The sequence below is a fragment of the Physella acuta genome, unplaced genomic scaffold (genome assembly GCF_028476545.2).
Source record: "Physella acuta isolate Inbredline_101_S28 unplaced genomic scaffold, ASM2847654v3 ptg000924l, whole genome shotgun sequence".
NCBI classification, from domain to species: Eukaryota; Metazoa; Mollusca; class Gastropoda; family Physidae; genus Physella; species Physella acuta.
The window spans coordinates 105,001-217,500 of NW_026732441.1; the positions used below are offsets into that span (position 1 = coordinate 105,001).

Sequence of the window (112,500 nt, forward strand, 5' to 3'; positions counted from 1 at the left end):
AATTGAAAGTGGAAAAAGTTTCACTTCCGGTTATCGGAAAACGTTCAAAAATTGATACAGATTTACACATTTGATATAATACTCATATATCTGTAACGATACACAAGTTATCGTGTTTACACACACACACACACACACACACACACACATACACACACACACAGAGAGACATACGAACAAGATAGCAAAACTATGTTTTTCTGAATCGATTACAATACTTTCACTCTACTACGTATACGAGAAAGTAAAAATAAACTACACATATTCATTAATTTATTTTTTAACCTGTATAATGCTGACTCTGTTGTGGCCCTACATTTTATTTGTCTAATGTAGTGACTAATGTAGTGACTAATGTAGTGACTAATGTAGTGACTAATGAACCTGAAGTAATAGAGACTGTTTGAATGTAAGATAAAAAGAACTACAATTTGCACTGGCGTGATGTCCTTACCTTTTTTCCCTGGCTAGCGTTTACCGGTGATGCAGGCGCCGTAAGTTTGGATTCTCCAAGCTATTAATTATAAATGTAAGCCACATAATAATGAAAAAAAGTTCTATATTCTGGTTGGCTAGACATAAATTAAAATTTATCGTTGATCCTTCCCACTGTGCCACAGGATGAACAAGTGAAAACGGATAATTCAAAGCTACTTAGACAATTTTATGTAGAACGTTTATCTGCTGTTCCAGACATTGGGGCAACGGTTAAACTTAATTAATACTTTAATAACAAATTCAACTAATGCTTTTTAATAAGAAAAATGCGATAAAAAACGAGTGTAAGCTCATTTCATGGGCCTTGGGGTAACAAGCTTTTAGGACTAAGGAGTTTTAAATTTTTGCCGTATTTACGGTTGGTACCTATGTTAAGACACAGGGTCCGGCTTTGGATTAAGCTTATGTTGTATTATAATGTAGAATCAGTGTGTTAAAAACGTTTGATGTACGTGGTGTGACGGTAAAACCGTTTAGGCTTACATATATTTTATTCTTCCACCACCCTCTACCTGCTCTATTACTCCCCCCCCTCTACAGCTACGTACATTCTTATCTTTCGTCCCCCTCACAGGCTCCTCTCTAGTTGGCTAGATTGTCCACGTGACACACCGCCAATGTTTTAATGCATATAAGGGGATGCAACAAAGGGATTCTCGCACTCTTCCAGCACTGAGCTCAGCTGGTGGTGTCGCACGCGGCGTTGGGGCCGTCGGCCCGACCTCCACGTGTTTTCTCTGGGTTTGGTTTTACTAATTATTTCTTACTTTTACTTAACTTTACTTTTTATATGCATATTTGATTAACAGTGTAACAAAGAGTTTTAATAAATACCATATATAAATATTATCTTGCTGTCATGTATTTTTTCATAAACACTTTACATTGTTACTTTACATTGTGACAGTCGATAACTTACCTGAATTACTTAACTTAACTTTACACTGTCCGTGTCTTAGCACACAGGGCATTTGAATACTTATTTGACCTAAACTATTCCTGCCTGTGACGTAATTCCACGTGGCAGTTGAGTAGATATTTCAGTTACCTTTTGTACTACTTTTATCCTGCACGTGTGTCAGCCACGGAGCAGTAGATATTATATTATACACAGCCTCATTCTATTTTACTACAGGCCGTAAACTGCGGGCATTGAGTTGACCCGTAGTCATCGGACCTGATATTTTATTTTATTCACCGGCCGTAAACCCTTGCCAGAGACAAGAGGTCATCGGACCAGGTGAGAAATTATTATTCTACTAAGGCTGTAAACTTTGGGCATTGAATTGACCCTTAGTCATCAGACCTTAATGATATTACCTCTAGTAAAACTATACTAGAATCTATATTCCCGGTAAAGAAGCGGCACAGACCCTCTTACCGGGTGAATACCAGCATTTTACTGATTATCACAATTCATACGGTACCAATATTATTACACTTTTTATTTCTATACCGTTAACACGTGTTGGTTTAAAAAAATATCAATGCGTGTACTGTTGGTTTAAAAACTGATGGGTATTGAGCTTTGTTGACAGATGTCAAATCTGATTCTGTCACAGGATACCTGTACTATCGTTTCTTAATAATTGTACCATGCATCCAGTTGAATAGTCTCTTCAAATTTAAAATAGCATTCCTTTTAAAAAAATAACAAATCAACATATTCCAACCTGTTTGTGTTTGGAGCCTATACTGTCCAATTCCAACCTGACATCCTAAACACGATCACACCTTTATGGTGGTCAAAGCAATCACAGCTTCAAGTATCGATTCATCTATACATAATGATTGTTGCTGATCGAACCTATGACTTTTGCATGTTCAGTTTTGTATTCGGTATCATGTATGATTGTATTGACGCGGTATCTCACACAAACAAAGTGACAACAGTAGTGGAGAAGCTGAACAATGGTCAATTATTATCGATTAGTTTTGAGTGGAATAAACAAAATCAAAGCCAATAAACCGTTAATATTTCACAATTCTCGGTGAAGTGTCGTGATTCTAGACTTTCCTGTGACAAGGTAACTGGCGTTGTTTGTTGAATGTTAGGTAGGTCACGCTAATTAACCTTTGATTTGGATTTTTCATGGTAAACAATACTAAGTTCTTTGACTTAATGAAGCTGAATTATTTGACCTGTTGAATGAGTGTTTGCTTTGGTGGATGGTTAGTTTAGCGATGGTCTAGTTAAATTCCATTGAAAAGATTCCACACTGCGTAGAATCTATGTCTTGTATTTTACAACTTACTTACTTACTTAGTCCTCTTTACTCCTTATGGAACATAGGGCCTCCACCATTTCCTTCCATTTCTTCTGATCCCTGGCTATTAATTCCAAGACATCCCTGTCGGCTTCAGTTCTTCAAGAAGTCTCCGCCTCCAGGTCTGTCTTGGGCGCCCTCTCTTCCGCATTCCCTGGGGGTTCCACTCAAGCGCTTGGCGTGTAAACACTTGGGTAAGCCTTTCACAGTGTGTGACCCACCCAGCGCCACTTCCTCCTTCTTATTTGCACACCCATAGGCTCCTGCTTAGCTTTCATCCATAATTCTATTTTCGGCACTTTGTCCTGCAATCTCAGTTTTAATATCTGTCTAAGGCATCTATTCATGAAGGTTTGTATCTTTGCTGTGCTTGCTTTGGAGAATCTTCATGATTCTACTCCATACTGCACAACACTGCCCTGACATTTGAATTAAATATCCTAATTTTGTGATAATGGAGATGGCCGAACTTTTCCATATGGGTCGCAGAACTGTGAAAGCGCAGCGGGCTCTATTAACTCTAGCACGTATGTCCTCCTCTGTGCCTCCCGATTTGCTGATCTTGCTGCCAAGGTAGAAAAACTCTTCCACATCCTTTACCTGTCTTCCGTCTATTGTCACTGGGGCCTCCTGGTTATTGTTAATTCTCATCACTTCTGTCTTTTCTTTGTTGATCTTGAGACCAACGCGCTGAGAGATGGCTCCTAATGCACCAAATTTTTCTTGCATAAAAACCTGTGAGAGAGTAAAGCAAGATCATCTGCAAACTTCAGATCTTCTAGTTTCCCCGTGAGTGTCCACTGTATACCTTTTCCAGAACTGGCATAGGCTGTGCGTGTCACCCAATCGAGAACCACCAAGAAGAGGAGGGGCGACAGCAGACATCCTTGTCTCACACCTGTGTTGACTTGGAACTCTTTAGAAAGTTTCCCAGCATGGCTAAATTGGCATGAAAATCCATTGTAAAGTTGCTGGATTATTTCCACTAACTCAGCAGGTACACCATAGTGTCTCAACAGATTCCATATTGGTTGCCTATCCACACTATCAAAGGCGTTCTCAAAGTCAACAAAGCAGATGTAAAGTGGGGCCTGCCATTCTATCGTCTATTTACCAATTTAAATGCAACCTCGTTGAATCCGTTTCTTTGTTTCGCAATGTTGACGGTTTCATGTTATGAGTTGAAATCAATAGACTAGTATCATTGAGCCTTGTGTTCGTGAATGTTTTGTTCCGTAACCTCGTACTGCTACTGTCCATTTAGAAGTGACTTGCTCTGAGATCGCTATGAGAAAACGCTGCTTCTGATCAACTGTACAGCACCACTCGTTGAATAATTAATAAAAAGTGCACATTCTAGAACGGCATGTATTCAGCGGGGAAGTATTTGTCATGGACAGTGGCGTAGCTACCGTAAAGCTAGCGTAAGCAAGGCATTTGGGCCCACGGCACTTTGGGGGCCCTTTTCCCTTTTAAAAAAAGTAAAACTTTTACATTGAAATTTTAATATTTGTTTAATATAAATAATTTTAAAAAGAAAAAGAAACATCAGTTTCTTTTTTACTGTAGAAATAATTAAAAGTTCCAAAAATGCCCCCCTGCCCTTTCTTACTTTACAAGTAGTGTGATTCAGTGGGGGTGGGGGGTCGAACAGGGCCTCTCCGTAATAATATCAGGCGTTGCCGCATGGTCGTGCAAACCATTGAGAGATTTAGCCTTTATATAAACTTGAACTGACTATTTTGTAAGATCGGCATCCAGCAACCGTAAATCTACACGCAGTATTTGTAGATATGCCCATTGGGTCAGTAGCTTGGCCATCCTAAGAATCAAACATACAGACGCAGCTAAAGTAGATCTCAGTGAACTTATTAATCATTTTACAAAATTAAAAACATGAAAAAAAAACAACCCCACAGACTTAAAGTAATCATTAGCAATTTAAAAAAATGTATTTGGTTAGTGGCGTCACAAAGTCGGGTGTTACCCTACGTGTCACCCCATTGTCCCCAACAATTTAGCATTTTTGGTGGGGTGTCACCCCTCTCTCACCAATCTTTATTATTTTAGCTGGATACAACTTAGTTTGACAGTAAATTGTACAATATTGTGTTACAGTGTCACGAATATAAATGTTGACATCCGATGCAGACCGCACCTCTGACCCCGCCTTATGATGCTGCTGTGCTTACTTAAAACAAAATTAACTGTAAGACTGTACCATTTTTACAATACTACATAATAGTATAGTATAAATACACAATCAGGACGAATAAAATATAAGCCTAAAGAATATTAATATTATTTAAAATCCTCCATCTTAAGTAGCAGTTGATTTCTTCGTTTAACTCTAATGAAGGCTGACTATGGGGCCCACTGATAATTTTTGCACAGGGGCCCGAAAATCCTAGCTACGCCACTGGTCATGGATATTACATTTATAATAATACGTATGATATCCGTATACGATTATAGACCACTGATGTTAACATATGCTAGGTTGTTTTTATTGTAAATATTTTGTAAACATACAGTTGTCGGAGTGTTATTGCCCATTTGACTACTACTACGACGGGCAGTAATTTTTACAATAAAATAATTATATTTGAATTAACTTTTTATATGTGTCTGTGGTTTTGACCCACAGTTAAGTAACGAAAATGTATTAGTAAGTAAAATTATTTTTCGTTGAATACTTAACATATACATTTTTCAAAATCAACAAACAAAATCATTTCGAAAACAATTTTGGAAAAGCTTAATGTCAGAGGAAAAAGCTTAATGTCAGAGGAAAAAATCCGGTAAGGCAAGCGACCGGATTTCCAAGTCATTTAACCGAAATTCCTAACCATTTAACAGAAATCCCAAGACTTGTAGCCGAAATTCCAAGCCTTTTAACTGTACTTTCAAGCCGGGTAAAAAGATCTAACCCTATCCTTAAGCTGTGCCACTATTCATGTACAGACGTAGCACTGTAGGGTCTAAGGGGGGAGGGGGGTGGGAAATAACCATCGAGGGCGGACTGGTGGTAACAGCACCCATCACGGTTCTAAGCTAGTAGCATTATGTTTATGTTTATGACGGGGTGGCTAGCTGTAACAGCACCCATTACAGTTCTCTGCTAGTAACATTATGTTATTTTTATGGCACCATTCTACTAATATTGTTATCTCTTTCGAAAACCACTTTCATGTTTCATTTATAATTTATAGATACAAAAAACACATTTTAACTGCGAGAAACGCTACACCGATTTGAAACAAAAAGTGCTTGTGGAAGCACATACTCTTCGTGTGGTGTTCGATGTCAGTAAAATATACAAGCTTCCATTTCTTCCAGGTTTTTATAGATGTAAGTTTACTGAAAGATTCAGAGTGTGGGTGAGAGGGATAGAGATAAAAAGAGGGAGAGAGAGTGAGAGAGAGAGAGAGGTAGAAAGATATATATTAATATATATATATTGAGAGAGAGATAGAGAGAGAGAAGGAGAGAGAATACCTGTGTGTGTGGGTGTGTTTGGTGTCCGAATGTCGTTTGCCTAAAAGCCGAATTTTCGAGAATGTTTAAGGGATATCACTCTCGCTTTATTTCTGAACTGACATAATTTTTTCTGAAGTAATATATCTCTTAGTTAATTAACACTACACATAAAAAAAACGTTCGTTCAAAATGTATTATGATTACAAAAAGATGTACATAAATGTTTCCTTAAAATATTCCATTATAAAGCTGAAGGTGTAGCTAAATTACTGATATCTTCGTTAACTTGTCTGTTTGCTTTTCTGCAGTAAAAAATCGAAAGCAGTAGATCACTACCGCTGGTCCTCTCAGGGATTGACCTTTTCTAACAACAAATACGCCAGACAGAGAAAACTACATTGAAGTGCAGTAGAGTAAATGTATCATGTACACTTGCTTCGTGAGAATCTGTAATCACCACGTTGAAAGAGATATCTTCTGTTTGGAAGCAAACAATACATTCTATACATTGTCCATCCATCCATCCATCCATCCATCCATCCATCCATCCATCCATCCATCCATCCATCCATCCATCCATCCATCCATCCATCCATCCATCCATCCATCCATCCATCCATCCATCCATCCATCCATCCATCCATCCATCCATCCATCCATCCATCCATCCATCCATCCATCCATCCATCCATCCATCCATCCATCCATCCATCCATCCATCCATCCATCCATCCATCCATCCATCCATCCATCCATCCATCCATCCATCCATCCATCCATCCATCCATCCATCCATCCATCCATCCATCCATCCATCCATCCATCCATCCATCCATCCATCCATCCATCCATCCATCCATCCATCCATCCATCCATCCATCCATCCATCCATCCATCCATCCATCCATCCATCCATCCATCCATCCATCCATCCATCCATCCATCCATCCATCCATCCATCCATCCATCCATCCATCCATCCATCCATCCATCCATCCATCCATCCATCCATCCATCCATCCATCCATCCATCCATCCATCCATCCATCCATCCATCCATCCATCCATCCATCCATCCATCCATCCATCCATCCATCCATCCATCCATCCATCCATCCATCCATCCATCCATCCATCCATCCATCCATCCATCCATCCATCCATCCATCCATCCATCCATCCATCCATCCATCCATCCATCCATCCATCCATCCATCCATCCATCCATGCATCCATCCATCCATCCGTCCATCCATCCGTCCATCCATCCATCCATCCATCCATCCATCCATCCGTCCATCCATCCATCCGTCCATCCATCCATCCATCCGTCCGTCCATCCATCCGTCCATCCGTCCATCCATCCATCCATCCATCCATCCATCCATCCATCCATCCATCCATCCATCCATCCATCCATCCATCCATCCATCCATCCATCCATCCATCCATCCATCCATCCATCCATCCATCCATCCATCCATCCATCCATCCATTCAAAAAATATTTGTGACAGACCTAAGGATCTTGTTACCAGTCTCCATTTTGTGAGGTTGACGTGTTTTTTACACATACAATATTGTTTGAAATTGCAAGGATAATCTTCCCAGGTTGGCTCTGAATTACCAAGAAAAACATCTTCAAAATTCAATTATTTTTTAACAATAACCATTCAAATTTGATGCTGCATTTACGAAAAAAAATTGCATTTTTGTTTAATGAACAAATATGTAGCAACAGTTGTTTATAATGCCATTCATTAGATTTTCAAAGCTTAAAAATATATTTTGCAGTGCATTTTATTTACTTTTCACGCATTAACTACTTCCTGATATTTGTTTCGTGTACCCATAAGTATAATGTATTAAGAATTTTAAATTGATGTATCAGAGGTAAATGTTACGAGAATCTAAGGATGCACGTGCGCATTGTTCGCCTTCCGCAAAACCTTCATAGTCATCCCAAGCCATGTAGTTACTTTCAGTACCATCAACCCATCTGAAAATTCGAACATATTCGTAATATCAATGTTTCTATACGGATTCATGATTTCTACCACCAACAATCGCAGAATTATACTACATTTTCTTTTTAAAAAATTAATTCCTTATTTAAAATATAAGTCTTCTAAGCACTGCGAAACAACTGTTATAAGTACTTACTGCCATGGGCCATTCGCTGTAGGTCTATACAATCCAATCCAAAACGCAACCAACATCTTAACATATAAAGATAATTTGAAAAATACAAGTAATTACATTTCCAATAATAAACTTTGACTTAAGGTCAAAGATTGAATACAAAAAAGTATACTAAAAATAAGGTAATATATAATGAAACTCATAAAACAACAGTTTCTAAGTAAACGTTTTCGTATCAGATTGATTCACCGATTTGTTTGCTAAGAACCATGACTCATCCTCAGATAGCAGCGTGACAAGGTTAGCGCCAAGTGTACTACAAAACTGCTGAGACTCTTGCCAGGTTTGTCGCGTTTCCCTCATGTAGTAGCAGTGGTCGGAGAACACAATCCCACGATTAGCAGAGCAATAGTTCACTTGAACAAAAGGAAAAAAATAATCATGAAAATTATTTAACAAAAAACAAAATTTACAGAAAAATATTTTCATTGATTAGAAAATTATAAAGGCAGAAAGAGAAAAAAAAATGCATAGAATGTATAATAACAAGCTTTTTAAGTACTGATGCATTAAAAAGGAGAATATAAAGGATTCTCGTTAAATATATTATAATTTACCACTGTTTAGATAACTATAAAGAAAAGCATGGGCCACTATATTATTTAATGGTTACTTTTATTAATATTGAGGAAGAGACCATTGCTTTTCTTTATAGTTTTTTTTAAATAGTGGTGTATTATAACATACTTAAAGAAAATCACTTATTTTCTTCTTTTTAGTGCATCATTACTTAAAAGCTTTTTACTAAAACTTTTTAATGCATTTTTTCAGTGCTTAAAATTTTATAATACAATACAATCGCTTGACTAAAAACTGTCCTTAACACGTTTCAATTTTTTTTACAACATTAAACAATGAGCTATAAGAGAAATACACTGAGCTTCTTCTTCTTCTTCTTCGTTCTTAATTTTTAGTGTTGGAGGGGATCGAGCCTTATCTGTCAGAGGGTTCGGAAACTCGATAATGTTTCGAATTTTATCAACCATGAGCTATTGCCGTTCGACCACGCCTCCATCACACTTAAGTATACTTGTCAACTGGTTATGCGCCATTGAGGTCATTGACTCAGATTTCAGCCTGCTTTTCTTTTTGGATTTGCTGCCATAGCCTTTGTCCAACCAAGAACAAACTACAAGGCAGCAGTTGTTTGATTTTGGGGTTGTCTCTCCTAGAAGAGTGGCTGTCCCCAGCTAACGAGCCTCATCTGCCCGAGCTGAGCACCCAATAGTTTGTTGCAACATGAAACTTTGAGGTGTTAGAGAAATACATTGAGCTGAACATCAAATATTTTTATTAAAATCAAATGTATATACCAGTGGTTGCATTCAGATCAGTTGTCATAATTGCAATATAGACAACATATTGTATGATCAGTTTCATTGTCCCCTTTACAGCCAGTTATACACAAATATTAGGCGTCCTGCAAAAGTACGTGCACATCAAATTTTTGCAAAACAATATTACAGATCAAAATTATATTACTTGTTGTATATCGATATAACTGGATATAATGCATATTATGTATATATGTATATATATATATATATATATATATATATATATATATATATATATATATATATATATATATATATATATATAAAATATAATATAAGACCTACATATGCACACATACACAGAGAGAAAGAGAGAGAGAGAGAGAGAGAGAGAGAGAGGGAGAGAGAGTAAAAGATAAGAGAGGGAGAAATAAATTAAATCTGAATGTCAAAACATATTTAAATAATGTATAAATGTTGTTGTAAATACGGTAAAAAAAGGAAAACTTAAAAAGATAAATCGGGAGTGATTTCTCCTAAACTTTCTTGAATATCCTTATATAACACGACAAGGGGTGGCAACTCGGGATATAGATATTTATAATCCTTTTTTAATCACTTAAACTTTTTAAAATAGATTAGAATCTCGTAGAAAAAATATTTGCACACTAAGTGAACGCTAAATTAAATGAGTATAATAGTACGTAATATTATCAATACTTTATAAATTCACATGCTTTTTTTGAGAAATCGGAAATAGCGTAAATTACTACTTCCGTTCAACGGAAATTATTCAGAAGCCAGATAATTAGATCGTTTACTTAATTTCATTTATCGGTCAAAATAGTACTCCAGTTACAAGCTTTTGAAAAATTGAAAGTGGAAACAGTTTCACTTCCGGTTATTGGAAATCGTTGAAAACCTGATACAGATTTACAAATTTGATATAATAATTATATATAAAATTTATCAACCTATATGTAACGATACTCAAGTTATCGTGTTTACAAACACACACACACACGCAAACACACACACACACACACATACACACACAGACATACGAACAACATTGCATAAACTATGTTTTTCTGAATCGATTACAATACTTTTACTATACTATGTATACGAGAAAGTAAAAATAAACTACACATATTCAATATTTTATTTTGCTAACCTTTATAATGCTCACACTGTTGTGGCCCTACATTTTATTTGTCTAATGTAGTGACTAACGTAGTGACTAATGTAGTGACTAATGTAGTGACTAACGTAGTGACTAATGTAGTGACTAATGTAGTGACTAATGTAGTGACTAATGTAGTGACTAATGTAGTGACTAATGTAGTGACTAATGTAGTGACTAATGTAGTGACTAATGTAGTGACTAATGTAGTGACTAACGTAGTGACTAACGTAGTGACTAATGAACCTGAAGTAATAGAGACTGTTTGAATGTAAGATAAAAAGAACTACAATTTTCACTGGCGTGATGTCCTTACCTTTTTTCCCTGGCTAGCGTTTACCTGTGATGCAGGCGCCGTAAGTTTGGATTCTCCAAGTTATTAATTATAAATGTAAGCCACATAATAATGAAAAAAAGTTCTATATTCTGGTTGGCTAGACATAAATTAAAATTTATCGTTGATCCTTCCCACTGTGCCACAGGATGAACAAGTGAAAACGGATAATTCAACGCTACTCAGACAATATGCCAAACGTTTATTTGCTGTTCCAGACTGTGGGGGGACAATGAAACTTCATTTATATTTGAATTACAAATTAAAGTAATGCTTATAATTGAGATTAAATTAGTACGAATACGAAGAATGCGATACAAGTGGAGTGCTAGCTAATTTCATGGGCTATAGAGTACAACGCTTTTAGAACTAAAGTGTTTTACAGTTTTGCCCTATTGAAGCTTATGTTGTATTATATTCTAGAATCATTTTGTTAAAAACGTTTGATGTACTTGTTGGTTGACAAAAATATCAATACGTGCAGTGTCTGTAAAAAAAACGTATTGGTATTTAGCTTTGTTGCCAGATGTCAAATCTGACCAGAGTTTCTTCCACGCATCTCCGCCCCCCCCCCCCCTCCCGGAAGAAATTCTACCGCCCCCCCCCCCCCCTCGAAAATTTCAAGTGCCCCCCCCCCCCCCCCGCAGAAAAAAGTCTGGAAAAAAACCCCGAATCTGACACCGTCACAGAATGCATGTAGCGGCGTTGCTGTTGCCGTTTTCCAGGACCGAATTTAGACGTGACTTGGTCTTTAAGCTGTTGTCGATTCTGGACACCTTTATGACCATACATTAGATGTCAGGGCAAAAATGTGTCAACAAATTTAGCTTAAGAACTTTAAAAGATCGGGAATTCGGCCTCCGCCACGATGTATAAAAATAAACCGGGAGTGATCTCCCCTAAACTTTCTCGAATATTCTAATATAAAATTACGAGGGTTGGCAACTCAGGACATAGACAATATTTGTTATCCATTTTTAATTACTTAAACATTTTATAATAGAATAGAATCTCGTAAAAAAAAAAAGAACTGCACACCAAGTGAAAAGTTTCCCGTTCAAACCTGACGGTCTATGGGGCAAGTGAAGTAGAGTTCACTTGTTTCTGTGACCTCGGCATATGAAGAGATAGTGTGGTCAGCACTATGCCCAGCCGCCTTGACTTTACCTAATAGGAGTTAGGTACCCATCAGAGTTGGGTGGACTCAGGGACGGTCTACTGACTTGAACTCGGATTCGAACTCGAGACTAACGGGTTAGCAGTCCAGCTCTCTACCGCTAGACCACTCCGTCCCACACCAAGTGAACGCCTAATAAAATGTGTATAAAAGTGCGGGATATTATTAGTATTATAAATTTACATTAGTTTTTTGAGAAATCGGAAATAGCGTAAATTAGTACTTCCGGTCAATGGAAATTACTCAAAATTTGAAAGAAGGTAGAGAATTAGATCTTTTACTTACGTGTGAAATGTCATGCATCTATCTAAAATAGTACGCAACTTATAGGCTTTTGAAAAATTCAAAGTAGAAAAAGTACCACTTCCGGTTATTGGAAATCGCTCAAAAGTTGATCAGGATCTAGGATTTTGATAAAATACTTATGTATGAAATTTCATCAACCTAGCTGTAACGGTACTCAAGTTATCGTGTTTACACACAGACACACAGACAGACACACAGACATACGGACAGAATTGCAAAGTCCAGTTTTTACGACTCGATAACGCATAAAACGCCAAAACGTTTATATATCTGTATTTATAATTTTTGCCTGATTAAAATAATTCCTCTATACTCCGGATGTGATGAAGGACTGTGGAGTAAAACGGTGAAAACTGTCAAAATTTCAGGTTATTTTTGTGCAAGATTACATTACTTTCTCTATACTTCGTATATACGAGAAAGTAAAAAAGAAAATTATCAGTAAATGTTAAAACTATAAATATTGTGACAAATGCTCACTAAGGTTTGCAAAAAAATACGTTTAAGCTAGGGGGCTGGGGAGAAGCCAGACTTAATCTACATCCTGTTTAGCTTCTACGTAAATATGGCTCTGACGTTTAGTAACAGACAGGCAAAGAACAGCTGGTAAACTAACAACCATAGCTAGAGGCAAATGTTTTCCATTGTACTCCAATGCTGAGATTTCTTTTCAATAATTAACTGAAAACAATATTCTAGTTCTATCATAATCTCTACTATTTCTAAGAGTTATTTTTATGTTGAAAGAGAACGCATGTGATGTTATCTAGGGAATGTCGTATACAGATGAATAAGAATCAGTTAGGGGAGGAGGGGGTGAAAAGTCACAAATTTCACTTTTTAGGATCTAGAAACAAGAATTTTGAACCTTTAACAATGCCAACGCACCAGATGCTAGTTCCACATTGAAGATAAACTAGACTACCCGTTATTTAGTTAGATAACTGTGGGTTTCAGGGGGGGGGGGGTCATCCATAAATGACATCACGTATGCCAGCACTTATCATCCCAAAATAACCAGAACCCACATTCAAAAAGACTTTTTTTATATTTTAAAAACTCTACTAAACTCTACTTTACCTGCCAAGTGCCCCGCCAAATCTCAGACATGTTTGTATTTTTAAAAAAAAACGATTCCGGCCGGGCATGGATCTGACCACACTATCCCTTCATATGCTGAGAACATAGAAACAGGTGAACTCTACTTCACCTACTCTGTGCCCCGCGAGGTCCTGATAGTCAACCTTATCATTCACATATAAGACTTAAGAAAGAATTTGGGAAAACATTGTTGTAAAAAAAAAATTATTTTACTATTACTAAAGTCATTGTTCTAAACTTTTATAATTAATGTGGTTAATCTACCAATGAATATATTAGTAAATTAATTAACGGCTTTAAATTAGTTTGTAATTAACAGTGTGTTTAAGAAGGAAAAATATTTACCATCCAAAATCCTATTTTACAGCTCTACACATAATGCAGATTCTCCCAAATAACAAATTAAAAAAAAAACAAAAAAAAAATGAGATATCAAACGTCATTATTTAGTTAAAGTTAAGCCATTGTTCTAAAACTTTAATATTAATGTGGTTAATCTACCTATGAATAAATAAATAAATTAATTATTGTCTTTAAATAAATGTGTGATTAACAGTCTGTCTGCAATCAAAAATTGTTCTCTACCTACATACTATTTTACAGTCCCCCCATATAGAGCAGTTTCCTTACAGTACAAAATCAGACAAACAAACAAATAAATATTCAAACATGTAAACAAACTTGAGTTTTAGAAGTATATAGATGTATGCAGAGCCGTTTGGAATAGCTGTTCACGGTATGCCCATGACAGACTTGCAGTCACACATATAAACTTTGTTTCTTGGGAGGGAGGGGGTGACACCACAAAGTGTCGCACCGGGTGACACCCGAACTAGCGACGCCACTGCTACCAACAATTGCAGTACTACACCGCGTGCTTTTTTTAAAAATCAATATCTTATTTAAGGGCATGGGCGGGTGATGAGTACCAACTTCCTTATTTCCGAGTCTAAAGATGTAATACTTTGCTAATAGTTATAACTCAAAGAGATAAGCATAAAAATATTTTTTGTAATTTTTTAAATCCTCCGTTGCCATGGTGACGGCGGCCATATTGGATTTTATTGACGATTTTTAAATGGAAATAACTCAAAAATGGTTTGTACAAATTTCAAAAAAACTTAATACAGTCTGGAGATACATGTGTTTAACACTTCCTATTGAATACATTTTCAAAAAAGAAGATAGTTTATTTTTTACTTTTTTTTCCCATACATCACTGTAAAAAATTCATTATTTCGTCCAATTTTTTCACTATTTCAACAATAAATTTTTTTTTTTTTTTAAATTTCCAAAAGTGTTCAATACGTTTTATTTGAACATATATACAGAGTAACTGAACAAATTTAGTTCAGTTCTGATAATTATTAACAAAGTTATTTCAATAATTGTTCACAAAAGTATCAAACTGAGAAAAACGCAAAAAACCAACAAAAAGTTGCAAAAAAAAGAAAATTTACGGCTGTATGTCACTAAAATTGACCACATTTATTGCCTGAAGTATGGTGTTGCTGAATATATTCCTTCTGAGCTTGTTCAGCTGCTAGTTTCCTTTTTTTCTGGCTTTCTTTGTTTTACCTAGAGCTGTAGTAAAGCTGTTGCGAAGGCGTCTTTTTTGGCGTCCTTCACCGAGTCTTCGACTATGGTTTCCTTCTTTTGACAGCAATGCCATAGCATGCATGGGCCCAATACTGAATTATGCTATCGCAGAAACAGCAGTATATTTTGCATGGTCTCGTGTCTAAAGCCAATTATGATAAGACGATGTCTTTGTTTATTGTGAATGGCCTTGTTCTGGATTCTTTTGCAGTTGTATACTTACGGTTTACAACATTTTTTTACTGCCACACCATGCTTGAAGCAAACCCTTTACACTTTTTTCATCAATAGTAGCCACTACATCACAGTTACACTCTGGGCAAGGAAATGTATTGATAACATCAAGAAGCAAATCACAGTCGACAATAATTCTGCATGGCTGTTGTTTACAATTAGCACTACCATACTAGATGTAACAGTGCTTTCTTCTGTCTGTAAAAACTGTCTTACATTGCCGCAGCTTCTTAGTAAATGTGCATATTACATCTGCACCAGTGCTTGTCTGAATAGTGCTAGATTGAGTAGAGGTAGACTCTAGATGCAATCTGTTGCATTCGGACGTGCCCTTGCTTTAGTAAATTCGTTAGATGTGTGTATCTATTTTTAGCGAGTGTTTTGTTCTACCCATTATCGAAAGAGAAACAAACTGCTTATGATAATTCACACAAACTAATCTAAACTGTTAATAGTATATTTAATTTAAATAATTATATGTTAAAATAATGTAAGTATTTCACAGAAGCTTAGAGAAACAAAACTAGATCAAACTTAGCAACGCGCTGAAACTAAGGGAATGTTTACTTGCGAAGCGAAACGACCAATCGCAAACTAGCTTCCGCCGTTGAATGCCAATGAAAAAATTGAGGTCAAAAATTTGCATACCGGAAAAACCCGACTGAGTAAAATAAACAACTTTATGACGTAGAAAAATAATCACATTAAAATAGGTATTTTGATTGGTCCTTTAATTTTAGAACAAATAAAGAAAGGAGGTCACGGCCTTTCCATTGATATGAAACACATTAGGCTTCCGCAAAATCTAATAGTACTTTTCTAGGTCGAAAAATGGCTATTTTTACCGAAAAAGTGATCAAATTACCCTGAACACACTACTTTGAACCCGGTTTTTCATAAATAAATAATGTTTTCAGGCTCATAACAATGTCATTTTTAGATTCAACGATGGTTATTCTGTATAGATCAAGTAAAAGTGGGAAATCGATGATTTAGTGGATTTATGACGAAAAGTACACCCGCCCATGCCCTTAAAATTGCATTACAAAACAAATGTCATAAGTACTTACTTTCAACTGTCCCTCCTTTTAGTCCTATACAAACTCCTTTTCTTAACATAAAAATAATATTAAAAGTACAAGTCATCACATTTTAAATAACCTTTCAGATTAGATTAAAAGTGCAATATATAAAATATAGAAAATATTCTCAAACTGAGGTAATACAATCGAGAAACTCACGATGTTAAAGTTACCAAAGATAAAGTCTCATTATTTGCCAGTTTTTACTTTCTCGTATTTACAAAGTGTAGAGAAAGTCTTGTAATCGTGCAAAAAAAAAAAAAATCAAGATTTTTAGAGCTTCCTGAGTCGGAAAAACATAGTTTTGCAATCTTGTCTGTATGTCTCTCTCTCTGTGTGTGTACGTGTGTGTGTGTGTTTGTGTGTGTGTGTGTGTGTGTGTAAAAAAGATAATTTGAATACCGTTACAGCTAGGTTAATGACATTTCATATATAAGTATTATATCAAATCGTAGATCTGTATAAAGTTTTGAGCGATTTCCGATAATCAGAAGTGGAACTTTTTCTACTTTGAATTTTTGAAAAGCCTATAACTTGAGTACTATTTCAGATAGATAAATGAAATTTCACATATATGTAAAAGATATAATTCTCTGCCTTCTATCAAATTTTGAATAATTTCCGTTGAAAGGAAGTAGTTTGTTTTGCTATTTTCGGATTTCTCAAAAAACGCATGTGCATTTATAAAGTACACATAATATCCTGCACTTTAATGCACATTTTATTGGCGTTTACTTGGTGTGCAGTTCTTTTTTCTCGAGATTCTATTCTATTACAAAAAGTTTAATTAATTAAAAAAGGATTTAAAATATTGTCTATTTCCCGAGTTGCCATCCCCCGTAGTATTATATTAGAATTTTCGAGAAAGTTTAGGGGAGATCACTCCAGTATTATTTTTTACTGTTGCGATTTTTAAGAACTTTGACTTATTCTTTGACAGCACCGTGACGAGGTTAGCGCCTAGTCTAGTGCAAGACTCCTGTGATTCAAACCATTTTATGTAGTAGCAGTGGTTGTAGAACACTATCCCACCATTAGCAGAGCTAGTGTTCATTTTAACAAATAAAAAAAAATGAAAAACAAACAACGAAAAATAAAAACACTTTACCCTTAATAAAAATTATACAGATATGTATTTTCATTTGTTAGTGAAGTTGAAGTCGGAATTTAAAAATTAAAGTTTTCATGTTAATTCGTCATAAATTTGAGACAGAAAAAATTGTTAGAATAAAACGGAAGTGCATACAATTAAATAACAGATACATCTATATTCTTACTAGTAGTATTAAACGACAGCATGGTTCAAATTAATGATTAATAAAAGTGATGGAAAAATAAATTAATAGAATCATATTAAATGGAGTTTATTTTAACTTTTATTTTACATTATAATAAATGTTAATAATAAGTGTTAATAATAATTTGTATAGGGGCACGAACATTCGGGTTGTGTTAGGTATTTGAGGTGTGTGAAGTGAGAAATTTTTTATACGTGTGTGATGTGTGGCGTGGAGTGAGATAGGGATAAAGTGGTGTGATGTATTGAGGCAGTGAGTGATCTGTGTGATGTATTGAGGCAGTGAGTGATCTGTGTGATGTAGGGAGGCAGTGAGTGATCTGTGTGATGTAGGGAGGCAGTGAGTGATCTGTGTGATGTAGGTAGGCAGTGAGTGATCTGTGTGATGTAGGTAGGCAGTGAGTGATCTGTGTGATGTAGGGAGACAGTGAGTGATCTGTGTGATGTATTATCCAGGAAGTATAATTTACATAGGCCTTCAATGTTACAGGTGCGAAGCTTGAATGACAGATATCAATAAGCGCTGTGTAATATATATATATATATATATATACATATATATATATATATATATATATATATATATATATATATATATATATATATATATATAAATTTCAAATAAAACTAGTTAAAATATTTGGCATCATTTAATATGAACAGGCCACTTTGTCTTCTACATCTGTAGCGGATTTCAAAGCGACATATTCAGGATAAGCTGTCTGGTTGTCGCGTTTTGTATATTTGTTTGTTTAAGTTATAGTTGCAGAATATACGTCTTCTTTGTTAGAAACCTTTCAATATTTTATAGTAAAATAAACCGTTTTCTCTTTCAACTAGATGCATTTGATCTCTGCTTTAAACTCACGTTTGTATAAACTTTCAGCAATCTCTAGGCAATTTTTCTCCGGATTCATTAAAAATTCATTAACTAAACTTTTATCGACTACATACGATAGTATAGAAAACTTAAAATTGTAAGCAAATTTGAGAAATTTTTTGCTTGTTTTAGACACACAAGTATTTTGGAAAAGCGAGTTGAATGTATTTTTGCCAGATCATTATGTTTGTTTATATTTACATTTCATTTAGACTGACACATCCATCTTATCATAATCTTACTCATCCGTCTATTTACTTTGCCTTGACTACATGACATTTACGTCTAAGTAAGACATGGTTAATAGTGCACCAGTCACTGAGTAGATTTGGTCTAACATCTAGTCAGGTAAACCAATAGTCAAAAGATTATTAAATAAAACAGGTCTCTTCATTAACAAATCCATCTTAACATTTTTTTTCACCGTATGTTTAGGATTTTCGTTCTTAATTTTAGTGGTAAAGAAAATTTCCATGAACAATTTGAATGCTTAGCTCGTTGACTCCGCCTTTCGCTTGCTTATCTTTTTCTTTTAGCTTCCATAGGGATTGTTCACCCGATAATGCAAGGCAGCAGTTGTTTGATTAAAAAATACATCTTCACCGCAACGCAGTTAATGTATAGAATTAGTATACTAAAATAATTTGCTGATTTTTTTTTTACGTATGCTTCTTCTTCTTCGTTCTTAATTTTTAGCGTTGGAAGTGATCGAGCCTTATCTGCCAGAGTTTTGAACTCGAGACTTTTTTGAATTTTATCAACCATGAACTTTTTTTTTTCTTTTTTTTTTTTTTTTTTTTTGCGGATCGACCACGCCTCCATCACAATTAAGGATTACGTGTCAACTGGTTATGCCCCATGTAGGCCTTCGACTCCGATTTCAGCCTGCTTTTATTTTTGGATTTGCTTCCATAGCCTTTGTCCAACCAAGAACAAACTACAAGGCAGCAGTTGTTTGATTTTGGAGTTGTCTCTCCTAGAAAGAGTGGCTGTCCCCAGCTAACGAGCCTCATCTGCACAAGGGTTCGAACTCGCGACTTTTCGGTTTAGCAACCATAAGCTTTACCGACTCGACCACGCCGACCCCGTACGTCTGCTAGTCCCGTATGTTTTTTTTTTAAATTATTCAAATTTAAATTTGTATTTAAATTAAAACACACTTGTCCTGCCACTTGTAAAACGCGGGGAACAACTGAGGACAATGAATTTATTTGATTCACGAGGATTGTCCCCCTTATATTGATTCATCTAATTACTAATTCTCCGGAATATTTCCAACAATCAGTCCGTAGAGATGTGATATGTTAGCTAGAGACCAGTGGAAACTTCTTGTAAAACACAACGGTTGAAATGTCTACATAAGAAGGAACTGTCAATATTTGCTTTATTCACAATGATAACTTGGTAACGATGTTTATCATTTAAATCATATTCCAACGGAGGCCGGTTTTATTTTTGTTTGACTGAGTGTTGTCAGTTTGTGTGACCCAGTCAGTGTTGTCAGTTTGTGTGACACAGTGATGTCAGTTTGTGTGACACAGTCAGTGTTGTCAGTTCGTGTGACACAGTCAGTGTTGTCAGTTTGTGTGACACAGTGATGTCAGTTTGTGTGACCCAGTCAGTGTTGTCAGTTTGTGTGACACAGTGATGTCAGTTTGTGTGACACAGTCAGTGTTGTCAGTTCGTGTGACACAGTCAGTGTTGTCAGTTTGTGTGACACAGTGTTGTCAGTTTGAGTGACACAGTGTTGTCAGTTTGTGTGACACAGTCAGTGTTGTCAATTCGTGTGACACAGTCAGTGTTGTTACGTTTGTGTGACACAGTCAGTGTTGTCAGTTTGTGTGACACAGTCAGTGTTGACAGTTTGTGTGACACAGTCAGTGTTGTCAGTTTGTGTGACACAGTCAGTGTTGTCAGTTTGTGTGACACAGTCAGTGTTGTCATTTTGTGTGACACAGTCAGTATTGTGTGACACAGTGTTGTCAGTTTGTGTGACACAGTCAGTGTTGTCAGTTTGTGTGACACAGTCAGTGTTGTCAGTTTGTGTGACACAGTCAGTGTTGTCAGTTTGTGTGACACAGTCAGTGTTGTCAGTTTGTGTGACACAGTCAGTGTTGTCAGTTTGTGTGACACAGTCAGTGTTGTCAGTTTGTGTGACACAGTCAGTGTTGTCAGTTTGTGTGACACAGTCAGTGTTGTCAGTTTGTGTGACACAGTGTTGACAGTTTGTGTGACACAGTGTTGACAGTTTGTGTGACACAGTCAGTGTTGTCAGTTTGTGTGACACAGTCAGTGTTGTTAGTTTGTGTGACACAGTGTTGACAATTTGTGTGACACAGTGTTGACAGTTTGTGTGACACAGTCAGTGTTGTCAGTTTGTGTGACAGTCAGTGTTGTCAGTTTGTGTGACACAGTCAGTGTTGTCAGTTTGTGTGACACAGTCAGTGTTGTCAGTTTGTGTGACACAGTCAGTGTTGTCAGTTTGCGTGACACAGTCAGTGTTGTCAGTTTGTGTGACACAGTCAGTGTTGTCAGTTTGTGTGACACAGTCAGTGTTGCCAGTTTGTGTGACACAGTCAGTGTTGTTAGTTTGTGTGACACAGTCAGTGTTGTTAGTTTGTGTGACACAGTCAGTGTCAGTTTGTGTGACACAGTCAGTGTTGTCAGTTTGTGTGACACAGTCAGTGTTGTCAGTTTGTATGACACAGTCAGTGTTGTCAGTTTGTGTGACACAGTCAGTGTCAGTTTGTGTGACACAGTCAGTGTTGTCAGTTTGTGTGACACAGTCAGTGTTGTCAGTTTGTGTGACACAGTCAGTGTTGTCAGTTTGTGTGACACAGTCAGTGTTGTCAGTTTGTGTGACACAGTCAGTGTTGTCAGTTTGTGTGACACAGTCAGTGTTGTCAGTTTTGTGACACAGTCAGTGTTGTTAGTTTGGAGGCCTGACTTGTAATACCGCTGTGAAACGCGTTTTGGTAGTACAGCATGTTTTATATCCCCTTGGTGTAGCATCGTGGGTTATATCCCCTTAGCTTAGCATCGTGGGTTATATCCCCTTGTAGTAGCATCGTGGGTTATATCCACTTGTCACTTGTTGCATAATATAGAAATAAACATTTACATTGTTTTTTTACGATTGTTACTGAAAAGTTATAAGTTAAAGGAAACTAACGATAAGAACCGAAAACCTATATTCGAAATTTGTGTACTAAAGTTATTGAGTTTATAAACACCCCATCCCCCTCCGCACGTATACACACACACACACACACACACATAGACGGAAAGAAAAATAAACATACACACACGATGGAAATACTTTTCTTTCCGACTCGGATTGATGTAAATCTCGAATATGTAGCGTTTTCAAAATTTCAATTTTTATAATGTGCTCGATTACAATACTTCCTGTACGCTCAGATTAAGATGTTAACCCCCCTCCCAACAAGCTTATGTACCTTTATTTCGACTCGATTACAATACTTCTTATGTGCTCAAAATAATATGTTTAACCCCCCCCCCCCCTTCCAAAAGATTAGGTACCTTTATTTCCGCTCCCCACCATGTGCACTCCCAGAGTTGTCAGGAACACAATCCACACAATATGGCGTAGGGCTGCTCTCATCTTTAGATACCAACGCAGGGTGTCACCGTGTGTTGCTCTGTGTCGCCGTGTGTCGTTGTGTGTCGTTGTGTGTTGCTGTGTGTCGACGTGTGTCGACGTGTGTCGCTGTGTGTCTCTGTGTGTCGTTGTGTGTCGTTGTGTATCGTTGTGTGTCGTTGTGTATCGATGTGTGTCGTTGTGTATCGATGTGTGTCGTTGTGTATCGATGTGTGTCGCTGTGTGTCTCTGTGTGTCAATGTGTGTCTCTGTGTGTCTTTGTGTGTCGTTGTGTGTCAATGTGTGTCGCTGTGTGTCGCGTGTTATGTTGGAGAAGTTTCCATACACACTAGTGAGCAAAAGCTTGTAAACAAAACACCAGTGCTAGAGTAAAACATAGCCTGTTTTATTATTTAACTAGAGAATAGAATTTCCGTTTTATCGAATGTGTATTTTCCATTTAGATATATGTCCAAGATGATTATTCTAATTGTCACAAACATATTTTCCTAGCAAGCTTTATTTTACTTTAGGATATACAGTAGGATATACGATAAAAGCCTTTTTATGCCGAGGTCAGGAAACATATGAACTCTACTTCATTTGCTTAATGGATCGATAGGTCTAAAGAGGATTCTTTACTTTACTTAATTGATCCTAACATATCCATGATATGTTTGGCCCTAATGTTTTATTTAATTAAATTTTTTTTTGTTATCACACATTAAATCTAATCAATAAAGCATTTCTTAGCAACTGATAGTATGACTTTTGTTTCTCATATTTTGTTCTATGATGTAATTCTAAAATATAATTCTAGCAGTGAATTCAAAATTTTGAACCCCGACTCTATTACGACATATAAACCTTTAATTTTAACACTTCACTCAAAGACTTGCTTCTTAGACCTATTTCTAGCATTTGAATCCATCATTTGACTTTTATCAGTTTTTAGCATTTGATTATAAAATGTGACTAATACTTTTTCTAACAATTTGATTGTAATGTTAAATTACTCACCTAATATTTTCCGTACATGTTTAAAACAAGAAGTCAATAAAAAATAGCTAAAAGCTAAATCAAATAAATTGAATTGTATAAAAATTCTAAATTTTAACAATTAACAAAAAATTTACATACTGGCAGTTACGCGAATTTGCAACTTATTGAAACAACTGACTGTTGAATTAATGTTACTTTACAAGTCTTGCCTCTCTTTCTATACTTATTCGCAAATTGAAAGAAAGTCGATTGTTAAGGACGGTGTAAGCTCACGCTATTTGAACTTTACATTCAACAATGAGAGATTCCTTCACGTCAAGAAAAACACAAATTGATACGGATCTTTCACTTGTTTCCTCTCTAGCTAAAAAAAACGACACCGGTTCAAAAGGAATGATTAATTCAATTAGAACACAATCCTGCCTCATCCACCTCTCAGTCTTATTTTCCAAAGGTCATTGTATCGATAACAGGTAAAACATGAATCCACATTGTGTCTTGAAAGATAGTTCCAACTACAGTTATACACGATGTTTTATCGCTGCTTGTATTTGCCACAAGCTATATATATATATATATATATAGGCCTATATATACATATATATATATATATATATATATATATATATATATATATATATATATATATATATATATATATATATATATATATATATATATATATATTTTAATTTTTTTTTTCTGGATTTTTGTGACGACGTGTGACGGAGGGGAGAGAGGGGGGGGGGGGGGGGTAAAAATCGTCAAAAAAGGCGTGACGTCATTTATGGATGACCCCTTATTCTGAATGTGACTAGGTGATTAATGTACGAACATTATTGAAAAGTTCTTTATTTGGACGGATTATTGTCATAGTTACAATACTTTCGATAATAAACATAATCCAGAATACGTTTACATCAAATATAATATGTAAACTTTTCCAATTTTTTTTCTATCGCGATTGGCTCTGTGTTATATACGTTTGCTCATAATATTTGACTCAATTTTATTGATTTTAATACTTAAAAAAATTGTTTGTTTTGCAAAATTTAAATGATCAGAATTTTCCTTTTTTTCCTTTTCGTTTTTTAATTAGCCTTACACATAAAAATAAATATAATTATAACTGTTGCATTAAAAAGGTAGTGCAAGAATACTAAAAGAAAACTACCTGTAGCAAATACGCTACATTAAGAAAAAACATATTAACTGACTTTTTTGTCATACAGAACCAATGTCCTGCTGGATTAAATTGATATATTGTAAACAAGGGGATACTATTTTGGTGTGTGAGGGTGGATGTGTGTGTGTGTGGGGGGGGGGGGGGTGGGGGTGGATTTCTATGTTCATGTTGTAAAATAAACGAAATTTCTTCGCACCATTCAAACATTTCGTTTACACATTTGATTAAGAACAATATATCTAATTTGTGTTTAAAAACATTTAAAAAAATAACCAACAAATTGAATAATATAGTTAACATTTTTTTAAATCGCTGTTTAAGATAATTTCCTCCCTTTAATGATACATAAAGACAGTTGTCACTTCAAAAACGAAGTCCCATCACCTAGTGTTGTCATAAAGCGAAGTCCCATCACCTAGTGTTGTCATAAAGCGAAGTCCCATCACCTAGTGTTGTCATAAAGCGAAGTCCCATCACCTAGTGTTGTCATAAAGCGAAGTCCCATCACCTAGTAAAGCCATAAAGCGAAGTCCTTTCACTTAGTGTAGTTATAAAGCGAAGTCCCAATACCTAGTGTTGTCAAAAACATTTAAATGACTTTATTAAAATTATTTTTCGTATAAATTAAAAATTGCTAGCATCATGTGTGTTATGGTAATTGTAATTTTTTCTTTTGCATTTTTATTATCTGGATACAAATTAAACAAGTTCGATAAACAAACCTATAATCAATAAAAGCTCCATTACAGCTTTAGTATTTTATTATTTATAGAATTTTTGTATATATATTGTCAATAAAAAAAAGTTATTTACGTTAAGTAAAAACAAATCTAACAAAACTTTAAAATTAAAAGAAAAAGAAACATCAGCACATCTTTGTTGAAAACGAATGAATTTAGATCTTTGTCTTTGTTGTTTGTCATTCGATTGCGGAGCTAAGAGATATGATGTTAATAAATAAACAACATATACACAATAGAGATTGTTAATAGTTATAAATATAAATATAAATATTCACCTCATTTCAAGGAGATGGAGATAACTAAAGAGGCAAGCGTTGGTAGCAAAAGCCCATCATTTATATTGTTTTTGTGACAAGAAGTCATCACGACGTTGAAATATGTATTTCCTTCAGGTGAAATGAGACAACAAACTATCAAAATGTATTTAAATGTATGCAAACACACCCACCCACACACACAAAAAAAAAATAAATAATAAATAAATATATATATATATATATATATATATATATATATATATATATATATATATATATATATATATTTACCGAATTAGTATTTAAATGTTTTTCATACCTGCATTCAAATTCAGTTATTTAAAGATTTAACGTTTATAAATTTTCTTTATACAAATAATGTTTTATTCATATTAATTAACCTTAACGGCATCCATTTTGTAGTTACCAACTTAAATTTTAAATGTCTTTATATAATTATGTCATTTGTATAATTGTCAATTTACAATGTTAAGTAAACGAAAAAAATGTTCTTGTAACCTTTAAACGGCCATTATGATTACTAGACTTACCAATGTCTATTTTATTATCCTTTAACTTTACCTCGTGTATGAGTTAAAATATATATATAAAAAACCCATTCGTTTTACTTTTTTAAATAAAAATCGCGTATTAATAATGCGATTAAGATTTTACAAATTTTAAATTCTATGTTCAACTTTTTGAAAAACGCGATCACTTTCACTAATTACTTATGCAAATTGATTTATTGCCCGCACCTACTGTTTTTTCTACACGACTCCAACGTGTTTGCCTTATAGGCATCTTACACAAGAAATTTGTCGAATCATTGCATGGATAGTCATGCCACTCATCTGAAAAAAAAAACAGTCAGGTATACATGTTATTGAAATATGCACATATAACTTATATAGAACTAATATTCACATTTTAGCCAAAATCCTTTTAACCTTTTATTTTTAAAAAAGATATATTATTTGTAGTATGGAAATCATACTGTAGTTGTTTTACTATGCTATTGTGTAGAAATCTTCAAATATAATAAGTTTTATTTCAATTACATTTTATATTATTATGTTTTTAATTGTCGTTATAGACTATTTATAGCTTCTTAAAATATAATACAATGAAATCATGAGTTAAAGTATTCTTTACTAATTCTTGAAAATATAATACAATGAAATCATGAGTTTATTCTTTACCAAAACTTCTGGAAGCCTGGGCACAGTGTTCGCGCTGGTGAGTACCTTGTCCATATGTCCATCTAGTAAACGTAATCTCTGTACCATCAACCCACCTGAAAATCACAAATTTGGTTTATGTTCATTGACTTAATGAATTCAGAACCACTCTAGTTCTACTATTCAATCCATTGTTATACTAATACAAAGTCAGGTATTTAAGAGTGTAAAATACGTCATAAATTTTACTTACTACCAAGTCAGGTATTTAAGAGTGTAAAATACGTCATACATTTTACTTACTACCAAGTCAGGTATTTAAGAGGTTAAAATACGTCATAAATTTTACTTACTACCAATTCAGGTATTTAAGAGTGTAAAATACGTCATAAATTTTAATTACTACCAAGTCAGGTATTTAAGAGTGTAAAATACGTCATACATTTTACTTACTTCCAAGTCTGATCGTCTGACGATTTATACAAACCAATCCACCACCTATTTAATTTCATCTTCAAATTCAAACAATATATATATATATATATATATATATATATATATATATATATATATATATATATATATATATATATATATATGTGTGTGTGTGTGTGCGTGTGTGTGTATATAGGTGATTCATATTTTTAAAAACGTGTTTATTTAAAATTGCATTAAGAAATCGATATATATATATATATATATATCTATTAATGTGCAATGATTATCAACAGCAATGCATGGAAATAAAAACAAATCACATACTCATCAAAACAAAGGTCTTTAAAAGCTAAGTTGTGATTATTGTTTACCCTTTTGTTTAAGAAATCGATCTCCGCTTGTGACACTAAAGTGACCAAGTTAGCCCCGAGTTTAGTACAAGACTCCTGTGAACTCTGCCAGCTTTGGAAAGTTTCTCTCACGTAGTAACAGTGGTCGGAGAAGATTTGATTAACATCACCAGGGCAACGTTGTACTAAAATCAACGTTTAATTAAATAGGAAAATGCTTTACATGCTAGATTAAAAAGTCCAAAATACATTAAAAAAGTATCATTTATGTTTAATTTCTCATGGATGCGTTAGATGCGTTATCTATGTATGCAATCTAGCGAATAAATTAAAAATGTTCAAATGTTTTGTATATATTTGCCTTTACGATAAATATTTTAGTTGTGCATTGCTTAGTAATAACAGTAAATACCAAAATGAGTCTAATTATTTTAATTATCAGTAATGTATCAATCTCTTTGATAACTTGTCCAAAAAAAATAAATTAAAATAGGCAGCATGAAGGTTGCGTTTTTATTTACATTTATTTCTGATGCTCATAAATATTCCTACACGTAACACTTTGACTATTTGAATTAGAAAACAGTATGTGCTATTACACATAGCAATGCACCATATATGTAAAACAAATTATTTAAATTGATAAAGGAGAAGTGAGATCTATTAAACTTATTCATTTGTTTACAACAGAAAGTGTTTTGGTTCGCACTTTAATTGTAATAGGGCTATACAATGTTGCAAATCGCTCTCTATTTAAAGAAGAGGGTTGATACCTTAGAATATGGCTAAAGATCTAAATCTAAAGATTCTAGAGATACAGAAATAGTGCAAAATACTACTCCCATTTATTAGAAATCGCACATAATGTAACTACATCTACTTGCACGAAATAATACGTAAACCCGAAATACATTTCAATTTCACTCACATCAAACGGTACTTAAATTATCGGTTTAGTGAAGAATGTAGAGTAAAGAGTAAAGTGTGATTTCTATGTTAAAGGAAATTGAGATTATCCATGAAAGATTTTATATTAAGATTATAAATGTTATGTCAACTTAACTGAAAAAGTAAGCTACTTTATTTCACAGATTTTTAGGAAAGTGGATGTAAAATAAGAACACTTCTTTACTGCAAGGCTTAAAGATTTAAAAAAAAAACAACTTGCGTTTAGTTTTTATACTTATATTTGAAATATTGGTACTCAACTTATCGTGTTTACAAACACATATAAAAATGCACATTAATATGCAGATACACATATAGAGATAGAGAAAGAAACATACATACAAGATGGAAATACTGTTTTTTCTAGGTGCGATGTATAATATCGTGGATCTTCAAAATTTTGACTTTGATATTGTATTCAATTGGAATACTTCCTGTATTTTTCCAAGAACAAACAACAACAGTATTGTATGTTTTCTCCATCCACCCTCCACCTCCCTTCCCCTTCACCCCCCACCAACACGATTATGTACCTTTATTTCCACTCCCCACCATGTGCACTCCCTGAGTTGTCAGGAACACCATCCACACAATATGGCGTAGGGCTGCTCTCATCTTTAGATACCAACAGAGGGTGTCTCTGTTGTAACTGTGCTAAAATGTAAATTGTATTCAGGGGAGACGATATTTTGGCTGACACATAATTTGTTTATTCTTCCTTCTTAATTTTTAGTGTTGGAAGGGATCGAGTCTTATCTGCCAGAGGGTTTGAACTCGAGCCGATATTTTGGCTGACACATAAACTTTTTATTCTTCCTTCTAAATTTTACTATTGAAAGGGATTTACTCCAACGCTGTGTCAACTGGTTATGCCCCATTTAGGTCGTTGACTTCGATTTCAGTCTGCTTTTCGTTTTGGATTTGCTTCCATAGCCTTTGTCCAACTAACAACAAACTACAAGGCAGCAGTTGTTTGATTTTGGAGTTGTCTCTCATAGAAGAGTGGCTGTCCCCAGCTAACGAGCCTCATCTGCCCGAGACTTTTCGTTTCAGCAACCATGAACTTTACCGACCATTTCGACCCTCGACGCAGAAATAAATATTAATATTCTAAATATTAAAATAAATGAATTAAAACATAACGTTTTAAAATATATAACATGGGGAATGTGTCTATAGCTAATGCAGAATCTACAGAAGTTTTTTTTCCATTTTTGCCGGTCTAGCAATTCTCATCGCAGTCCGGCAAGATAGTCCTGTCTAAATTAGTCATGTTTTGTGTCCACCTCCACATCTCCCTTGGCCTTCCCATGTTTTAATCCCCCCCCCCCCCCCCCCGAGGTGATCAGATAAGCGCACACCCTGTGATATCATCGAAACTCCTCGAAAACAGAACAACTCAGTGCCATCTGCTTTGTAATATTATTTCTCAATAAGCTTTTATTTGCATTTCTCCTAGTAATTTTTTTATTGGAGATGGTTTTTGGCCAGTGGATGTCTTTTACACTTCTCAGACACTTGGATTTAAAAGAATCCAGCGATGTGCTAATGTCGATTGTTACTTTTCATCTTTAGATATAGACTACTCAATTGGGTCAGTACAATGTATTAAAAATACCTATGTTAGCTTTCCAAATTTAAACTGAAAATTTAAAAATTTTAGTACATTTACATTTTTTAAGAATTTTAAAAGCTTGTTGTTTTAACGATCTAATACACCCTTAACTCTACAGTCAAAGAAAACTTTATTTTACTTGGAAATATTTAGATGGGTCTCCTAAAAAAAAAATTCTTGAACAGAAGTTTGCCCGAATGCGACGATTGTCGAAATTGACAATCCCCCGCATGCGACAATTTCCTGAAAGGACGTTTGCCAGAATTCGAAATGTGCACGAATGGATGTGTGACTCAGACAACTGTCCGTATGCTATTTATTAGATGGAGACTGGAAATTAAGATTTAAACTTGGAAGACAAACTATGAGCTTACCTGTTCACTTAATTCCAACAACTGTACACACGAACTGCTTATCGCACAAAAAACAATACCTGGTTCTGACACTGCGACATTTCACTGTAATTCTATCACTGTCTACTGTATTTTGATGTATCGGGTAATCACATTAGATGTGAAATTATTGATGATCAACGACACGAAACCTATTCATCAGAGGTTTGCTCAAGACTTTACAGTGCCTGCTGGGTAACATGTGTACTTCCATGTCATGTGATTGAATGTTGTACACATTTATTTCTAACATTACTTTGATGACTTCAATCTAACTTACTATGATTGATACATTTGAATATAACTGTTGTTTCTGTTTGAATCCAACTTTTTATTCTAACTTTTAATTCGTACAAAATAAATTAAGTTAGAAACTCGTTTCAAAAATTGATTGGATGACTTTTGTGTCTAATATTTTATTCTATTACATGCTTCTAAAATTGGAATCAAATACCCGACTCTATCACGATAGGCTTGGATTTGATTGAAACACTTAAGTCAAAGACTTGATTCTAAGACCTATAATTATTCATAGTTGTTATATTCATGTATGTCCAAACTGAATAATGCACTGTCCATAACTCTGAATGATGGAAGTGTATTATGCACACTGAAGAACTTGAAACTTAAAGAAACACATATAGTAACTAATGATACAAAATAAAACTTTCCAAAATGAACATTTTAAGTGATTCCTCTCATTTTAAAATGTTAAAATATCAATGGATTCTAAGACCTTCTTCTAACATTTTACTCTATAAATTGACTTTCTCGTTTACTAACAACTGGAGTCTAATTTTAAATTACTCACTTAATGTCTGTCTAGTCACAGTCTAGTGTATGAAATGCCCAACTCAGTTTCCTCTAATACAGATGTAAAAAAAAAATAGTCAACTATTAAAACATTTACCGGATAGCTACATTTTATAAATTGAATAATACAAATACCTAAAGTTCGAGAATAAATTCAATATTACATACAGACAGTTATGCGTTTCTTCTAATGCTTAATTACTTTTAATTAACTCCCTATTTCATTAGCATTACGATGCTAGCCTCCCTTGCTATACTCATATGATCCCTGAATAAGAGTCGACTAGTAGGTTCTATGTATATCATAAACCTCATGCTAATTAAACTTTACATTCAATAATGAAAAATTCCACAGGACTAGAAAACAAAATTAGATACCTATCTCTCATCACATTTGGTGGACATTTCCTCCCTAGCAAATTAACAACACCTGTACAAAACGAATGTTTAATTCAAGTAAAATAGAAGACTCCCCCACACGTTTCACACTGTTGTTTTGAAAACGCCATCGTATCGATCACAAGTATAACATGAATCTACATCGGACTTCTGCATTGTTTATTGTTTAACCCCGGTTGTATTTGCTATTAAGTATTTAGTGATATGTCGTTTTTATTAAATGTAGGGATGGGTCGTTTTTATTAAATGTAGGGATAGGTCGTTTTTATTAAATGTAGTGATAAGTCGTTTTTATTAAATGTGGGGATATGTCGTTATTATTAAATGTAGGGATAGGCCGTTTTTATTAAATGTAGTGATAGGTCGTTTTTTATTAAATGTAGTGATAGGTCGTTTTTATTAAATGTAGGGATAGGTCGTTTTTATTAAATGTAGGGATAGGTCGTTTTTATTAAATGTAGGGATGGGTCGTTTTTATTAAATGTAGGGATAGGTCGTTTTTATTAAATGTAGTGATAGGTCGTTTTTATTAAATCTAGGGATAGGTCGTTTTTATTAAATGTAGGGATAGGTCGTTTTTATTAAATGTAGTGATAGGTCGTTTTTATTAAACTGTGGATTAAGTTGTGTTGGCGCAGTCACACTGTATAGACGCAAGTCTGAGACCTTCAGGCTAACGGTCGAGCACTCTATCTCTTGGCCATTTAGTAACAGGTAACTTTAGGTAAGCCCAGAGTAGATACTAACCCAGTAAATTACTAATTTCTCATATCCCGTAAAGTGAAGCACCACTTCTGCGCATCAAAAAATCAATAAGAAATTAAATACAATTTTAGTAAAATAATATTTCTAATTTTCTCACGTAACCGAAACTTCACTCAAGTTATCGTGATCCAGTTGCGTAGCGAGATCGAGTGTCACCCGGTGCGGCACTTAATGGTGTCACCCCCCAGGCGTAGCGACCCTTCCCGGGGACAAACTGCGATTTGCAACCCCCCGTCCCCGTCAATCTTTCGATTTGCATCCCCATCAAACTTTCGATTTACACCCCCCCCTTAAACTTTCGATTTGTACCCCCACAAACTTTAGATTTTCACCTCTTAAAACACTATTTAACACTCGAATTAATCACTTAATTAAGTGGAATTGTCATTTTTCTCTATAAATTTTGCAATTTTTGCCTAGGTGTCACCCCCTAAATGGATAGTCCGACGAAATATATAAGAAGGGATTCATCCATGCGTTACCAATCCTATATTCTTAGACTCGTGACCTTGTTTTCTAAAAGTGAGTTATTTAAATGTAAAAAATGCCTGCGCTTGGATCCTAAATATCGGGACACGGGTTTACCTACACTACCGCGTGAAAACCTTATGTGTACATTAATCACTCACCGAAATAATGAGGTAGAACACACTTCGGTTACCACCCATGTGTCAGGGACGTAGAGGGGCGCTCTCAGGAGCCCCCCCCCCCCAATTACACTACCACATAGACGCAGCGTACGGCCCCTGGCTCCTTAAAACTAACAGGCGCCATTGTGCTCATAGGATAACCCAGAGTGCCAAATAGCATCCTGTAAACAATGATGCACATTTCGTCATTCGCTGAAGTGACACAAATGAACAGGATTTTTTTCTTTAAAACGTAAAAATTATTTGACGTGTTTTAAACATCAGTGTGACTGATGCAATATGGTAGCTTTACTAATGGTCTATTATTAGATGCTCGATCTCAATTTCAGACTGGATCGTCTAATAATAGATGCTTATTGCATCTTTCGCAAGGTGACGAAACTGTACAGAAGGATTTCCTCGCGTTACAAAGTTATTTTTAGAAGCCTGTTGTAGCTTTACCGCTGAATATAGTAGTATCCCTTGCTCGCTATGCAGGACGCTCGATTAACGGATGCCAAGTGCCAACATAGTCGCTCTAAAACTCTGGGCGCCAAACCGTGTATTGACCAAAATTGTACCCTACATGGCGCCGCCCATAAGAAACTTTAGTTTTCTTTTTCGCAGAAATATTCTCGGGAGTATTCTCATCTACTCCCTACATTTCATGGCACTCGGATGAACCGCATCCGAGTTTTATTTTTTATATACCGTGTATAGAGAAAAAAAATCGCTCTCCCCTGGGGCGCCGCCCTTGCAATATTAAATTTTTTTTTTTTTTGCAGAGCCCTACCGTTGAGTGATCTAATCATCTCCCCAACGTTTCATGGTACACGGATGAACGGTGTGAAACCGAAATAGACTTATATTTTTATAAACCGTATATACAGAAAAATCGCACCCTCCCGTGGCGCCGCCCTTGCAAAATTAAAAAAGGAGTTTTTTTACAGAAACCTTTCCTGGAGTGGTATAATCAACTATCCAAAGTTTGATGGCGATCGGATGAACGCCGTGAAACCGCAATCGACATTTATTTTTATATACCATATATAGATAAAATCGCACCTTCCTGTGGCGCCGCCCTTGCGAAATAAAAAATTATTTGTTTACAGAACCCTTACCTAGAGTGGTATAATTAACTCCCCAAAGTCTCATGGCTATTAGATGAACGATGCCAAACCAAAATCGACTTTTATTTTATATACTGTATATAGAGAAAAATCGCACCCTGCCGTGGCGCCGCCCTTGCGTAATTAAAAATGATTTTTTACAGAACCCTTCCCTAGAGTTTCATAATGAACTCCTTAAAGTTTTATGCCTATCGAAGGAACAGTGTCACTGCAAATCACTTTTATTTATTTTTATATACCGTATATAAAATAAAATCGGACCCTCCCGTGGCGCCGCCCTTGCGAAATAAAAAAAAAAATTTTTTTACAGAACCTACAGAACCCTTCCCTAGAGTGGTATAATTAACTCCCCAAAGTCTCATGGCTATCGGATGAACGATGTCAAACCAAAATTGAATTTTACTTTTTATATACCGTATATAGAGAAAAATCGGACCCTCCCGTAGCGCCGCCCTTGCGAAATTAAAAATTATTTTTTTTACGGAATCCTTCCCTAGAGTGGTATAATGAACTCCACAAAGTCTCATGGCTATCGGATGAAAGATGCCTAACCAAAATCGACTTTTATTTTTTTATATACCGTATATAGAGAAAAAACATATATATATATATATATATATATATATATATATATATATATATATATATATATATATATATATATATATATATATACTAGCCGTCCCGGCCAGGCCCTGCTCTGGCTTCTGTGAAAAACCTTTCTGTTAAAGACCATTACCTGTGTGTTTAGTAATCATCATAAACCCGGCATTGCCCACCCAAACCACAACCAACCAAAACAACAAAACGCAAACATAACGCTAACACAATTACAAATACAAACGAAAACAAAAACCTAACAACAAACCCAACCACAACCACAAACACCAATACAAACACAAAGAAAAAACAAACAAAAAAGCAAACGAAAACAAAAACCTAACAACAAACCCAACCACAAACACCAATACCAACAAAAAAAAAAACAACGAAAAAGCAAACGAAAACAAACCAAATCCAAACGCAAAACCAACCAAAAACACAAATACAAACCCAAACAAAGAAACACAAACAAAAACGAAAAAAGAAAGAACAAAAACGAACCAAATCAAAACGCAACCACTAACGCAAACCCACCTAAACACAAAGAAAACACTAACGCGAACATAAACGCCCGGGGCGGAATCACCTGTTTTAGCTTAATGAACGACTATAGTACCCCAACTTATTCATAGTCTTTTGCACTCACTTAAACGAACGCGCCTGTTTCAATTTGATGAACAATTTTAATACTCCAAGCTTATCCGTAAAATACCTACAACATTTGCACTTGATCAATCCCCGCTAATTATGTAATTATTTTTTTTCCCAACACCAAAACAAAGTAATTAAAAAGTAAATACTTTTCCACAAAATGCAATTGTTTTATAAAGGGAAGTAATTGTGTTTTTCCTAATTTATCAAAGGGAAGTAAGTGCTATAGGACTAAATAAAGACATAATTAGAATTTTTGTAAAAGATGATATATTTTTTAAAACTTGTGTTTAATGAACATGCCGACAATTATTACTATAATTTGAAAAATGAAAATGATTTCCCAACACTTTTAATAGTAATTTTTTAACTCATAAATTTAGACAAATGCGCACGATAATTGATCTAACACTTAAATCCGTAGAAATGCCAACGACAAACATATGCGTTACAGAATTGAGCTTTATATATTAGATATATATATATATACTAGAATACCCGTCATCCGTTGGATAACTGTGGGTTACAGAACTGAGCTTTATATATTAGATTACAAGTTTTACAGCAGGAAAAGCGTGGGTAAATAGGGGTTTTCTGGTTGAAAACTATTCTACGCTCCCTACAATGTCACAGCCTAGCTCAAAGACATATGCAAATATAGTCAACGTTCACAAAGGGGTTGCGCCCTCGGATGTTCCCCCTGGGCCGAGAGGCTTGGGGAGGAGCCTCCCGGACTACGGTCCGGGGGGTTTAATGAAATCCAGGGCCCAACCCCTTTCAGCCACCACCGCCATACTCGATCTACCTGATGAGGACTGTCCAGAACTCTTCCCGACTGACTCACCCACCATTCAAGTCACAATCAACTCAAGAGGTCAACCCAATCTAAGAGGTCACATCCTTCGTCAACTAATAAGCAACCAACAGATCTTCCTCCTCAATTATGGTCGTGCAGACACGTGGTTCTTCACATCAAATGCCTTCGACGTCACCACCCTACACAACACACACAAAACACACGGTCCCTACACACTATTCTTCACTTTACACGAAAAGAACAGAGTCAACGGAACCCTTAGGTGGGTCCCACCTACACTAAGCGATCGCACACTCATTAAAGCACTACAACCCTACAGTAACAAAGAACCTTCCATATACACAATCCCTCTCACCACCAACCGTAGCTTCTCCATACACACTGACAATCCAGCAATCATCCCCCACTACATCCAATTAAACTACAGAAACAAGTCACATAACATCCTAATAGCCATCAACGACAGAAAACAAGCCTGCCAAACCTGCTCGTCAACTTCACACTGGACCAACCGCTGTCAAACTCTCAACCTAGAATCAACGCCCAATGATCAAATACCAGCACAATCTACAGCTCCATCCGCTCTACAAGGCCCCATGCCAAGTAATCAGCAACACTCCTCAACCGAAGACGCAGCACCGAACCCGAAAACACCGCCCAAAAAACAGCCCCCAGCACAACAACCAGCGCCACCCGCCCAACCAGCAACAACACCAAGCAGCCAGCAAATAACTCCAATCGCCAAGCCACCTCCAACAACAAGCAGCCAGCTAGAAGCACTACCCGCCCAGACAACACCATCACCAAGCAAACAACAAGCAACGATCAAAAAACCGATCAACCCATCCAGGCCGGCAAGTACACCATCAACACCAAGCAAACAAGCAACTGCAGCAAGGTCGAAGTCAGACAAACCAGCTACGTCAAGAGCTCTAACATTGAACGCTCCGTTCTTTTTCTCAGACATGGACACCACTCTTGCAAGCTTCAAAAGGAAGAAGGAAGATAGCCCCACAGAGGAGAAAAAAATAATAAAATGTAAAAAATTTACTCATGACAACAAACGCTGTAGGTTCTGCCCAGAACAAAATAGAACAGCTGAGGAAACGGAAAAGCACGAACATAGAATGCACTATAGATTCTTACGGTGTGATCTTTGTGTAGACAAAGGGTACCACACAGACATATACGCGCACTTTGCAGAAAATCATCAAGAAGTAACACTGTATGACTGCCGAGATTGTACCGTATCCCTCCCATTAGAGGGCATGAAGGAGCATACAAAGGTACACCATGTGAGGACTCGCTCCTCGAAGTCACTCGTCGGTTTTTGAAAGAGAAACCAGGGTAAATAGGTATTTTAGACGTTTTGTAAATGTTTATGTAGGCCTATAAATAAAGTATCGGAAAAAAAAAAAAAAAAAAAAAAAAAAAAAATAACTGTGGGTTTCGGGGGTCATCCATCAAAAAACATCACGTCTGTCACTCAGAGGCATAGCGACCCTTCCCGGCGTCCGGGGACAAACTTTTCGATTTGAACCCACCCCCGCAAGATTTCGATTTGCAACCCCCCCCCCTAAAACTTTTGATGTGCACCCCCCCCCCCCCCCCACTCAAACTTTCGATTTGAGCCCCCCTCAACCTTTCAATTTATTTTTCGAAACCATTTTGGCGCCCCAACATATGTCCCCCCCCCCCGCCCCCCTTCCCCCCTTCCCCCCGCCTCCCCTCCCCCCGCCTCCCCTCTCCCTCCCGCCCCCCCCCTCCTCGCTACGCTAAAGCAGTGTCACTTATCGTCACAAAAAACAGACCCTACATTCAAAAATATGTTTTTTATCTTTTAAAAACACCGAAAACACCGATTTCGGACTATCCCTTCATATACTGACGTCACAGGTGATCTACTCAACTCTACTTCACCTGCCCAGTGTCCCGCCAAGTCTCAGACGACATGTTTTTATTGTTTAAAAAACGATTCCAGCCGAGCATGTCTCTGACCACACTATCCTTTCATATGCTTAGGACAAAGAAACAGATGAACTCTACTTCACCTGCCCTGTATCCTGCCAAGTTCAGATAGGCAATTCTATCATTCACATCTAAAAAAAAATTGAAAAAAAAAATTTCATTGACATATTGGTCTAGAACCTGTGCCACCCGCATGAGAGCCGGCTACACTACCAACTTAGCTATTTACTCGTGACGTCACAAGTGAATGTTTATACTATACTATGAGTCTCCTTATGCAACATGATTTACGCGCATAGATCTAGATCTAAGTCTAGTAGTAGTAGTAGTAACTTTCAAATTAAATTTTATCTTACATTAGCCAAACAAAGATTTATATAAAATAAAGAAGTTCTGAAATTATCTAGATCTAGATAGAATTATCTAGATCTAGATTCTACGACTCGCTTGCTTAAGTCTTAAGTTTAGTTTTTCTTGCTAGATCTAGATCTAATCATTAGCTACGCTGATAGGCCCGGAGCGAGCATTTCAAAATTACCATATTCCAAACAAAGATTTATATAAAATAATAAAGGTCTAAAATAGTTTAGTATATAGAAAATCACTGTTATCTAAATCTAGATAGAATTATCTAAATTTTAGATCTACGACTGAGCTATATTTAGAATTTACGTTTATTTTAGCAAAATTCCGGTATAGAAGCAGCATATGAATCTTAAGCTGCGCAAATACGCCCTGGAGCCAGCACTTCAAAATTTGCATAGTCGAAACAAAGATTTATACAAAATAATAAAGGTCTAAAATATTTTAGTATATAGAAACTCATTATTATCTAAATCTAGATAGAATTATCTATATTCTAGATCTACGACTGGTTTGCTTAAGTCTCGTTTCTTTTTTGGTTTGTATTTAGATCTATAACTAATACATTTTTGATTTGACCTAGATTTAGATTCTAGATTCTAGATCTATAAATAACTTTCTTGGACAAATTGTAGATCTAGAGAAATTTATCGTAAAACTAAATGAAAAAGACAGTTGAAAATTGATATAAGTGTTGGAACGTAATAAATACAGCAAACGGACGTATTGTTAAAGTTATGACCGACAGAAAATTAGATTTAGAACGCGTTAAACTTTTGAATGGGAACACAATTATCTTCGATAGACGCCGCCATTTTATTGTACTAAAGAGGAAACAAAAAACTGTGACGTCACGGTCCCGCCGAGTGTAGTGGCCGTTCTAAACTTTTTAAAAAAATAGAATTACTCTACGTATGAATAAATCAATAAATTAATTACCGTCTTTAAATAAATTTGTGATTAACAGTCTGTCTGCATTAAAAAATTATTCTCTACCTACATACTATTATACAGCTCTCCAGATAGAGTAGAGCATATCACAATACTCGATCGGACAAACAAACAAATAAATATTCAAACATGTAAACAAACTTGACTTTTAGTAGTATATATATATATATATATATATATATATATATATATATATATATATATATATATATATATATATATATATATATATATATATATATATATATATATATATATATATATATATATATATATACATATTCTATTTTTTAAAAAAACGACAAGTTCATCCTATCTATCTAGGTTATATCTAGCAGTAAACATCAAATAACGAGGTAGTCACATGCTGTGACATTTAGATCCGGTTTCTAAAATTAGCTGTGTTTTCCAGTTTGATAAATAAAACTCAAACGACGTGTGGCTAACATAACATATCCTGCACATTTGGCCAGCTGTTGTATGTATTCGTGTGACAGTGATGTTCTCTAGCTTTATCTGACATATAGGTACTATATACTTAGACTATATCACAATGTTTTTGAATGATTTGCACTGAATATTACGATGGCAAGCGAGGATATTTCACAGTTCTTTGAAGGTACATATCTGATTTATTCAATTCTTATGACAAAGGTTATTCGTGTTTTATTATTTCATCATTTGATAACTTGTCATTTGTTACAATGTTTAAAGACCCTTTTGGACGTAGCCCAAGGGTAGCGGTAGCCCTTTTTAAACATAGTAATCAGTGTTTCTTCATGACTTTTTTCTCCGGGGGGGGGGGCCAGTTGGAATTTTCGGAGGGGGGGGGGGGGCGGACTAAAATTTCAGGGGGGGGGGGGGGCGGTCACTGTTAAAGTATACATTTTCTATAAAAATTTCATTTCGTTCGATGGGGGGTAGACTTTCTACCTTCCCCCCCCCCACCCGAAGAGATGCCTGGAAGAAAATCAGATGATTATAGGTATACCCCCCCCTTTTCTATGCCTACATCACCAATACTGATGACTTTTTTTCGCTTTATAAATGTAACATTTCTCTATTTATAGGGATGTAGTTTAATTATTTTAAATACCTGATCCCGCTTTTCTTAAATGTTACGTTTGACCTTGACCTCACCAGGTCATCACGAGGTGGAGGAGTGCGAGCCAGACGATACAGGTGAGAGAGAAAACAACACCAACACCAGGTGGACAAGGTGTGCCAAGAACCCAGGTCACGTCGACTTTATTCCCATCAAAGACTTTTCTTTAAGTCACCTACCTGCTGGTTTCCAAGACTACGACTTGTACCGTCTGATTAAAGGCTTCGCTGATCTGACAGTCAGGATTAACGTTAAGTTTACAAGTTTGAAAAGACCGAAACTTTTAATAGGGACGAAAACTCCTTACCCCTGCTACAACTTGAGAGGAAGTAGTTTAATGAGGACTGGGACGGGGAAAATTTGGCGAAAAATTGAAATGTTTAAGGATCAAAATGATAAAACCTGCCCATGTCCTGTTTGTGTTAAGTCTAGCGAACCCAGCAAAACCTGGGCCAGGGTCTATGTAGCGACAGCAACACATGTGTTGTATGACGACACAGAGGTCGAGAAATGCGAGTGTGCTGTTGGGTACGATGACGTCACAGGTCCGAAAGAAACTCTGCGCGGGTGGTGCATGGACGCGCCAGGCGACAGCAGCGACATGACCTACTTTTCATGCGTGACCCACGACCTTGACCTAGCCGAGACCCTGGAGAAAACCCGGTTCGTGAGCGATGACCTGTGGGTGAGGATGTGGATGCGGTACGGCAACCCGTTGAGCACTGGTCAGCACATTACTGCCGTGCAACTCCTGGGGGACCTGTTCAAGCTGGTGGTACAACACAACAACTCGCCCAGCCAGCTCGCTTCTTGTACGTCCGCGCAGCAGGAGAGCCCTAAAGATGACCTGTTCAAGTTGTTGGTACAACACAACAACTCACCCAGCCAGCTCGCTTCTAGTACGTCCGCGCAGCAGGAGAGCCCTAAAGATGACAAGTTCATGTTTGTGGTCTCCCACCCACACGGCTACTTCAAGCATGTGTCGGTGGGCCGGTGGGTCCACAGACAGGAAGTATTAAGGGACGGCACCAAGTACACCTACACGTCTGCTACCTGCCCTGGCAGCAGTGGTGCCATCATTTACAGGCTGGGGTGTAACTGGTCTCTGCACCCTCACAGTGGTTCTAATAAATCGTTTAACTTCAGTGGGATTGGATTAGGGTAAATGGGTTTTAAGATGATGGGGGGGGGGGGGGGGGGTGAGGGTGATTTAGGCTAATGGGTGGTAAGCTAGGCTAAATGGGACTAGAATAAATTGGTTGTAACTTCAGTGTTTTGGACTAGACTAATTCTTGGAAGCTAGGTTAGGTTGGGTTAGGCTAAATCGGTTTTGTGATTAGTGGAACAGGATTAGGCTAATGGGTGATAATCTAAGCTAATCAAGGTTTATTGGGTTTGACAAAGCAAAACGTTGGACTAAGGTTAATCTAAGACGGGGGTGAAGTAAGCTAAATCTAAGATTTGTCGGACACCGCTTAAGCTAAGATTGGGGTCCACTAATTTTAGTCTAAATTTGGCTCTGGTAAAATAACCTGGATTGCAGATCAATTTTTATTTTGTTTTAGTCGAACTAAATGGAAAATAAACCAACAGAAACTTGATAAAAAAGTAAACAACGGCAGTAACACAAGACACATTAACAGTAGCGTCACAAGGCGAAAATAAACATTACCTAAACACATACTTTTCTTGCCGGTTTTAGTGTAGTTTTTAAGATACAATTGACATGATTTTATATTTAGGGCACACGAGCAAACATTATTTACAATAACGTTGAAATACATATGCTGTTAAAAATTAGAAAGTGGCCGGTATCGAAGATTGATTTGTAAAAATGTTATATAACAATATTACTGTTTCTTACTTTATTACGTTTACAGCTAAATACACTAGCTCCACTGTTCTATACATTTGTTTTTTAAACTTCTAGTAAAATATATCTTTACTTAATTTGATATGAGGCAAGTTACTTGTCATTTTTAAGTCATGTATACGTCAACAATAATGTAGGATACCCACGACTGTAGCCTATATACTAGTGATACGGATCTCGGGTCCATTCGTTAACTTATGTTCACAAAATGTAAATGTGTTATCGTTTGCTACTTATTACAGTTATGTATTTGTATTGCTAACATTATAAAAACTGATCATCATCATCATCACTCCTTTATGGCCCCTGGGGAGCAAAGGGCTGCAACCACACATCTCCAGCGGACTCGGTTTTGGGCTGCTCCTCTAATCTGTGCACATGATAGCCCAGCTGTTTTTGCCTCTTCCTCAACCGTTCTCTTCCATGTTTTCTTTGGCCGGCCCACCCTCCTTTTCCCCTGGGGATTCCAGTCCAATGCATGTTTTGCGATGTTTTCTTTTTCTTTTCTCAACGTGTGTCCGATCCATCCCCATTTTCGGGCCTTAATATCTTTCTCTATTGGCTGTTGCTTTAAAATTTGCCACTGATACTATCTGATAATTAATATTCTACATAACACTTTAAGTAAAATTTAACTAAATAACTATCACATTCTTTATTTATGGTATTATCCAATAGCAATGTCCATGTTATTTGTAGTTCTATTAATGATTCATTTAACTGTATTTTGTTTTGCCATATAGAACACAAATGTCTGCATTAAAAACAAATATCTTAGATACGGAAGTATTTACTTTGTTTTTCTGTGTAGTTTTCCAGTGACAAAAAAAAATAAGTAGGCCTGTATAATGTTTATGCTGGACGTTTTTTAGTCTGTGTGTTTGGTATGTTTGTATGGTCAGGCACACCGTTCCTAATACATTTTTTTACAAGTATCGCGATACGATTTTAGAAAAATATTTAAGTTCAATTCATCGATACATATTGTTAATTAAAATAACTAACCTAAAACGTTACTATGAGCAAGATAAAGTTCTATGTAATTAGACGATGTCTAATGTTAACTTATGTTCATATCCCTGTTTAACTACAAGAGCGGCGCTTTATAGGTAAATTATAAAGTAAGAACTAGTAAATAACACCTGTATATGTGGAGACATAAGAATGAAGGATCTAACTAAATCTTTTGATAGTTAAGATCAAACTATTGGTTCTAAACCTGACATGGCAACCCGTATTACACGTTAATCGACAACTGCAAATCATGCTGGGTTTACCCATACCCAAACGGATGATTGTGCATACCGATGTTTGATAATGGACTCTTCCGAAAATAGGTGTGTCAGGTTGTTAGTATTAATTTAATCTGGTATGTTTGGTAGAAACGAAAATCTTTAACTTAATCCATCGATTTAGTGGAATTTCTAGCACACTAAATCTATGAAAAAATGTTTATTATCAAAAGTGTGTACACACTGATGCATTCCTATAGTACCGCAGTGTGGGACCTTTTAATCGGTAATCTTTAACCTTTGACATGTAAGTATTTCTTATTTTATGTACGGCTTGGTCAAGAAGTAGAGCGAACCCAACAGTCTCGAGTTCTAATCCAAGTTTCAAGTCAGTATAACTTCCCTGAGTCCACCCAGCTCTGATGGGTACCTAACTCACGTTGGGAAAGTACAGTCCACTGGGATCAGTGCTGACCTTAATATCCCTTCATAAGCCGAGACCAAAAAAAAAAGGTTTACTCTACTTCACCTGCCCCATGGAACGTCGTGTTTAAAAAACGAGAACTTAACTAAACTATATAAGCGGCAGGGGTGTAGAGAGGGGGGGGGCGGGGGGTGCGGACCGCACCGGGTGACACCATTTAGGGGGGGGGGGGGGTGACACCAAGGCAAAAAATAGCAAAAGATATAGAGAAAAACTTGAGGGGGGGGGGTGCAAATCGAAAGTTTGAGGGGGGGGGGGGTGCAAATCGAAAACATGAAAGTTTGTCCCCGGGAAGGGTCGCAACGCCTCTTGGGGGGGGGGGGGTGACACCATTAAGTGCCGCACCGGGTGACACCCGACCTCACTACGCCACTGATAAGCGGTATACCATTCACAACAGAAAGGTTGGCGTAAGATGTATTTAACAAAACAGTTATTTAAACACCCTTCTACTGTCAAACAAGTATTTAGGTCACTGGTGTCAAATTTCAAGGAGTCATAAAAACATCCCGTCACATGCCTGTGGCTAAATATAGCTGGGATTTTCCTGTCAGATGATGAATATGTTTTTAGCAAGCACGGAAAGCTTGGTGAAGTAAGTATGTCATTTCTCTATACGTAGCAGGGGCGTAGCGAGGGGGGGGGGGGGGCGGGGGGTGCGGACCGCACCGGGTGACACCATTTAGGGGGGTGACACCATTTAGGGGGGTGACACCAAGGCAAAAAATAGCAAAATATATAGAGAAAAACTTGAGGGGGGGGGGGGTGCAAATCGAAAGTTTGAGGGGGGGGGTGCAAATCGAAAACTTGAGGGGGGGGGGTGCAATTCGAAAACTTTGAAAGTTTGTCCCCGGGAAGGGTCGCAACGCCTCTGGGGGGGGGGGGTGACACCATTAAGTGCCGCACCGGGTGACACCCGACCTCGCTACGCCACTGATACGTAGATGTAATCAAAGTAGTTTATATGTATCGGTATCACACGGGTTTGTATCATTACACATGTAATTAAATCCTTTAGCACACTTTGTTAATACAGTGACGAACAGACGCTAGCAAGCTGTGTACATGTTGTAGTCTAATGAGTGTGTTTCAGTCGCTTCATACCTAACAAGGAAGTTAAAAAACCAAAAATATGTAGAATGCACACTTAGAAACAAACCAACAGATACTCAACAAAACACACGCACACACACACACATATATATATATATATATATATATATATATATATATATATATATATATGAATTAATATTCGTATTTTTGCACGGACCTGTTTGTTTTGTATGTATACGTACACCCCGTAAAACAGTAATAAGTATTTCACCGCACCCTTTTGAGATTTTGTCCAATAAAAGTATATAAATACAGGCTGTTTAAAGTCCACATGGTTGAACGTTTTCTAAAAAAACCTACGAATACTTAGATGGATTTTTCTAAAACATTGAGTTGTAATCCTCTATGTTTTACGAAAATTCCGTATAGTTTGGGGTCATCCATGTATGACCTCAACATAAATCTAAATTTTAGACCACCCCCCTTTCCATTTCACCCCCCCCCCCTCTGGACCTGGACGTCTAAAAAATTTACTTCTAATTTAATATTTTACTACAATGTGTTAAATAATGATATAACTTATATAGGCCGACGAATACAGTTTTTTTCAGTTATGTTCATTGTACGTTCTAAAACTTCAAAGTATAATCATAAGTGTAGTGAGAAAAATAAGTAAAATATTCAAAATATATTGCTTTAAAAAATATCTTTCTGTTACCAACCGAAAACGTATGCAAAATATACTTCCTTGTTGTAGGAGAAAACATATGTTAAAGTATTATTTTTGAAGCCGTAGGGTGTATTTTTATAAAACATATTAATATCTTCCCTGTTACTTCAAGTTGTTGAAACATGTTATTCTTGTTAATTACAAAACAAAATGATACATATATGACCTACACAAAATTAACCTAGCTCAATAAATATTTATTTAAAAATGCTGTTTATTTTTGTCTGTAATTTTTAAAGAAATTATTGAATGACTTGTTGCGTAACGTTAGCTGTTGGGTTTTAGCTTTTTAGTGACGACGCCTAACTTTGGAGCTAGTTAGTCAAGGATACTACATGCTTTCACACAGCAAAACTCAATCAAATCTTTCTTTTTTAATATCAAGAACGATAGCCAGCTGCTATGTGCATAAATATAATGTATAAAGTATACTCATTTTACATCATTCCAATTTTATTTTTGTCTGTTACAGCTGGGCAAGTTAAATTGCGTTTAACATTAAATACAATTGTTAAAATGGCAAGCAAGGATATAACACAGTATTTTGAAGGTATAAATACACAGATTATATAAATTTATATATATAGTTATGTATATATAAATACGTATACATATACATTATGTGAGGCTGATATTTTTTCAAAAATCGATTTGCATAAACGATATCAATTGACTAGACCGTTTCTTTGACATTTGTTGCAAAACCTCAGATGTAAATATTCTAAAATTATAAGTGTCTAACCTTGACCTCACCAGGTCATCACGAGGTGGAGGAGTGCGAGCCAGACGATACAGGTGAGAGAGAAAACAACACCAACACCAGGTGGACAAGGTGTGCCAAGAACCCAGGTCACGTCGACTTTATTCCCATCAAAGACTTTTCTTTAAGTCACCTACCTGCTGCTTTCCAAGACGACGACTTGTACCGTCTGATTAAAGGTATCGCTGATCTGACAGTCAGGATTAGCGTTAAGTTTACCAGTTTGAGAAGACCACAGTTCTTAAACGAGACGTCCACACCTTACCCTTGCTACAACTTGAGAGGTTCAAACTTACTACGGAACGGGACGGGGAAAATTTGGCGAATCGATATTGAAACAACTGATGGCGATAAAACCTGCCCATGTCCTGTATGTGTTAAGTCTAGCGAACCCAGCAGAACCTGGGCCAGGGTCTATGTAGCGACAGCAACACATGTGTTGTATGACGAAACAGAGGTCGAGAAATGCGAGTGTGCTGTTGGGTACGATGACGTCACAGGTCCGAAAGAATCTCTGCGGGGGTGGTGCATGGACGGCCCTAACGCAGAAATTGATCTGGCTTATTTTTCTTGCGTGACCCACGACCTTGACCTAGCTCAGAACCTGTAAAAGATCCGGTCAGAGATCTACAGCCTGTGGGTCAGGATGTGGCAGAGGTACCACAACCCGACGCTGTTGGGTCAGGATTTTGACGTGGCCCGTCAGCTCAGTGAGATCTGCCTGAAAGTCTGGAAGGACTGCGGTTTCTCTGCGACCTACGGGCTGGATGAAGAGACCGAGCGACAGCTGTGTGACCAGGTGGGCGCCAGATGTCTGCAGTACGAAACACCCGATCAGACTTTCCACAAGGGAGAGAATCTTCTGTTTGTGGTCTCCCACCCACACGGCTACTTCAAGCATGTGTCGGTGGGCCGATGGGTCCACAGACAGGAAGTTGGATACAACAGTGGAACTAGGTACGCCTACACTACTGCTACGTGCCCGGGTAGCAGTGGTTCTATTATTTACAAGCTGGGGTGTAATGTCTCGCAACATCCTCACAGCGGTTCTAATAAGGCGTTAAACTTCAGTGGGGTTGGGCTAGGCTAATGGTCAGTTATGTTGGGCTATGCTTAGTTGGTTAGTCAGTTAGGTTGGGCAAAGCTAACTGGATTGTTCATTAGAGTTGGGTTTGGCTTAGTTAATTGGTAAATGGGGTCGGACTAGGTTATAGTTTAATAACTTCGCAATAAAATTGTGATTTTGTTCCTATAGTTGCAATTAAATTACTTGAAAGTAAAAAAAAACTGTTTCCGACTTGAAGTTTGAGTGTTCTCCAGGGGAGATAAATGAGGAAGCCAAAGTGAAAGACTAAGTGAAAAAAAAAAGCTTTTGCCAAAAAAACAACAACTAGGTAACTAGACAGTATTCAATATACAATGCTTATTAGATGTGTGTATAATATGTGTAAGTAGGCATTATTTCACATGCAATATTTCTTAGATGTGTATATAATATGTATAACTAGGCATATTTCAACATACAATATTTCTTAGATGTTTATATAATATGTGTAATAAGGCATTATTCAACAAACAATTTTTATTAGAAGTATACTATTATATAATATGTGTAACTAGATATTACGCATACCCCATTAACTAAATGTGTCTATATAGGTAATTAATACAACCTTATAGGAATACAAGGTTGTTTTAGAGGATTCAAAAAAGCCCGAATATCATCACAGTTAAAAATAACAAATGGTTATTAACCTTACACTAAAATGTATTCAACGGCAACACAAACGCCGCTTTAAATATTTATATGTTTAGGCATTGCATTATTGTTTAGGGCATATAATTAAGTGTATTTTATTTAAAAAACAATGCATACTTTAAAAACATGTTGGTTGAATTATTAATAATTTTGATGAGCAGTTTATCTATATTTATACCCTTATTAATTAATGTTTTTGATTTTTCCGTGTGCATATATATATATATATATATATATATATATATATATATATATATATATATATATATATATATATATATATATATATATATATATATATCTATATATATATGTAATATAATATTTATTATGATAGATTTCAGTTTTAAACATATTTATAATTTTAATTAATTACAAATTTAGTTATGCGCCAAATGTGTATCAATCTATATTTATAATTGAAGTTCCTGTATTCTTGTGCAGATATTATTGTAATTTTTGTGTGTGATAAATTTTGACTCAATTTTTCAAAATACATTTTTTGTACAGGTCAGGTTGCTGTTTATTTTCCTCTTCTTTTTACTTTCTCGTATATACGAAGTATAGAGAAAGTATTGTAATCGTGCAAAAGAAAAAAATCGAGATTTTTACAAATCTCGACGTTTTACATCTAACTGATACGGAAAAACATAATTTTGCAATCTTGTCCGTATGTCTGTGTGTCTGTCTGTGTTTCTGTGTGTCTGTGTGTCTGTCTGTCTGTCCGTGTGTAAACACGATAACTTGAGTACCGTTACAGCTAGGTTGATGAAATTTCATATATAAGTATTATATCAAAATCGTAGATCCGTATCAACTTTTGAGCGATTTCCGATAACCGGAAGTGGTACTTTTCCTACTTTGAATTTTTCAAAAGCCTATAACTTGAGTACTATTTCAGATAGATAAATGAAATTTCACTTGTAAGTAAAAGATCTAATTCTCTACCTTGTGTTAAATTTTGAGTAATTTCCGTTGACTGGAAGTAGTAATTTACGCTACTTCCGATTTCTCAAAAAACTAATGTAAATTTTAAAAGTACTAATAATATTGCGCACTATTATGCGCTTTTTTATTTGGCGTTTACTTGGTGTGCAATTAATTTGTCTCTATTTTTAAAACTTTAAGTATTTAAAATGGATTAAAAATCATGTCTGTAGCCCGAGTTCCCATCCCCTGTTATTTTATATAAGAATATTCGAGAAAGTTTAGGGGAGATCACTCCCGGTTTATTTTTTATTGTAATGTCTAAAAGGTTTTCAATTTGTTTGCAGCAATTTAAATAAACCGGGAGTGATCTCCCCTAAACTTTCTCGAATATTCTTATATAAAACAACAGGGGATGGGAACTCGGGCTACAGACATGATTTTCAATCCATTTTAAATACTTAAAGTTTTAAAAATAGAATAAAATCTAGTAGACAAATTAATTGCACACCAAGTTAATGCCCAATAAAAAAGTGCATAATAGTGCGCAATATTATTAGTACTTTAAAATTTTACATTAGTTTTTTGAGAAATCGGAAGTAGCGTAAATTACTACTTCCGGTCAACGGAAATTACTCAAAATTTAACAGAAGGTAGAGAATTAGATCTTTTACTTACATGTGAAATTTCATTTATCTATCTGAAATAGTACTCAAGTTATAGGCTTTTGAAAAATTCAAAGTAGGAAAAGTACCACTTCCGGTTATCGGAAATCGCTCAAAAGTTGATACGGATCTACGATTTTGATAAAATACTTATATATGAAATTTCATCAACCTAGCTGTAACGGTTCTCAAGTTATCGTGTTTACACACGGACAGACAGACACACAGACACACAGACAGACACACAGACATACGGACAAGATTGCAAAATTATGTTTTTCCGTATCAGTGAGGTGTGAAACGTCGAGATTTGTAAAAATCTCGATTTTTTTTTTTTGCACGATTACAATACTTTCTCTATACTTCGTATATACGAGAAAGTAAAAATAATTAACAAAGCGTTTTTTTTTTTCAAAAATCATTTTCTAGACCACTGATAAAAAATTTTGATAAGTAAAACTGGTATCAAAGGTAAATAAATGCTATTTTTAGTCATATAAGTCTTAAAAAAAATAATGTTTAAAATCTTAAGCATCACCGTACTTATATAAATTGTGTTTCAAATATGAAAGCCCTTATGGTACGCACGCGTAAAACAATTATGGTAGATGTTATTTTGGAGGTCACTAATGTAGACGTGTACAAACCATTTTAATGGGCATGTCTTAGCCAGCCGTGCTAGAAAAGAACAAAAAAATAAATACACCGGGAGTGATCTCCCCTAAATTTTCTCGAATATTCTAATATAACACTACGTGGTGTGGCAAATCGGAATATAGACATGATTTTTGTTTACTTAAACTTTTAGAAATAGAATAAAATCTAGTAGGAAAAAAGAATTGCGCACGAAGCGAACGTCAAAACAAAATGTGCATAATAGTGCGCAATATTTGAGTACTTCATAAATTTACATGCGTTTTTTGAGAAATTGGAAATAGGGTAAATTAGTACTTCCGGTAAACGGAAATTACTCATAATTGGATTGTAGGTAGAGAATTAGATTTTTTACTTACATGTGAAATTGTATTTATCTATCTGAAATAGTACTCAAGTTATAGGCTTTTGAAAAATTCAAAGTTAAAAAGTACCATTTCCGGTTATCGGAAATCGCTCAAAAATTGATACGGATCTGCGATTTTGATAAATTACTTACATATGAAATTTCATCAACCTAGCTGTAACGGTACTCTTGTTATCGTGTTTAGAGACACACAGACACACACACACACAGAGACACACACACACACACACACATACACACAGATATACGGACAAGATTGCAAAATTGTTTTTTTCCGTACCAGTGAGGTGTAAAACGTCGAGATTTCCAAAAATCTCGATTTCTTTTTGCACGATTACAAGACTTACTCTGTACTTCTTATATATGAGAAAGTAAAAAAACACAAAACAAATATTTTACATTTGCACGGTTCAACACTGGTGCTAGAACTGACGTAAACAAAGATGAAGGAAAATCCATTTTCATACAATTCGGTAGTGGAGTTATTCGGTGAGATGTAAAGTGATAAATATTGGAGTTTTATACTGGTTCTATAGGTACAATTATGTACATCTAGACACGTTTATGGGCAGGTATTATAAAGATAGGTGTGATGATGGCAGGTATTATAAAGATAGGTGTGATGATGGCAGGTATTATAAAGATAGGTGTGATCATTGCAGGTATTATAAAGATAGGTGTGATCATTGCAGGTATTATAAAGATAGGTGTGATGATGGCAGGTATTATAAAGATAGGTGTGATCATTGCAGGTATTATAAAGATAGGTGTGATGATGGCAGGTATTATAAAGATAGGTGTGATGATGGCAGGTATTATAAAGATAGGTGTGATCATTGCAGGTATTTTAAAGATAGGTGTGATGATGGCAGGTATTATAAAGATAGGTGTGATGATGGAGGTATTATAAAGATAGGTGTGATCATTGCAGGTATTTTAAAGATAGGTGTGATGATGGCAGGTATTATAATGATAGGTGTGATGATGGCAGGTATTATAAAGATAGGTGTGATGATTGCAGGTATTATAAAGATAGGTGTGATGATGGCAGGTATTATAAAGATAGGTGTGATGATGGCAGGTATTATAAAGATAGGTGTGATGATGGAGGTATTATAAAGATAGGTGTGATCATTGCAGGTATTATAAAGATAGGTGTGATCATTGCAGGTATTATAAAGATAGGTGTGATGATGGCAGGTATTATAAAGATAGGTGTGATGATGGCAGGTATTATAAAGATAGGTGTGATGATGACAGGTATTATAAAGATAGGTGTGATGATGGCAGGTATTATAAAGATAAGTGTGATGATGGCAGGTATTATAAAGATAGGTGTAATAAAGGCAGGTATTATAAAGATAGGTGTGATGATGGCAGGTATTATAAAGATAGGTGTGATGATGGCAGGTATTATGAAGATAGGTGTAATAAAGGCAGGTATTATAAAGATAGGTGTAATAAAGGCAGGTATTATAAAGATAGGTGTGATAAAGGCAGGTATTATAAAGATAGGTGTAATAAAGGCAGGTATTATAAAGATAGGTGTGATGATGGCAGGTATTATAAAGATATTACTCGAGTTACAAATACTAGAGTTGAGCCATGTGCGTGTGTTTTAAAAAAAATATTTAAAGAACAATTTAGTTTGATTAAATATTTAAAGTAAAACAACATAACGAATTAATTTATAAAATAGACACCACTAAATCTAAAATTATGTACTTTGTAAAATAAGGAAAAATGTAATTTCATTATATTACCTTGATGCGGCTGATTCTAGTGGTGACCACACTCTTTTCATATGCCGAGGTCTCTGAAGCAGATGAACTCTACTGTTCCATGTGTCTTGTGAAAATCTGAGTGGATTTTCCAAATTACTCTGGCAATTATTCCCACTTCTCTATAGATGTACTTGAGTAGAGCAGTGGCGTAGCGAGGTCGGGTGTCACCCGGTGCGGCACTTAATGGTGTCACCCCCCCCCCCTCGCTACGCTCCTGGAGTAGAGCCATGCAAATGTAACATGAAAACATTTTCTAAGCGATCGAATGCCAATTTACTAAAAAACAACTAGGCCTATATCTGTACAATATTTTGTTCTACAATGACCAATAGCTGTATAGAAATAAAGTCATTAGTTTAAAAAATGTAATCACTCTAACATTCATTACTACTTGGTTTCACGATTGACGCTATTCATATCCCTGTACGGATAATAATAATTAGCACAGTGTTATACATTATTTGGCCTAAGTTACTGGTCTCTTCTTTATAATATGTACACATTGGAACTGTGATATTTTTTTTTGTTCCGTTTACAATACAAAATTGCTTCAAAGTAAAATAAACCGAACTGTTTTGTTAAAATAATTTTTTAAGAGGTAAGAATTACCTACTGCCCTTACGTCTGGTTTAAAGCCAAGGCTCTCTATTTTGGTTTAAATATAAATAAACCATATTAATTAAGCTAATTTATAATGAAATAAAATTCTTACTCACAAATTCTTCACGACTACGTAAATTAGAAATATAAAAAAATGAAATAATGCTAATAAAGAAATAGAATAAATTATAAATTCTATTGATGATCTGACGGCAATATATATATATATAATATATATATATATATATATATATATATATATATATATATATATGTATATATATATGTGTGTGTGTGCATTAATACCACACTTCAGATCGTCTAGCTCTATCAACATAATATCAGGTTGACAAATTGTGATTTTAAAACAATTGTTCGTCTCCAACCAATAACAAGAACGTAAAAACATACGTCTTCAGAAGATGAACTTTCTCATCGTTATATGTTTCCTCATCCAGCTTGCAGGTAGTGTAATCCTTGTTAACAGTTTATGTTACAACTTACATATAGTGTATCGCTGTTTTATCTGATTGTTTTACCATACAGTCATATTTCATTGTATATCGTTCTATTCTATTTGAAATGCAGCGTATAAAACAACACTTATCTAAACATCTAACAGCTTTCTCCAGTAGTTGCAACATTACCTATGGAAGATATTGTTACTTTATAAGCGTGGAGGGAGCCAGGTGGCTGGAAGCAAAAGTAAGAAAAATTTCGTTAACATAATATAGTTGTCCAAATTTGCGTTTCATTATTAAAATTATGTTTATAGAATATTTTGTTTTCACCAACTCAACAGTGTTCTCTATTGCAATATGTAAAATATTTGCATGCCAGCTTTGACACAGCTAGTCTGAGGCTGCAATAAATTAGCTTACAAAAACGCAGCAACTCGTAGAATATTTATTTTTAATGTACCCGTCAACTAACTATTGTAAACATCGTATTTTTAAATATGAACAGTCAGTATAATACGCGTACATATGTCTCTCTCTCTCTCTCTCTCTCTCTCTCTCTCTCTCTCTCTATATATATATATATATATATATATATAGGTGTGTGTATTTTAATATAATACAGAAATCGTGTACGGATCGAAATTACAACTTTGTCAAATTTACCACATTTGAAGAACTGGCTCAATTTACCATTCAAGCAAGAACATACGGTTAGTTACACAATGCACTTGTAATGTCAGTATTCCAAATTCCATGACGTTTTGTGTCACAAGCGTAGTGCAAATTATGGTATACTCCACAAATAACAAACCTATTAGTTAACCTGTGAAATAATCAGACTCTTTATTTCTAAAATGTTTGACGTCTTATGATAGGAAGGTTTTTCGACAAAAAGGCAATCCTATTAAGTAAAGCTTGTGACAATTTAAAATAAATAGGCCTACACCAGGGGTCGGCAACCTTTTGAAGCGGAAGAGCCAAAAGTTACAATTTGCAAAATTCCCCTGGTTTTAAAGAGCCACTAACATTTTTTTTAATTCAAATATTTTTTTTTTATTAAAATTATTAGTATTTGTTCAAGGAGCTGGAGAGCCGCATTTTGATATCAAAAGAGCCGCATGCGGCTCGCGAGCCGCAGGTTGCCGACCCCTAGCCTACACTGCTATCGTGTAAGTGGGCCTACGCCAAATTACTGATAAACACTTGCCCTAAAGTCGTTTGGCTTAAGCCAATTTATCGAAAGACACTTGCCCAATTGTCGTTTATCTTAAGGCTGCTTTTTCGAAAAGACACTTGCCCAATTGTCGTTTATCTTAAGGCTGCTTTTTCGAAAAGACACTTGCCCAATTGTCGTTTATCTTAAGATGGCTTTTTCGAAAAGACACTTGCCCGAAAGCAACGAATGCCGGATTGGACTTTTACCTGAATGCGACTAACAGAGCTTCTTCCAGGCATCTCTTCCGTGGGGGGGGGGGCTTAGGGCCCCCCACACCGAAAAAAATCTACCGCCCCCCCCCCCCCCCCCCCCCGAACGAAATGAAATTCATATAATTTATATAGAAATATATACTTTTAACAGTGTCCGTGTCCGTCCCCCCTCGAAGAAAGTCGACCGTCCCACCGAAAAATTTCAAGTGCCCCCCCCCCCCCCGGAGAAAAAAGTCTGGAAGAAAGACTGGCAACTAAATGACTGTGTGCGTCAAATGCACGTAAAGATATTTTCCCGAACCCGTGAGCCCAATAGACGAAAGCCTGGGAAAGTATTAATTGTATATATTTCCAAGTAGACATCCATAAGAAATTTAAACGTCATTTTTTGAGAATCCAAACCATTCTAAGTATTTGAAACAATGCATTATCAAATAGAAATTATAAAAAAAAAATATTAATATTTACATATACAATTTGTTTAAAATTTCCTAAATGAATCTTAATTTTTTATCAAGCAATCGCCGTACAAGTTGTCTAAAATAGTGAACGTTAAATAAAGACATAGAAGTCTACATTTAGATTTTAAATTCGCCGTGTACACCGTAATGATATCTATCTATATATATAATTCTCTTCTTCGAGCCGTTAGAAAACAAGCTGCAAACGCTCTCCCTACCTCCCCACCCCTACATGGTTTTAGTGAGCTGTGTTCACTCTAAATGTTTACAAGCAGAGCCAACGATTTTAAACGTAGGGGGGGGGGGAGGAGGAGGGGGGGAGGGAAGGAAGGGGGGGGGGGGTTATGGTCCTTAACGAGCTACTTATAGTGTTTTAAAGAAATATTTTCAGTGTCAGCGTTGGTACTGTCGAATTCACAAATTATGAATTATTGAAAATTAGAAACAACTAAATAGCGGCGTATGTTATGCCGCGGGCCGGCTCGTATATATAAATAATTCTCTTCTGGAAGCCGTTAGAAAACAAGCTGCAAGCGCCTCCTTACAGTCCCCTCTCTTTCTCTCTATCACTACCACCCCCACCCACCCCCACATGGTCTGGTGAGTTGTGGTCACGCTAAATTAATTGTTTACAAATCGTAGAGCAGGGTTTAGTGACGGCTATTAGGGGCAGATAATTTAGTTTCAAACGATGTTAAACTTACAGGAGGTAACTAAGAGGAGGCTGCTTTCACGGGGGGGGGGGGGGGGTAGGGTCGGGGTTAGGGGAAAGGGGAGGGGTTAGTGTTTTAAAGCAAATATTTTCAGTGGCAGTATTGGTACTGTCGAATTCACAAATTATGAATTACTGAAAAGTAGAAAATAAAACAACTAAATAGCGGCGTATGATACGCCGCGGGTCGGCTCGTATAATATAAATCGCTATGTAGTGTGTCAGTCCGTCCTGGACATAGCACCTAGAAACATACAAGTAAACAAAACCACATGTTGTGCATTTTACTTGCATCGTATTGTCTTAGCAATGGAGTAGGAGTTTGTGTTTTCTTTTGCGTTTGCGTGTTGCGTGTTCCGTTTGCGCTGTGTTTTTGTTTTTGTTTGAGTTTGTGTTTTCATTTGTGTTTGTATTTGTGTTTGTGTTTATGTTTGGTTTTGTTCAGTTCCCATGTTGGTACTTTTTAAAAAGATCCATCGTGGCAAGCACTTGTATGAAGCTAGTTGTAATATAGCCATCGCACTACGGTGGTTAAAGAAGCTGTTTAAACCATAAATTAAAAGACTGCTACATGATCTACATGTTATATTTTTGAACAGATGCCACAGTAATCGAATATAACACCAAAAGAAAACCACGTTGCAAGAAACATCCAATCTCTCTATCTGCGTTATGTAACAAATCACTTATGTTAAAACCTTTTAAAAACAAAGCATACTGCTTTGCTTCATTTATGTTTTAGAACAAATTTTGCTTATTAAATTACATAAGCCTATACAAATTAACCATTTACTAAGTTTTACACTCTAGCTAATTAGAAACAACAATGTTCAATATATATTTTTTTTAATTATTAAAAATCAGAAGTGTTCCTTCTTTCTTAAATCTGGGGGGGGGGGGGGGGTAGGATAGGTGTCTGGTTGCACGTCTGATTTCTCGATATTCTTAAGTTCACATCATGTAAAACAAACTAGTGACCAATAAGATATACATAAATATATATATATATATATATATATATATATATATATATATATATATATATATGTATATAATGTTATTTTGTATTTTGTCAAAAAATAACTTGAAACAAACTAGAAAGCAATAATATTCAGTTGATGTTACGTTTTATTTTGTGTAGCGCCAATGCAAGGGAAAGATTTCTTCTGGGCAGGTGTAAGTACCTTTTATTCCAATGGGCCCGATCTCCGGCAGGCGAACGATAGCACTGCTGATGCCGCCATTACAGAAAGTCCCACAGCTAAAATAAACGACTCGTGTACAATGGTGGATAAAAGGAATGCCAAAGTTACAGGATCCGACTGTCTCCTCAAGCTACCGTATGTGTGTCAGATGAAAGGTACATTTCCATAATACAACATGTCTGTTGGAAATATTTTATAAAAATGCTATTTTTGTGCTTAAAAAATCGTCGTTGTTCTCAAAATGCAATCAATATAGATCACGAATTACAGTTTTAATAAACTAATAAAAAGTCATAATTACCAGTGATTTTCTTATCTGAGGATATGTCCCCGTTACGTGCGGCATCTAATTGGCCAATGACAAAACGGCCCCGCCAAAAGGGCCAGCGACAAAAGAAAACCCCGTCACATACGTTCCAGAAAAATAGAGTCCCATCATTTAGGCTCCCGACAAAAAGCCCCCGTTATTAAGACTCACGACAAAACGATATCCGACCAATAGTCTCCTTTCATTTTTAGCTAGACAAAAGGGCCCTTGTGTTTCCATAAAGATTAGGTCTTCTCGCAAAGGTCGAAATTGAATATGACACCTGAAAGTGGGGCCACTACATCAATACTATTTATAATAAGCTGAGCCAACACTCTAATCTAACACATGCATTTCCTGTTTCGGCAAAAATACACCGTCAAAACGGTCCGGGACAAATCGGCCCCGTCAAAACGGCCCAGTCAAAATAGCCCTGCCAAAAGGGCCCTGACTTATCGTCTCCCGTCAAATTGACTCCCGTTATATTGACTCGCGACATATAGGTTCCCAACAAATTGACTCCTGGCTTATTGGCTCCAGACAATTAGGGAAAAACGACTGGTCATTTTTTACCCATTTCTAGATTTTTCCTGGATATGGCGTTTCTCTGTCACCTCATAGCATATCAAGGGGAGTCGTTTGGCAAAAGTTTTTTTTTCGATATATAGTTAATATAAAGATAATTCGTGGACTTAGTGGCCGACCGGCACCCACCCCGGTGTTCTACAGCCCCCCCCCCACCGCCGTAGAGATGCCTGGAAGAAATTGTGCACTACGTGTTTCACCAGAAGTTCGCGTGTGGGACGAGCCTTCCCTACGCTCCACGCTGTGGCTATAACGATAAGAACGGAAGGAATGACACACTACCTGAGGGTTTATATTATAGAGAATATACATATTCATATACATACACATATACACATACATTTTCACATTTTCAGTAATCAATGTTGGGGATTGTTTCAATGGATGGTTCAGTCACCAATGTCAGTATAGTGAGTATTCTAATGTTTAGGTATTAGCTCACAATTAACATTACTAATGCATACACTTTTTACCTACACGTAGGCAACTTTACTATAACATGTTTACTAATATGTGTAGTTTAAGTATTACAATATTTATCATAACTTTGAAAGATTTGCTGTTGTTGCATTTGTGTTTATTGTAAGTATTAGATTGTAACTCCTATATACTTCCAACAAATTCTTCTTCGTGAGTATCTTAAGACTGGCGGAGAGTGGGCTGGGGATAGAGGGAAGCAATTAACGACTTCTACAAATGTAAATAGAAAAAAATGTTATTTATTCAATTTATGTCTAACGATTATGCTTTTATGCTGTTCTATGTTCTATATTTGCACATTCCAACAGGGGATTTGATAACAGCAGTAAAAACGATAGAACCTCCTGACTTCCTTTATACAAACAATCGCAACTGCACGCCAAGAGACACGTTAGAAGTAACATTTAAAAGAATGATTTACTTCAAATCATTGCAACTATTCTTTAAGAAAAAAGGTTATTTTACATTTAAAAATATAGCTTCTTCACTACACACTCACAAAAGCAAACGCACGTACATTAATAAATACTTGAGAATATATATATATATATATATATATATATATATATATATATATATATATATATATATATATATATATATAAGAGAATGATTAGACATTTTGTAAAATAAATAAACAATAATTTTGAAATCAAAGTTGCGGTAATGTATATGTTAGTTATAAAACAAAAATACGTGGCATTAGAAAAAAAGTCAGTGTAAGATTATTTCCGGGTCTCACAAAATATTGTACATCTAAACGTAGTTAATGTGGTAAACATTGCATGTTACGTAAATTAAATGTATGATTTTACAGAGAAGCTCCACAACACGACATTGGTGTTTACATTGTCAGACGGAACAAAAACAGACTGCGAAGATAGTTTAACATATTGGGTGGATAGCCTCACTTTGGAAGTTCAATGTACGATACATATGTTTATAATCCACGTGAAAGTCAATTTATATTTTAAAGCATCAATTTGCAATGTAGCATTCAACGGAGGTAAGTGATTTAGGTTATATGTTAGTCCGTCATGATTGAATTGATTTCTGTAAAATGTGCCATAATTCAGAGGCTTTACGCGTTTGCATTGCGTTAATTTGTTATAGGTTTTAATTACAAGATAGTATATGCACTCTGTAATTAGTTCACACTTTTCTCTCTCTCTCTCTAACTTTCTCGTATACTTGGTAACGAGCAAGTATTTGTAATAGTGCAAAAAAAAATGTAAATACAATTTTGCAGCTAAGGCAACTTTAGGCTCCCCTACTTTATACAGAATTCATATGACACATTGTCATCGTTAAAATATATAACTCGGGATTTGGACAATTTTTTGACATTTTTTGAGAAATTTTGACGTTTTGAGAAATGTTGACAAATCTTGACGTTTTATAACTTTCCGGAGCGGAAAAAATATTTTAAAAAAAATGTGTTTTTGTGTTTGTGTGTGTGAGTGTTTGCGTGAATGTGTCTGTGTCTGTTTGTGTGTCTGCGTCTCTGTGTGAGTGTGTGTAATGGGTAAATGTTGTTTGCTGGTCCCATTAGGGTCAATCTCACTATTAGTATTACAAATGAAAACAGCAAAAACTAACAAACAAATGAGGTAAAAATACAATGTCTATGTTATTTGTAAAGTCAATTGCGTTTTTCCCAACGAACGGGATTTACGATTATCAATTACCGAAGAAATCCATTTTTCCAATCAAGCTTAATACAGTGTTACAGCCGATGTCAAACAATTCGTAGCAAAAGTATAATTTTGGAAAGCATTATATTTTTACAATTTTTTTTCTTGTTTATTGTTGTTTATTGCTTTCTCGTTTTGTCTTGAATGATGTGTCATCCTTCACGGTTTAAACTTGCCAGCAACATTTCGTTCGACTGATTTCTTTAAAACTTGGCCCGTGAGTCACAATCCGATGACAATACAATGTAACATGTAATTCGACTTAAGAATTAATTAGTTTCCTATTCAATAAACCTGTTCAGCACTATTATACCTATATTCTTCTTCTTCGTTCTTAATACCTGCATTGTGTTTGATCATTTTGGGGAGTTAATGTTTAACTCATGCTACTCTACGCTATTAACATTTTTGAAGTATTAATATTTTTAAAATTATAACGTTTTAAAAACATGATTCCAAAATAGTAATTTAAACAAAATCCAATCGCAAATAATCTACTCGTGTGCGAGTTGAACCCCAAGACTCACTCACCGAACCCCGGGGTTCGATCGGAATCATCTTAAGAACAGGGGTCGGCGTGGTCGAGTCGGTAAAGCTCATGGTTGCTAAACCGAAAAGTCTCGAGTTCGAACCCTCGGGCAGATGAGGCTCGTTAGCTGGGGACAGCCGCTCTTCTAGGAGAGACAACTCCAAAATTAAACAACTGCTGCCTTGTAATTTGTTCTTGGTTGGACAAAGGCTATGGAAGCAAATCCAAAAAGAAAAGCAGGCTGAAATCGGAGTCAATGGCCTCTATGGCGCATAACCAGTTGACACGTAACGCTTAATTGTGTTGGAGGCGTGGTCGAGTCGGCAAAAAGCTCATGGTTGATAAATTCGAACAAAGTCTCGAGTTCAAACCCACTGGTAGATAAATTTCGATCCCCTTCAACACTAATAATTAAGAACGAAGAAGAAGAAGAAGATCTTAAGAACCATATAAATATAAAAATAAATATAAATATAAAAATAAATAAATAAATATATATATATATATATATATATATATATATATATATATATATATATATATATATATATATATATATATATATATATATATATGTATATATATATATATATATATATATATATATATATATATATATATATATATATATATTTATATATATGTATGTATATATATATGTGTGTGTGTGTATATATATATATAAACACTTTATTTAATTATTATCTTTATATTTTGACATTATGTTTCAATAATTGTAATCTATTTTCTGCCGTAATTTACCAAACATTTGCAATAGTATTAACGGAATGTTAACGCAATTTTTGTTTTTAATTATACATATATTAAGTATATTTTAAAAACTGTATACTTATTATTGGAACATTAATCATTTATTAACCTACTCTTTTAAATGTTGCAGTAAAACAAACTATAGCTTTTTACAATCAAATACAAACATTGCATTTATTTCGTGAATACATTCATAACAGGAAGAAATGTAATCTCTGAAGGGGACGTCAGATTTTTTGCTGATGGGGAAAAACAGACGATGGAAAACAAGGAAGTGCAAAAGACATATGATAAAGACTTAACGAACTGTCTGTTCATTCAACAACCTGGCGTGGCATTCACGTGGGTGACGACTTATTCAGACTTGATATTCATTCATGAAATTGTTATTTACACTAATGGTAAGAACAAAACCATGTATGTCTGTTTCTCAGTTCTGACACATATGTATAAATTTATAGCTTTCAACCATACAAAAATAAACTTTGTTGTTTGTTTGTAAACATTAATGGGTGAAATGGAAAAGCCGGTATAATCCGGCAATAGATACACGTTTTTGATAAAAACGGCTCGGATTTTGAGAAAAGAAATAACAGCGAAAATGTCCTGGTAAATGCTGTTTATAAGAGGAATCGGAAATAAAGCAAACTAATCTTCCGTAACTTGACAACACCATACATTTAATAACACCTACACTACGGGCCTAGTACATTTGTATTTAATATCGTCCACCTAACTGAATCTGTAAGAGATCATACCTGTTCACAAATAAGCAGAATAAAGTACCACTCCCATTCCAGGGTAACAACTGAAAAAGTGAAATGAACCATCTTATAAATTTCTTCCTCCCACTAAAACGGTATATTTTAGAAATTTAAGATAACGGAGTTCACTTACAAATTTAAAGTAATCTAAGTATTAATTCTTTTGAAAATAAACCGTAGTGATCTCCCCTTAACTTTCTCGAATATTCTAATATAAAACTACGAGGGATGGCAACTCAGGACATAAACAATATTCGTAATCCATTTTTAATTACTTAAACTTTTTATAATAGAATGGAATCTCGTAAAAAACAAGAATTGCACACCTAGTGAACGCCTAATAAAATGTGCATAATAGTGCGCAATATTATGAGTACTTTATAAATTTACATGCGTTTTTTTGAGAAATCGGAAATAGCGTAAATTAGTAGTTCCGGTCAACGGAAATTACTCAATATTTGACAGGAGGTAGAAAATTGGACCTTTTACTTACATTTGAAATTTCATTTATCTATCTGAAACAGTACTCAAGTTATAGGCTTTTTAATATTTCAAAGTAGGAAAAGTACCACTTCCGGTTATCGGAAATCGCTCCAACGTTGATCAGGATCTACGATTTAGATAAAATACTTATATATGAAATTTCATCAACCTAGCTGTAACGTTACTCAAGTTATCATGTTTACACACAGACAGACACACACACAGACAGACACACAGACATACGGACAAGATAGCAAAATTATGTTTTTCCGTATCAGTGAGGTGTAATGCGTCGAGATTTGTAGAAATCTCGATTTTTTTTGTACGATTACAAGACTTTCTCTACACTTTGTATATATGAGAAAGTAAAAATCCTAATTGAAATGGTGTTCAGAGTAGGCTACCGTTTTTCCACGGAAATAGAATAAACTTCGAATACAGTTTGCCGGAAATATTTTAAAAGATGGCAGAAACCTGAGTATGCAAACGTCATCAATTCTGTATTGGTAACTATGACTTTTTTGTAAGAGTTATGATATAAAGGGTTTGCGTTGATCTTATATTGAAATTTCTTCAAACTGACTAAAGCGGTGTTTAAATATCAGAATTGGGGTAGGAATCGCCTTTCACTTCTAGGAAAAGAAAATCCTTCAACAATTAACATAAGTCTACAAAAAATATTGTGTCATATTTATCTATGTAATTCCGTCATTCTAACTCACACGGTTCTTTAGCAATCGTGTTCACAGAAACATATACACAAAAGACACGAACGCATACACGATTTAAAAAAAAAAGGCTGTCTTCGGTAGGTTTCAAATGTCAACACGATCAATATCTTGTGTTCCGATTGTAAAGAATGTATCTATACTAACTCTGTCTACGGAATCCGATCGTTATTTTATAAAGTGTTTCACAGGGTTTTCAATAATTGTTTCATACGTGTACTATAACTGTGTGGTTTTTTTTTACTAACCTGCGTTTTGCAATGTTACTTACTTAAGTATTATGTAAATAATCACTGTGTTACTTTTTATTGAGAAAAAGCTTTATTTTAAAATAATTTAGAATTTTTCAAGACACAATTTCTCCTTGAACTTTGGGACTTTGACGAAGAAGCCCTCTTTAACTACACGTCCAATGGGACAGAGGCTATTCACACTATCATCTTCGATGGAGAGTATGAGGTTAAAACAATTATGATAACAAGTGTAGGAAACCTGTCGCTTTGTGAAATTCAAGTCTTTGGTGGTAAATATATACTTTTAAAATTATTGACAACTATAAATCTCCACTTTGATGGGAGGGTGGAGAGTAAAGCAAGAAGCGACTATTATTTTGTTTGAATATTGGCGCGAATATATATATATATATATATATATATATATATATATATATATAATTCTCTACATACACATATATACATATTATATTATTACATAGAAGATTTTTTACTTCTAATCAACCACAAACAATAGCCATACCATAAAGGAGGGGTCTCCAAACTACGGCCCGCGGGCCGGATGCGGCCCTCGAAGACCTCTCATCCGGCCCGCGGAGATCTTTTTGTCCAAGGAAAAATCGTTTGTTGGTGATGGCTGAAGAACTTTGCCCAGAAAATTCAAAGACAAGCCTGGAAGAAAGTGGCCCCCGAACTGAAATTTGATAGTTAATGCGGCCCTCGGAATGAAAAGCTTGGAGACCCCTGCCCTAAAGAATAAACATGGACATAAGAAAAAAAAACCCAGTAACATGGACATAAGAAAAAACAGTAACATGGACATAAGAAAAAACAGTAACATGGACATAAGAAAAACAGTAACATGGACATAAGAAAAAACAGTAACATGGACATAAGAAAAAACAGTAACATGGACATAAGAAAAAACAGTAACATGGACATAAGAAAAAACAGTAACATGGACATAAGAAAAAACAGTAACATGGACATAAGGAAAAACAGTAACATGGACATAAGAAAAAACAGTAACATGGACATAAGAAAAAACAGTAACATGGACATAAGAAAAATTAGTAACATGGACATAAGAAAAAAACCCAGTAACATAAACATAAGAAAAGACAGTAACATGGACATAAGAAAAGACAGTAACATGGACATAAGAAAAAACAGTAACATGAACATAAGAAAAGACAGTAACATGGACATAAGAAAAAAAACCCAGTAACATGAACATAAGAAAAGACAGTAACATGGACATAAGAAAAGACAGTAACATGGACATAAGAAAAATTAGTAACATGGACATACGAAAAAAACAGTAACATGGGCATAAGAAAAAAAATCAGTAAGATTGACATAAGAAAAAAACCAGTAACATTGACATAAAAAACAGTAACATGAACATAAAAACAAAGACAAAAACGAATATAGACACGAACGTGAGCGTAAACGTGAACATTCATGCGCGAAAACACGAACCCAAACATGAATTCGCACATAAGATGAAAATGGAAACAAACATAAACATGAACATGATCATGAATACGTATACGTGTACGTGTATGTGTACGTGTAATTGCACGTGTAGGTGTACGTGTATGTGTATGTGTAGGGTTATGAGTATGTGCATGTGCATGAGTTATTGCATGTTCATGGGTGTGTATGGTTACATGCATGTATATGCCGTGGCGTAGCGAGGTCGGGTGTCACCCGGTGCGGCACTTAATGGGGTCACTCCCCAGAGGCGTAGCGACCCTTCCCTGGGACAAACGTTCAAGTTTTCGATTTGCACCACCCCCCCCCCCCCCACTCAAACTTTCGATTTGCACTCCCCCCCTCAAGTTTTTCTCTATATATTTTGCTATTTTTCGCCTTGGTGTCACACACCCTAAATGGTGTCACCCGTTGCGGTCCGCACCCCCGCACCCCCTCCTCGCTACGCCCCTGTATATATGTGTATGTTTATGTATATGTATATAGGTGTAAATGCTGTACAATTCTTTTTTTACAGAATGTCCTAAGGGAATGTACGGGACTTCTTGTAAGCAACACTGCCTCATCATGTGTTTAAATCATGACTGTCAATTTACTGGGGCCTGCAAATTGTGTGAACCACACAGACAAGGGCTGCATTGTATGGAATGTAAGTTTGTATACACAACACCAAAACATGAACCAAACAAATACGGGCTGTATTGTGTGGAATGTAAGTTTGTATACACAACACCAAAACATGAACCAAACAGATGCAGGCTGTATTGTGTGGAATGTAAGTTTGTATACACAACACCAAAACATGAACCAAACAGATACATGCTGTATTGTGTGGAATGTAAGTTTGTATACACAACACCAAAACATGAACCAAACAGATACAGGCTGTATTGTGTGGAATGTAAGTTTGTATACACAACACCAAAACATGAACCAAACAGATACAGGCTGTATTGTGTGGAATGTAAGTTTGTATACACAACACCAACACATGAACCAAACAGATACGGGCTGTATTGTGTGGAATGTAAGTTTGTATACACAACACCAAAACATGAACCAAACAGATGCAGGCTGTATTGTGTGGAATGTAAGTTTGTATACACAACACCAAAACATGAACCAAACAGATACATGCTGTATTGTGTGGAGTGTAAGTTTGTATACACAACACCAAAACATGAACCAAACAGATACAGGCTGTATTGTGTGGAATGTAAGTTTGTATACACAACACCAAAACATGAACCAAACAGATACAGGCTGTATTGTGTGGAATGTAAGTTTGTATACACAACACCAAAACATGAATCAATTGTATATTCTTTCTATATAGTAAGCTACAGCTAAAACGTCTACCATAATTGGGTGTGTTTCAGAATTACACCACTTGGCATGGTGGCTAACTCGCCACTCTTTAAGACCGTAACGACGCTCCCAGCGGTCGGTCCGCCGGCCTGCCATACCGTAACGACGCTCCCAGCGTCGGATAAAAGTTTCTCTATTTAATTCGTTGTTTTTCGAAATCCATGTTTTTAATCGTAAATCTAGGTCATGATAACGCTAAAACGACCATTTTTCCTTGTATTTACTTCTTGTAGTTTTCTCGTTAGATCGATTTTGTATTTTATAGAATTTTTGTTGTAAACCAACTCGAAAAACGGCATTTTTTAACACTGCGGAATACCGATCAGCGGCCGCGTCTAAACGTTTACGTCGCCGCATTATAAAATTAACGAAAATTAAAGTATTTATACTAAGACTAATCCGATCCATGATTTTTGTAGATAAATGGACGTACTTTCGTTTTCTATGAATAAGAACGCATGAAAAGTTATTCTTATTATTAATTTTCCCGACAGAAGCGTAATTTTTGTACGAAAAAAAACAACTCTTTATTTTCTCTTCTTTAAAACTAAGTAATTATCTTTCTTCAATAAATAAATAATTCCTTAAAATTTATATCAGTGTGTAGGGTATTCAATTACGATTAATTTTTATCATTAATGTGTGGGGTTTAAATTAAAGGATAAAATGATATGGGTCATTTAGCCGCAGGGGTACTGAAAAAAAATGAGGGAAAAAAAATAATTCCGGTAAAACTTGAAAATAATTACGGGCTTAAAGAGATAACGTACAATTAAGAAAAAAAATATCCACAATGGGAAGCTAATGTCTACTATAAAGTAAAATTAAGCAACACATTATTTTTCTAACAAACAACGATTTATAAGAAATATATAAGGCCTGAAATATATCATAAAAAGAACACAATTTGCTTTTCTGCTTTGTTATTTTAACTTATTAGATCTTCTTTTTATTTTGCCAACATTTCTCCAACAAAGCTAAGTAGACTAAGTTCTAGTTCTGTTTTCTCCTGAATTAAACCATTATATTCTCGAATTAGAGGATATGACAAGCACACACTATTGAATGTTGTTAATAGTTTTCGAACCTAATAAAAATAAAAAAGACATCGTTAAAGCTAAATTAACATAACATTTTATTTATTTCGAAATCGACAAAGAACAAAAACAAGTACATATTAAAAAATATAAACAATAGTATAGTAAGTTTTAGTATAATATCGATGAACTGAAAGTTAAAATAAAGGACATATTATATATATATATATATATATATATATATATATATATATATATATATATATATATATATATATATATATATTTATATATATATATATATATACATACATATATATATATATATATATATATATATATATATATATATGTATGTATGTATATATATATATTTATTAGTGATTTGTGAAATATATGGTGTTTATCTGCAACTAAGAACTATAATATGTGCGTGTGTTTACCCATACTGTTTTTTTTTATAGACGTCGAAATTTTGTGTCTTTACGTATAATTCTTGATACTGATATTTTTCTCCGTGGGAGGGGGGGATAAGCCACATATAATTCTTTACCTCACCCAACCATGCGGGACACCACGCACCACTACGACTCTTTAACCCTCCTCCCGCCCCCCTCCCTCGCTCTCCAGGCATGCGCAACTGTGTGTACCCACCCACCCCATTTGGACAACTGTGTCTTTCAGAAAATTTTCACCCGCCACTAAATAGCGGCGTATGCTAGGCCGCGGGTCGGCGTGTATAATAATAAACAACCTTTTACACAACAAAACAGAAAAGCGTGTGTTGCTATTTTATGTATCGAATATATAAATACTTAAATTTAGTTAAAGAATCACACTTTTCTATTTAAATAACGGTTCATTTATCATATATTAAAAGAATAGTTTATTTTCTCTTTTATAGTGCATAATTAAATAAAAACTTGTATTAACACGCTTTATATGATTGTTTTTGTATTGACCTAAACATTTGATTCATTTATCATAAATCATTTTTAATTTTTTTTTCTCAAAACGTTGTTTAAAACTCTAACTTATATTTTCCCCAGTCTTAGAAAATCCGAACCATAGGATAACGAGTACAGAGCGAATAGTGAAACCAGAATCTAAATCCGAAGTTGGACACTCGGCGCCACATATGACAACCTTACTATTTGTTCTATTAATCATACCGCTTTTAATATTACTAGCTATTTGCAAAAGATCTAGGTAAATATAACATGACAATTTTAATGATATATCGCAATACATATTTTCACAATACGCCTTATGGCATTTGTTTTTTACTGATAAAGCATGATTGGCAATTATTTTTTAATGGTCTAACATTTGTTAATTTGAAAGAAATATTTAGAATCAAAACACTTTTATTAGTTATGAATAGTTTTTTTTAAAATATTAAATCGTAACATCATTGCAGACGATCAAATCAAGTCTACGAATAAGAAAAGAGGATATTTCCTGAAAATAAGGTTTATGTTTCTTTTTTTATACCGTAAAAAAATAAACTAGGCATTTATTTAAAAAAAAAAAAAGACTGCTTATGAATTTTGCATTTCTTACACTGTAGTTGACTGCCGATTAAATGGTCTAACATAAGAAAAACGCTTGGTACAAAATTGTCTCCTCAGATGTTCACACGCAACCTACTGGTTACAGAATCACACAGGAGATGTGTCCATCATTTGCTGTGGAAATAAATGTTGTGCATATAAATAACATTTTGTTATATATATATATATATATATATATATATATATATATATATATATATATATATATATATATATATATATAGGGCCAACATACTGCTAAATTCCAGATTGTGTATATAAGTCTACGTTTTTTAAATTTTTTAAATTTTTAAAATTTTTTCTTATGTCAGTATAGCTTGATAAAAGCGTATGCACGCTGTGTGGAATTTTTAAAATACGTAGAGAAAAATGTTTTCTTTTTCAAACAGTGCCTGGTTTTTTAAATTTTACTTTATATAGCTGACTTTAATTTTTATATTAAATTATATATCATGATAGTGATAACATAATTCAACGATTGTTAATTATTCTCCAAACGCAATACTTTTAATATTTTTTTTAATACTTTAAAATGTTTTATCAGAGAGTTTACCAACATTCCTGTATTAGTTTTACATATAGGAGTCGGATTTCAAAGTATGTATTAATTTTAGTCCACTAAACATTGAATAACCTTCAACTTAAGCCCTTTCAAACTGTTAAGCGAAAATTGAAATATTCCTAGAATTTAACTTAAATTATAAACATACATACCTAAATATAATAGAGAAAAAAACAAAAGCTTTATATTTATATGATTATTCTTTATATTTAATCAAATTTAAAACTGAATAGAGCTTAAAAATGATCTTTTAACCCAATTCATAAAACTTAAATGTAAAAACAAATGTAGATGTTTAGTTAAAAAAACATTTTAAATAGAACATAGATCACTGTAAGATAACAAATATAGCATAAATCAAGCTAACAACACACAAAAAAAGCAATTGTACAAAACCATTATTAAATCCTAGATTTTACACTGCTCTTAAAATTTAACTACAAATCTGAACTTATCATAAACCCTAACAAAAAATGTATAACATCATAAATTAATAACAATTAGAAATATTATGAAACTTCTTTGACTCAAATTCTAAAACGTATTAACATATACATCAATTTTGCTGCATATTATTACGTTCTATTTTTAGCCTCATTGTTCATTTTACAACCGACAAAGTAATAATATCATACCTACATTGAACATCCTAATTATCATGAACAAAAACACTAAACTTAAATTATATACAAGTAATTACATATAATCTATAACATTAACTCAATAGTATACTTTCTTTCAACATATACATCCCGCAAAACCAACGAAACATCTTGAAATTGTATAACTAAATAAAAAAATCATAAGTAAAATACTTTGACGTAATAAGGCTAGTTAAATAAGCTTGTATATATTTTAATACAAATGAAACTTGAATATATACGTTCAAACAATAATTTTAGATTCTAATGGAATCGAAATTATGTATTATACAAAAAAATTACAATAATGCATTCACATCTAACGACAATAGGTCATATTGTCAAAAAGCTACAAAACATAAACTGGTTAATTCTCACTTCTACGAAAGCTTACCATAATAAATACAACTGTGTTGTGTTAGATTGGTCAAAGAGAAGTTTTTCTGTTAATTTTTCTAGACACTTTTATACATGTTTGATAAAGTTGTTTGCGGACGGCGTGGTCTAGCGATGGGGCGCTAGACTGCTAACCCGATAGAAATGTAGTTCGAATCCGGGATCAAGTGAGTTGAACGTTCCTGAGTCCCATAGTGCTGACCACATTATCCGTTTAAATTCCGTTTTCACAAAACATATGAACTCAACTTCATCTGCCTAATGGATCTTTAGGTCTAAATAGGAATCTTTACTAATTAAAGTAGGTTATAATTCAGGTACATAGATACTATTTACATACTGTTCATTATAATTGTATGTTCTATGTGTTGCTATACCATGTTCATACAATTTTAATTCAATGTGTAAATATGTTAATTGGTAGTAAGATGTACATGACAAGGGCTACTGTTTGCCCACATTGAAGACAATTAGCCTTTTAAAATCATTTTATAAACTCTAGTAACTTCACATTTTAAGTCAGCAGGTAATCACTTAAACTAGCTATATTTGATAACCCAAATACTATAATTTTTTAAACCCTAACGCAAAACCCAGAACGTGATCTTATCTCAACCTCTGTACACTTTAGTCAGTCCAAATGTTTATAATACAGGAATACACACTGACCATCAACACAGGAATACACACTGACCATCAACACAGGAATACACAATGCCCTACAACACAGGAATACACACTGACCATCAAAACAGGAATACACACTGACCATCAACACAGGAATACACAATGCCCTACAACACAGGAATACACACTGACCATCAAAACAGGAATACACAATGACCATCAACACAGGATTACACAATGCACTACAACACATGAATGCACACTGAACTATAACACGGGAATACACACCGACCTATAACACATAAATACACACTTTACCATAACACAGATATACACATTGACCTTCAGCACAGGAATACAAACTGACCTATAACACAGGAATACAAACTGGCCTATAACACATGAATGCACACTGAACTATAATAACAGATATACATACAAACATATAACACAGGGATACACATTTACATATAACACTTAACAAGTCACCAATCCATGTGAATTTGTTGAATGTGCTCTACTATATGTGAAAAATGATTTATTTGCTTTTTACTTAATTTCTATGATTTATGTACATAAACCTCAAAAGTAATCATTAACCAGTAGACTTAGATAAACTTAATTTAAACCATTTAAATGCTTATCACGCAAACTACAGGTCTATAATTGTTTTGAGACGTGTAAAAATTCTAATGCCATTTAGAACTTAAGTAAGTAGGGTTACGGGTCTTGTTGTTATGGGTTATGAAGTGTTGGGTTTTACGACGATCGTACAAAACAGAAGCCTCTTTATTTCCAAGTAACAAAACGAAAGTGTGTATATGTAACTACATGAAGGGAGGTAACGTCTATCGTCTGTGAATAGCATGTATAAACACGGTTATCTAACTTGCATTTTAAGCAATGGTCCACCAACTTTTCTTACAACAGGTTTGTTATATTAAAATAATTGTCAGTAATTAGAAACCGAAACTTTATCAATGTCTACATTTCAAGTATGTATAAGTTTTGCTGTAGGCCTTTACGAAATTGTGTCTGTATTTTAATGCCATAAAATGTGTTAAAACAACTCTATAAAAGACAACCCGTGACCTATGTTATATGTATATCACACAATTAAACAAGTCTCAAACTTAATTTATCACAGCCAAAAATAATGTAAAAGAACACCCTCAGGCAGCAGATGAAATACATGGTAGGTGTAGGATGTCTTGTGTTGGACATAGCCCAGGTGTTTGTGGCTGATCACTGACATTCTATCCATTTGCAGATCCTTGTGTACAATTTTTGGCAATTTTTAAAAAATATTTTTTTATTTTAGTTGACAATGTATATTTCCGTCTTATTGTCGCATAGCTGTGTCCCATGATGTATCGATGTTCTATTGTCACACATTTGTGTCTCTTGTATTTCCCCTAACGGTTGATGATGTATCGATGTTCTATTGTCACTTAGATGTGTGTATTGCTCCTGATGGTTCATGATGTATCGATGTTCTATTGTCACACAGTTGTGTGTATTGCTCCTGACTGTTCATGATGTATTGATGTTCTATTGTCATACTGTTGCGTCCCTTGTATTGCTCCTGACAGTTCATGATGTATCGATGTTCTATTGTCACACTGTTGCGTCCCTTGTATTGCTCCTGACAGTTCATGATGTATCGATGTTCTATTGTCACACTGTTGCGTCCCTTGTATTGCTCCTGACAGTTCATGATGTATCGATGTTCTATTGTCACTCAGTTGTGTTTATTGCTCCTAACAGTTCATGATGCATCGATGTTTTATTGTCACACAGTTTTGTTTATTGCTCCTAACAGTTCATGATGTATCGATGTTCTATTGTCAAACCAAAATGTGAACTTTATTTTTAAGTAAGATTTTAACAACAGCACACGCTTGTTTTATCAATGTATAGGCAAATATATGTGTAGAAGCTATGTAGATTTAACCTCCTTATTTGATTACGCATGTACCTACATTGGTATAAATGTTACCATTTGTGATTGAAATTTATTTTAGTTTTCACCTTATATTCTAAACAACCTTGACCTTACCCCGTTGTTCACGTGCCTAAATAAGTTGTGTTTTTTTTTTAACTTTACTTCAACAATGGGTTTAATGCAGCTTAAAACAGGTTGTGAAATACCTGTAAGATATTTATAGATGGCTTTGTTGTTCGTATCCTTGTTTCTGGGAACCCGTATGGTCGACTTTTCTGTTTAAAACACAACTAAATGTGGGTGGTTTTGTTTGTTAGTAGTGGACAGTGAGTGGGTCTGTTTGTTGGTAGTATACAGTGGGTGGGTCTGTTTGTTGTTAGTGGACAGTGGGTGGGTCTGTTGGTAGTGGACAGTGGGTGGGTCTGTTTGTTGGTAGTGGACAGTGGGTGGGTCTGTTTGTTGGTAGTGGACAGTGGGTGGGTCTGTTGATAGTGGACAGTGGGTGGGTCTGTTTGTTGGTAGTGGACAGTGGGTGGGTCTGTTTGTTGGTAGTGGACAGTGGGTGGGTCTGTTGATAGTGGACAGTGGGTGGGTCTGTTTGTTGGTAGTGGACAGTGGGTGGGTCTGTTTGTTGGTAGTGGACAGTGGGTGGGTCTGTTGGTAGTGGACAGTGGGTGGGTCTGTTGATAGTGGACAGTGGGTGGGTCTGTTTGTTGGTAGTGGACAGTGGGTGGGTCTGTTGGTAGTGGACAGTGGGTGGGTCTGTTGATAGTGGACAGTGGGTGGGTCTGTTTGTAGTGGACAGTGGGTGGGTCTGTTGGTAGTGGACAGTGGGTGGGTCTGTTGGTAGTGGACAGTGGGTGGGTCTGTTGATAGTGGACAGTGGGTGGGTCTGTTTGTAGTGGACAGTGGGTGGGTCTGTTGGTAGTGGACAGTGGGTGGGTCTGTTGGTAGTGGACAGTGGGTGGGTCTGTTGATAGTGGACAGTGGGTGGGTCTGTTTGTAGTGGACAGTGGGTGGGTCTGTTGGTAGTGGACAGTGGGTGGGTCTGTTGGTAGTGGACAGTGGGTGGGTCTGTTGGTAGTGGACAGTGGGTGGGTCTGTTGGTAGTGGACAGTGGGTGGGTCTGTTGGTAGTGGACAGTGGGTGGGTCTGTTGGTAGTGGACAGTGGGTGGGTCTGTTTGTTGGTAGTGGACAGTGGGTGGGTCTGTTGGTAGTGGACAGTGGGTGGGTCTGTTGATAGTGGACAGTGGGTGGGTCTGTTGATAGTGGACAGTGGGTGGGTCTGTTTGTTGGTAGTGGACAGTGTGTGGGTCTGTTTGTTGGTAGTGGACAGTGGGTGGGTCTGTTTGTTGTTAGCGGATAGTGGGTGGGTGGGTCTGTTGGTAGTGGACAGTGGGTGGGTCTGTTGGTAGTGGACAGTGGGTGGGTCTGTTGATAGTGGACAGTGGGTGGGTCTGTTGGTAGTGGACAGTGGGTGGGTCTGTTTGTTGGTAGTGGACAAAGGGTGGGTCTGTTGGTAGTGGACAGTGGGTGGGTCTGTTTGTTGGTAGTGGACAGTGGGTGGGTCTGTTGGTAGTGGACAGTGGGTGGGTCTGTTTGTTGGTAGTGGACAGTGGGTGGGTTTGTTGGTAGTGGACAGTGGGTGGGTCTGTTGGTAGTGGACAGTGTGTGTGTCTGTTGGTAGTGGACAGTGGGTGGGTCTGTTGGTAGTGGACAGTGTGTGTGTCTGTTGGTAGTGGACAGTGGGTGGGTCTGTTGGTAGTGGACAGTGGGTGGGTCTGTTGGTAGTGGACAGTGGGTGGGTCTGTTGGTAGTGGACAGTGGGTGGGTCTGTTGGTAGTGGACAGTGGGTGGGTCTGTTGGTAGTGGACAGTGGGTGGGTCTGTTGGTAGTGGACAGTGTGTGTGTCTGTTGGTAGTGGACAGTGGGTGGGTCTGTTGGTAGTGGACAGTGGGTGGGTCTGTTGGTAGTGGACAGTGGGTGGGTCTGTTGGTAGTGGACAGTGGGTGGGTCTGTCTGTTGGTAGTGGACAGTGGGTGGGTCTGTTGGTAGTGGATAGTGTGTGGGTCTGTTTGTTGGTAGTGGACAGTGGGTGGGTCTGTTTGTTGGTAGTGGACAGTGGGTGGGTCTGTTGGTAGTGGACAGTGGGTGGGTCTGTTGGTAGTGGACAGTGGGTGGGTCTGTTTGTTGGTAGTGGACAGTGGGTGGGTCTGTTGATAGTGGACAGTGGGTGGGTCTGTTGGTAGTGGACAGTGTGTGGGTCTGTTGATAGTGGACAGTGGGTGGGTCTGTTTGTTGGTAGTGGACAGTGGGTGGGTCTGTTGGTAGTGGACAGTGGGTGGGTCTGTTTGTTGGTAGTGGACAGTGGGTGGGTCTGTTTGTTGGTAGTGGACAGTGGGTGGGTCTGTTGGTAGTGGACAGTGGGTGGGTCTGTTGATAGTGGACAGTGGGTGGGTCTGTTTGTTGGTAGTGGACAGTGGGTGGGTCTGTTGGTAGTGGACAGTGGGTGGGTCTGTTTGTTGGTAGTGGACAGTGGGTGGGTCTGTTGATAGTGGACAGTGGGTGGGTCTGTTGGTAGTGGACAGTGGGTGGGTCTGTTGGTAGTGGACAGTGGGTGGGTCTGTTGGTAGTGGACAGTGGGTGGGTCTGTTTGTTGGTAGTGGACAGTGGGTGGGTCTGTTTGTTGGTAGTGGACAGTGGGTGGGTCTGTTGGTAGTGGACAGTGGGTGGGTCTGTTTGTTGGTAGTGGACAGTGGGTGGGTCTGTTTGTTGGTAGTGGACAGTGGGTGGGTCTGTTGATAGTGGACAGTGGGTGGGTCTGTTGGTAGTGGACAGTGGGTGGGTCTGTTTGTTGGTAGTGGACAGTGGGTGGGTCTGTTTGTTGGTAGTGGACAGTGGGTGGGTCTGTTTGTTGGTAGTGGACAGTGGGTAGGTCTGTTTGTTGGTAGTGGACAGTGGGTGGGTCTGTTTGTTTGTAGTGGACAGTGGGTGGGTCTGTTTGTTGGTAGTGGACAGTGGGTGGGTCTGTTTGTTGGTAGTGGACAGTGGGTGGGTCTGTTGGTAGTGGACAGTGGGTGGGTCTGTTTGTTGGTAGTGGACAGTGGGTGTCTGTTGGTAGTGGACAGTGGGTGGGTCTGTTTGTTTGTAGTGGACAGTGGGTGGGTCTGTTGGTAGTGGACAGTGGGTGGGTCTGTTGATAGTGGACAGTGGGTGGGTCTGTTGGTAGTGGATAGTGGGTGGGTCTGTTGGTAGTGGACAGTGGGTGGGTCTGTTTGTTGGTAGTGGACAGTGGGTGGGTCTGTTGGTAGTGGACAGTGGGTGGGTCTGTTGGTAGTGGACAGTGGGTGGGTCTGTTTGTTGGTAGTGGACAGTGGGTGGGTCTGTTGGTAGTGGACAGTGGGTGGGTCTGTTGGTAGTGGACAGTGGGTGGGTCTGTTTGTTGGTAGTGGACAGTGGGAGGGTCTGTTTGTTGATAGTGGACAGTGGGTGGGTCTGTTGGTAGTGGACAGTGGGTGTCTGTTGGTAGTGGACAGTGGGTGGGTCTGTTGATAGTGGACAGTGGGTGGGTCTGTTAGTAGTGGACAGTGGGTGTCTGTTGGTAGTGGACAGTGGGTGGGTCTGTTGGTAGTGGACAGTGTGTGGGTCTGTTGGTAGTGGACAGTGGGTGGGTCTGTTTGTTGGTAGTGGACAGTGGGTGGGTCTGTTGGTAGTGGACAGTGGGTGGGTCTGTTGGTAGTGGACAGTGGGTGGGTCTGTTGGTAGTGGACAGTGGGTGGGTCTGTTTGTTGGTAGTGGACAGTGGGTGGGTCTGTTGGTAGTGGACAGTGGGTGGGTCTGTTGATAGTGGACAGTGGGTGGGTCTGTTGGTAGTGGACAGTGGGTGGGTCTGTTGATAGTGGACAGTGGGTGGGTCTGTTGGTAGTGGACAGTGGGTGGGTCTGTTGGTAGTGGACAGTGGGTGGGTCTGTTGGTAGTGGACAGTGTGTGGGTCTGTTGGTAGTGGACAGTTGGTGGGTCTGTTTGTTGGTAGTGGACAGTGGGTGGGTCTGTTGGTAGTGGACAGTGTGTGGGTCTGTTTGTTGGTAGTGGACAGTGGGTGGGTCTGTTGGTAGTGGACAGTGGGTGGGTTTGTTTGTTGGTAGTGGACAGTGGGTGGGTCTGTTGGTAGTGGACAGTGGGTGGGTTTGTTTGTTGGTAGTGGACAGTGTGTGGGTCTGTTGATAGTGGACAGTGTGTGGGTCTGTTGATAGTGGACAGTGGGTAGGTCTGTTTGTTGGTAGTGGACAGTGGGTGGGTTTGTTTGTTGGTAGTGGACAGTGGGTGGGTCTGTTGGTAGTGGACAGTGGGTAGGTCTGTTTGTTGGTAGTGGACAGTGGGTGGGTCTGTTTGTTGGTAGTGGACAGTGGGAGGGTCTGTTGGTAGTGGACAGTGGGTGGGTCTGTTTGTTGGTAGTGGACAGTGGGTGGGTCTGTTGGTAGTGGACAGTGTGTGGGTCTGTTTGTTGGTAGTGGACAGTGGGTGGGTCTGTTGGTAGTGGACAGTGGGTGGGTTTGTTTGTTGGTAGTGGACAGTGGGTGGGTCTGTTGGTAGTGGACAGTGGGTGGGTTTGTTTGTTGGTAGTGGACAGTGGGTGGGTCTGTTTGTTGGTAGTGGACAGTGGGAGGGTCTGTTGGTAGTGGACAGTGGGTGGGTCTGTTTGTTGGTAGTGGACAGTGGGTGGGTCTGTTTGTTGGTAGTGGACAGTGGGTGGGTCTGTTGGTAGTGGACAGTGGGTGGGTCTGTTTGTTGATAGTGGACAGTGGGTGGGTCTGTTGGTAGTGGACAGTGGGTGGGTCTGTTGGTAGTGGACAGTGGGTGGGTCTGTTGGTAGTGGACAGTGTGTGGGTCTGTTTGTTGGTAGTGGACAGTGTGTGGGTCTGTTTGTTGGTAGTGGACAGTGGGTGGGTTTGTTTGTTGGTAGTGGACAGTGGGTGGGGCTGTTGATAGTGGACAGTGGGTGGGTCTGTTGGTAGTGGACAGTGGGTGGGTCTGTTTGTTGGTAGTGGACAGTGGGTGGGGCTGTTGATAGTGGACAGTGGGTGGGTCTGTTGGTAGTGGACAGTGGGTGGGTCTGTTTGTTGGTAGTGGACAGTGGGTGGGTCTGTTGGTAGTGGACAGTGGGTGGGTCTGTTGGTAGTGGACAGTGGGTGGGTCTGTTTGTTGGTAGTGGACAGTGGGTGGGTTTGTTTGTTGATAGTGGACAGTGGGTGGGTCTGTTTGTTGATAGTGGACAGTGGGTGGGTCTGTTTGTTGGTAGTGGACAGTGGGTGGGTCTGTTGGTAGTGGACAGTGGGTGGGTCTGTTGGTAGTGGACAGTGGGTGGGTCTGTTGGTAGTGGACAGTGGGTGGGTCTGTTGGTAGTGGACAGTGGGTGGGTCTGTTGGTAGTGGACAGTGGGTGGGTCTGTTGGTAGTGGACAGTGGGTGGGTCTGTTGGTAGTGGACAGTGGGTGGGTCTGTTTGTAGTGGACAGTGGGTGGGTCTGTTGGTAGTGGACAGTGGGCGGGTCTGTTGGTAGTGGACAGTGGGCGGGTCTGTTGGTAGTGGACAGTGGGTGGGTCTGTTTGTTGGTAGTGGACAGTGGGTGGGTCTGTTGGTAGTGGACAGTGGGTGACATTATCCTACTGTTTCTGTTCGCTATGATCTAAAAATAGGTTATTGTATTTCAACGCAAACGTTTTGGGCAGTCAAGCGTGACCGAGATCCGGGTGGGTAGCACATAAGTAGAGGTACATCATACGTTTCGGTTTTAGGGAACAGTAGAGGTACATCATACGTTTGGGTTTTAGGGAACAGTAGAGGTACATCATACGTTTGGGTTTTAGGGAACAGTAGAGGTACATCATACGTTTGGGTTTTAGGGAACAGTAGAGGTACATTATACGTTTGGGTTTTAGGGAACAGTAGAGGTACATCATACGTTTGGGTTTTAGGGAACTGTATTTGTTTAATTCATTTATAGAAAAAAGGTATTGCTACATAGAAAGTATACATGTTTATTTGTATACATGTGTATTTGTATACATGTGTCTTTGTGTACATGCGTTTTTGTGTACAAGTGTCTTTGTATACATGTGTCTTTGTATACATGTGTATTTGTATACATGTGTATTTGTATACATGTGTATTTGTATACATGTGTATTTGTATACATGTGTATTTGTATACATGTGTATTTGTATACATGTGTATTTGTATACATATGTATTTGTACACATGTGTATTTGTATACATGTGTATTTGTATACATGTGTATTTGTATTCTGTGCATTATGAATTGCTGATAAGCAGAAAATAAAACAACTAGATGGCGGCGTATGCTACGTCGCGGGTCAGCTCGTACATATATAATCCACAGCCCTCAGTAAGTTAAGAAGCATTTGATGTGACTAAATGATCTCTCTTGGCACAATAGCTAAATCCATGCGATCACTGGTCATTCCATCTTCCTGTATTGAAGCGAGGCACGGACCCTCAATACACACATCTGATACAGGCCATGGATTGTTCGTTCAGATTCCTAGGGATTTCATACAGAGGTCAATGAAATGATCACCAATGCGAAGGATCCCTTCGTAATAACTTCTAAGTACAGTCAAAACAAAGCAACTGAAATGGTGTCACACAAGCCTATCAAAGCAAATAATGCATGGCCGAGGAGGGGAGGAAGAGTAAGTTAAGGGACGACAATAGGTGGATGACATCAAGGAGTGGACTGGGTTGACAGTTGTAGAATTACTTACATCAGAGGAAGAACGAGAAAAATGACAGAAATTTATAAGAAAAATCCACTGTGGTGCCTCAACGACACAAATGTTAAGAGACAATGGACGGATCACTGAACTACTCGGTCTCATTTAACCCTACATTTTTCTATCCCAACCGCTAGGGCCTAAGCTCTGTAAATAACGGCTCTGTCTTTAGCCATCTTATTACATGTTTTACTGCAAGGGGGGAGTAAGATATGTGTGTGGGGAGGTAGGGGGTGTGGGGCTTAAGTACATACACCCATCTCAGGCTACCTCTGCTCTATACCCCTACCATGCATACACGTAGGTTGGATCCAAATGTCGTTCTACACAATTACGTCTTGTTTCATTGTTAACAAGATGTCAATAGGAAGGGGGGGGGTGGTCCGACAACCCACTCAGAGTAAACAAGGTGTCAGTTTTTAGATGGCTGTTATAATATCTATACAGACATACACGTATATACTGATGCAGAAATAAATTTTACAAAGTAACAGTGGTATTAGGACACTAATAATGAATTTTAAAAATATAAATGATAAGTTTTCATAATTTATGTTTATTCTTCATTAGGCATAATTAATTAAATTATGAGGTGTCCATGTTTCAGGTGTCCATGTTTCAGGTGTCCATGTCTACAGGTGTCCATGTCTACAGGTGTCCATGTCTACAGGTGTCCATGTCTACAGGTGTCCATCTCTACAGGTGTCCATGTCTACAGGTGTCCATGTCTACAGGTGTCCATGTCTACAGGTGTCCATGTCTACAGGTGTCCATGTCTACAGGTGTCCATGTCTACAGGTGTCCATGTCTACAGGTGTCCATGTCTACAGGTGTCCATGTCTACAGGTGTCCATGTCTACAGGTGTCCATGTCTACAGGTGTCCATGTCTACAGGTGTCCATGTCTACAGGTGTCCATGTCTACAGGTGTCCATGTCTACAGGTGTCCATGTCTACAGGTGTTCACGTCCACAGTTGCTCATGTCTACATAATTCCATGTTTAGAGTCTACAGTGCATTTTGCCACAACGATTTACAGTACAGGATGAAAAGCTCATGTTAAATTCAAACAAAATATTTACACCCTTCTCCAGTAGATACTTGTGCTGTTTTCAAGTCCTATTTTTAAAACCACTCAAGCGTGACGTGTAAAGAAATAAAACCCCGTGTCTGGTATATAACACAGGTGACTTCTTGTTTGCGTCACATATAACTTCCTTACACAACTGGTGTGTGCACTGTTTGGGATTCAATGCGGACTGGCTGGTAATTAATAAGAAATTAATTAGGCTTTTTTTAAATTTATTTTTGAAAATGCGAATATTTTATCTATTTATACTTTTTAAAATTTAAGCCGCACCGTTTAAGCAGTTTCATTAAAGCAAATAATGTAACATTTATTCAGAGAAATTAAGTCAATCGATCACCTCCAACTGTTGGCTGGTATTATAAATAATTATCTTTGTATCACTAGGTTTTGATAATCGGTAATCTAATTATTTTTTATGTTTGCAAAAATGGATAATTTAAATATGTCCACATTTGACGATAATATTCAATAAATCAGAATATTCTCTTTTTTAAAAAGTTTGTATTCTTCTTACTTAAGAGGCAATGTACACGAATAGATGCTAGTTTATAATTTCAACACAGATGTAATCGTACTTACTCTCTGTACACCGGTCTAATTTTTGGCACGTCTCTAGGTAAATGAATACGCCCTATAGGACTAGGAAAATTGTTGGATGGACTTAAAAAGTGACAGCGAGTGAAATTCTCTTCGTATGAGCTATTTTACGAAAACAACCTTTTGCCGAACGACCCTCTTGATATTTTGTGAGGTGATAGAAGAACGCATAGGGGTGTCAGAAAAAAACTCGCCATATCCGGGAAAAATCTAGAAATCGTTCAAAACTTATCATTCGTATTTCCCTTTATAATCTTTGTATTTTATGGGAGAATATAAATATATCCTCCTTAGCCAGCACGAACAAAAAAACTTAACAAATACTTTGTATACATATGTTTATTTTTTATTTCAACAATAGAAAATACAACGTATTGTAATGTACAATTATGTAGCAAACATAAAAATGTTTCTTTAATTAGGTGGTGTCTTCAACTTCAGACAGGGGACATCATCCAAGCTTGCGTCTCAGGTCAGGGTTTGGTGGTTTTTGGGACAGGACTTATTCTGATCAAGAACTGAGGTGTATATATAGAGAGAAATGTTTTAGTATAGACTTGTGTTGGCCTATCTGTTGCATGCTATACAAACAATTTCTGTACATTATAAAATAACTTTATATATATATATATATATATATATATATATATATATATATATATATATATATATATATATATGTATATTTATATTACGGTCAAAGCCCGAAAACGGCCAAAGCAGTAGCTGACCACAACAGTAAGGCCAGTGAAGAACAGGATAGTCTAGATGACCACCACAGTATGGCCAGTGGAGAGGTTAGTCTAGATGACAACAACAGTATGGCCAGTGGAGAGGATAGTCTAAATGACCACAATAGTATGGCCAGTGGAGAGGATAGTCTAGATGACAACAACAGTAAGGCCAGTGGAGAGGATAGTCTAAATGACCACAATAGTATGGCCAGTGGAGAGGATAGTCTAGATGACCACAATAGTATGGCCAGTGGAGAGGATAGTCTAGATGACAACAACAGTAAGGCCAGTGGAGAGGATAGTCTAAATGACCACAATAGTATGGCCAGTGGAGAGGATAGTCTAGATGACCACAACAGTAAGGCCAGTGAAGAAGACATCTCAATATATTTTACAGGTAATTTTCATTTTTTTGAAAACAAATGGTCCTAAAAATGATATCTATTTGTATGCTTAAATGTTTTGTGCTGATGAAGTCCTTATGTTGGAACATTATGTAGTTTGAAATGTTTACTGGATGAGTATCTTAAGATGGTGATGGTTGAGATGGTTGTGACAGTTGGAGGTTGTAGATAGTTTTCATGTTTTATGTTTGTCAAACTTTAACAGCTCATGAAATATTTACAGTAATAAAATTGTTTTGTTTACCTGTACAGGTACACATGAAGTACAAGAATGTCTTGAAGGTCAAGGTGAGGCAGATCTACACATACGCATGGCAAACTGCAAGAAAAATCCTGGCCATAAAAACTTTATAACTGTAAATCAGTTAAGTCTTGAACATTTTCCTTCTGGTTACCATGACAACGATGTGTATGCCCTCACAAAAGTCCTGGCTGACCTAACTGTCAGGATAGCCGTTAAGTTGACTAGTCGAGACAGACCAGAGTTTGTACCAGGCACTAAAGTTCCATATCCTTTCTACAACATCAGGGGACAGAACTCACTGAGGACAGGGACTGGGAGGGTGTGGGCGGTGACCAAGTACACAGAGGGGATGTACGGCTACAGAACTTGTCCATGTCCTGAATGTGACCACTCGGACACACCCAGTAAAGTGTGGTGTGAGGTACGTGTGTGGACAGCCAGACATGTGGTTTTTGATTCAAGTGAGGCGAGACAGTCCAGCTGTAGGGTGTGGTTTGATGATGATAAAAGTCCAGTGGTCAAGATTTATGGGTGGAAGGTGGATTGGTCAGAAACTGAGAGAGACGTGTGCCAATTGTTTTGTGTGACACATGACGTAGATGTAGCTGGTAAACTAGAGAAGATGGTGAGGCGGTTTGATCGCCTAAGTTATAAATTAAGGGACACATACAAGAGTCATAGAGAAGTGGACAAGCTGACCATTATAGTATCACATCCTCATGGCTGTTCTAAGCAGGTCTCTGTAGGTCACTGGGTACATAAGCAGGTTGTAGGGGGTGGCTCCACTAGGTACACGTACACAACGTGTACCTGTCCAGGTAGCAGTGGGGCTGTGGTCTACAGACTGGGGTGGGGCTGGTCTCTCCATCCCCACAGTGGAGCTAACTCTGATGGATTAAATTATAGTGGAGTGTGGAGGGACAGAGACTTGTAGTTTTCTGCTCCTGTTTAGAATGTAAACAAACATGGCGACTTTTATTGTAGATTTTTCTTGATCTTTTCATTGATGTTTTAACTTTTACTTTCTCGTATATTGAGTATAGAGAAAGTATTATAATCGTGCAAATGAAATCCCAAGAAATTTTGACAGTTTTTTAATCGTTTTACACATAGTACTTCATCACATACTGAGTATGGGGCTTATTTTAAGTAGGCAAAAGTAATAAATGTAGAATTATCAAAATTTCAGCATTCTATGCGTAATCGATTCGGACAATCTGGGCTTTGCAATTCTGTGCGTGTGTGTGTGTGTGCGTGTGTGTGTGTGTGTGTGTGTGTGGATGTGTGTCTGTAAACACGATTCCCACCAAGCATGTCTCTGCCCACACTATCCATTTACATACTGAGGAAAAAGAAACAAGTGAACTCTACTTCACCTGCCCTGTATCCCGACAAGTCCCGATAGGCAACTTTATCATTCTCATGATTGTCTAGAACCCGTGCCACCGACATGGAAGCCTTTTACACTAACAACTTAGCTATCTAGACTCGGTACGTTGTTGACGTTTTTTTTTTGATATATATACTTGATATACGCGAATAGGCCCTAGATCTAGTATCTTTCAAATTAAATTTTATCTTAAAATAGCTAATTCTATAGCTAAAAAAAACACAAAAATTTATATAAAATAATGAAGATCTGAAATAGTTTAGTATAGACACTCATTATTATTATCTAGATCTGGATAGAGTTATCTAGATTCTACAACTGGTTTTGTTAAGTCGATATTTTGCCGTAACTCTAGATGGAAGCCGCCATTGTCATTGTTGTAAAAAGTAAATAAATCATGTGACGACACTATTCACTATAAATAAAGTCATTGTTCTGAACTATTATAATTAATATAGTTAATCTATCAATGAATAAATCAAAAAATTAATTCACGTCTTTAAATAAATTTGTGACTAACAGTCCGTCTAAACACAAAATTTGTTCTCTAACTATACACTATCTTACATATCTCCACATAGTGCAGATTCTCTCCTGTAACCAAACCGACAAACAAAATAAATAAATATTCAAACATGTAAACAAACTTGACTTTGTTATCGACAAACAAACAAATAAATATTCAAACATGTAAACAAACTTGAGTTTTAGTAGAATATAGATAGATATTCGAGAAGGTTTAGGGGAGATCACTCCCGGTGTATTTCTACGAAATTTTATTCTATTTTAAAAAGTGTAAGAATTTAAAATGAATTAAAAATTATGTATATATCTCGAATTGTCATCCCCTGTTGTTTCATATAAGAATATTCGAGAAAGTTTAGGGGAGATTTTTAATTGTTATCGATAAAAGAGATTGATGTGAAAATTTAAAAAAAAAAGATGTTTGTAAAAGTTTTGAGTAAATAAATTTTTTACAGCAAAGCCTTTTTTCTTCTTTTTTACTTTCTCGTATATACGAAGTATAGAAAAAGTCATGTAATCGTGCAAAAAAAAAAAATCGAGATTTGTAAACGTTTTACAGCTCACTGATACGGAAAAACATAATTTTGCAATCTTGTCTGTATGTCTGTGTGTCTGTGTGTGTGTGTGTGTGTCTGTGTGTGTGTCTGTGTGAAAACACGATTACTTGAGTACCGTTATAGCTAGGTTGATGAAATTTCATAAATATGTATTTTATCAAAATCGTAGATCCGTATCAACTTTTTAGCGATTTCCGATAACCGGAATTGGTACTTTTTCTACTTTGAATTTTTCAAAGGCCTATAACTTGAGTACTATTTCAGATAGATAAATGAAATTTCACATGTAACTAGATCTAATTTTCTACCTTCTGTCAAATTTTGAGTAATTTCCGTTGACCGGAAGTACTAATTTACGCTATTTCCGATTTCTCAAAAAACGCACGTAAATTTATAAAGTACTAATAATATCCCGCACTATTATGCACACTTTATTAGGCGTTCACTTGGTGTGCAATTCTTTTTTTTACGAGATTCCTTTCTATTATAAAAAGTTTAAGTAATTAAAAATAAATTACAAATATTGTCTATGTTCTGAGTTGCCATCCCTCGTAGTTTTATATTAGAATATCCGAGAAAGTTTAGGGGAGATCACTCCCGGTTTATTTTTATTTGTTCCTGTGGATTTCGGATTTAGCAACTTTCAATATTAACGCTAAAATTTTTAACTAGCCAGTGACGTAGATAGGATCGTCTTATCGGTGTTGGTGGGGGGGGGGTTCAAATTTTTTTCCAGTATATATATATATATATATATATGTATATATATATTTATATATATATATATATATACATCTCTAGGATAACTCAGTTAGACATTGTAAACATGGTTTACTCGAGTTGGTCTGTGAGTGGAACATGTTTTGTATTCACTGGAAGTGGTATTGCTAATCTACGTTTAGTTCTACGGTTATCTTCTTCGAATGAAACGGTTAATATTCCCAAACCTGGACACGGAGATTGGTCCTCCCGGTGGGGGCTACGCAATCGAAGTGGGGGACGTCGGCTGGAGCCCCGGGGAGAGTTCTTGCTTATCCATCGTTTTGACTTTAGGAGTTTTTAGCAAGACGTGTCCGAAAAGTTACCACAGGGATAACTGGCTTGAGATCTATATCTTGATTTTTTTAAGTTCATGTTTGAAAACAATGATTCGCATAAATATGTCGAACCGAAAAATGATTCAAATGGCTAGCGTAAATAGTGCAGTCTGGCTCTCCGCTAGACAAGTTGGGACAAGTATCGAACATATTTAATAAACCTAGGCAGTCAAAAAAAAAAACAACTGTAACAAATGAATACAAATAAATCATATTTTAAAATAATGTTTATGAAAAATATTATGTCTATGTCGAATAGTGAGAGACGGGCACATACGAATCGTTCAGCGGGCAACATGACGCCCGCGGGCACAGGGTTGGGAACCCCTGCCCTACACAATAACGTTCATGTAGTAGGTTTTGAGAGCAACATAGTGTGTTAGTGACTGCTGAGGAATCTCGTATTTTATCTATTTATTTTTATAAAACCATTATAAAGAAACATTGTTTCGGAATTTAAATATTATTGTATATTTTCGGCCGGACTTTGGGTCAAATTCGGGGTTTTGTTGGTAAGTGAGATCCGAATCTGTTATTGAAAAAAACATACTAATCGATCTTCGATCATCGTATGCACGCATGCATGAAGTAATTACGTGATGTATGACGCAAACAGCCCACGAGACACGACGATTAACGATACATGTGACTAGGTCAGTAGAGTCAACTGTCGACATCCTACCCAGTGGCCCAACTGAACCAAGCCTTTCATTTATGCTACTATAGTGAGATGGGGACAGAGTGGTCTAGCGGTAGAGAGCTGGACTGCTAAACCGGAAGTCTCGAGTTCGAACCTGGGTTCAAGTCAGTAGACCCTCCCTGAGTCCATCCAACTCTGATGGGTACCTAACTCACGTTCGGGAAAGTAAAGGCGGCTGTGCATAGTGCTAACCACACTATCTCTTCATATGCCGAGGTCACAGAAACAAGTGAACTCTACTTCACCTGCCCTATAGACAGTCAGGTTTGAAAGGGAACTGTACTTTTTACTTTTACTATAGAGAGAAAATCCACGTCAACTAAACGTAACTATAAAAATACAAAATAAAGAAATACAAAATAAAGTTTTTGTTTTCTTCTAATGTATACTTCGCATCGAAAAACTACCTGGCATATTGTCATACTGAATGGTGTTTAAAGTTGAGGGTGATGAAATCGAGGGAACTACTGCAAGCGGTGAAAAGATTGTTACAATTACAGTGCACTTGGTTCAGGATCAATACCTACAGCGACACATGGCTCAGTGCATTCGTGTTTACAAGTTCAGATAAAGCCGGTGCAGGAAATGTTCATATTTTTACTTTGTAAGGGAAATTTGGATGGGCTCTATTATTCGTTTTTGTTTCCTAAATGGGAGCAAGGATGAATAAATAAATTAAGCCTAATAGAGTCGTGCAGTAATTGATGGAGTACAATGACGATAGTTAGCTGGAAAAAAGATCATTCACCAGTGGCGTAGCCAGGAATTGGTAATGGGAGGGGTTCAAAAATGTTTCCATACTTATATAATCCTATATATATATATATATATATATATATATATAAATATAAATATATATATATAAATATATATATTTATATATATATTTATATATATATATATATATATATAAATATATATATATAAATATATATATAAATATATATGTAAATATATATGTAAATATATATATATATATATATATATATATATATATATATATATATATATATATATATATATATATATATATATATATATATATATATATATATATATATATATTTATATATATATATATATATACATGTATATATATATATATATATATATATATATATATATATATATATATAAATATATATTTATTTATTTATTTATGACTATATATAGGGGTCGGTGTCCATGGGAGGGGTTATAACCCCACCTAACCTCCCCTTGCCTACGTCACTGTCATTCACACAACTTGCAAGATAGAAGAATATTAAAGAATATAAAATTGAGTCGAATAATTTGCATTAGATGTAATCTAGTCGAAATTTTAGTTTGAATTAGAACATCGAACAGAAAATATATTGAAGCTAAAAACAAACTAGAACCACGACGTAAACCTTAACAAACATAAACTAGAAACGCAACCGAAACATTAACCTGAACCGGAACAATAATTTTAACCGGAATTGAAACTTCACACAAACCGGTACTTTATCTAAGACTGTAAATGTCCCTTCATATTAAACTCATCCTAAAACTTATACCTTAACCAAGAAACCTGAAATTTAACCAGAACCGGATTGTAACTGGAAACTGAAATTTACCGTGAGCGCAACTTTAATCTGAGACGAAACCGAAACAGCATCTTAAAACGAAAATATCATCGGAACCAAAACTATCATCGGAACTTGCATTAAAATAGAAACTTTAAGAGTACAGAAAGCATGACCTTTAACCGGAAGTAAAACATGAACTGTCAACTGCACGAGGAGGTGAACTTTAAACATAACTAGATCACGAACCTGAACCGTAGCATGAATCAAAACCCTAATCATGTGGTCGGATGGTGGAGCGCACTACTACTAACCAGAAAGTTTCGAGGTTTTATCTAAGGCTACAGGTTATACGGTGTCCATCTGTGAAGGGTACAGAAACCCCTATCCTTAGCCTAAATCAATGGCTATTTAAGGAAATATAAGCAGTTTATTTCTATTTTTTACAATTTAAGAACTAAAGATTTTTAAACACTTGTACCATGTTTGGCACTAAAAAGAAAGTATTAAATAGAAAAAAAGGGATTCAAAACAATGTTGGTTGTGATGGAAACCGGAAAAAACATCCGCCATTTTGAATTTCTCAAAAGTTTCAAAAAGTTCATATTATTTACCAAAAAGTTTGATTTTTGCATGAAGAACAATTCCTAAAAATATGGTGAGCATTGTTTAATAAATTGATTAAATAAAGCGGGAGTGATCTCTCTAAACTTTCTGGAAAATTCTGATATAACACTACGGCGGATGACAACTCGGGATATTTTGTCTGAGATATTTTATCTGAGATCAATTGTCCATGTTATCATTTTGTCCTGATATATTTTGTCCTTGAATCTTTTGTCCGTGAGATTATTTGTCCTTGAGATTATTTGTCCTGAGATCATTTGTCCTGAGATCATTTGTCCTGAGATCATATGTCCGTGAGATATTTTGTCTGAGATAATTTGTCCTGAGATCATTTGTCCTGTCACCAATAAAACAATTATAAAAGCCTATAAAATAATACGCGTTTAACAGGTGTGAAAAAAAGAAAATAAACATCTTTGCTTTCTTTAATAAACACTGTGGGATCTCTTACATATTTTAGCGACCAGTGCATTTAAAAGCTTTTATTATAAATGTTTTTGTGTTTGTTTTATTAAATCTATTGGGGACTTTACAATCAATACGGCATCATTGTTGTGTATAGACACAAAATTTAGCCCTAACACGTTACTTTATCCAGCCTTAGTTTATACACGTAAACATTGCACCCATGCTCATCCTAAATAACAGCCTATTTTGTAGATACCACAAAAGACATATCTATCTATATATATAATTCTCTTCTGGGAGCCGTTAGAAAACAAGCTGCCAGCGCGCCTTACAGTCCTTACTCTTCCTCTCTATCGCTACCACCCCCACCCCCCACCCCCTCACATGGTCTGGTGAGCTGTGGTTCACGGCTATTAGGGGCAGATAATTTAGTTAGAAACAATTTTAAACTTAGTAGAGGTAACTAAGAGGAGGCTGCTTTCACGTGTGGGGGGGGGGGGGAGGGGTGGTTTAGTGTTTTTAAGCAAATATTTTCAGTGACAGCATTGGTACTGTCGAATTCACAAATTATAAATTACTGAAAAGTAGAAAAAATAAACCGGGAGTGATCTCCCCTAAACTTTCTCGAATATTCTTATATAAAACAACAGGGGATGGGAACTCGGGCTATAGACATGATTTTTAATCCATTTTAAATACTTAAAGTTTTAAAAATAGAATAAAATCTCGTAGACAAAAGAATTGCACACCAAGTGAACGCCAAATAAAAAAAAGTGCATAATAGTGCGCAATATTATAAGTAGGGCCTACTTTAAAAATTTACATTAGTTTTTTGAGAAATCGGAAGTAGCGTAAATTACTACTTCCGATCACTGGAAATTACTCAAAATTTAACAGCAGGTAGAGAATTAGATCTTTTACTTATATGTGAAATTTCATTTATCTATCTGAAATAGTACTCAAGTTATAGGCTTTTGAAAAATTCAAAGTAGAAAGAGTACCACTTCTGGTTATCGGAAATCGCTCAAAAGTTGATACGGATCTACGATTTTTATAAAATACTTATATATGGAATTTCATCAACCTATCTGTAACGGTACTCAAGTTATCGTGTTTACACACGTACAGGCAGACAGACAGACAGACACACAGACATACGGACAGAATTGTAAAGCCCAGTTTTTCAGACTGGATTACGCATAAAACCTCTTAATTTTGATAAATCTGGATTGATAATTTTTGCCCGATTAAAATAAGTCCTCTATACTTCGGATGTGATGAAGGACTGAGGTGTAATACGGTGAAAATTGTTAAAATTTCAAGTGATTTTTGTGCATGATTACAATACTTTCTGTATACTTCGTATATACGAGAAAGTAAAAACAACTAAATAGCGGCGTATGATACACCGCGTGTCGGCTAGTATTCTATATTTCAACACCACTGGTATCTTTCACACACCACAGCACAGCAGGATAGTGACGTGGACTAGTAACCTCACTTTCTTTACCCTCGGCAAGTTATTTTATTTTATTCAACGGCTCAATACCTTTTTAATACTGTGTAGGTCGCTTTTGATCTTTTATGTATTACATCATGAAGTGATCTCGTGATTTCGATTTGTTCACTCATGCTTGCATCTGGAGACATACATACGATTGATTAGTTTTACCAATACACATGTTGATATATGTGTGCTTGTATGTGTTAAAAAAAAACGGACACAAACTACGCGAGAAATTTAACATTTTATCAAGGGGTCTAAACTTTTAGGTTTTATTTTTACCATACGTTTTTACAATAGACCATTTAGTACAATCTTACATCCCCTTTAAGATGTTTATAATGACGACTGATGGTGGTCAGCATTCAGTCTACAGATGTAAAGGTACAATAATCACTTAGACATGGGTATTCGGTTAATTTACACAGGCAATGGTTCTTCATTTCAGATACTTAAATCAGTATATTCCATTATTCCACTAGTTCAGATCAGTCATACTGCCACTTTAAATTCCTAGAGCCTACTTCTTTACATTTAGAACTCTAGTTACACTAGGAACGGTTCTTCTATGCATATAATTAAATCGATCTTTTCAATCATTCCACTAGCCCAGATCAATTGCTCCTATTACTTCAAATTCACAATCAGTACTTTCCTGCACCTTGATATAGCATTACGTCTATATCTGAAAGATATTAATGCACTTTAATTCATTAAACTGTTAAACGTACGCAAAGAAATGCATAGAAATTTTTTGGCCAAAATTAATAAAAAAAAATTAGTTAAAAAAAAACAAGAATATCATTGAATAGCCAGGTTTTTAACGGTGATTGAAGTCACGTAATCACTGTGGGCATTTAATATATTGTTCTGATGACTAATACTGTACATAATTTGGTTTTATTTTTTTCTAACAGGCATGTATTGCCTATGCTATATTAAATGTTTTTTTTTTAGCTTTTTAATTATGTCTTTAGTTCAGTCACTAATACCGTTCAATGCGTAGTATATCATAACGGGCTAGTATTTGAAGGTTTGGTTAAGTTATCGGGGCAGATGTATCCAGTTGACGTGTGACACCGATTCTACTGGCCTAGTCACCTGTAATTTTCTTTTTAATTAACATTGCTTTTGTTTCTTTCAATGTTGTTTGAATTTTGTTTACGTCATCCATCACGTGACGACCAAGTTGTTTTGAATATTTCACGCTGGCGTGTATCCGACGACACAAGGGTGATCAATTCGTTTCCTTTCAATAGCCACACGTTTCTTCCAGCCATCTAATCAGTGAATGGTGGGGGGCGGGGGGGGGCGAGCGCTAAGCTTAGTCTCCACCCCCCCCCCCCGAAACCGGACCCCGCCTGAATGAAATGGAAATTAAATAGAACATACTTTTAACTGTGTATTTTAGTCTACTACCCCTACTCCCCTCCCCCAGGAGAAACAATTCTGGAAGAAAAACTGATAACCACCGTTTAGTATCAGGTCACGGGTTTGAAAAACAATAATTAAACTATAACTTTTAAAATATAAAAAGCAGTGGGTCTAAGGATAGTATACTAATTATGGCAAAAATATCTTTAGGAATCCGATTTTTATATACTAAGATGTTTTAAATACAAAACACACTGGATCGCCAATATTAAATAGCGTTTTGCTGGTGTTTATAGTAATAACATAATATTTCATAACAAAATTAAATCGGGGGAAGGGGGTGGGCACTGTTAGACTTTCTTCGGGGAGGGGGGCATAACAGGGTTGATATCAACGATACGCTCAATAAAGTCGCTGAAAGAAAAGAGAGGCGAGCTCCACCCACGTCCAGCCACTGTGGGCTGTAACTGGCAACCAAGTCAACTATCTTTGGTGAGTCCATTGGCCGTTTGAAACAACCAAGTCAACTATCTTTGGTGAGTCCATTGACCGTTTGAGACAACCAAGTCAACTAACTAAGGGACATAACTGGCCGTTTGAGACAACGAAGTCAACTAACTTTAGGTGAGTCCATTGGCCGTTTGAGACAACCAAGTCAACTAACTTAGGTGAGTCCATTGGCCGTTTGAAACAACCAAGTCAACTAACTTTAGGTGAGTCTATTGGTCGTTTAAAACAACCAAGTCAACTAACTTAGGTGAGTCCATAGGCCGTTTGAGACAACCAAGTCAACTAACTTTAGGTGAGTCTATTGGCTGTTTACCAAGTCAACTAACTTAGGTGAGCCCATTGGCCGTTTGAAACAACCAAGTCAACTAACTTAGGTGAGTCCATTGGCCGTTTAAGACAACCAAGTCAACTAAATTTAGGTGAGTCCATTGGCCGTTTGAAACAACCAAGTCAACTAACTTAAGTGAGTCCATTGGTCGTTTGAGACAACCAAGTCAACTAATTTTAGGTGAGTCCCTTGGCCGTTTGAGACAATCAAGTCAACTAACTTTGGTGAGTCCATTGGCCGTTTGAGACAATCAAGTCAAATAACTTTGGTGAGTCAATTGACTGTTTGAGACAACCAAGTCAACTAACTTAGGTGTCCATTGGCCGTTTGAGACAACCAATTCAACTAACTTTAGGTGAGTCCATTGGTCGTTTGAAACAACCAAGTCAACTAACTTAGGTGAGTCTATTGGTCGTTTTAGACAACCAAGTCAACTAACTTAGGGCAGTCCATTGGCCGTTTGAGACAACCAAGTCAACTAACTTAGGTGTCCATTGGCCGTTTGAGACAACCAATTCAACTAACTTTAGGTGAGTCTATTGGTCGTTTGAAACAACCAAGTCAACTAACTTAGGTGAGTCTATTGGTCGTTTTAGACAACCAAGTCAACTAACTTAGGTCAGTCCATTGGCCGTTTGAGACAACCAAGTCAACTAACTTTGGTGAGTCTATTGGTCGTTTGAAACAACCAAGTCAACTAACTTAGGTGAGTCTATTGGTCGTTTGAGACAACCAAGTCAACTAACTTTGGTGAGTCTATTGGTCGTTTAAAACAACCAAGTCAACTAACTTTAGGTGAGTCCATTGGCCGTTTGAAACAACCAAGTCAACTAACTTTGGTGAGTCTATTGGTCGTTTGAAACAACCAAGTCAACTAACTTAGGTGAGTCTATTGGTCGTTTGAGACAACCAAGTCAACTAACTTTGGTGAGTCTATTGGTCGTTTAAAACAACCAAGTCAACTAACTTTAGGTGAGTCCATTGGCCGTTTGAAACAACCAAGTCAACTAACTTTAGGTGAGTCCATTGGCCGTTTGAGACAACCAAGTCAACTAACTTTAGGTGAGTCCATTGGCCGTTTGAGACAACCAAGTCAACTAACTTAGGGGAGTTCATTGGCCGTTTGAAACAACCAAGTCAACTAACTTTAGGTGAGTTCATTGGCCGTTTGAAACAACCAAGTCAACTAACTTTAGGTGAGTCCATTGGCCGTTTGAGACAACCAAGTCAACTAACTTAGGGGAGTCCATTGGCCGTTTGAAACAACCAAGTCAACTAACTTTAGGTGAGTCCATTGGCCGTTTGAGACAACCAAGTCAAATAACTTAGGTGAGTCCATTGGCCGTTTGAAACAACCAAGTCAACTAACTTTAGGTGAGTCCATTGGCCGTTTGAAACAACCAAGTCAACTAACTTTAGGTGAGTCCATTGCCCGTTTGAAACAACCAAGTCAACTAACTTTAGGTGAGTCCATTGGCCGTTTGAAACAACCAAGTCAACTAACTTTAGGTGAGTCCATTGGCCGTTTGAAACAACCAAGTCAACTAACTTTAGGTGAGTCCATTGCCCGTTTGAAACAACCAAGTCAACTAACTTAGGTGAGTCCATTGGCCGTTTGAAACAACCAAGTCAACTAACTTTAGGTGAGTCCATTGGCCGTTTGAGACAACCAAGTCAACTAACTTAGGTGAGTCCATTGGCCATTTGAGACAACCAAGTCAACTAACTTAGGTGAGTCCATTGGCCGTTTGAGACAACCAAGTCAAATAACTTAGGGGAGTCCATTGACCGTTTGAGACAACCAAGTCAACTAACTTTAGGTGAGTCCATTTGCCGTTTGAGACAACCAAGTCAACTAACTTTAGGTGAGTCCATTTGCCGTTTGAGACAACCAAGTCAACTAAATTTAGGTGAGTCCATTTGCCGTTTGAGACAACCAAGTCAACTAAATTTAGGTGAGTCCATTATATCAAGATTTGTTTCACTCAAATGTGTCTTGTGGGATATGTCTTGTAAGAAAACTTTTTACTGCCTAGCTATTATACCTAGATGGTAAAATATTAAACACATATATAGGGAGTTTTAACTTGATTTGTTTTTATGTTATGGGTCGTTTCACAGATTCAATATGGGCGAAAAACACGCCATGGAAATTAAAAGATTATGTCCTATCTATTACCAAGCATTATTGTTTACTTAAAAATAACTGCTGATTGATTTTTTAATTAGAAATTATATACTTAACTTGTTAGATCTTCAGAACCGAAATAACATAATCTTTAACGAAAACTTCATAATCATAACTAAAAAAAACAACATATTCTCAAATCTTCGCGTTCAAATCTCTGGCATTTGTCGCATTCGGGCATTTGTCCATTCGGGTATTTGTCGCATTCGCGCAAGTGTCCATTCGGGTATTTGTCGCATTCGCGCAAGTGTCCATTCGGGCATTTGTCGCATTCGCGCAAGTGTTCATTCGGGCATTTGTCGCATTCTGGCAAGTGTCCATTTGGGCATTTGTCGCATTCGGGCAAGTGTCCATTCGGGCATTTGTCGCATTCTGGAAAGTGTCCATTTGGGCATTTGTCGCATTCTGGAAAGTGTCCATTTGGGCATTTGTCGCATTCTGGAAAGTGTCCATTTGGGCATTTGTCGCATTCGGGCAAGTGTCCATTCGGGCATTTGTTGCATTCGGGCAAGTGTCCATTCGGGTATTTGTCGCATTCGCGCAAGTGTCCATTCGGGCATTTGTCGCATTCGCGCAAGTGTCCATTCGGGCATTTGTCGCATTCGGGCAAGTGTCCATTCGGGCATTTGTCGCATTCGCGCAAGTGTCCATTCGGGAATTTGTCGCATTCGCGCAAGTGTCCATTCGGGCATTTGTCGCATTCTGGAAAGTGTCCATTTAGGCATTTGTCGCATTCTGGAAAGTGTCCATTTGGGCATTTGTCGCATTCGCGCAAGTGTCCATTCGGGCATTTGTCGCATTCTGGAAAGTGTCCATTTAGGCATTTGTCGCATTCTGGAAAGTGTCTATTTGGGCATTTGTCGCATTCTGGAAAGTGTCCATTTGGGCATTTGTCGCATTCAAGCAAGTGTCCATTCGGGCATTTGTTGCATTCGGGCAAGTGTCCATTCGGGAAATCGGCCTTCGGGCAAACGGCATTCGGGCAAGTATCTTTTGGGAAAACGTCATGTAAAAATGACGAACCTTTCGAGACTAATTAAATGTGTGTCCATTTACAGAATTTGTCTTTTTACAGGACAATATCACAGTGGAGGCAACATGTTTGCACATTTGAAGTTAGTCTTAGCAACAATTTTGCTCTTTTGTCCATTTTACACGTTTGGTGAGTACAATGAAAATAATATTTTGATGTTTTATATTACAAATTCTGATAGTAGTAACTAGTGTTTCAGGATTTGACTCATTCCTGCGTCCATATTTAATGTGGTTAGGCTTTTGTAAAACTTTCTGTCTTATAGATTTCAATTGAGAAAATGTTAAGTAAACGCTATGGAGTTTAAGCTGCTTTTTAAATTTCTTAAACTTATTCGCGACGTAAGTTTACGTCTCTTCTTAACTTGCTTTATACAAACAATCGTATTTATTTATAAGGAAAAACGTCATTTTATATTGTTTTATTTTATTAAGTAATGAAATTTGATGGTATAAAATCTTACAATTTTTAAAACAATATATGTCGTTTTCAAAATAATTCTTGTGAATAAATATTTATTAACACTATTTTATTATTGTCGCCAGTTTTTACAACTAACTAAAAGTATTTTAAAAATACCTAGATTTTGTAATTTATAAATAACATTCGTACTGATCTTATTCTTTATATTTTGTAATATTTTAAATTGGCAATATTGCTAATGCCAGTGGATCTCCTTTAATAGCCGCAGATCCAACTTTCCCTAACAATACAAAAATATGTTCTGTTTGTTTTATTTAGCCAACTGTAAATGTGAACAAATTACAACTTATGAAAATGGACTTCGCGTGTGTGCTTGTAATCCTGGCTATGTCGTCAACAGTCTAAATCCTAAGAAGTGCCTAGGTATGATCTTTTTATATTTTTAATAATTACATTAAAACTATTCACACTGTATAATACATTAATGAAATACTAATTCTAATATTTAGCCACCCTATTTTGCAGTATAACACAGCCCACCAGCAGCGTGTATCATAAAGATACTACACAAACTAATGTAACCTAGCGAGGGGCTGAAACACAATAAAAGCTTTATTGCGTACAAAACAACCACACACAATCACAGCTTCAAGCCAACTAAAAATATCCATGCGGCTAATCAATACGTGCTTTTTAATTTCTCGCATATTGAGTATACGGGGTAGTATTTTAGTCGTGCAACTCAAAGTATATATTTAAAAGAAAAACCATATTCAGTAGTCTTGTATTTATGCAGGTCACTGCATCTGTGTAATATCGCTTGTGTATATGTTAAACTATATTAATACTAGATAAAGGCTAATTGTTGAAGAAATGCAACGGACGCTAGGTTGATAGTGTTGTATTTTTCTCTAAACTGAAACCAAAACCAGAATCACTACATCAACTTTAAATTTAACCGAAAACGAAAATGTCATTAAACACTTATTTTTATCCTGAATCGGCTTTTTAACCGGATTCAACCCTGATCAACACGTAGTTACTGCACATTAATACAAAATTTAGTCGTAGCCCTACCCCTTGCAACTTAGCTCAAACTTGACAAAAGTCAAATTTAGAGTTTCTTTTAGGCAACTCTTCGGGGATGATGGGGGAGGGGGGGGGGGCGGGGGGGGGGGGGGGCTGAGCCCCGGAAGAACGTCAACTAACCCTATAACAAACTATTATTTATATAGAAAAAAATATTTTTATATATATTTTTCCGCACCCCTCCCCGAAAAATTTAGTCCACCTCCCTAAAATGCACCCTCCCCTCACTGGTCGCATGTCATACAGACTCAAGTTAGACCCTACTTCTATAATCTAGACACGTTTCCCAATTTTGTTTGCTAAACCTCAATTATGCAGGATGTGTTTCTTTCAGAAGGGGCACTCGAATTTTAATTAAGGGGGGGGGGCGGAGCGGATTAAATTCTCCGGGGGGTGACACTGGTAAAAGTATACATTTCTATTTACACGTAATTCGATCGGTGGGGGGGGGGGGGTAGGGTGGGCGGATTACGTTATTCAGCGCGGAGGAGGGGGCCTTAAAGATTAGATAAATAAAATAAGTGGTAATGTTAATGTCTTTATTATTGTCGCCCACTGCAGTTCACTGTCACAAGTTGTTTAGGGCACGTATGATAATCGATTTGTCAAAATTTGTTTAGGGCATGTACGACTATCTATCTACACTGTCACAAGTTGTTTAGGGCACGTACGACTATCTATCTACACTGTCACAAGTTGTTTAGGGGACGTATGATAATCGATTTGTCAAAAGTTGTTTAGGGCACGTACGACTATAGATCTACACTGTCACAAGTTGTTTAGGGCACGTACGACTATAGATCTACACTGTCACAAGTTGTTTAGGGGACGTATGACTATCGATTTGTCAAAAGTTGTTTAGGGCATGTACGACTATCGATTTGTCACAAGATGTTTAGGGCACGTACGACTATCGATTTGTCAAAAGTTGTTTAGGGCACGTACGACTAGCAATCTACACTGTCACAAGTTGTTTAGAGCACGTAGGACTATCAATCTACACTGTCACAAGTTGTTTAGGGCACGTACAACTATCAATCTACACCGTCACAAGTTTTTTTAGGGCATTTACGACTATCGATTTGTCAAAAGTTGTTTAGGGCAGGTACGACTATCGATTTGTTAAAAGTTGTTTAGGGCACGTACGACTATCAATCTACACTGTCACAAATTGTTTAGGGCACGTACGATTATTGATGTACACTGTATTTCCCAGCTTAGACAGCAAATGGAAGCTTCATGGTATAAGAGTGTAAAATAAAGTGTCTCATCGGTCCTTTAAATGAATAGATATAATTTATGATTTCAAAACCTACATGTTTTCTAGCCCGATTTCTTTTCAAAGTCCCTTACTGTTATAATAGAATATAAAGAAAAGTTTAGGGTAACTAAATGCGACTGTCATCAATTATAGAATCAATTGAAATGCAGTTAAGTTTAAACACAATTAGCATACGACATGGCTTAATATGCATTCCATTGTAAACTATAAAACATCAACTTTTAACATTAACAATTTTACATTACAATGCGAGGTAACATGGTTCAAAACCTTTGAGATCTTGGTGATAAAATGATTAAAACTTGCAAACAATATAAAATAATGTAAATAATTTAAAATATAATATAAAATATTCATTTGAAATATTTAAATTGTTAATGTACTTTTATTATATTACTTTTCATCAAACGTCGTTGAACTGTATAACTAAGAATGACCGAAAACTTTATTTTTAAATTTAAAAAAAATATCCATACATAAATAACATTTCAGACATAGATGAATGCACAGAATCCAATCAAACTATTTGTGAGCAGATTTGCACGAACACAATTGGAAGCTATTCATGTTCCTGCAATCCGGGATACCAAATAAACAGCACATACCCCAACACATGTGAAGGTATTTATTTTTCTTTGGTTAAATCACTGATTTAATTGCAAAACACATTAACAATGCTCTGTTATTGGGTAAGAATACTATAATTAGTAATACATCAACCCCACCTATTCATCCCCCCTTCTGTCAATCAAACCAGGATAAATTACCCTACTGTCATTATTGTAGAGTGCCCCTTAATACAAACGTAGGCGCAAACGGACTCACAGTATAGCCCGGGCGCCAAAAAAGTAGGTTATGTCCCTTTTTTGTACAAATATATAGGGGTCTAAAATGATCAATAAAATGTTTCCATGGATCAATTTAGTAATAATAACAATTGAATATTGTATTTTCATCGGAAACAAAGCTTCCCTGAAAATTTCAGCGCGCTAGCTAACTGGGAAGTGCCCGAAAATTTGATCGCAAGATTGATGTATATGCACAAGTTGATCCGGTTGTATAGAGGGTTAGAACCCAAAACTCTATGTTGAAATTTCCATGTTTTTCAATTAAATTACAATAATTATATAAGGAAATACGACTGGTGAGTTTTGGCCACTTTACAGATTTTTTTTCCCCAGATATGGCATGTTTTTTAAGACATTCATAGGCGTTTTTCTACGACATCAAAAAAATATCAAAGAGGGTCGTTCGGCAATCTTTTTTTCGATACATAAGGAAAAATTATAAGGAAAATTTCAATCTTGGTCATCACTTTTTAGCCCTCGCCGTGCGAGAAGAGGCTTTTTTTACCAAATTCACAATGATTATATAGAGAAATTAGGACCCGTCACTTTTAAAGGCCATCCGGAATTTTCCCGAATATATCCCCGAGGGTAGGTCTATGACCTCAGGTGTTATAATGACCTTTCTACGTGGGAAATGTTTTTTGATAAAAGGCGCCTGTCAGTCGAGGTCAGTGTTTACCCCCTCCTCGTGGACTTTATGGCTGATCGGTATCGCCCCCCCCCCCCCCCACCTCGTTTTCTATCGGCCCGAGGCAGGAGCCTAACATATGTGAAGCGCATGCGGCGCCGGATAGTGCCTTATCCGGCATCCGGACACTTTACACTATATATATATATATATATATATATATATATATATATATATATATATATATATATATATATATATATATATATATATATACACACATTTCCATGTCGCTTTCAAAAATATTATTATCGAAAGCTAGTACTAGAAATAAAAAAAATTACTACAACATTACTTTCACACAGAGTCTATTGTAGACACAGGGACAGGATATCAAAAGTATTCTAAATAATTAAACTTTAGTAATTCCGCAATTTTTCTAAGGACAAGTTTTATATAAAAGAAAATATAAGTATAAATAACAATGTATATAAGGAAGACTTTTGTTTATTTTCATTCAGTGAAGACGTATAATTCATGCAATGAAGTATCCAGCAATGTCCCTCGACTTGTCGTGACCCTGGTCTCTGGACTTCAGGTCATGTGTGACACAGAGACAGACGGTGGAGGATGGACCATTTTCCAAAGACGTGTTTCTGGGACTGTAGATTTTTACAGGAACTGGACGGAATACAAAAATGGGTTTGGTGATTTTAGTTCAGGTAATTTTTACCTGGGCAATGAGAACATTTATCTCTTAACGTCAAACTGTCAAACAGAACTGAGAGTGGATATGGTCTTTAATGGAACAAATTATTTCGCCAAGTATTCCAGCTTCAACATTTCTAGCGAGTCAGACGGCTACAGATTATATGTTGGCGGCTACACGGGAGATGCTGGGGACAACCTAGACTACCACAATGGTATGGTGTTTTCAACCTTTGACCGCGATGGTGACACTGCTTCAGGTAATTGTGCGGCATTTTGGCATGGAGCCTGGTGGTTTGACAATTGTTTCAACTGTAACCTTAATGGCGTATGGGGTGCAAGCGACAACACTGGAATCATCTGGTTTCCAATGAGACAAGCAGAATTTAGTGAAATGAAATTTAGAAATGTTTAATACTTACGTTATTACATTTAAAATCTTTTATCTCTCAGTAATCTTTTCAATCAAGGTAATTAATGGTATCTTAAGTTGTTAGATATTATTTATTCCTTTAATTGACAATGACAGACACTTTGGTCACGCCATTAACATTTTCTACTTTGGTAACCTAATACGTCAAGCACTGATACAACTTGGGGGGGGGGGAATGTATATGGGGTGAAGAGTAATTGTTCCCCAGTTCAAAGGGGGGGGGTGGAATAATGAGTATGCAGTGCCCTGCACTCACAGTAAGTAACCCAACGTAAAGTTGTATAAAATTGTTGCAACAAAGATTTGTCTGCATGACCCAATAGTCCCTACACATACGCATACGCATACGCATACGCATTCGCATTCGCATTCGCATTCGCATACGCATACGCATACGCATACGCATACGCATACGCATATACATACGCATACGCATACGCATACGCATACGCATACGCATACGCATACGCATACGCATACGCATACGCATACGCATACGCATACGCATACGCATACGCATACGCATACGCATACGCATACGCATACGCATACGCATACGCATACGCATACGCATACGCATACGCATACGCATACGCATACGCATACGCATACGCATACGCATACGCATACGCATACGCATACGCATACACATACACATACACATACACATACACATACACATACACATACACATACATAACACATACACATACACATACACATACACATACACATACACATACACATACACATACACATACACATGCACATGCACATGCACATGCACCAGCACATGCACCTGCACCTGCACCTGCACCTGCACCTGCACCTACACTTACACCTACACCTACACCTACACCTACACCTACACCTACACATACACATACACATACACATATTCATACACATACACATACATATGCACCTGCACCTGCACCTGCACCTGCACCTGCACCTGCACCTGCACCTACACCTACACCTACACCTACACCTACACCTACACCTACACCTACAAGTATACCTACACCTACACCTACACCTACACCTACACATACACATACACATACACATACACATACACATACACATACACATACACATACACATACATATACACATAAACATAAACATACACATACACATACACATACACATACACATACACATACACATACACATACACATACACATACACATACACATACACATACACATACACATACACATACCCATACCCATACCCATACCCATACCCATAACCATAACCATACCCATACCCATACCCATACCCATACCCATACCCATACCCATACCCATACCCATACCAATACACATACACATACACATACACATACCCGTACCCGTACCCGTACCCGTACCCGTACCCGTACCCTTACCCGTACCCGTACCCGTACCCGTACCCGTACCCGTACCCGTACCCGTACCCGTACCCGTACCCGTACACGTACACGTACACGTACACATACACATACACATACACATACACATACACATACACATACACATACACATACACATACACATACACATACACATACACATACACATACACATACACATACACATACACATACACATACACATACACATACACATACACATACACATACACATACACATACACATACACATACACATACACATCCACATCCACATCCACATCCACATCCACATCCACATCCACATCCACATCCACATCCACATCCACATCCACATCCACATCCACATCCACATCCACATCCACATCCACATACACATACACATACACATACACATACACATACACATACACATACACATACACATACACATACACATACACATACACATACACAGACACAGACACAGACACATACACATACACATACACATACACATACACATACACATACACATACACATACACATACACATACACATACACATACACATACACATACACATACACATACACATACACATACACATACACATACACATACACATACACATACACATACACATACACATACACATACACATACACATACACATACACATACACATACACATACACATACACATACACATACACATACACATACACATACACATACACATACACATACACATACACATACACATACACATACACATACACATACACATACACATACACATACACATACACATAAAAAACCATTTCTAAACATTAGGATCAAATTATTATTTTTTTTAAATCTTATTTAAAAGATAAATAGTACTATACATTAAAACGTCGAGTAATATTTTAAGAACTGACAACAAGAAAATCCATGCTTGGTTATTTCTAAAACAGACAGATATCCAATAGAAGCAATGTTTCTTTAAACTCTTTAACGGGCAGACAACAATAAGTGCTAATACATAAACACCCCACTATCATTAAATACACCAGAGTTAGCTCGACTGTGGGAATGGAGTGACCACCAACCACACCCCAATCTGTAGACCCGAGCCCCACTGCTACCTGGACAGATACACGTATGTACATGTACCTGTCCAGTCTTCTTTTATTTTCATACTTTTGGTGCATTTTAAAGCTTGTTTTTATAAAGTTTTTTTATATTTGTTTTATTTTCCACCTTTTAGCCATTCGTTCGAAATGATATTGACACTACAACCAAGACTGTAAGAATGAGAGTTCAAATCTTTTCAGTAACTTGTGATCTCTAAGTATTTTTAAAAGCCCCTACGTCGAGTCAACGCGCCTCGTGAAATCAGCCAATATTAAAGTGATAGTTCATCTCGACGGCCCTCTAAACAAGCGATCGCTAACTAGTATTTTATATTTTTATCTCCACTTTTAATTTGAATATAGTTATCTTAAAATTAAACTGTCTTTCTAATTAAATAAAAAAAAATTATAGTTTATACATTGTCATCAAAGTGAAATATATCTGGAAAACTTGAACGAAATCTTTGCATTGGAAGTTAGTCTAAATTGAGTTTATATAGCCTTTGGATGGGGAGAGGGTGACACCATGAGGTTCCGCACAGGCTGACACCCACCTTACGCGCCCCTTTTATATCCTTCATTCCCTAAAGTCTGTGAGCGATATAAGAAAAATCATGAGAAGTATGATTAGTCGCTCATACAGTCCTTCCGTTGGCCAGGCTATTTACTTTCACATAAGTTCACGCTAAGCACAATATAAATCAACAATACCAAAAGTAAAGGCTGTTACAATAGGTATAATTGAATTTAAGGCACGAACTATGGGAAATATTTCTATGTAAACGATAGTTGGTACGGATCGCTGATTTTCTTTCATAAAAATAGCTTGCCAAGTTATGTTTTTTTACCTATCAGTTCCATGGGCCAAAGACACGATAATTAAATAACAAATAGTTGATCTGAACATTTTTTTATTGACTGTCATATGGTTTTGTTTACTATATTTAATATTGCTTATAGGCCTATATACTAATTTTAAGAATTGTTTACCACAAAAATTTGTCATATTGCACTAAACATTTTAATACTAAGATTACTAATATAGTATGCGAAAATTAAAGACATTTTTTGATAGATAACGTAGGTGAGCTAGCAAAACATGAGGCAATCCAACCATGTCAGGGGGGTGAAACTAGATCAAAGGGAATGAAATAACAATAAAGACACCTTCGTATCGAGGTGGCCGCTGCTTTGACGGCAGTAACATGCCTCAAGGGAAAGATTTCTGCCCTCCATGGACAATACAACTAGCATCTAAAGTCAATAGTTATGCGTCGGTCACACCTTAGTGATCATGTGACAAATTCTTATTTAAACGACAGCGGTCCTCGCGGAGCTAAGTTTGTCGTAGTGTGCATGAAAACAAAGCAGTATTCTGTTTATAAAAAGCCAGAAGTGGAGCAGCAGGCAAAGTGATTTGGAAATGTGAATTTAGAAATGTGTTGAGCAAGAGTTCACACAATACATGATAGCATAGAATTGGAAAGGTCGTATCATAACAATGTACCTGCCGGCATAGAAATGTAAGCGTTTCGTTTGTGTTGATGATACAATAAAAACAATAGTTTTACGTTACGAACCTGTAGACCCATTCAAATTTTTGAGAATACTGGTCTATATGTGTGATACAATCATTATGAGTTTTGTAATGGTAAGAATACTAGTCTACATGTGTGATCTGCCCAATGGATTTCTAGGTCAAAAGATGGATCCTTTTGGAATTACTCTACCATATATTACTAAAAGTTAGCAACTCTTTTTAACGTATTCATTTTCACATTTAAACGTTAGTTAATTAATCCTCTAATCCTCATTTGTGTGTCTATTATTTCCAAACACATAAGAACACCTTTCATATATGTCATGAGCTTAAGCTTCCTGGATTGCGAACAGATCAAGTTATAAAACTGATTTAGATTTAGCCCTTAGATAAACTAGATAAACTAAGCATTATCCAGCGCTTAGATACTGATAAACCAAAAGCGACATTTTACAAAATTTCCCACTTTTTTAAGAGCAAATATTATTCAGCTCAGAGCTAAAACCACAGGGCAGTGTGACTGGACCAGGCGGGTGTCAGCTGTCCACATTCTCTCTACTCCACCTATTCTCACTCTTCTCTTATCATTGTTTCTATCCTGCATGTTTTTATTCTATCTGTGTATCTATCAGTGTATGTATCTATCTGACAAAAAGGCTCTAGAGAAAACACAAGCAATTTAAAAACTTTCACAGTGAAACGAAAACGAAATATGACGTCATATTGAGTATAGAGTAGGAAATAATCTCAAGCCGGAGAGAGCACACAGTAATATGACGTCATTGATTCTCGAGTAAACATTGAATAAAAGGCAATTTTGTCTAATCTAAATGGTTTGCGTGAATAGTTTCTTTCATACAATTCTTCGGGTAGGGGCGAAGCCCCACCCCCGCGTAAGAACGTCTGAGCCCTCCCCCCCCCCCCCTCCCCAGCTCAAAAGAAATTTCTTCATCGATACTCTATAATAAAATTACCGCCTAATTAATGTGTCTAATTTAAAAAGTGGTTTTCTTGCAATTTCTTTAATGCAATTCTTCGGGTAGTGGCTAAGCGCGACACCAGTGTTTCTTTCAGACTTTTTCCTCCCCGGAGAGGGGTGGGGGTACTTGAAATTTTCGGGGGCGGCGGTAGAATTTTCTGGGAGGGGGCGGACACTGGAAAAAGTATATAATTATATTTCGTTGAATGGGACGGTAGACATGTTTTGGAGTGTATGTGTGGGGGGGGGGGGGGTCGAAGCCCCCTCCTCCCAAGTAGAGTTGCCTGAAAGAAACTCTAAATGCGACTTTTGTCATGAATGAGATTAGATGCATAGTTTAGGGATATGCCTATGACTATATTTTGTATAAATTAAAGTACCGAGATAATAGACAGCACTATCAACCTAGCGCCCGTTGTATCCTTCCTCAACGGGCCATTTTTCTCGTATAATAATAATTGCGAATCGAACTGGAGAGCCACATTTAACATCAAAAGAGCCTCATGCGGTTCAAACGCCGCAGGTTGCTAACCCCTGGACTACCTAGTTATAAGGTAGTAAGGTAGCTGAGATTTTCGGGCCCCAATGCCAAAATTATGAGTGTACCCCTTCGTCAGCCGTCAGGCTATTATGGATTTAAACGAATAAATCAACCACTGCTTATGATGGCATGTTTTAATGAATAGAAACATTGTGTACATTGTATATTTTAGATGTCCTGATGTGGATTTATACTACATTATTATGTGGTTTTGTAAAAAGGTTACAGTCTTACAGTTAATTTGTATTTTAGGTAAATAAACAGAGCAGCTTTATAAGACGAGGGCATAGGTGCGGTCCGCATTTGATGACAACTTTTAGGCTTGACACCATGAATCATTGTAAAATTTACTGTCAAAACTAAATTGAATCCAGGTAAATAAAATTAAAGATTAGCGAGGGAGGGTTGATACCCCACCGAAAATGCAATTTTTTTAGAAAGATGGGGCGACACCTGTAAAAAACACTCAGGGTAACTCGCGAACTTCTTTCGCCACTATCCAAACCCAATTTTTTGTTGCTATCGATTTATTTAGATCTGTCTTTTTTTTCTCAAGCTTTAATACTGTAAAATGTTTAATACGTTCATTGATATCTAGTTTTGCTGCTTCTTTAAATTCAATTCTTTAAGAAAGCCATGTAACTGACCCAATGGGTATATCTAAAAATTTGTTTCATAACAAATAATATCATCATAATGAACAAAAAAATGAGATTTTAAAATCCCATCATAGATATCAAAATCTCCTCCCCGATCACCGTGGAATGTTAAACCCGTCTGCGTTGCTGCGATCTAGCCTAACATTCCAGGGTAGCGAAACAATTCGTAAATGTTTCATCAACGTTTTACCAATTCAAATGTAAACAATGATACTGCTTCTCTTTTCTTCGGATCTTTGTTGCGGGGGCGCAGCTTGGTCCAAATTACCGCTTAGTCGACCTTAGGCGTGCTGTTGGAAAGCATAGAGTGTACGTTAATCACCCTCCGTAATTGGACTTAGTCCTCTTTGCTCCTTATGGAGCATAGGGCCTCCACCATTTCCTTCCATTTCTTCCTATCCTCGGCTATTGATTTTGACATCTCTCAAGACATCCCTATTGGCTTCAGTTCTTCAAGAAGACTCCGCCTCCAGGTCTGTCTTGGGCGCCCTCTCTTCCGCTTTCCCTGTGGGTTCCACTCAAGCGCTTGGCGTGTAACATTTGTGTGAGCCTTTCGCAGTGTGTGACCCACCCAGCGCCACTTCCTCCTTCTTATTTGCACACCTATAGGCTCCTACCTAGCTTTCCTCCATAGTTCCTAGTTTGGCACTTTGTCCTGCCATCTCAGTTTCAGTATCTGTCTAAGGCATCTATTCACGAAGGTCTGTATCTTTGCTGTGCTTGCCTTGGAGACTCTCCATGTCTCTGCTCAATACAGCAGAACTGCCTTGACATTAGAGTTAAATATCCTAATTTCCATATGGGTCGCAGGACTGTGAAAGCGCAGCGGGCTCTATTAACTCTAGCGCGTATGTCCTCCTCTGTGCCTCCCGTTTTGCTGATCTTGCTGCCAAGGTAGACAAACTCTTGCACATCATTTACCTGTCTTCCGTCTCTTGACACTGGAGCCTCCTGTTTATTGTTAATTCTCATAATTTCCGTCTTTTATTTGTTGATCGTCAGACCTACGCGCTGCGAGATGGCTCCTAATGCATCAACCCTCCGTAATAGTGAGGTTAAATAACTTTGGGCGACCGCCTAGGTGTCAGGGGTTGGTGGGGGTGACTGGTGTCACTCCCGTAGGTAGCCTGGCGCAGCCCCTGGTTTGGTTTCGTCATCGAATGTAGAGGCCCACCCTGTCCCTTTTGTAGAATACTCGTGTGATTGGTGTCACACCAATTTTCTACTTAAAAATATTAATATAAAATAAATGTATGAATTCCAATGTAAAAGTTTTGAATTTTTCAAGAGGGAAAAGTGCCCCTAGGTGCATTTGGCCATATACCTTGGTTACGCCACTGTATATGACGTCCCATGTAAGTTTCTATTATTGCAGACCTTCCAACGCTACTAGCGATGAAGAAGATAGATAAAAACCTCTTAGCTCAAAGTTGAGATCGTATAGACGACAACATTCGTAAACTACGAAACTCAGCACAGAAGGAATTTCGAGTGATTTTGTTCTGTAGCCAGCGATGTATCAATTAATGGATCCTATGAGGCTAAAGCTTGGTGTGTGTTCAGTCTAGGAAAATGTTATGAATTTTCAATGTAAAAAACATTAAACATTTATATGTACAATTTTTAACGTTTACGTGCACTAAAAAAACGTACAGCCATTTTGCATATCAAAACTATTGATACAACTATGTTGAATTGTTCTATCAAATGTAGGTAATATCACATAACCTAAAGCCACAATTCAAATGCAAGTTGTAGATGTTTCATAACTGCACTTCTAGTTGATTAATACAACAATTAAGCTAAATTCCTTGAACAATTTAGTTTAGTTTTTCAAGAAACATTTCTTTAAGTTACACGCTGAAGACGAATAAAATAAATTAATCAATACATTTTCTTAAAGATGTACTGGAATTCAAAATGTTACTGTTGTGAAAGAAACAATAATCCAGAAGCGTTATATCCAAGGGCACACTTCTCTATATTGCTATCTGTTTTTGAGATCAGTATCTTCAGCAATATGCGCAGAATATAAAAAACGTTACAAGAAAGTATAAACTAAATTTTCTTCCTAGACATAAACATAAATATTTTGTATTAACTGAGTCACAGGTATCATGGTATGATGACTACACTATAACTCAATGTGTGAAGTTTGCAGCCTTATTAAAATGAAAATGATTATACCCGTGTCTACACTATAACTCAATGTGTGAAGTTTACAGCCTTATTAAATGAAAATGATTATACCCGTGTCTACACTATAACTCAATGTGTTATACTTACACCTACTCCAATAGCATCTACATTGTTAAACTGATTAACTATGTAATGTAGGGCTCAACAGGGTCAATGAACTAACCTTACGCCAAACCAGTTTGAAATTTCGAGTTTGGTAACACTGTTACTAAGCTAGCAAAATGGAAATGTGCATAATCTATATCATCTACACAAAAAAACCAACACCCATGCCCCACTTACCTAACTACCCACCCACACATCTACCCACATACCCACCTATCAACCTACCCACCCACCTACCCATAAATATATATATATATACATATATATATAATTATTTATATATATATATATATATATATATATATATATATATATATATATATATATATATATATATATATATATATATATATATATATATATATATATATATATATATATATATATATATATATCTTATATGTGTTCCGCAACTATGAAGTGAGAGGGTCTACACTACCATAATATTCTGTCTAGCCATTCAGTAGCTCATCCCAAAGCAAGACGACATCAAGGTATACAATTGATTCGACAGGATGACATTAATTTTACTGTTTATTGCATTACAAAGGATGACTTGAACAAACAATACTAAGACTGGACTACATTACTACATCACTCTAACACAACAAGAACAAGTGTACTTTTTAATTTCTTTCCCCCACAACAACGAACCTACACTAAAACGTCACATTCTTGCGAACCGCGTAACTATTCAATGTGTCATCAATTTTT

The 112,500-nt window shown here is 36.6% G+C and overlaps 4 protein-coding genes and 1 long non-coding RNA gene across 5 annotated transcripts; 4 read left to right on the forward strand and 1 right to left on the reverse strand.

Moving 5' to 3' along the window:
• Positions 1-25,268: 25,268 nt before the first annotated feature.
• LOC131953476 (uncharacterized) lies at positions 25,269-27,206 on the reverse strand. The gene is made up of 4 exons (XR_009388645.1): positions 26,911-27,206; positions 26,471-26,562; positions 25,727-25,837; positions 25,269-25,278 (listed from the first exon to the last, which is right to left on the reverse strand). It is a non-coding gene; the product is annotated as an uncharacterized LOC131953476 (long non-coding RNA).
• A 13,046-nt stretch (positions 27,207-40,252) lies between these two features.
• Positions 40,253-42,019, forward strand: LOC131953477 (uncharacterized). Its single transcript, XM_059316664.1, has 3 exons — positions 40,253-40,340; positions 40,865-41,673; positions 41,761-42,019. The coding sequence occupies exons 1-3, from the start codon at positions 40,307-40,309 to the stop codon at positions 41,989-41,991; spliced, it is 1,074 nt and encodes a 357-aa protein (XP_059172647.1). The 5' UTR covers positions 40,253-40,306; the 3' UTR covers positions 41,992-42,019.
• A 4,660-nt stretch (positions 42,020-46,679) lies between these two features.
• Positions 46,680-48,920, forward strand: LOC131953467 (uncharacterized). The gene is made up of 2 exons (XM_059316653.1): positions 46,680-46,751; positions 46,958-48,920. The coding sequence occupies exons 1-2, from the start codon at positions 46,718-46,720 to the stop codon at positions 47,569-47,571; spliced, it is 648 nt and encodes a 215-aa protein (XP_059172636.1). The 5' UTR covers positions 46,680-46,717; the 3' UTR covers positions 47,572-48,920.
• Positions 48,921-54,072: 5,152 nt separating this feature from the next.
• On the forward strand, positions 54,073-69,918 carry LOC131953478 (uncharacterized). The gene is made up of 12 exons (XM_059316665.1): positions 54,073-54,182; positions 54,340-54,422; positions 54,801-54,888; positions 57,921-58,139; positions 59,233-59,286; positions 59,665-59,811; positions 60,174-60,362; positions 62,551-62,751; positions 64,666-64,848; positions 66,573-66,704; positions 69,510-69,669; positions 69,881-69,918. Exons 1-12 carry the CDS (start codon positions 54,140-54,142, stop codon positions 69,903-69,905), a joined length of 1,524 nt encoding a protein of 507 aa, XP_059172648.1. The 5' UTR covers positions 54,073-54,139; the 3' UTR covers positions 69,906-69,918.
• A 13,792-nt stretch (positions 69,919-83,710) lies between these two features.
• On the forward strand, positions 83,711-86,373 carry LOC131953469 (uncharacterized). Its single transcript, XM_059316655.1, has 2 exons — positions 83,711-83,816; positions 84,076-86,373. The coding sequence occupies exons 1-2, from the start codon at positions 83,741-83,743 to the stop codon at positions 84,999-85,001; spliced, it is 1,002 nt and encodes a 333-aa protein (XP_059172638.1). The 5' UTR covers positions 83,711-83,740; the 3' UTR covers positions 85,002-86,373.
• The last annotated feature ends 26,127 nt before the right edge of the window (positions 86,374-112,500 follow it).

Coding starts and splice junctions, on each gene's coding strand:
- LOC131953477 (XM_059316664.1), top strand. CDS start 40,307: ATGGCAAGCGAGGATATTTCACAGTTCTTTGAAG. Junction 40,341..40,864: donor TATTTCACAGTTCTTTGAAG/GTACATATCTGA, acceptor TGACCTCACCAG/GTCATCACGAGGTGGAGGAG. Junction 41,674..41,760: donor AGGAGAGCCCTAAAGATGAC/CTGTTCAAGTTG, acceptor CCTAAAGATGAC/AAGTTCATGTTTGTGGTCTC.
- LOC131953467 (XM_059316653.1), top strand. CDS start 46,718: ATGGCAAGCAAGGATATAACACAGTATTTTGAAG. Junction 46,752..46,957: donor TATAACACAGTATTTTGAAG/GTATAAATACAC, acceptor TGACCTCACCAG/GTCATCACGAGGTGGAGGAG.
- LOC131953478 (XM_059316665.1), top strand. CDS start 54,140: ATGAACTTTCTCATCGTTATATGTTTCCTCATCCAGCTTGCAG. Junction 58,140..59,232: donor GTATGTGTGTCAGATGAAAG/GTACATTTCCAT, acceptor TCACATTTTCAG/TAATCAATGTTGGGGATTGT. Junction 59,287..59,664: donor CAGTCACCAATGTCAGTATA/GTGAGTATTCTA, acceptor ACATTCCAACAG/GGGATTTGATAACAGCAGTA.
- LOC131953469 (XM_059316655.1), top strand. CDS start 83,741: ATGGCCAGTGGAGAGGATAGTCTAGATGACCACAACAGTAAGGCCAGT. Junction 83,817..84,075: donor CATCTCAATATATTTTACAG/GTAATTTTCATT, acceptor TTACCTGTACAG/GTACACATGAAGTACAAGAA.